The sequence below is a fragment of the Monodon monoceros genome, unplaced genomic scaffold (assembly GCF_005190385.1).
Source record: "Monodon monoceros isolate NGI ecotype Baffin Bay Population unplaced genomic scaffold, NGI_Narwhal_1 Super_Scaffold_13, whole genome shotgun sequence".
NCBI classification, from domain to species: Eukaryota; Metazoa; Chordata; class Mammalia; order Artiodactyla; family Monodontidae; genus Monodon; species Monodon monoceros.
The window spans coordinates 39,419,220-39,563,398 of NW_021703769.1; the positions used below are offsets into that span (position 1 = coordinate 39,419,220).

General features: G+C 38.5%; 3 protein-coding genes across 9 annotated transcripts in view; 1 reads left to right on the top strand and 2 right to left on the bottom strand.

Moving 5' to 3' along the window:
• Positions 1-18,259: 18,259 nt before the first annotated feature.
• On the bottom strand, positions 18,260-75,900 carry ESF1 (ESF1 nucleolar pre-rRNA processing protein homolog). Of its 3 annotated transcripts, XM_029220981.1 has the most exons (14): positions 75,850-75,900; positions 74,104-74,785; positions 68,446-68,846; positions 67,719-67,832; positions 65,614-65,714; positions 64,462-64,614; positions 61,841-61,955; positions 60,016-60,163; positions 54,729-54,890; positions 32,270-32,391; positions 29,664-29,751; positions 22,614-22,696; positions 20,650-20,796; positions 18,260-18,595 (listed from the first exon to the last, which is right to left on the bottom strand). In XM_029220981.1, exons 2-14 carry the CDS (start codon positions 74,741-74,743, stop codon positions 18,302-18,304), a joined length of 2,568 nt encoding a protein of 855 aa, XP_029076814.1. In that variant the 5' UTR covers positions 74,744-74,785; positions 75,850-75,900; the 3' UTR covers positions 18,260-18,301. The 3 variants fall into 3 exon arrangements, 2 of the variants coding, with proteins under 2 accessions (XP_029076814.1, XP_029076815.1); XR_003793198.1 differs by lacking the exons at positions 18,260-18,595; positions 20,650-20,796 and adding an exon at positions 24,294-24,414; XM_029220982.1 differs by lacking the exons at positions 18,260-18,595; positions 20,650-20,796; positions 22,614-22,696 and adding an exon at positions 24,291-24,414.
• Positions 75,901-75,997: 97 nt separating this feature from the next.
• On the top strand, positions 75,998-109,675 carry NDUFAF5 (NADH:ubiquinone oxidoreductase complex assembly factor 5). Of its 4 annotated transcripts, XR_003793379.1 has the most exons (13): positions 75,998-76,264; positions 78,481-78,521; positions 81,483-81,546; positions 82,804-82,851; positions 84,120-84,223; positions 87,125-87,164; positions 89,905-90,102; positions 94,037-94,097; positions 94,518-94,590; positions 105,807-105,903; positions 107,885-107,968; positions 108,315-108,397; positions 108,579-108,623. XR_003793379.1 is itself a non-coding variant. In XM_029222375.1 (11 exons), the coding sequence occupies exons 1-11, from the start codon at positions 76,013-76,015 to the stop codon at positions 108,669-108,671; spliced, it is 1,068 nt and encodes a 355-aa protein (XP_029078208.1). In that variant the 5' UTR covers positions 75,998-76,012; the 3' UTR covers positions 108,672-108,686. The 4 variants fall into 4 exon arrangements, 1 of the variants encoding a protein (XP_029078208.1); XR_003793380.1 differs by lacking the exon at positions 94,518-94,590 and having other exon boundaries at positions 108,579-109,675; XM_029222375.1 differs by lacking the exons at positions 94,518-94,590; positions 105,807-105,903 and having other exon boundaries at positions 108,579-108,686.
• A 9,440-nt stretch (positions 109,676-119,115) lies between these two features.
• The window catches only part of SEL1L2 (SEL1L2 adaptor subunit of ERAD E3 ligase), a 116,427-nt gene continuing 91,363 nt past the window's right edge, over positions 119,116-144,179 (bottom strand). The window contains exons 11-20 of one of the 2 annotated variants that reach the window (XM_029219289.1): positions 142,891-142,959; positions 141,953-142,030; positions 138,122-138,184; positions 137,467-137,554; positions 132,708-132,856; positions 131,392-131,557; positions 131,204-131,278; positions 126,920-127,092; positions 119,457-119,585; positions 119,121-119,316 (exon numbers count right to left, since the gene is read on the bottom strand). In XM_029219289.1, the coding sequence (XP_029075122.1) occupies positions 119,197-119,316; positions 119,457-119,585; positions 126,920-127,092; positions 131,204-131,278; positions 131,392-131,557; positions 132,708-132,856; positions 137,467-137,554; positions 138,122-138,184; positions 141,953-142,030; positions 142,891-142,959 (1,110 nt within the window). In that variant the 3' untranslated portion in view covers positions 119,121-119,196. Of the gene's footprint in view, positions 119,317-119,456; positions 119,586-126,919; positions 127,093-131,203; positions 131,279-131,391; positions 131,558-132,707; positions 132,857-137,466; positions 137,555-138,121; positions 138,185-141,952; positions 142,031-142,890; positions 142,960-144,179 lie in introns of both variants that reach the window. The other variant, XM_029219290.1, reaches the window with a different exon arrangement.

Genomic DNA, 144,179 nt, shown 5'->3' on the forward strand with positions numbered 1-144,179 from the left:
TGGGTAAGGCACTCTTCTGGAAAGACCTCAGAAATTCTCAGACCGATTTGGCAAATCCACAAGATTGAACCAGGTCACTACTGTTTCTTAAATCAACATACTCTGTGGCCGTAAAAATGTGTTTATCTTCATATCCCCAAAGTTGCGATTTATGATTTTATTATATAGTAAAAGAAAGAATAATAAAAACCATACAACCCTGCACCTGGGTGAGGGCTTTGGATTCCTTTTGTGTTAACTCTGCTATGAATAGAAGTCTAAGTCTTGTTTGGGAATGGGTTGAAGTGACACATAATCTAAATGCTCAACTCTTGTGATGAGAGGTGGGTTACTATGGAAGCATGAAATAGGATCAGGTCAATGACCTTTAGCACACGTTCCAGAGGTGACATATATGACAATTTCCACTGGCCCACAGACTAGCTCTACAGGGTAAATAGCTGTAGGATATTCTGTGTTCGTCCACCCCACCCCACCCCAACTCCATCAATTCTTCACCCTTCCCTGCCCTATTCTGTGCCTGGCAATCTGGCCTTTGCTGACTTGAGCTCTTTGTAGCTGCTTCTGGTTGGGTTTTGCCAATGGAAGCCACTGGTAGTACTGCCCTTAGACCCAGGGAATAGTGGCGAGTCCCAGACCCAGGGGCCTGATACTTTATAGAGCAACACAGGTCATTAGAAACAAGCCAAAAAAAAAAAAAATTAGAAGACACATGGGCACCTCTGTTTCTTTGGAGAGAGCACTACCATCAGTGCAGACAATGCTTAAAGTGTAGGAGAATTTGATGGCAGAGCCCTTAGATTAAAAAAAAAACACATTAATTAACTTGCTAAATTCCTAGAAGTGCAATAGGTTTCTGAATAATGAAGTATTGTTTTCTGGTAGTGCTCAGTATGTATTTTCTTGCTTCTCTTTGGGTGTTCCAATTCATTCTCTGTATATGTAGGATGGTATTTACAACACCTTCACCTGGTGGCCAAGGAATATTTCATGTTGTGTATATACAGCCTAGATGTCACCTGAGTGAGGCATGATACTGATTCTCTACATTTGGCAACTGGATGAAAGTCAAATGTTAAAACTGCTACTAGGCTTGTGTTATAAAAATATTTTTAAAGGTTCTATTAAACTTAAAAATGTTAAATACGAATTTGACTTTTATATGGTTTTTCTTTAATTTTGAAAGTAATTAATAATTCATTTAGTTTTTGAAATGTAACACATTTTGAAGGTTCTAGAACAAAACGTTTTTGAAGCAAAATATGAAAAAATAATTTAAAATTTTTACTTTTTTCATTTACTTTGCAAGTTATATGAAAATTTTTTGAAATGTTAAGTACAATTGTATTTTAGCTTTAATCTTTACTATCAACAAAATATAAATTATGTGAAATCTAGATAATGAAACATAGTGAGTTTGCTGAAATTAAGATAGAAATTAATTTTATGGAATATATATAGGGAATACTTTATAAATTGATTATATCTTTATTTTATTACTCATCCAAACCTTTCTGGCCATAACACAAGACCAATCATATGGAATCATAATTAAATTTAATTGTCTTTAATACTTTGTTGACTTTCAGTTATATGAAAACAATAGGTTTACACGTGTTTTTCATTTTGTGGTTATAAAGGTATATTTGCTGTTTGGGGGCAAGTTGTAAACTTTTTTGTTAAAAGCCAGATAGTGAATATTTTAGGCATTGTCGGCCAGACAGTTCCTGTTGCAGCTCTTACTGAGTGCAGTGTAAAGCAGCCATAGATAACACATGAATGAGTGGACAGAGCTGTATTCCAATAACACTTACAAAAGAAGGCAGTGGGCTGGATTTGGCCTGCAGGCTGTAACGTGCTGACCCCTGAGTTAGAGGAAGCAGGCTGTGTTAGACTCTGAAATGGAGATTTGCGTGCAGGAAGTTTACTGGCGGGGACTCGGGGGATAGCTGCAGGGGAGATAGGATTGGGCAGAAAGAGAAATTGAACTGGACGCGGTCACAGATGACACCTCACCTGGCCCGACGGGGAGCTCAGTATCAGGGCTGGCCCTTTAGTCTTGTCCCAACCCGAGGCAAAGAGGCCTGGCGTTTATACCTCCACACGCCCTGGGTGCGGAGGGTGTGGTGTGATTTTGGACAGGGCAGCCCCTTTCAGCAGAGGGCAGTGCCCGGAGAGGGGCTCAGCTGTGAGCTGTCAGCACCTCATCCTCCCAGAACGAGTGCCTCCATCTTAAGGAGCCATGTGATGGTTAATTTTCTGTGTCCACTTGGCTGGGTCACGGTTTCCAGATACTTGGTCAACCACTGTTCCGGATGTTTCTGTGAAGGTGTTTTGGATGAGGCTAACGTTTAAATGGCTGGACTTTGAGTAAAGCACATGACCCCCCCATAATGTAGGTGGGCCTCATCCAAGCAGTGGAAGGTCTGAATAGAACAAAAGGCTGACTCCGCCGAGCAAGGGGGTAATTCTGCCAGCAGACAGCCTTCAGACTTGAGTCACAACCTCGCCTCTTCCCTGGGCTCCAGCCTGATGACCTGCCCTGCAGACTGTGGGCTTGCCAACCTCCATAGTCATATGAACTAATTCCCTAAAATATATTTCTCTATTATATATGCACATCTTATTGATTCTGGAGAACCCTAGCTAATACACGAAATCTCAATGGTGCACTAGGATCAATTTAATATGGAGCTTTACTATGGATATTTACTATGACTATCAAAGTTGGAGGGCAGAACACACATAGTGTGTAATCTTGCTTTGTAACTTTTAAATATTCAGGTGTATGGCATGTGGGCCCCATGGCACTCTCCCCAGCCCAGTGGTGCGCTGGAGCAGCTCACACGGATCTGTAACCAATTGTAGGCATCTCTTCCCAATTCCATGTTCTCTGACATCAGCTTGGTAGCTTGAAATCGTCATAGTGGGTGTATTTACGGCAGGTAAATCAGCGAACACTACAAATCAGGGCTATTTTTTTTTTCCTGGATAGCTGGTTGTTGAACATTAACCTGTCTGTAACGGCCTGGGTTCCACGAATGTTAGGAGCAGGCTTGTCTCCACAACAGCAGTTCACCAGGGACAAGTCCCTGCTGCATGGCTTCCTCTGTCCTGAGCTCCTGTAACTCCGTTTCCTCCCCGCAACCCTACAGAAAATGGCAGGTCACGGCTCCCCACTGTTGCTTTGCTCTGAGTGCTTTCCTGCCCCTTGGTTGTTCCCTGGTGAGGCCTCCTCATCTGAACCATCTGAGATGAATAGTTTCCTGCTGGGCCTTGGTGACACAAAAGGTGCCTGGCAAATCTGCCTCTGACTCTATGCTCACCTATGGAGAACAGTATAGAGGTTCCTTAAAAAACTAAAAATAGAACTACCATACAACCCAGCAATTCCACTACTGGGCATATACCCTGAGAAAACCATAATTCAAAAAGAGTCGTGTACCAAAATGTTCATTGCAGCTCTATTCACAATAGCCAGGACATGGAAGCAAGCTAAGTGTCCATCAACAGATGAATGGATAAAGAAGATGTGGCACATATATACAATGGAACATTACTCAGCCATAAAAAGAAATGAAATTGAGTTATTTGTAGTGAGGTGGATGGACCTAGAGTCTGTCATACAGAGTGAAGTAAGTCAGAAAGAGAAAAACAAATACCGTATGCTAACATATATATGGAATCTAAGAAAAAAAAAAAAAAGGTCAGGAAGAACCTAGGGGCAAGATGGGAATAAAGACACAGACCTACTAGAAAATGGACTTGAGGATATGGGGGGAAGGGTAAGCTGTGACAAAGTGAGAGAGTGGCATGGACATATATACACTACCAAACGTAACATAGATAGCTAGTGGGAAGCAGTTGCATAGCACAGGGAGATCAGCTCCGTGCTTTGTGACCGCCTGGAGGGGTGGGTTAGGGAGGGTGGGAGGGAGGGAGACGCAAGAGGGAAGAGATGTGGGAACATATGTATATGTATAGCTGATTCACTTTGTTATAAAGCAGAAACTAACACACCATTGTAAAGCAATTATACTCCAATAAAGATGTTAAAAAAAAAAAAAAGGTCAATGCCATCAATGCCAACAGCTGATAAGCTGTTCCATTTCTCATCTTCCTTCCTTCCTTTCTACCCTGTCCATTCTTCCCTCCTTGCCAAAGACACAGGGAAAAAGGGTGAAATCCCGGGATGGACTTCCAAGTCACACACCAAAGGGACGTCACACACCAAAGGGACATCACACAGCCAGGCATTTTGTCCTTCAGCCACCTTGGTTATTAAAAATGTGTGTCAGTGTTGCTGAGTGAGGTTATTTTTGTAATCCCCAAATGTATAAAAGGAAGACAAAAGCCAGCTGTCACAATTAATTGGAAACAGTGTGTTTAATTTCAGAAGGCGAGAGTGATAGAAATCATGTGGAGCTGTTCATCTCTGTCTCATCTCTTTCAGTTATTTTAAAAATCAAAGCCTCTTGTGGTTTTGACCTGTAATCTTATAATCCTGCATGTCTGACTTACACATTCAGCAATGGGCCTGGGCTTAGGGCAAGAGCGGGGGCCTGCTGTAGACCCTGCACACCATGTGGATCCTGGAAGCTGGTGGAGATGCCTCTGCAACATGCCAGATCAAGGTGTTCTTGACCTTTTTTTCTGTTGTGGCCTCCTGGCAATGTTGTGAAGCTTATGAACCCTTCCCAGAACAATGTTTTTAAATATAATAAAATCACATTAAATTATATTTAAGTACAAAAACTATTTCTGTGGAGTTTGGGAATGTTTTCAGGTAGTCTCTGCTTTTCCAAGCCCCTCTGGTCACACTGCTTCCCTGAGCTGCATCAGTGACTCCAGACACAACATAGTGCTGGTGAGATTTAATCAAAAACAACAAAGAAGAACATCACAGTCTTGTTTTTCATCTTGTTTTTCTAATGACCCATGCTTTTTTGCTTGGAAGGAAGGAAGAAGAAAGAAAGAAAGAGAGAGAGAGAGAGAGAGGGAGGGAGGGAGGGAGAGAGAGAGGGAGAGAAAGAGAGAGAGAAAGAAAGAAAGAAAAGAAAAGAAAAGAAAGAAAGAGGGAGGGAGGAAAGAAAGGAAGAGACTCTCAGGTTGGTTTGCTCAGCCCCTCTGCCTTCTCCTGCTAGAAATAGATCCAAACTTCACCAACCTGCCCTTGGCCCCAGTGAATGAGGGGTAGGGTCCAAGAGAGTGGGATAGACGGACTCACCTGACCCAAGCTGGACCAATCACATTTTCTGTTCCAGAAAATTGCTCCTTGAGTAGAGTTGCCAAGATGTAAGACAGTTGTTTCTGAGACAACTAGCAGCGTCATTCTTGGGAGAAGTTTCTCAAGCTACTGCTGACTGAGATTCCTAGAGGCACCTGGGTCCTATCATTTGGAAAGTTTAGCTCTTCCTTTGAATCCACGAGCTACGCATTATTCTGCCAATAAATCTCTTCATTTGCTTGTAACCCAGGAACCCTAACTGAACCAGAAATGACCTCTGGCTTTGCCCAAAGATGAAATGGAGGGAATCAGCATCATCTGAAGATAGGAGAAGGCCAGGAGAGCTTCTCTCCAGGCGGTCAAAGAGGAAAGGCAAGATCTCAGAACAGCCAATCACAATAAGTGAAAAGACCTTCCAGCCCTGGCAATCTGTCTTTCTAGCTCCCAAATCTCACCAGCCAAATTACGGATACCAAGGAGCTAGGGAGAGCTACTTCTGATACACTTCCAAAATATTTATTTCTACAGTGGTAGAGCCCTTGGCCATTATTTAGTCCATATTACTAGCTTCTAGATCTAAAATGTAAAGCTGCTTCTTCTTCTTTTTTTTTTTAAGTTGGCCAAGCTCTGCATCTTCCAGGATCTTAGTTCCCCGACCCCGGCAGTGAGAGCGCCAAGTCCTAACCACCGGACCGCCAGGGGATTCCTGTGAAGCTTCTTTTTTTTCTTATCTTGTACCATCCAACAATACTAAGTTAAGATCTTAAATGAGTTCGACCAGCAGTTTCACATTTGGATTCATAAAATGACCTCCAGAGGCACTGGTTTTGACCAATGGCAAAATCATGCTCCCAATCAAGGGCAACTCCAAGAAAAGATTTACCCATTTTATGTCAAAATGGAATGGGCTGGGATGGGGGAGGGGGGAGGAGGGATTATTTTCTGGAATGTGACAGTAATAATAAGATGAATAACAGCTAAGACTTCCTGAACAATCATTGTGTGTCAGGCAATATTCAAGGGGCTTTTCGAACATTATTTCATTTAATCCTTAAAAGCAAGGTACTATGAGTAACATTATATTGAAGGTGAAAAATCAGGCCCGAAGAGGTTAAATCACTGGCCCTAAATCACTTGTTAGTAGTAAGTGGCAGAGCTGGGATTTGAAACCAGATTTCCTGACTCTAAATTCTACACCCTTAACCACCACACTGGTTCCTATACACTCATCTCGGTGGGCACCCCCATTATCTGTCATGGATCCTAAAGCTAACTGCTGGTCTGGTCAGAGTCCTGTTTTTCCAAACCTTTGGATATTGTACAGCAATGATGCAGCACTGAGAGCACATCCCAACATCCGCCCACCGCAGTGTAACGTAGCCCCTCACTCCAAGTCACATGCAAGGTTGTCCCAACAGGAAGGATATAATCTGATGTGACAGCAGTAGCTAACTTACAAGTAGGCCAGTATAAGAAAAATGAATTAATATAAACAATAATAATAAATAATGGATAACTTTTAACATTAATCAAGTTCTCGGGGCAGGGAAGGATAAACTGGGAGATTGGGATTGACACACACTACTATATATAAAATAGATAACTAATAATGACCTTGTATACACAGGGAACTCTACTCAATACTCTGTAATGGCCTATATGGGAAAAGAATCAAAAAAAGAGTTGCTATATGTATATGGATAACAGATTCACTTTGCTGTATACCTGAAACCAACACAACATTGTAAATCAACTATACTCCAATAAAAATTAAAAATAAATTAAATAGGTGATGCCCCCCCAAAAAACCAAAAACATTAATCAAGTTCTCAGGGGAGGGAGAGGCCTTCCTTGTAGATACATATAAAAGACCGGGATGAGGAAGGGTACTGAGCCCCAAAGGGTCGAGGTTGGGGCAAGGAGGCATCTCCATCCAACAGGATGGGCGAGGTCATGCTGCAAAACAAATAACCGCCAGCTGAGCGGCTTAAAATAAGGTTTCTTTTTTACATGAACCACATGGGTTGGCTGTTGATCTGGTTCTTAGAATGACCCTGGGAAGGGTGAAGATAAGGTAGTGGGTTCTATATTGGTTCTCTCTTCTGCTTACATTTCACTAACCAAAGCAAGTCCTATGGCCACATATAACTTCAAAAGGCACGGGAAATTTAATTGCCATGTGCCCCAGAGATGGAGGGCCAGAAATAGGGTGACGAGGACCTGTGGCCTGTGGACGATAAAGACTTGGTTCTGAGGATGGTACAAAAGTACCCACTACTTATACTTCATTTCCCATCGCTCTGAAAGTGAAGAGAATATATATAAATGCTAGAAACTGCCTGAAAATTTTCTGCAGTGAAGTCGCAGGAAGGAAGCACTTCAGAAGGTATTTAGATCTTTCCACCTTGTAAAGACATTTTTTTGTGCGTGTAGTTTTTAATGGCCATACCTGATTATATCAGATAATTTTAAACGTATTTTAGTAGTGATGAAGCATGGCAAGTGAAGATTTTGATTTCCTGAAAAGTTTCCTTTAAAAGCCAAGAGCAGGAAAATCCCTGCTGTGCAGGAGTGTCTGGTCCTCCTAGGGAGGTGAAAAGGAACTCCTTAAAGAAAACTTAAGTGGGGATGTGGTAGCAGAGGAAAACGCAACCCATGGTCACCTAAGTGCTATGAATTAATGAAGAAACATTGATGACTTTCTCATTTTTGTAATACTCAAAAACAATCCAAATAAATAAAAAATAAATTAAAGAATATATATATATATTGGACACAAAAAATAAAATTAAAAAAAACTGTCTACTCTCAAGGCTAGTTCTTATCCAGGGCAGAGAATCTGATAAAACATCATGGTGTCCAATGTTCATAGCAGTGCTATTTACAGTAGCCAAGACATGGAAGCAAACTAAATGTCCACTGATAGAGGAATAGATAAAGAAGCTGTGGTACATATACACAATGGAATATTACTCAGCCATAAAAAAAGAATGAAATAATGCCATTTTCAGCAACATGGATGGACCTAGAGATTACCATACTAATTAAGTAAGCCAGACCGAGAAAGACAAATATCATACGATATCGCTTATAAGTGGAATCTAAAAAAATGATACAAATGAACTTATTTACAAAATAGAAATAGGCTCACAGACATAGAAAACAAACTTATGGTTACCAAAGAGTTGGGGGGGGAGGGATAAATTAGGAATTTGGGATTAACAGATACACGTTACTATATACAAAATAGATAGCCAACACGGACCTACTGTATAGCACAGGAAACTATACGCAATATCCTGTAGTAACCTATAATGGAAGAGAAGGTAAAAAAAAGAATATATATATATATTCATATATATATGATTCAGTTATAGATATATATATACATATATATATATCACTTTGCTGTACACCTGAAACTAACACAACATTGTAAATCTACTATATTTCAGTAAAAATAAACAAACAAAAAAATTATGGTGAAACACTGCAGTCATTGGAATGGGATTTTCACCAGGAGAGCAGCAGTCATTACACTGTGTCTACAGCCTGGAGTTTCACATTGGATACTACTTTGAAGCTAGTCTTGGATTCTTGTTTTATTTCACATGTACAGTCCCCGCCCCTCCCCACTTCCCCAAAAAGAAAAGAGACAGAGAACTAACAGTGTTAATTAACAGTGTTAATTAAGAAATACTGATGGGTTACCAAAAATTCCAACAGTACAAAACTAGTGACCCAGGTATCGCTGGTGCAGCAGACGTCCACTGGAGCAATTGCCCAATTTCTGTTTTAGAAACTGGATCTTGTTGACCATAGCTGATGGGTGAGCAGGGAACACAAGCTGGGAACACAATCATGTTGTCTCTCTGGAAATTTAGAACTTAGACTTTTAAAAAAATAATTTAAAAAATTCTTTATTTGAAACAATCTCAAACTTACAGAAAATTTGCAAGACAGTACAAAGATATTTGTTGGTCCCTCAATCATGTGAGAGCAAGCTCCCAACATGATGTCTCATCACCTAAACAAAGACATTCTCTTAAATAACCAAAATTCAGCCATCAAAAGTAGGAAATTAACATTGATACATCACTACCAATTAATCCTTAGGCCATTCAAGTTCTGCCATCGTCCCAATAATGTCCTTTATAGTAAAAGCGTCCAGTTCAGAATTATTATGACATTTCCCTTTATTAGAGATGGGACTATTTAAAGAAATTTTAAAGTGATGTATAGTAAAACAAAGCCATATACAAAGGTATCCAGGTGAAAGTAAGTCTCCCCTTTCCCCCAGAGGCAGGGGAGGCAATCCCTGTTACCAGCATTTTGTGCAACTTCTTAAAGTCTAAGTTCCTTTTTTAACTCCTGGAAAAATAAGATCAGACGTAGAAGTTCCTCCTTTAAAAATGCTGAATATCTGTTTAGAACTTTATTGCTTTCCATCAGGACAAAGGTTAAAGATTCCACGCGACTACATTTCCCCAGATTTTTAACGCAAAATTACTGTTCACTTACAGAGGATAAAACTTCTTCTATTGCCCATAGATTTAATCTTTTCCTCTCTATTTATAGACATTAAGGATCCTTTGTAGTTTAGCTATTTCAAATGCTTGGAACATCTTTTAGATTATCATGTAACTCATAATAGTATAAAACATTTTTTTTAAATTGTTTTGGTTGGTATATAATATTCACAAGTAAATTTACTAAGCTATTCTTAATACTGTGTTCTATATAATCATGTAGACACTTAATTTATCTTTATTTTAATAGTATCACAATGAAAAATTCCAAATTCATTCCTGAATCTTGAACACAAGGCAAAACCTTCTTCCTTTAATAACATAAAAAATGGACCTGTAACTTAAAATGTGGAAACTTTGATGGGGTTGACCTCGGAGAGACAGCAGTGGGCAATGGCGTGAAGCGAGATCTTAGTTCCCTGCCCAGGAATTGAACCTGGGTAGCCTGGATGAAAACCAGGAATCCTAGCAGAGCAGTCCACCAGGAGCTAGAGGCTAGAAGCAAAATTCCCCTGGCCCTTGCCCCCATTGAAAAATGTATTTCTCAAGGAGGTAAAAACTGTAAAAACAGGCACAAAGTTTATTATTAGAGACACAGCACAACAAGTGGGCGAGCACACAGAGAAACTGTTTAGTTAAGACAGAAACAAGGCAGAGATGCACACCAGAGAGAAAGATGTGGGCGTCCTCCCTAATGGGGAGGAGCACAGCAAAGAGACGGTTAAGTCATCTATACAGGGCAGTTCTTCCGGGTTTACATTTGACCAATTATCTGGTTTCTTTTTCCACACCTGACCTGCCCTAGGACCCTCCCCACCATGCGTGCACAACTCTTTTCCAAGATGGATTCCAGCCCAGAGGCCTATGGGGGGCCATGGCATCAACTATTCTGGGGTGGTGCCCCTCCTTTTTGAGCACAAGGGGCCTTTCTGCGCATGTGCAGTGTCTCCCTTGCCCCAGGGATGGGAAATCTATGACCTCCTGATCTTTACTCCAACGGGGTTTAGCCCCTCTCTGTCCCTGTCAGGACTGTTATCTTAAACTGTCCTCAGGAGACAACAGGAGGCTGATTGTAAATGCCTAACCTGGAGCCTACCTAGCTCCTGTCTCAGGAAATGCAAACAGGAGGCTAGTTGTAAGTGTCCGGCCTGAAGCCCACCTTTTTCCTGCCCCCAAGGAATGTAAACAGGAGGCCAGTTGTAAATGCCTAACCTGGAGCCCATCTATCTCCTGCCTCAGGGTCATCTTATCCCACTTGCCCAGCGGGCTAAGGAGAGAGGCCTGTTGGTATCTGTGAGTAAAACAAGGTGAACAGAAGAAAACAGAGGCGCAAAGGAGAGTTGCTGAGGACATTCTCTAGTTCCTGCTCTCAGTCTCTTCCTGAGAACTGACTGCTTTCCACCTTTGGATTCAGTGCTATGAGATCCCACAGGGCCCTTGGAATAAAAAATCCACCTTCACATTTTTAAGGATTTTTGCTTACATTAGTTTGAATTGTTCTATGTTTCTTGCAACAATCCTAAGGCGATGGATGGGAGAATTGAGGTTCAGTTGAATCCAAAGAAATCTGAAGAAACACAACAATTCCTAGGTGGTTTCTGACACTGCTGGAGCTCTCCAGAAGAACCCTAAAATTGTCCTAGAACAAATATTTATAATAGATCCAAATGGAAGAACATACGAAAATCAAATCATTGTTTTCAGAGTTTCTCTTTCGTCAAATAATGAGCTGCTGTCAGATTAAACTTTTTCTATCTTTTAGAGTTGTTCCATTTCTAACTTAAAGGTCTTTCCTAACTAATTCTTGGTTTAGTTTAATGATTTTTCCAAAAAGATTTTTAAAATTTAGTGCAATTTTTTGGCCATTTCTTACCTTATTCATCAGATGAACTTTTTGAAATATGATGGATTATATTATTTCTTACTAGTCTAAAAGAAAAGACACTTCTCATTAATTTCAGATATTAGTAAAAAGGGTTAAAAACTCAAGACTGGCTACTCAATACAAGGACATGTGTAGTATGAAAGATAATGACTCAATTTTTTTAAATTCATGGAAACAGCTCATAACCCCAAAGCTGGCATTTCTCACAATTTTCCTCAACATAATATAACGTTAGTCTATTTGCTTTGGCACTGTCTACAGCATGGAGTTCTCATCTCCACATTTTGGCAATTTTGGGGTAATGCAGAATCCATACTTCAGGCTGAGCACAGACTTTCATTCACACTTTTTCATTTTCCCATGTGCCTGATTCTGGTTACTCTTGGCAACTCCTTTTTCATAAACTTTTCAAGGAAGTGATAATGTGAACCCAGAGATGCTGAATATAGAGTTTGTAACTCTAATGTCAATGGGGCTTGTGGAACAAAGTGTCCCAGTTGCCTTCTAAGGGGCTTGTCTCACTTCTCTTGACTCATGTCCATATCCAGAAATCTGGGAAACTTACATGATGGAGCACCCTATTCTGGCACTCTCAAGCTGCAAGCACCCTGACTAGAATGTAATATCGAGAGTTTCCTTAAGAATATGGAGAAATGATCTGCAAAATAGGGCAAAATAGTCCATAAAGACTATAACCCAACACCATTGTATTCGTCTTTGTGTTAGGATATAGGTAAAACAGCAAGTAACAGAGACCTGAGAAAATAATGGCTTAAACAAGGTAGTATTTTATTTTTCTTTCACATAGATGTCTCAAAAAAGACAGTCTATGGATTATATGGTGGCTGTGCTCTACAAAGTCCTCAGGGATTCTGGCTCCTTCCAGCTTACCATCCTTTATGTACCAGTATACATAATGGATTTATTATTATTACTACATAATCTTTATTTATTATTGTGACTACATTGTTTCTACATAATGAACTTAACATTCTGTCCTCAGAGTCCAAGATGGCTGCTGGAACTTAAGCCATTACATCTGCATTTCAGGCAGTCAGGTGAAAGAAGGGAAGAAGGTAAGAGGCAAAATTTGCTAGTCCGATGACTTCAAATGAAGGTCCCTAGAAGCTGTAATTTGCTTCCACACCAGGCTGCAAGGGAGGATGGGTAAAATTGTCTTATTCTGGAAAGCCCTATGTTCAACTAAAGGATTCTATCACTATGGAAGATGGAAAGAACAGATATTGGGAAACAACCACTGGTTTCGTCCATAGTCACTTAAAGGAGCATGTATAACCTTTCTCCTGATCTGAACTTCTTAATGATCCTGTCTACTATGGTCCAACTGCTGGTGGAGAGTTTTCTCTGCTGATTTGGGCTGTTACTTATACTCTTATGATTGCAAAGTCTACAGACTCATTTAGGTGATCTCAAAGAATGGAGCAAATACTGTAATTGTAATATACATATTTTCTAATGTGTGGGGGAGATTTTCATTAAGTGGCCTGTGCAGCAGGTCTCATCTTCCAAAGATGGCTGCAACAATATTTCTGGACATGCAGCCTTTTCCAGGACTTTGCCATTCTCCTCCATTAAGAGGTGGAGTTTATATCCCCTCCCCTGGGAAAACCTTTTCGACTGCCTTAACTAATTAAGTATGGATGGGAGGAGTGACACTATGTGACATCTGAGTCTAGATCATAGAACGTGATAGAATCTCCATCTCACTCACCTTGGAACCCAGCTACCCGGTCAACAGCTGGCACTGACTTGCAGGTCACATGAAGGAGGCATTTTAGAAGCATATCCTCTAGTTCTCAGCTAATGCCACGTGGAGGATATATGAGCCTTCCCCACTGAGCCCTATGCAAAGTGAATAGTTTTGAAAAACTAAATGATTGTGTTTTTTTCAAGCTGCAAAGTTTGGGGGTAGTTTGTTATAAAGTAATAGGTAACCAGAATGGTCAGGACTCAAGGGAACCTGCATGCTCTGGAAGAGTGAGACAGCTGGGCCTCATGAGCATGGGAATATAGATTTAGGAATAGGAGGATTGGGAATTCCCTGGGGGTCCAGTGGTTAGGAGGACTCCGTGCTTTCGTTTTCACTACTGGGCACGGGTTCAATCCCTGGTCGGGGAACTAAGGTCCCACAAGCCGTGTGGTGCGGCCAAAAAAAAAAAAAAAGGAGTAGAAAGATCATTCAGGACCCAATATGGTTCAGGTGAGTAGATTCCCTTTGCACTATATCTTTGGGTGTCAGCATCCAATCAGGAGACAGAAATAATTTGAACAGAGACTTCCCTGGTGGCCCAGTGGTTAATCCGCCTTCCAATGCAGGGGACTAGGGCTCAATTCCTAGTCGGGGAACTAAGATCCCACACGCCGCGGGGCAACTAAGCCCTCATGCCACAACTAGAGAGCCCACATGCTGCTCTGCAGCCCGAGTGACACAAGTAGAGAGAAGCCTTCAAACTGCAACAAAGAGCCTGCATGCCACAACGAAAGACCCCGCAGGCCGCAACTAAGACCCGATGTAGCCAAATAAATAAATAAATATTTTTAAAGAAGAGAGGAAGAATTTGAACAAAGAAAGTTTAAATAATTAATCATTGAAACAGGACATTAGAGTAAAAGGATTGACAAGTAAGTGGGTAACTAAGGGAAAAAGAGAACTCTAAAGAACACAGGAATCACAAATGTAGGTTACAGCCACTATTCTTATGGCTGAGGCACAGCACTCAAATAAGGAGCAAATGTGGAAGAGCCCCTTCCTCCCTTGGGATTGAGGTCTACACCTCGTGTGAGGGAGAGCAGCTGTGGCCAACTGGATGGCGAGATGCCACACTAACGGGACATGCTAGGAATCTGGCTGCTGGAGAGCTGGGGGAAGACTTCCACAGGAATTGGAAATGGAAAAGTGATAGAGAACAATGAACGAAATCAAAAGCTTGTTGTTCAATAAATCAAAAGCTCAATGATACTGATAAACCTCTGTCCAGATTAGCCAAAAATAAATAGCAAAGGCACACATCACCAATATTAGGAATGAAAAAGGGGATATCACCACAGACTCTTCAGACAATAAAAAAAAGAGCATCTTTCATCAGCATCTTGTAATTTTCAGCATACAAGCTCTGTACATGTTTTGGTAAGTTTTTACCTGAGTATATTATTTTCTTTGGAACATTTGTGTTTTTAATTTCAGTTTCCACGTGTTCATAGTTAGTATATAGAGATGTGATTGATTTTTATATGCTGACATTGTATCCTGTGATCTTGCTGAACTCCCTTATTTAGTTTGAGGATTTTTTGGTTTCGTTTTTGTGGATTCCTCGGGATTTTCTATGTAGACAATCATGTCATCAGCAAATAGGGTCAGTTTTTTTTCTTTTTTTATAAATTTATTTACTTATTTTTTATTTTTGGCTGCGTTGGTTCTTCGTTGCTGTGCGCGGGCTTTCTCTAGTTGCAGTGAGCAAGGGCTACTTTTCATTGTGGTTCGTGGGCTTCTTACTGAGGTGGCTTCTTTTGTTGCGGAGCAGGGGCTCTAGGTGTGTGGGCTTCAGTAGTTGTGGCACGCGGCCTCAGTAGTTCTGGCGCACGGGCTTAGTGGCTCTGAGGCATGTGGGATCTTCCTGGGCCAGGGATGGAACCCGTGTCCCATGCGTTGGCAGGCAGATTCTTAAACACTGCACCACCAGGAAAGCCCCGTCAGTTTTATTTCTTCCTTTTCAATCTGTACGCTTTTTATTTTTATTGCTTTATTGCAGTGGTTAGAACTTCCAGAGTAGTGAGCGTGGACATTGTTTTAAGGGTAACTGGGATTTGTATTAATCAGATATGGTAAGATACAAAGATACAGAAATAACTGTTGTGATTGAAGAAGTTTTTTATACTCACATTCCCTAGCATGCCACGGAAGGGGGTCACACAGGGAAACACTGGGGTTGGTGAGGAGGCAGAGAACAGGGGAAAATGTGGGCAAGGGGCTTTATTGTGGCTTCTTTGGGAAGGGATGGGCAAGGCAGGGTAAGAAAGTTTAGGATTGGCTAGCTTGAATTTCAGTGGTCTCTAGGGTAGGGCACGAGGATAGTGGCCCACTGTGTGAAAAGAATAAAGGTGGCTGAAGGTACAGGCTCTGGATTTGTTGCTTTGCATTCGAAAGTCATGCTTGTGTGCAAGTTATTTACTAACTCTGGGAACTGGCCAGCCCTGGGAGGGGCAGTCTCTGTAGGAACAGCAAGGACCCACCCAGTGGTCAGAGGATCAGAATACAGAAAATAAGACACGATTAAAAGACAGCCTTGCCTTGTTCTCAATCTTAGGCAAACATTCGGTCTAAGTATGCTAATTGTAGGGTTTCTGTCATGCTCTTTATCAAGTTAAGTAGTTTCCCTCTATTCCAAAGTTGTTTTTATCATGAATGGATGTTAGATTTTGTCAAATACTTTTTCTCATCAATTGATATGATCATATACTTTTTCTTCTTTAGCATGTTAATACAGTGGATTACATTGGTTGTGGATGAACCAGTTTTGCAAACCTGGAATTAAATCCCCTTTGCCATGGTGTATAATTCTTTTTATACGTTGTCAGATTCAATTTGTTAATATTTTGTTGAGGTTTTTTATGCCTAAGTTTGTGAGACATTAATTCTCCAGAAGCAATCTCATTCCTATATATTAACAATAAATACCAGTCTGTAGGTTTTCTTTACTTGTACTGTCTTCATCCGGTTTCGGTATCAAGAATACCAACAACAACAAACAATCCAAATAAATGTGACCTTAAGAGTCACCCAAACTACCCTCACATTGTTTGTTGAATTATGGCAGTGGCCATATTTTTATCCTGAGTTTTACTACCAGCAATTATTGTATTTATTGAGAACCTAACATTCTTGGTGTATTATGTTTATTTAATGCAGTACCTGATAATGCAATTCTCATTTTTTTTCCTACTTAAAAAATATCAATTCCTTGAGAAAAGGAGCCAGGGCTGTGCAAAGCTTATATGCTCAATTTATTTGTTATAATCAATCATGTGCCTGACTAGTAAAATGAGATTTACAATTAAATACAGTGACTTATCAACAAAGGGCTCAAAAATGAAAATCCAAACCAAACCAAACCAATTAAAAAACCAAAAGAGTAAGTTTCACAGGAATCTTAAAATCAAACTGAGTAATCCCCACACTGTGATGTTTAAAGTCTTTTTCCTTGCATGAAAATGAAATATGAATAATTATACAATTATAGACTATATTCAAAAATATATTAAGATTCATGATCTTCTCGTGATGAGTACACAAATACTGCTTTGTTTGGCTGAATTATCTAACAATGTTATTAGCACTTTATAAGAACACGCAAGAGGGAAGAGAGATGGGAACATACGTATAACTGATTCACTTTGTTATAAAGCAGAAACTAACACACCATTGTAAAGCAATTATACTCCAATAAAGATGTTAAAAAAAAAAAAGAACACCATTCCCCGCACGATACTCTGCATTTTTCTGTTATTATGAGCAATTTTAGATATCCTCTTTTTTCCTTCCCCTTCCATAGACTGTTCATATGCCCTTATTATCTTGATATCATTCTGAGTCTTACATCCTTTTATTCTTGAAAATATACTACGTTGGCAGGCTTGAATTTTTGTAACAATAATGTAAAGTTTACTATTAACCACAAACCTGGCCAAACTCCTACTGCCTTTCAGAAGCTACCATATTTATCATTCATTCCAAGTGACTATTTTGGTTTTTATTTTCATTTATTTATACAGCACACCTAATTCTTCTAAGTGGTCAGTTAATAGTTTACAAAACCTAGACCAGATGAAATCCAGGACTATTAAGGCTTTGAAGGTGTGTTTTAATTTAATTTTAAAAAGAATTAAGATTCCTTAAACTCTATAGCAGCATACCCATCCTTCCAAGCATTCCAAAACTCTGAAGGGCAGACAGAAGAATTTTCTGTTACTACAAACATAAAAATCATTGCAGAGCTTGCGAACATTTCAAATATAATTATGAACAATGCAGAACTGGAACTGCCTTTCCATAGAGTTGTCCTCTTAAAAGAGTTAGTTTTTCAGATATTTTTCCAGAGAGTAGTTTACTGGAGGTGAATAAAATGAATTCAGTGCTATACAAAATAGTAAAAATTTTTATTTACAAATTAATAAACTATAATAAACATGACCAAACAACAAAGAAAGTTATTGGCTTCTATTCATTATGGCTAGAAATATAAATTATTTAAACAAGTATCTAAATCTGCCTCCTGCTTCCAGACAAATTAATGTATTGCATATACATATTTTCAAGTTGTTCCTAACTCTTATTCAGACTTAAGACTTGGGCACTCCTCTATTTTTTACATAGAATTATAAACAGTCTTTAAAAAAAGCTAGCAGAGTAATAAATATAAAAATTTTATACATCCTATAATCTGGATTAACCTGTGGAAATACACAGTACAAATCTATCAATCATACACAATTAGGTCTAACTGTTATATACAGAAAATAAATTTTACAACAGTCAGTTTTTATTCATATTCTTGAAAGGTATAGCACTGTTCCCAATAAGTATTCCTTCCATCACTTCTGTATACTTTATACATTCTCAAACCAAAAAGAAACAACATACACCTATTTGACTTTTTGCTTTTTTCTTGCTTGAAACTGCTCTGTTTTGTTTTTTACAGATTTAATCAACATTGACAAGGCAGGATCAATGGATCTCTTGTGTGATTCCTTCTGAATTTCACTCTCTTTTTTCTTTATTGCCTGAGTAAGTTCTTGTTCTTTTTGTTCTCTCTGACGGGCTTTCTCCTCAAGGATTTTTTCCATAGCTTTTGTTTTCTTGAAATTAGGATCTGAAGGATCCAAATTGAACAAGTGGGAAGTATACATTGCCTGAAACCGTGCATCCTTAACATTGACCTGCAAATCCAAAAGGAAAACATAAATAAATAAAATTAGTAAACCAAAAGGCCCAGAAATGAGACCAAATTTCGAAAGTAAGTGAGTTGATTATATACAATACAAACGTGGGCATTTTGCATTGATTCATTAGAAAACTGTTCTCCCACATATCTTCAATGGAGTTTTTGTTTGTTTGTTTGTTTTGTTTTTTTGCAGTACGCGGGCCTCTCACTGTTGTGGCCTCTCCCGTTGCGGAGCACAGGCTCCGGACGCGCAGGCTCAGCGGCCATGGTTCACAGGCCCAGCTGCTCCTCGGCACGTGGGATCTTCCCGGACCGGGGCACGAACCCATGTCCCCTGCATCGGCAGGCAGACTCTCAACCACAGCGCCATCAGGGAAGCCCTTCAAGGGAGTTTTAAGGTTTATTCCCGAACCACAATGTGCAGGGCACACTGTTTTTCATCACACAATGACAATATCCTTGAAAGGGAACTATCCTACTCTATGTATACAATGGCCTGGAACGACACCAGCCACTTAGACCGAGCGTCTGGAGGAGGGGAGGAATGACCCCTGGAGTAGGCAGGCTCCTCCACGCTTATAGTGTGAAACCTCTTTCTGGCTGAGATAATTAAGCCGATAATTAAGCCAATGGTATCTCCTGCTGGAGTTTTGTGCAGTCATTGCATTCTGAGTACATTAAACTTTTTTTCAACCTTCGCGCTAAAATGAGCAGCTACTGAGGGCAATTCATACAGCAAAAGATTTAAAGATTAAAATGGGAAAGATGGCACCCCTGAGACCAAGATCCGATCAGATACAAGCCCCGAATTTATCCTTTATCTTTCTACAAAAACACTGTGGTCCTACATGTTAAGAGTGTACCCTTAACTCCAACCAGGTCTTCAAGTATTGCCAGGCACAGGGGTGACCAGCCAGAAAGGGAGCATGACTCACTGCCACCCATCATTCCCATGCGAAAAATGAGTCCACCCGGAGATGGACTGTAGAGTTACTTAGTTATAGTAAGGACAACAGACGTGATACCACCACCACCACGACACTCATGAAAAATGTTTTTATGCGTGATGATTAGTGTGTGGAGACAGTTCTCAAAATAGAAGATCTGACTACAAATCATTCTTTGTTTTTAACTTTTCATAAGAAAATCAATTCACCAAAAAGTTCAGTGGAACAGCACACACATGGAGCTGACTTAACAGAAACCGGAGCTACACAGTGGTTTCAAAGTCCCTCTCCACGCTACTTAGAAGTTATCTGTACGCCCCTCTCAATTCTCTAAACAACTTCAAAATCTCTCCCATCTTCTTCTGGGTCTATTCTTCCATGCTAATGGATGGAAGTCATCAAATAGTTCCTGACAGCTGTTGTAGGTTTTCTGTACAGGGTTCAAACTCATGCATGGGGACTGTGTGGTCACTAGAAATATGTACTTAGCAAAAAGAGGGAAAAGAGGGAGCAATGGAAACAAGAAACAAAGCAATTAAAAAAGCATGGCCTACTGCACTGGCCTTTGCACACAGAGTGTGACGCGATGTGATGTGAACCTGCTTATTTCTCAGTCAGGCTTAATGATGCAGAACTTTCCCAGTGTGAGCATCACAGTGCATGTGATTCTAACACTAAAAGCTACATATTTTGGTGCAACATGGCTACCAAAATAGAAGCCAACTACATCACCTGGTGCTCAACCAAAGAAACACCCCGTGGATGAACTGGCTGTGTTGGGCTGAAAGATGGTAGCTTTGGCTCCATGCTCATTTTTTTTTTTTTTTGCGGTACGCAGGCCTCTCACTGCTGTGGCCTCTCCTGTTGGGGAGCACAGGCTCCGGACGCACAGGCTCAGTGGCCATGGCTCACGGGCCCAGCCGCTCCACGGCATGTGGGATCTTCCTGGACCGGGGCACGAACCCGTGTCCCCTACGTCGGCAGGCGGACTCTCAACCACTGCACCACCAGGGAAGCCCCAAGACGCTCAATTTTTATCTCCAGAGCTGACTTTAGATTTAACACCAGCTTTAAGAAGATAATGACTATTGTCCCTGGTTACCTCAAAGTCATCCTCCAATAATTCCTTCTTCTTCATAAGCTGTTTTTTCTTCTTTTTGCTCAGATTCTGGTGCTCCACAATCTTGTTATAATTGAAGTGTTTCTTGCTCTCTTCCTCCTCATCCATCACGAGCAAAGCCATTTCAGCCTGTGGAGAGAAAAAAGAGTTCAAATATACAACAGTGCTTTTCTTTCCCTAAACAGGAGTATAGGGCACAGATATCCCCCCAGGAAAGGAGAACCGAGCCACCAATGCTCCGGGATAACACTTGTCATCCGTAAACTGATTGTGGATTACCAGAACTCAAAATGAAACCCAGAGATCTCTGTACAGTAATGGGTATAATTTTTAGAAGCAACATCACTGACAGGAGGAAGCTTTATCTAAAATCCAGACCATACTTCACCTAGTGTAACTGGTTAGTAGGCTGTAGAAATAAGAGTCCTCAAGTCCCCCAAATAAAAATTTCTCATTTTCAGTTTGTTCTTTTTAAGCAGACACTAAATCTAGCAAACATGTAGTATTTTGTGATACAAACTAGACTTTCCAAACATGCTTTAGGAACAAGGAATTCCTTTTTGCTTTTGCTTTTTTTTGGCCTTTACTTCTTCAATGTTGACACATTTCTATGAAGGCAGGATCTTAATATTTGCTTCTGTAATCTAATATAATGCTTGTTTCTACTAAATAGGTATTTTCTACTGACCATGGGATTAAATGTAAACCTTCAAGAATCAAGTAAACAACCATGTACACTAGAGAAAATACAGAGTGTGCTATGAGATTCCTGTGAATCTTCCTCCATTACCACTTTAGGCTGCTTTAATTATGTCTGCCTTCCACCACCAGTACCCGCAGTTGGCTTTCTTTTTAGAGCCGTTTTCTACAAAAGAAAGGTTTTCTTTTGCTCCTTAACTCTGTGAACATTACTGCACATGCAGTAAAACATGCATTAAGATGCAGAGTTTAGGTGACCAGTCAGGCTCCCTCCTAGACAGTGCTATGAACATCAGTCTTGTGAACATTGTTGACTCCAATTCCTGTCTCAGAAAAAATACATATTACTCTGTGCCATGGATCTTTGGAGGCACTGAAGCATAAAGTTCACTACACTTCCAAGAAAGACTAATTTTGTACACTAAATTTGTTATTTTCAATAATAAAAAGAGAGAAATGAGCATTGAACAAGCCATAAAGCAAACCCTGTATTACAGGGTTTAAAACTTATGGCATTATTATTTTAAGGTTTTAATAGTACTATTTTTTTTTGTCTCAGTTATAGTGAGACCAAATTAAAACTTGAATTAAATTATTGAATTAAAACTTATGGCATTATTATTTTAAGGTTTTTATAGTACTATTTTTTTTTGGTTTCAGTTATAGTAAGGGTTTTAAATTAAATTGAATTAAAACTTATGGCATTATTATTTTAAGGTTTTAATAGTACTATTTTTTTTTGGTCTCAGTTATAGTAAGGGTTTTTAATAATAAGATATTTTCCTCTTAATCACAAAGGGACATGCCTTGGGTTTGAGGTAAATTTTAACTTTGTACTAGCTGGATACTAGTTGGAGAAATTTGGTAAAAAGATGACATTTAAAAACTATGCTTGGGACTTCCCTGGTGGTGCAGTGGTTGGGAGTCCACCTGCCGACGCAGGGGACGCGGGTTCGTGCCCCCGTCCAGGAGGATCCCACGTGCCGCGGAGCGGCTGGGCCCGTGAGCCATGGCCACTGAGCCTGCGCGTCCGGAGCCTGTGCTCCGCAACGGGAGAGGCCACAACAGGGAGAGGCCTGTGTACCTCAAAAAACAAAAAAAACTATGCTGCTGAAATTCTTATTTATAAATTCATAACTAAAATAAGTTTTTTTTTTAAATTAGGGATACTGGAAACACATGGATAACTCCACTTGAACTGTACATATCAATTATCCACTAAGCATGTAACCATGACCATGTCTTACCTTTTGTCTTTCTAGTTCAGCTTGTTCCTCTGGAGATGTGCCATCTTTTGCAGATTTTGTTGATTTCTTCTTTTCTTTTATACCTGGCACAACAAACCAACATAGGAGGGTTAAAAATTATAAGACTATCACAGCAACAATCTGTTTATACTATTTTATTTTAAAATTTTTGTTTATAACAAAAATGCAAGGTATCTCAATAAATATATAGAAACTAAAGAAAGTAAAAAAATATTACTTAGATGACTATGGGTATGAATGGAATAATAATAGTCTGGAGGGGATAAGTGAATATTACAAAGAAGGAATTTCTTCTGAAAGTAATGTATAATTATATATACATCAGCTAAAAAAGAAAAATCATAAGATCATTTCAACAGATACAGAATAAGTACTTGATAAAATTCAACATCCACTCATGACAAAATATGTACACTTAATAAAATTCTATTCAAGGAAATCTTTACAAAGATTAACAAGATAGATTTGATATACATGTAATACAGTGTGCTGAACTGTACTACAAAGTGAAGACAAAAACACTGTACTACATAGTGAGAAAAAGAGAACAGTTGGCTTAGTATGTAATAAAATGTAGCATCATACATCACTGGAAAAAGAAAGGATTATTCAATAACTGGTGCTAGGCAATTTGTTTTATTCTGCAAAAATAAATTTGAGCTATAGATGCATCACATAATTAACAGGAAAATAAAATGCAGATGTATTAAAGAGTTAAACATTAGAAAAAAAACCCTATGAGAAAATACAAGGGAACAGCTACCTGATCTTAAATAGAAGGAATGTTTTCTTAGCGGAAGAATAATAGGAGAAATCACAAAGGGAAAAAAAACAGAACACAGGTAATTTTAATATATAAACTCTTAAAACTCATCAGCAAAATGAAAAATTCATCTCTATAATGACAATTTGACGATAACTACCTGTAAGTAAAAGTTTAACAAAACCCTTTCTCTTTCTCTAAAGACAAATTTGATCTTTAATTTTCTGGTTCTATTATTATTAAACAAAATTACTCATGGGAAAACTGGCTCCTGAGTAGAAAACTGACTATATTTTCAGGGACTCAGGGACTTCTGGAGAACACAAGGTGTTAGATGAGGCAGTAACACACGGCAGTTAAGGGCACTTGACTCGGGAGCAGTTGGCCTGGGTTTAAATTCTGGCTCAACTACATTCTAGCTGTAGCAGTTTGTGCTTATGTCCTTATCTGTAAAGTGGGGATTATAATACTTGCACCTACCTCCTAGGGTTATTGTGATGACTAAATACACTAAAAAATGTTAAGAGCTTAATGTCTGGCACATGGTGCTATAAACTGCTTGCTATCACTGTTATAATAGTCTGACTATACATATACAAGGTATCTTGGGTTCCTTGGTGATCACGCAGATGCTTTGATTTTTCTTCCTTTTTTTGTCTGTTGGGAGGGGTTCAGGGAGAATTGGTGTCAAAGTATGAAGAACTACTCTGAAGAGTAAGAAGGTTCAGAATCCACAGACATGTTCTGTTACTCTAGAATGTTATTACACAATCTCAACCTTCTCTGAGCTGCTGGACACTGTCTTATTTGGATAAGTTGAGTTCTGTCCTTCCAAATGCAGAGAAACCAATGGTCTCTAAAGTATTAACAACAATTAATGCTTCTACAGCACTTACTAGGCACCAGAAAGTACTGCTGTTTTATTCCATCTTATACAGGAACTGCTTTAGTCCTCACAACAATGCTATGAGGTAGATTCTGTTATTTATTACAATCTTCACACTGTGGGTGAGGAAACTGAAACACAGAGAGGTTAAGCAATTTGTCTCAAGGTGAGTAAGTAAAGGAACCATGATTCAAACCCGAGCACTCCAGCTCAGGCTCTCTGTTAATTACCCATACTTCACCCCTTCGCTATCAAATGTCATTCCCCCTGGAAGAGCCATTTCCATTTAAAATGCATTTTGTTGTAAAATAATAAAGTAAAATTCACAGAACATATAATGATGGCTGAACAACCGCAGCTAATGGGGGATAACAGGAAGTAGAGAGAAGCTTTAGAAGCTGCTCCACGTGCACTAGCCCTGCTGCACTAAGGCAGCCCTGCCCAGCTGAGAGAACACACCTGCACATAAGTGTGGCCTCGTTCACCCCTCACTGCTACCAAGGCGTCTGTCTGCACTTTTAAGAAGAAATATCATTATATGTAGCCCTTCCCCTAAGTGAGATAGTGCTCCTATCTCAAATGTTTTTCAGGGAATGATGTATCTGCTTTAAGATTATAACCTTTTCTCTGTTGTAAGTATGTGCACGTATTTATACATATAAATATCATCAAGGGTCCACTTTCTTAGGGTCTGACTCCCACACCCTAAGTTTACCTCTGCTCTCTTAAGGCAATAGCTCCTTTTGAAGTGAATGGACAAGTGACATATGCAGAAGATCATTCTGTGGCAGGGGAAAAAAATCAGGCTGTATATGATTAATACATAAAGGAGATAAAGATCTTCACATACAGCTGTGGGAAATAATTTCAAAGAGCCCACAATGAACTGTTCCGGATTTTATAACAACCTGGTGAAAAGCCATAAAAATAAACTTGAAAGGAAGACTGCAGCAAGAGAGGAAAAAAATCTCCAAGATGGTCAGGGCTAAAAATGATATCCAATTTTAGTGTGATGAAAATTTCTTTGCTCATGAAGAATTTACTGTGTGCTACATTGAACTGTTTAGTCAGAAGATAAACAATGTGTAGAGACCCTTTCTGCACTGTTAACAAGATCATATTAGGTGGGCATATCTTTATTTTTTAAAAAAAAGCATTTAAAAAAAAAAAGGCATTTTCCCTTTGGAAAGCTTTCAGACCTAATTTGGTGAAGAGTACTAGAGAAATGAAAGTCCCTGTTCTGAAACGTTATCTTTATTTTTCAGTGAATCTTTTGGCAAGTAAGAGTCCATGTCTCCTGGGACTGTGGCAAAAAGGACATATAGATGATTCTAATAAGCTGAATATTAAGAGACTTGAAATCAGGTGTTAGGGTTTTATAGTTAAGAAAAAAAAATCCGGGCTTTCCTGGTGGCGCAGTGGTTGAGAGTCCGCCTGCTGATGCAGGGGACACGGGTTCGTGCCCCGGTCCGGGAAGATCCCACATGTCGCGGAGCAGCTGGGCCCGTGAGCCATGGCCACTAAGCCTGTGTGTCCGGAGCCTGTGCTCCGCAACGGGAGAGGCCACAACAGTGAGAGGCCCACGTACCGCAAAAAAACCCCCAAAAACTAAACAAGCCTTACTGAGGCCACTATCCCTTTAAGCAAAAAAATGTAACAGAATACATCCATGGAAAAAGATGTGCTGCAAACAATTGATCTATAAAAGGAATACCTGTAAAAGAAATTCCATTTTCCATTACTTGTAATGTCAGAGAATTGTTTCCATAAAAAAGTTCTTCCAGAGTGTTCAGTTGAGAGCTTCTTGTGAGAGAGCAGTTAAGAGAATTCACTGGAGGGCAGACTGCTCTCCGTACTGACCAGACAGGAGTGGTAAGCCCCCTAGCAATTTACTCTTTAGCAACAAGTCCTTGTGTCCAGCTCTTATACATATGGATCCTGGCTCTGGCTTTGGTCTTAACACAACGCACTTGTAGAGTTACAAAAAGTAAAAGGGAGCCATTAGGATTCAGGTTCTATCATCTACAACTGGCCCCTGTGCAATTCAACCATGTTTTCAGTTCACTCCTCTATAAAGTGGGCTAAAGTTTGGATTAGAGGACAGAATGCATATAAGAGCATTTGTAAACTGTAAAACTACATATGAGCAGTATACTGTAAGCACCCAGCATACTGGCTGAATGAATCAAATATGTGTGCCTTATTATTAGATTTTCATGGTGGTTTATCAAATACCTAAAGTTGTCAAGACAAAGGATACATTCTAATAGGGTATATTTAACATGTGATGTACTTTATTTCACTCCTACTTCTTCAAAAACAAAATCTTATCAAACAGTTTATGCAATTAGCACTAAGCAAATTTTTCCAATACTTCATTTCTACAAGAAAAAATAACTTTCAACTCATTCTAGAAATACATTTTCAAAACTCTCATCTAATATTGAGTTTGCAGTTTTAAAAAAATAGAAAAATTATAGCAAATTTACAGTGTAGGGGGTAAAAACTTAAAAGGAAAAATTAGAAAAGATTTCTAGTACTCATATTGGCTCCTAACCCGAGCCAAACACCAGGTCTGGCATCAGTAACTGAACTCAATTTCTCCATATTTTGAAGAGCGTGTAAGTTTAGCTCTGGGATTGCCTAGGGCAAAGGTATCCTGGCTTAAAATGTCTCTGTCCTGCTCAACCATGGAACTGAACTATACACCCTTCCAAACACTAATGCTTTTCCTCCTATTTCATGGCGGTTCCTTCTGTTTCATAAACTTTCCCCCTACCTTCCAGGTAGTACCTTCTCCAGGAGGACAGAGTACCTTACGCAGCCTCCTGACTTCAGAGCCCAAACCTGCACCTCCCTCTCTTACCAATGCTTTCTACCCCTTGTTCCATGGTTTGAAATACTATTTAGAGGCTACCGATTCCTAAGTCGGAATCTAGGAGTTATGCTAAATGCCTTCCTTATCCAAATAAAAAGATCGGCAAGTCTACCTCCAAAATATATCTAGAATCCCATTTACTTTTCTCCTTCCAATTCCATTACCGTCGTGCTGTCTAGACCAACCATCACCTCTAGACCTCTACAAAAGCCTGGTCTCTCAGCTCTCACCAATGCCTTTCTTCAATCTGTTCTCTTTGCAGGACCCACAGTAGTATGTTAAAATGCATACCACATCACGTCACATCCTTGCTTTAAGACCCTTCACCGGCTTCCCACTGTCAGTAGAGCAAAATCCAAATTTGTCGCCGTGACACAAGGCCCTGCAGGGTCAATCCTGTGTCCCAGCCTGGCCTTATACCAAACTGCCCCTCTAACCATGCTCCATCCACACTGGCATCTTTCCATTTCTCTGACACCAGTTCTTTCTCACCTCATGGCTGTTCTACCCATTTTCCCCTCATTTGCAATGCTCTTCCCCCAACTCTCTCTGCCTGACTCCTTCTCATTCTGCAGGTCTCAGCTCAAACGTCACCATCTCAGAGAAGCTTGCTTTGCCGACCCTATATAAAGAAAGCTACTCTCCTTCTTCCTCCCAATTATATGCTCTGTATTACCCTATTTATTAGTTCCTTTAAAACAGTGATCATATTTGCATAATATTCTTATTTGTTTACCTGTTTAGCCTGTCTTCCCTAAAACTATAATCTACTTAAAGGATGTAACTTAGCTTGTATTATTAGTGCTGTATCTCTAGTCTAGCAGAGTGCTCGGCACCTGGTAGGCACTCAAAAATATTTATTGATAGAATGAATAAACATGTCAAGATACCATTTTTTAGTCCTAACTTTATCTAAAAAAAAAAAATTCACTCTTTTGTTTTTCTTTTTCCTTAAAAGAAAACTTAAGCCCAGATATAAATAATTATTCCTAGAAAGTATGCTGAAATCAAAAGTATATCGAAAGCAAGCAAACGTAATCTGCATTTTCCCTTGGAACTTTGGATACTAACTTTAGGGAAAACTATTCACAATTTAAATGTGCCGATTCCAAGAAACAAGCTACCCAAGCCACCAAGCTATTTAACTTACTCTTTGAATCCTACCCCGAGTTCTGCAGTTTGACCAGATTTCACATGCCAAATGAAGCACTTTGGAATGAGAACAAGGAAACTATAATGCTTCGCATTTCTCTGTTATAAACTTGGTTTCCTGAAATCGGAGGATAAGGCTAAAATCCATCATCTTCTAGAAATGACTGCTCAGGTATGATAAAAAGCAGAATATGCTAAGTTTCCATTTCCCTTTCCAATTCCTAAGAATCTCACATCCTATAATAGACTTTATTCATCTTGATCTCCTTTTCATCAATAGAATGTCAGTGATAAAAGGCTATAACAACCAAGAAATAATTCTGAGCAATTTTGACTTTCCTGTTGAGAACTATTCTGGCCCACTAGTCACAAGGAACAAGAAGCAGGGAAACTTCATAAAATCCTTCTCTTTACAATGCCAGCTTGGAGTTGCTCCAGCAACAAGCCTTTGGGGTTCATGTGTGTGGTATGCAGAGCAGGGGGAAGCAAGATGCATGAGAACAAATGGAAAATGCTTACAGTGGTCCTGCACTGACTTGTCCAAGTATGGCCTGAACCTTACCACACACTTTTATACACACACACAATTTATACATACCAAAAAGGTAAGAATGAAAGCATTCAGGAAAGAATGACTGGTGCATGCGCAATGGAAACAAAGCTCCCTGGATATAGGAAATCAGATACCTGATAGTTTAGGGATTCAAGGAAAAAGGGGAGGAAGCTGGCTTTCAGCTACAATGAAGCTAATAATGAAGCAGAATAAATGAAAAGGGGATAAAATGAAACATAGATGCTTTTGTCTATTTGAGCCGAAAAGCTTTCATACTATGAATGAAACCCTGTTTCACACATGTAAATCATGTAAAAATTAAAAAAAATTATACACATATCCACAAATGTATAAACAAATTTATTCCATGCTTTCAATTCTTCATAGTCTGTGCAAAGAGAGACGTAGAATGGATGTGTTATAATAAAGCAGTGAAAGCACTCAAAAATATGACTTCCTTTTTTTCCTCATCCTTTTATAGTCAATCTGTCTATAAGGATATTTCCCAGAAAGGCATCTCCAGTAAACTGTAAAATTAATCATATTACCCAAAGTTTCCTATAATGAAATTATTTCTTGTATGTACAGGGGGCATGCTGACCCCTCCTAATCCGATCAATGGTTACATCCCATAGGACAAACTTGCTTATAAGCCACTAGGGAGCTATACAAATTCTAGGAATTTTACTTTTTAGTGAAACAAAGTGTTTATCAGAAGGAAAAAGAGTATGTGTGAATAGGCACACACAGGTGGACTTTAGATTCCAAGTGAAAACTACAAATATGGTCTGGCTTACCTATTTTTTTAGCTTCTTCGGCAAAGTATGGGTCATTCATATCAACATCAGAGGGAACTTCATCATCACTGGCCTCTTCAGCAAGAGTCTTAAAGTTGAATATAAAAATACATACAGTTTATTATAAGGACCAAAATATACAAGCGTCAAGAAAAACCATACTTCTTTTAAATCAAGCAGTTCAATCTAAAATTAAAATAGTTTTTTAAATGGATCAGTTTATAAAATAACTCCTGAGTAACTCTTTTGTTTGTTCAACAAATACTTATGGAATACTTAATAAATGCAGGAACTATGTAGGGTTTTTGAGAGAAATGAAAGTTATCAGATACATGGTTTTTGTCTTCAAAAATTTTACAATCTATTAAAAGAAGTTATAGACACATAAACAGACATATATATAGTAATAGTAATAGTAATTCAAGATAGGAAGTGCCAAAGAGACAAAAATAAAATACAGACATTCAAGGAGAAGAATACTTTGAGATGGGTGATCAGTGAAGAGAGGTGGCCTGCCTCATCTCTCACGAAACTAAGAAATGGCAGTGATTATCAATAGCTTGAAGTACTGCATTGTGGGTTATCTTTTAAATCATTAAAGCAATTCATCTGCTGGTTATTTAAAGAAAATGATAATGAACTTACTGTTCTCATCACCCAACTTCAACAATTACCTTGTTTTATCTATAATCCACTCATGAAAACTTCTGTGCTATTTTTAAGCACATCTGTTGGTTACATTTTCCCTAATCAAATCTGAACAGTTTACTAAATTAGTATATTTAAATTTTAAAAATCAAGTCTATAAAATACACAGAACATATGCAAACTGAGATCAGACTAACCAGATTGAGTTTATCCCCAGGAATCTAAAACATGAGTCATTTCAACAAAAACATTTAGAATGCACATTGCTAAACATCATCCTACATGCTGAAGAAGACCCACCGAGCTCTAAAGAATATGCATTTTGATATTACTATCCTTTTAAGAACAAGGGCTTCTAAGAACTTTTTCACCAAACTATTATAACCGATTCATCAGTAATATGATGTTTCTAACAAAGATTATGAAATACTTATATAGCTAACCACATATTTATTCACATTTTTTAAACTGTTTTTTAGATCTAAATTATACTATATCAACTATGGCGTATAAACATATTCATTTCTTTAGTAATAATTTCTCAATATCAAATTGAAGTCACGAAGAGGAAAAGGGGAAAAAGTATTTTTAACTTGAAGTCTTGAAACTCTTCTATATGTGAAGAACCTGGGCAGGTGGAAGAGATCTGCTGGAATCACCAAGTCCAGTATAGAGCTGAGTCTAGAACAAACTGGGCACTCAACTGATGTATTTTTAATATTATTGATAAAATGAGTCCAGTCTAAGCCCAATGAAGGGAAAGCGTTAAAGCAGAAGATAATCTCAAAGCACCAAGTGAAAATCAAAGACAATAGCTGCTAAAGATCTCAGAAAAGAATGACTACTTTATTGACCCCATAAAGACTCATTTGTAAGTCTTCCAATAAACTGATGGCTTAATAACTTGTGGAATTATTCCACTTAAAAGATATTTTACTGCCTGAGAGAGGCAGCATATCAATGGGGGCAGGGCTCTTACCTCATTTCCTCATTTTACTATCCATTTCCAAAAACACTGAGTATAACAGGAGTTCAAAACTCACTCCATTGCATCATTCAATTTTGTAGCCCTCTTTCAATATTGCAGCTCTTGTACCAAAAGCACAAGCTTACATCATACGGAGAGAAACAACACAATACAGTAGCAAGAGCACTGAAGCAAGAGATCTGGTTTCTGGTCTCAGCTTGGCCATTAACAAGCTGTGTATCCTCAGACGAATCACTTAATTTTCTACAACTATAAAACGTCAGGGTTGGACTAAAACTAATCATTTAAGATTCCTAAAAGTTGTAAAATTCTGTGATTAGTGGTACCATCTTAAGACAATAAATGCATTGCTAGAATGCTGCATTTCGTTGACAAGATAGAGTACTCTTATTGGCAAAAACCCTAAGTGGTCTCTGCTATTACTAAGGACTCTAACTCTGGAAAGATGTTATCCCTGAATGATAGGAGTCAAATCAGATTTTTCACAGACAACATATTAGCACAGAGAAAATATCCCTGATAAAGGGATCTAATGACAATATGATGTTAAAAGATCTATACAATAAAATAATACTGAAAAGTGAAAAACGCAGCTTGAGAAATGGAAATACAAAGAAAAAATTTCATTCATGTTGAAAATTTCTCTATGTATACATCCTCAAGTAAAAATGTCTGTATGTACCTCTCTTCCTCAAAAACACAGAATAGAATCAAACTGTCTTACATCTAGAAATCGACTAAACTATGCATTTATTTAGGTAGCACATAAATGTAAAATATTAGAGCAAGGCAGTTAGGTTAAATGATACAGGCTTCGTGTATCATTATGCAGCCTTGCAGAAAACACTTCACCCACCGCAGTGAGTGGTCACATTATGAGATACTAGATGCCAAGCACCTGGTACCTTCTGATACTTAGTGGTTGCTCAATAATTATTCGGAATTATTCAGTCATGATTATCACTGATACCTTTTGTTTCTTTTTCAGTCTTTTTTTCTCTTTCTTCTTCTCTAAAAATTGTTCCCATGGGGTCAGTTTATCCTTTCCTTCCAATTTGTTTTTGACCATCTCTTCTGCACTTTCTTTAAGGCCTAAGAGAAAACACAGATAGGTTAGTTTAAAAGCTTCATTCACTGAAAAATGTAATTTACCAAAAAAGGTAATTTACCAAAAAAGGTAATTTACATGTATTTACTAGAGTAACAAGATAAAATGCAACACTACAATGTCACAGAGTAAAGTAGTATCAATCTATATCAAAGCTATTTCCCAACAACAAATGACAATAAACCTAACCAAACTGAAATGAACAAACCAACTCAGCAAATAAATATATGGTCAAGCTACTAAAGAAAACTCCTTTATTTAAGCTCAAAATTCATTTCTCTGTACTTAATTGAATTGCTTGAGACACTAAGAAAAATTCTGGAACAAAATCTTCTCAGGATATGACTACTAATTAATCTTGGGTAACAAAAGGTAAGTGGTCTTTAACATAATTATTTCTACTTGCTTCTTTGCCCAAGTAAAAGACTGTATTCCCTGGAAACTACAAGTGACTAACAAAAATTGATTAGTAAGGCAATCCCTGTTGAAATGCCCCAGGAAGAAAGAATTCCTGTAATTTCTCCTCAAGAACTCACTCTGTGAATCCACATCTTTAAGATCAAAAGGAGTATCAAGTTCAGATTCCACCCTGTATGTTTAAGTTCTTTCAATGATGTTATTCGATCTTGTAGCTATCTCTCAAGGTCCTTGTTCATTATATTCTGCAGTTCCTGATTCATGTGTCTAGGTGGCTTTTGAAATAACTAGAGTGGGGTGAGAAGAAAGAAAAGGCCCCAAGGCTGATCTATCAGTTCATGAAGACCTCATTACTGTCAAAGTAAAGGAAACGTGACCACTGTGTTATCCCCTTTGATAATACAGATGTTTGTTTTACTTTGTAGTGTTTTGGGGAGGTCATGGTTGGGTTTGGGGAGAGGGAGTTTTAACATTTAGAGGACGCAAAATCCATTAAAAAATTAATGGAATGAATCTAGAGACAAGGTCAACCCAGATTATCTTTCCAGATACATTCTAAATTCTAAGAAAGTGAAAACCATCCTAAGGATATAATAATTCCCCTTTCCCCTGATGAGTATACTGAGACTGAGAACGTTCAGCAACTTGCCTAAGAACACACAACTAGGAAGCCATACAGCTACAATTTTAACTCCTAACTGTCCTCTATACTATTACCAGATACATGTGAAATGCTGGTTTGATATAAAATAAAGAAACGTATAGCCCACGAATAAAATCTAAAGTTTTGGGCCTCAGGTTCCTTATCTGCAAAATGAGGTTAGTCTGGATCAGAAGCATGCAACTCCCTCCTCCCGCATACACCTTTTTTCTCCTAAAAGAAAATATTTGGTAGAAGTCCAAATACACAAAACAGCTAAAAGTGGTGCTTTGGGTCCTGAGCCCCAAAGAACAGCAGAAACAGCTGGAACAGATGATCTATAAGGTCCCCTCTTTGGCTCTTAAGCCAAGACTTAATCTCTAAATTTCTGTAAGTTAGAAAAGTATTAAGGTATATGCATACTCAAGGTTATGTAGATTTGTTTTCCTGACATACTGCTGGTATGCCTGATTTATGGGATACTCTCTGATTTACGGGATGCCAAATCAGAAACACAACTCTCAATTCAAAAACGTTTCTTATAAGAAAAACACAATCACTTTACTAAACAGTTTTCAGGAGAAATGTGAACTGTATAAAACATATCCAGATCTCTGACTGAATCAACAGATACATAGCACCTTAGGAAATGTAAACTTGGATCCTCATTTGGGACAAAGAAGCAAATCCTGACAAAACAAGTTGAGTTCGAACAGCAAAATAAAACAATTTATATATTATGCCTGTGGGTCAGCACACAGTCCAGTCTCAAATTCTAAATGCACAGTATTGTGTTATTAAATATGATGTTTAAATAATAATCCTTAAGGTATTCTAATTTCCTCATACATTAAGAAAGATTTTATTACTCCAAAATACTAAATTAAGTAATATATTTAGAGTGTTTTTTCCCCCTGCCAAAATGTATTCTCTGGTTAATTTTAATCCTTGAAACTTAAACTCTACTTCTATCTCGGCATGATGCTAAGAAAGGTGTTACTGTTTCTTTTAGGTGACTAGAACATTGGTTTAATGTGTCTCAATCTCTATGAACTACTCCACATGTGACTGGGTCTTGACATTTTTGGGGAATATGGATACCTTTAGAATTTGATAAAAACTATGGAATCTCTGGGACTTCCCTGGTGGTCCAGTGGTTAAGACCCCACGCTCCCAATGCAAGGGGCCAGGGTTTGATCCCTGGTCAGGGAACTAGATCCCGCATGCTGCAACTAAGACCCAGTGCAGCCAAATAAATAAATAAATAATTTAAAAAGTAATAATAATAAAATGTAAAAAAAAAAAAAAAAAACCTATGGAATCTCTCTCTCAAACACTGTACTGGAAAAACTTGCATACAATGTTCAAAAGTTTATAAATCCTCAATGCTCATTTCTATGTAAGGATCCAAATGGCCTCAGGTAAACAGCATTACCAGGGCAACAGAGGTCTAGGAGAAGACGGGAGTCCATTTCCCACTATTTCAAAACTTATCACTTACATTCGTAGGTTCTACACCAGGGTTTCTCATTTCAGTACAACTGTCATTTTGGACCAGATAATTCTTTGTTGTGAAGGACTGTGCATTACAGAATGTTAAGCAATATATCTGGCCTATCCACACTAGCTGCCAGTAGCCCCCAGTTATGAAAATAAAAAAATCTCTCCAGAATTGCCAAATGTCCTCTATGGAGCAAAATCACCCCTAGTTGAGAACCACTGTCCTAGATAATGATTAGAAGTCATTTCTTTCCTTCCCTTTTTCCTCCCCTCCCCTTCCCTTCCCTTCCCTCATTTTTTTGTGAAGGAAGGTGCAGCATTTATTGCAGGCGCCAAACAAGGAGTCCAGGGTAGCTAATGCTCAAAAAGCTTGAACTCCCCAATGGGTTTCAGCAAAGCATTTTTAAAGGCAAGGTGAGCGAGAGGAATCCCAGGGTATGTGATCAGCTCGTGTACAATTCTCCGATTGGTTGATGGTGAGGTAACGGGGTACTGTCATAGGCATTAACATTATCAATCCTTAGGCACCAGTAGGTCTGGGGGCTATGTGCTCATGGTCATCAAATAGTTAATTTCTTCCATTTGGTGGGGGTTTTAACATCTATAAAACAACTCAGGAAATGTGCATTATATACTGTTATCTGCGTACTTCAGAGAGGAGCTAAAGCAGAGGACATGGGGGAGGGGTCTGTCTTAGGAAGGCCCCATAGGGTCATGCTCAGTTACAGTAGGAAAAAGATACTGAGTCAAACTTCAGTCACCATTAGTTCAAGATACCATAGGTTGTTTTGAGGGAACCAAAAGGTGATATAGATCTGTTTCAGGACAGGTGATTGGAAACAATTCTCCCTTTCTTGTTCTTTAAGCATTAGAAGTCATTTCTGAAGAGAAGGGCTATTTCATTATTTGTATCACATAAATTATGTATTATTTTTGTTTGGTACTTGATTATAATAATGTCTTTTTTTAGTTTAGAAGTTTCAACTGAGTATGCCTTTTTTTCCAACTAGAACAAAGGCAGCTGAAGTCACCTTCTTTTGTATTGCATAATATTTAGCATAGTGCCAGACACACAGTAAGTACTTAATAAGCACTTAATTGATCTGTCTTGAAGGAGGAATTCTTATTTCAAGCCAACTGTTTGATCTTTCATGTTTGGAACATAGTCTCTCCAACAGAAAATGAATCAAAACTTTAGGATCTAAATAAATGGCCTTTATCCCAAAGTGGTTCATGCATTTTTGTTTGTTTGTTTTTTTAGGACCTATAGCTCTAAATAATTCATGAAATATCCTTCTTGGGAAATATTTTTCTGGTATTTAGTTTGTTTACAACAATAAAGAAATAGTATCTTCAGTTAAATACAGTCTGTAATTTTTTGCCTGGCTCTCACTTAATACACCAAAATAATAGAATGACAAACACATTGCAATGAATTAACACACCACCATGATAACTTAAAAATGCTTTGTTCTTGCTGTCATCATGAGGTCATTTAAATCTCCTGCTACGGATCACAGCTGTTTATGTTCTAAATTCTTAAAAATATGCCCATTCCAGAAGCTTCCTGGCATATGCACAAGAACATTCTTCAGACACTTTTAGCTTCATTTGAGAGCAGCCACTACGTGACTGAAAAACAGCTTCATTATAAATGTCTAGTTTTGCGCGTTTGTTTTTTAAAAATTTAAGCATATAGGCAAGGACTGCCGAATTAGTTAAAAATAACATCAATAACCCTACAAATAAGGGGTGAAAAATTCTTTTAAAACCAACCATGAGCACAGATGACTGAATTATAACAATAACAACTTAAGCGCAATTCATTCAGACTTATTTTGGCAGTTTGCATACACACAAAAATTCTTTTAAATATCCTTTCAAAATCCACTAAAGTAAGAATATACATTTCTTCTGAACTTGCTCATTTGAAATTTTGAAAAGTCTTCAAGGGACAGGACATGAATAACTTAAAATAACTCAACTAGGTACTATGGCTGGTTTTGTTTATAAAAACAAAATACATGTTTTAAGATTTCTGATATAGGCTGAAACTGGCACTTTTTTATGTATGTGAGAACTTAGGATCCATTGAGAATACTTACGAACACTTACGGCTCAGTCTTTATTTATGTATGTTGTATGTTTAAATGAGACCATGTTAACACTCAATCCCAAAAGTACCCTTTAAAATGTAACTAACTACCATCACCAACTGAACTCCCAACTTGGAATTCACTCTGTGTGTAACCATGCCCTGAGGAGCACTGACATAAAAGGCACCCTTTCAAACTAGTCAGTTTTCCCCAATGGTGTGGGGAGAGGGAAGGAGACATTTACTTATCCTTAAAGCATATCAGATAGCAAAACTATCAATCTTTGTAATGAGAAAGATGAAGATTTTAAGTGTTTCGAACTTGGTTCAAGATTTGTTTAGAACATTGTTCAGACTTTGGTTCATAATTCGAACTTCTGTAAATCCCTCTCTCCTAAACTCTTACAGTACCATATTCTTTTATTCTGCACTATTTATCACAGCTGCAATTTTATGTTTGTGTGATTATTTTTTTTAACTGTTATTAATGGTTATCACCCTTACTAGGTTGCAGACTCCATGACAGTAGAGGCCAAGGCTTGCTTTTTTCCCCCCACAAAGGTAACCCTATGGCTAGTGGAGGGCCAAGTACACAGCACATGCTGAATAAATGTCTGCTGAATGAATGGAAGTGCAACTGAAAGGATACATGAATCAAGTTTGTTCCCAACCTTACAGATAGGGAGCAACAGTTCATGAAATTAAAAAGTAAAATAACAACTAGCCTTGGGAATAATAGTAAATAGCAAAATTCAGAGCCAACAAATGCTCCTTGTATGCACTTAATATTGTTAGAATACTGTTATATCTACTATATGGAAACAATACAGACAGCTATAATAAATATAATAAGGATAAAAGGGTAGTATAGGTAAGCTACTTAGACTGGGAATGGCTTCTCATATAGCATTTAATTCTCTTTCTCCTAAAACAGTCAATGAGGTATCCATAGGAGACACTCAAAGTATGTACTAAATGAAGAAATGTTAATGCTTTTTGTTGTTGTTCTTTGTCTAAAAGCTGTTTCAGTGGGTAGCAACTGTTTTGTATTCGCCTTGAATTTGAGCTTATCATTCTCTAACCTCTTCTGAATGTCCTTTTACTCTCCTGTAGAATGATGTCTTCCATTTGCAAGTATATTCATCTTACTGTGAATCAACCTGTCCCTGCTTCTTAGAATCAAATGTTCTTAAAAAGCTGACTTCAAATACAAGACATTTGGGCTTCATTAGGGAGTTATTGTTTCCTGTATTTGTCTGTACTTTATTTGTATGTTTTCTTTGCCTTTCAAGTAGTTTGTGATCACAATGTACGTAATAGCAAGCTGTCCTTAATACTAAAGTAAAATTCTGGCCAAGTCTGATGAAACTATTCTGCTCTTTAATTTGTGGCAAAGAAGACTGAAGAACAACTTGTTCTATTGTTATTTTTTATACATAATGTTTATAGACAAGGCAGAAAAATGAAAACTTTAATGAACGGGTAAGACGTAAGGAAATGAAGGCAATTTTTTGGAATTTAGTCAAAATAAGAAAGCTCAAACAGAAATGTTATACTAGCTCCGAAGTAGGGAATTTTTGTTGGGGACATGCACAAATCTGCTCTGGTCTAGCATGGATCTTGGGTTTTAATGGGCTGTTAGCCAAGGAGGCAGGAGGCAGGAGGCAAAGTTTGGAGCCCGATCATGATGGCAGGTCCCAGAGACCACTACCATGAAGCCAGGATCCTTTAGTAGATGCTGCTCCTCCTCCAACAATTTAGAAGGGATACATGCCTGTTTGGGCTTTGGCCATGGGCAGAACAAGGGAAGTAAAAACACATTTTCCCCCCAGAGAATTTATAACCACAAGTCCACAAATCCATGGGTTTGTGGCTAGAATTCACACTATTTGTGTGGCCCCAAACACCCTAATCCAAAAATTTGGTTTCAATAGGTCCAGGATTGGAAGTGCCCTTAGGTACCTGGCAAGTACTCTCTAAAAGAAGTATTTTTTTGACTCAGGCCTCTGAGAATTCCCATAGGTAAAGAAAGATCCAAGAACAATTAGATCACAATCAAAATTCAATATGAACCAGAGTAAGCTGAAACCAAATAAGTCAGACCTATAAGGACTATAGATTTTGGAATTAACAGAAACAGAATATAAAATCAGCACATTTAAAAAAACAAAAGAAATTAAAAGATTATCAAAGGTATGAGACAGATTTGGGGAAGAAAAAAAAGTTCCAGAAATGAAAAACATAACTGAAATTATAAAGTCAACCAAGCTACACAGCAGAGGTAAAGAAAAGATTAATGAACTGAAAGACAGAACTGAAGAAATTACCCAGCATGCTGCACAGATTCAAAGGTATGGAAACTATGAGTTAGATACAGAATGAGAAGGTACCACACATATCAAATGGGATTCCCAGAAGGAGAAAATAGAGAAGATGAGGAAAAGGTAATATTTTGAGAGAAAATGGATGAGAAGTTCTCAGAATTTTAAAATGAATGGAAAGTTACTAATCTTCAGGATTCTGGGTATCCAATTAATTCTAAGCAAGAATAAAGGTACCAAGCAAAAAATTACCTACATATATCATAGTGAACTCTAGAACACTGAAGTATTTTAAAAGCCAGGGATAAAAGACAGCACTGTGGAATAAGGCCAACCCTTTCCTGACAGGGTTCAGAAGTGGGCCCCTGGGCCCTGGAATTAAGGAAGTGTATTCTTTAGTTACACAGGCTTCCTTACCTGTAAACTCACATCAATACGGCTCAAGGGGAAGCCCTGAGTTCACAATAAATTTGCCCCTCCCCAGAAAAGGATCAAGAGGTGACCAGCTCGGTGCATCCATGGCAACAGCAGATACCCTTCCCTCCCTAATCCTCAACATTCAGCCTACCACCAAAATCTTGAACCCAGCAGGAATAATCTCTCTGTGACTTTTATCCCTTATTCATCTTAGTCACCACCAAAAGCTCCTAATCATCAGGTTCCCCCTAATCTTCCATGTTCTAATCCTCAGAAGTTAACTATACATCCACTCTCTCTGTCACTATCTCCCACCCCCTTCAATTCTCTACCACTAAATTCCCTGGAATTCACAGTACATCATCAGTAAAAACTCAATTATTTTATCTCAACATTTTCTTCATCTTCTTGCTCTAACTGAAGCCTGGCTCTCCCCTGAAGATACTGCACAAGGCGGCAGTTTCAAGTGTTTGTTGGTGCTGCTGGTGGTGGTGGCAGCAGCGTTTGGTTTCTTCACAGAGCGCTCACGCCAACTGGCCTAAGGGAGGGGGTGGGTGTGTGGGTCATTAGTGCTCTTTATCCAGTTCTAGGAAGTGTGTTACAGGTCCAGGGTTAGGCAGAGTAACTTACTGACCAATAAAACAGAGAACCAACCAACAGATCCACACAGTTTTGAAATATTGGTACCTGACAGAGGTGACATGTCTGATTACTGGGAGAAAGGAGAGATTATTCAATAAATGGAAGAGGATAAAAAACATCTGCCATGTAGAAGAAGTTGAAATTGGATTCCTACCTTATATCATACCAAAAAAAAATAAAAATCAACTCCTGATGAATCAAGGACTTAAAAGTCAAAAATCAGTCCCAAATGATACAAACCCATCTCCCATCAATGTTAACAAAGTTAAGAGCTTTAATGAGATATAGTTCATATACCATACAATTCACCCATTTAAAGAATAAAATTCAATGTTTTTTAGTACATTCACAGATATATGCAACCATCACCAGAGTCAATTTTAGGACATTTTCTTCTTCTCAAAAAGAAACCCTATCTCTCTCCCCTGCAGGACACTCTGACACCCCCCCACCCTCCAACCACTAATCCATTTCCTGTCTCTATTGTCTGTTCTGCATATTTCATATAAAATATGTGGCATTTTGTGACTGGCTTATTTCACTTAGCATAATATTTTCAAGGTTCATCCACTTTATAGCATATATCAGTACTTCATTCCTTTTTGTGCATCCAGACTTCTCAGAAATACTTATAAATTAGATGAAAATATATACAACGGAAAGCAAAGGAGTGAATACTGAAATCTGGATGATGGTCATTCTTAGCTATGGGGAAGCAGGAGAGATCAGACGGATAAATTTAAGTTGTTGCACAATTCTAGCTTTTATAGTGGGTTTACTTTTTACTAAAAATAAATAAATAAAAGAAGGTCATGCTGGACCAATGATGAGAGTGTCTTAATCCAGAGATTATAATGAATACACTTATGTGAACTAGAGGTACATAAGAATAAAAGGACAAGTTTAATAAACTTGACTATACCATTTTTGTTCTTCAAAAGACACTCTGAAGAGAGTAAAAAGGAAAGTCACAAACTAGGAAAAGCTATGTGCAAAATATATGGCTGATAAAAGACAAGCCCAAAATATAGGAAGAACTCCAAACAGAGGAAGAACTCCTATGAATCACTAAAACACAGACAAAGAACACTACATAAAAAATGGTCAAAAGACATGAACAGGTATTTCACAGATAAGAAAGCAGGAAAAAAAATATTCTTTTCATTAGTAATTAGGCAAATGCCTGAGCAATCCTTTAAAAATGTAAGTTAGGTCATATCACTTCCATTTCCCACTGCATTTCAAGTAAAAGTTAAAGTCCATCCAGAGGTCTACAAAACCCTTTTTGTGACTTGGGCACCTCTCTGCCCTCACCTTCTATTACTGTCCGCTCCCTGGCTCATTCCGCCTCATTATTCCTGAACAAATCAGAAATGCTTTCCCCTCAGGGCTTTTTGCATTTATTGCTTCCTCTGCCTGAAATGTTCTTTCCCAGGATAACACACAGGGTGCAATGTCTTTCCCATTAGCTCTTTGTACAAATGTCATTTTCTCAATGAAGCCTTCCCTTACTGTCCTTTTTAAATGGCTACCCACTCCCACCCATGAACTTCCTGTTCCCCATCCAGGTTTTATCCTTTTGTTTCTACAGCCCTTAATCATCATCTGATTATTTTACCTATTTATTTGTTTACCAATTCCCTTCATCCCCTCTCCCCCAATGTATACACACTAAAATGTAAGACCCCACAAAGGCCTGGATCTTTGTCTGTTTTGTTCAGTGCTATCAGAGAAGAGTCTGGCACACAGAGCAGGAACTCAACAAATATTTGAGAGTAATACACAAATTGAAACCATAATGAGATACCATTACTTACATACTCAATTGGCAAAAAATCACCTGACAATATAAATTAATGGTGAGGATAAAGAGCTATGGGAACTCACACTACTGGTTAGAGTAAAATGGTACAAGCACCTGGGAAAACAATTTGGCACGACCTAGTTAAGGTAATTGTGAGCATGTTGTACAACCAAGAAATTCTACACATATCCAAGAAATTCAATATATACCTAGGTGACAAGTCCAAGAATATTCACAAAGACATTGTTTATAATAGCAAAACACCACAATAACCGGCAATAGAACAAATATACTATAATATATCTATAATGGAATTCTATGTAACAGTGAAAATTAACGGACCATGTCTTCACATATGGATTACGAATAACTCTGAAAAACAGAACGTTAACAGCAAAAAGAAACTGACAGAAGAATACACAGAGGACGCTTTTATAAACTTCAAAATTAACAAAACTAAATATAGGCTGTTTAGGGATACATGCATAGGTGGTAAAACTATTGTATAGAAAAGGGGGATGATTAATATGGAATGCAGTTTCATGGTTTCTTCTGATAGAGAAAGGAAGAGGGTGTAAGAGAGGAGTCTCCAAGGTGACCGCATATGTTGGTAATGTTCTTTCTTAAGCTGGGTGCACAGGTGTTCATTTTATTCTTTTCCTTTAAACTGTATACATACATAGAGTTTACTTTTGTATCTAGGCTCTACTTTCCCACAATAAAGTTGTTTTAAAAAAAAAAAGGGTAGTAAATGTTCAGTCTTTGACAACTGTGTGCTAAACTAGGTTTCACTGCCTTTAATCATTTAATCCCCATCAGAACAGTAGGTACCTAAACTCAGATTTTCTGACACAAGCCCTCTATGCTCTTTCCATGATCACAGTAAACTACTAATGCTATCCCAAACTTCATTGTAAGACAGTCCCGATCTATACACTGTTTTTGGAAAATCCACCTGTAAATTGATGGCTTGAAACTTAGGGGTGTCTAATTGTTTTCCTCCCTGGAAGAGGTTCTGACTACAGAAGCTATTAACATAAGGGCATTTTGAGGCTGCAGTACAAACGAAATGTCATTTCTAAATTAATTAAACAAAAAAAATATTTCTTTAATAAAAATGAAAAGAAATGAAAAGCACTTCAACCTCCCTAGCATTTCAATATTTAACGACCTCTTAAGCTAGATTTTTCTTGCTGCAATCTAAGTATTTTCTTCCACATATACTGGGCTGAGTTTATATAAGTAAACTGTAATTCTGACTACTGCTAAAAAGACTTCCCAAATAACTATTAGGAAAGCAGTGTCTTCCCAACCTTTTTCCTATTATGACAGATACAAAAAATAATGCTTGCACAGCACACTGGAGTAAATGGAGGAGGCTACCAGAGAAGGAAACAAAGCTGGGGGCTCTGGTTGGTCTAAAGGCTAAAGGGATCAATACCTGGGGAAATCTGTAATCCACAGGTGGTATGCTAGTTGGGGGTCTCTGAAGTAGAGTACCATTTAAGGTTTACTCCTTTTCTAGTATTTGTAATTAACTCAGAGTTTATTTCATTGGCAGTGTCCTCCACTGCAACACTGAAAAGTTACAGAATGAGAATTAATAGAGAATGAAAGTAACACTGAAAATTAGGACTTCAATATATCCATGGCTTGTTTTATAAGCTAGCACTGTTTCTATTCTTAGGGATTCTCTGTTGACAGAAATCTACTAAAGTAATCTATGATGGGTCAAGCATTCTTTGGGTCCAAAAAGATATCAGAATCTGGAATACCAACTAACAACACGTATGCCTAAAGCCTGCAGTGTTCAACAGCAAATACGCAAAGCCTTCTGTTGGCTTTTTTTTTTTTTTAAGACCTTCAGAGCAGCTTATTAATCAGAAGACAGGCTTCTCAGACATTGTCACACGTGTGATCCTGGCCGTAGACCAAACTGTTCCCATACCCTGAGAAGTCTGCTTCTGGTTCGAAATTATGAATCCAAATAAATTACTTAAAAAATATTTTAAAATCTATGTTTCCACAGAAAGAAGCAGCAACGGAAACCTAATATGAAATATAATTTATGACAATCTAAGGTGACAATGCTTAGGAAAAGCTTGGTGAAGTCCAAGGCAGACAGATATCCCTAATTTATGCAAGCCAATTCTTATGCCTTCAAAATGCATGCTTCAATTTACCACTGACGCGTATCATTCCAAACAACAAGGGAACCCGCCCAAGTCAAATTATTGGCACTCATCTTTTGACATACATAGGATCAGATTTTCAAGTTTATGCCAAATAATTTTACAGATAAAAGTTTTCCATGTCACTGAATGAGTAGACTGAGCTAAGGCTATCTCTTGATAGCTCATTTGATGAGAACTATCCCCCACCCTCAATGAAGATTATCATGAGTGGGGAAAGTACTTGTACACTCTCTTCCCCTAGTAGATTACATCAGGCAAACAGTGTCACTGTGTATTGAAAATAATACAGAGCCCCTCCCACACGATACCTGCAGATTCAACCTGCTTAGCTACCAGTTCAATCCACAATATTTTTACCAGCTTTACCTTGGACCTCAAAGTTTTAAATTATCATTGCATTATAGTCAGTGAGCAGTTGTCTACAATGGTCTAACCAAAAGGGCACTGAGAAAGGCTGGCAAATCTTTCAGAGCACAGGAACATGGCATATGGTCCCAAAGTGGGATTAAGTTTTATATCAAACCAAAGATCTATAGAAAGTACTTATGCCTTTTCCTTTATGTGGCTTCAAACCTTGAGCCAACTCTAGAAACTAGATTTGATTTTGTGTATTTTATCAGCATTTCTGAGGAGTCTTCATAAATTAAAAAGTAAGAAGCTCCTTAGTTAGCACCATGAATTAAGAGAACTGTTTCAAGATAAATGATAAGAGGCATGAAGACGTTCTACCCATAGGAATTTATCCCTAAGAAAATTCAATATAAGGTTATTATGTCCTCCATAATAGCAAAACATTAGAAAGAGCCTAAAACATAAATTAGATACACAATGGAATGTGATGCAGGCATTACGATTAAAAGTTTATTTAGAAACATGTAAAAATAAGTATGAGAAATGAAACAAAAAAGGTGAATGCAAAATGGGAGTATAATCAACTACATGTGCCTGTAGAAGATAATGGATAAAAATGAATGTGTAATAGCTAAAACATGGAAGCAACTCAAGTGTCCATCAATGGATGAATTGGATAAGCAAAATGCGGCATATATACATATATATACACACATACATACCATGGAATATTACTCAGCCTTAAGAAGGATGCTACAACACAGATGAACCTTGACGACATTCTGCTAACTGAAATAAGTCAGTGACAAAAAGACAAATACTGTATGTATGATTCCATTTATATGAGATACTTAGAGGAGCCAAAATCAGAGAGACAGAAAGTAGAATGGTGGTTGCCGGGGCTGGGGGAGGGGCAATGAAGACTTGTTTAATGGATATAGAGATTCAGTTTTATAAAGATGAAAATGCATATGGAGATGGATGGTTGTGATGGCTGCACAATAGTATGAATGTTCTTAATACCACTGCACTACACACTTGAACATAGTTAAGATGGTAAAGTTTATGTTATGTATATTTTATCACAAAAAAATTGGGAAAAAAACCAAATGTGTTAAAGTAGTATAAGGTTATATGACTTTTCAATCTTAGAAAAAAAAGAACAGCAATAATGAAACTGCTGAAAGTAGTCTGAGTGAATTCTGTCAAAATAACACATGGAACATGTGTGTGAAAAATGACAGTGTGCTAGCCAGGCAGTCAGTATATAGAATGATGATGTGGGACAAGCTCAAATAGAATAGGCAAAAGCTCTGCTTTAAAGACCAAAGAATTCACAACTTCAAACAAATCACCATAGCTGTGGGCTGCGGGAAAACAATACATGAAACACACTCTCTGGTCTTGAACCGATTTTGGGCAGATTGTAAATCTAACGCAAAGTCAAAAAAAGTACTACTGTCTGGAAATAGTAGCTACAGATGCAAACAGTACAACTGACATGACACACAGGCAGAGAGGGAAAGGACCACATTAAGAGAATCAGCCTAGATGCTGGCAACCAGAAGCACTTACTGATTTATGTATTTAATTGGGATCCTAAAACAGCAGACCAATTAACCTAAAACTTCAAAAGGTATGGGAATTTTTAGCACTTTCTGAAACTACTACTATTATAAAAATATCTTCAGTTTTGCTTTAGATCTTTTTTTTTAAAGCTTCTTGGAAAACTTAAAAAAATTAAATCTTAATACTAACAGAGAAAATTATTGTTAAAATAATCCAGTAACTTCTGAGAAATTTACTGGCAACTCTATGGAGAAAATGTGCTACTACCACTGTTTTTAGATAACCCTAGCTGCTTCTCATTTTTATCACACATTCCACAAATGATTTAATTTTTCTTTTTTGGGGGGCGGCACAGTAAAAGTTTCAGCTTATTACCGTACAAGGCCCTTATAGTCAACCTGTTAACTGGAAGATTTAAGGAAGGAATGGACACCTAAGTTTTAAAATTCAAGCTGTGTATTAGCTGTGTACAAGTTATGATAGTGCACTGCAAACTGGTTTCCTCCCCATCACCAAAACGTGAAGCAAACTGCAAATTCTTTTTAGCTTATTTTAGTTTTTCATTTAATGCTCTCCTCTACACTGAACTCAAAATTTTAAACATCTGGTTATTTTAAAAGTTCTGACCAAAAAACAGTTTTGCGACTATATTTCAAATAATGGATACACTGGCAATAAATGGAAATAAGAGATATAGCCAAAAGTAAATAGTGAACAGGTTTTGAGATGTCTGAAAATTAACATGTTTGAAACCAGGCTGCCTAGCAAAATGAATGCCCAACTGATTCAAAACATTTTATTTCTAAATAAAGAATGAATAACACAATAGCCACAGATACAGGTCATTAATGTCTCTGTGTTTAAGCTTCCCATTGGGTCACTGAATAGAGAAACGGAGATGGAATAAAGATGGGGAAAAAGGAAGTACAAAGGATAAAGATCAGATACCAGAATAAAACAGAACTACAGCTGTGAAGCGTGGAGGAAAGAGTAAGTAGAGGGAGGAGGAGCTGCGACCCCCACCTCTCGCCTCCGTGTGTGGGAGTCAAGAAAGACTCCTCTTGCAAGGTGAGACAGCAAGGAGTCCTTCCTTCTTCTCTGCCTTCCATGTCTCCTTCAAAAGACTAAGAATCCCACAGCTCTGGGTGTTTCCGACAAGATCTGCCCAGACACTGACAGTCTCACCACTAGTACAGCTTTAAGAGGTCAGTATTCATCTCATTATATCCTTTATCTCTATTTATTTCTGTCACCACAAGAAGTCCACAACTTCCAAATCATCCCTTCTCCTAAAAATATGCTGAATATTCCCATTCCCACCCTTCCCCAAAAAGAACATTTCTACACCTTAGTCCATCATAATCAGTCATTAATAGTTATTAACAAAATCCTCTTTATTCATTCCCTTGCTAATTTGAGTCTCACTGAAATCTGGTTCTTCTCTGAGGACACTGTTTCTCCTGCAGCTCTTCTAGGTGGTGAATTTTTTTCTCCCACAGTCTGTCCATCTTGCTACTCACTGCCAACTCCAGTCCACTGGCTGGTCTTCCTCCTAAAGTCCCCAACTTTTAGTAACATGTTATCAGACTACACCACCTACTCCCCCGTTACTGCAGAGATCTAATGACTATAGTCACACCCCTCACTTCTTGAACAGCTAAGCTTTGGCTCACTGCCACTCTCTCCAATTCTAGCCCTGTCATAATTCTTGGTGATTCCAATGTCCACAGAGATGACTGTTCCAACACCCTGTGCCTCACAGTTCACTGACTATTATTCCATACTCCCTGTAATCTCAGAAACTCCCCCCATAACTAGAACTGTCATTACCCAAACTGCAAACACACCATAATCTTAATTTCAAGTATCCTACTCCTCAACCACTAGCTCCAATCCTTCCATTTTATTCTCTCTAGTACCCCAAGGCTAACAATTCTTTTGTCTCACAGGGACCTACAGTCCATCAATCCTCTGACCTTTCCCCCATCCGTCACCCCAATATACCCTCATTTCCCTCCTAACCCAACATAGATACTACGGTCCATCATTACAATCGCCCCCTCCCCACCTCATCCCTACTCTCAGCTGGTGACTTTACTTCCCATTTCACTAGAAAAATATAAGCAAATAGAAGTGTACCACAAGCTCCCACCACCATTTCTACTCATTACCCTCTGTGACCATATTCCTTCCCTTCTCTCTTGTTACAATGGATGAAATGTCCATGCAGAGCTACCAAAGGCCAGTTCCTCCACTCGAGCAAAAACATTCCAACTCCTTTTGCCTACTTTAGAATGTAGTTCTCTGCATCATTTTTTCCTGTCTGTGGATCACTCCCAAAAGTAATATAGCATGCTGTTATTTCCTCTCATATTAAAGAAAAATGCTCTCTTGATCTCACTTTCCCTTCCAGCTTCTAGAGGGAGTTCTACTAGCATAAGTTAGAATGCTAACTAACAAATGTAGAAGAAATGACAGAAACAGAAAATCAATATTTTGCAACTAACAATATAATAACTGATTCAAGCAAGGATCTATAAATCTATAAAAATCTATAACATCACCAAGTAAAATGTTGGGGAACAGGATATTCACACACTGCACAAATTACCTATCAGTTACAAAAGAAAAAGTGGAGGTTTATGATGGAAAAATCAGTAGGACACCACCTTAACTGAGTGAGCAAAGTTAACAGCACAAAAAATGGGACAAACTGACATTATGTGCCTCCTGATGTGAAGCAATGGGAAGTATATAACATCATTCATGGAAAATTCTTGCCAAAAACTTTTCAGCTGAATTGTGAGGAAACAATCAGACAAATCCATATTGTGGGTATTCTATAAGTCAACTACTGTAGACACTTTAAAACTGACTGATCCTGGATTAGGAAAAAACACTGTAAAGAATATTACTGGAATGAGTGAGAAATTTGACTACTATTTTAACGATATTAAATTCCCTTAGTGTGATAAAAGTGTCATGCTTATGTAGAAGAATGTCTTTGTGTTTGGAAGTTACATGTCGAAGTATTTTTTTAAGGATGAAGTGTGATGATGCCTGCAACTTCCTAATCGTCAAATATTTTAGAAAAAGGAGTTGTCTCTCCTAACTGTCTCCAATTCCACACTCCTCATTCTCTCCTAACCCCATTAAGCTCATCCTCCCCATTCTACCAAAACTCTTCAATGGTCTCTACATTGTTAAATCCCATGGTTTTTCTTAGTCTGTATTTTACTGACCCATCTTCTCACTGAAATGCATTCTTCACTTGGGCACCTGGATACCCCACAACCCTGAATTTCCTCCTTTGCTTCAGGTAGCTTCTTCCCAGCTGCCTCTGGATGGTCCCTGCTCAACTCTCCTCAACCTCTAAATGCTGGAGTACTCCAAGTGATCAATTTTTGAACCTCTTTTCTTTTCTACCTACAATCACTCCATTGGTGCTCTTTACTTACAGAGGTCTGTACAATGAAGATTCTCTAATTTATATCTCCAGTCTTGACGTCTTCCCTGAACTTTAAACTGGATATCCAACTATCTCCTTGGCATGTCTATTTCAATATATAATAGGCATCTTACATGTGACGAAGAGAATTTCTGAAGTTCCCTTGAAAACCTGTCCAACCCACAATCTTTATTATCTCAGGATTATTACAATAGCCTCTTGACTGATCTCCCCAATTTTGTCCCTCCCTGCCACTTTAATCTACTCTCAAGTAGAGCAGCCAGATTGGTCCTGTTAAAAATAAGTCAGCTCCTCTTTTTATTGTATCTATGGGATGATGGATGCTAACTAAACGTATTGCAGTAATCATTTTACAATATATGTAAGTCAAACTATTATGTTGTACACCTTAATCATATATAGTAACATATGTCAATTATATGTCAATAAAACTGGAAAAATACCAAGTCAGATCTTATTGCTCCTCAGCTTAAATACTCCAATGGTTTCTCATCTCACTCAGAGATGTTCAAGCCCTTAAAATGGTCTGCAAGACCCTCATGATCTGGCCCCATTACCTCTCTGACATCATCCATTATTCTCTCCTTCACTCACTCACTGTGGTCACACTGTTCTCTGTGCTGCTCCTCAAACACACTAGATAAGCCACAGCTTCAAGGCCACTCACTTGCTATCCCCTCTGCTCACACAATCTCCTCTGCATGGCTCACCCCCGACCTCCACTTCCTTTAGTCTCTGCTCAAATATCTTTCTTACTAAAGACTTATCTGTCTCCCCTTAACCAGAAATATAAGCTTTATGAGGTCAAGGATTTGTATGTTTTGCTCACATGGTGTCTAGAGTTCTTGGCATATGCTCAATATTTGAAGGAAAGTTCAGGCACTGCAGGACGATGAGTAGAAAAAAGACCAGACATCCTTTTCACCTGTGTCTATTAATCAGGAGATAACTAAGAAAAAGAGGACTTTTATCATATCTAATTTCCTTTAAGATTATAGACAAAGAAACATGTCATTATCTGTTCATATTCTGGATGAAATTTCAAAGATTAAAATACACGGCTTGCAGTATCTACAACAAAAAATTATTATCACATAAATTATTAGGGGAGGTTATTTAATATATGAGATAAAACTCATTATGCTTTATTTATATGTATATTACAAATTCCCTAATGAAGCACATTCATCGATAAAGTCTCAATATGCTAATTACATGTGTTACTTTCTCTACTCATCAAAATGAGTCAGGCAAGATACCTTATTAGCAACACATTGAGATGGGCAATGTTACTCCACATCAAAACAATGAATTACAAAGTTCCTTAAAAATCTTAAAATTCAACATTTTTAATCATTTATAATCTCAATTAATAACGCTGTATTATCACACCTACATGAGAAACTAAAACATCAAGAGAAAGAGTAGTTCACTCCAGTTGTTACACCCATGTACCTGTTATCTGCCTCCCTTAACACTTACCCTCGAAGAATTAAACTCCTAATGTTACTACACTGTATAATCCAACGTGAAAAGATAGGAAGTTTAAACAGTCTAAACTAAAATTTCTTTCAAGCCACGCCAAGTGCAGCAACTGTTAGTGATTATTAAGAGTACTTATTTTTCTGCAGTTTAATATTTTGGAAATTCAAGCCACAGAAAAACTGATGCATGATATACTATAATCTCATACTGACCCTCTGTGGTTTACTGAAGTATAACATCAAAAAAGTCCTGCGGTTCAGGGTAATTGTTACTGGGAACATACATTTCTTAAGACACAAATTCAACAAAATACACGTGTGACAGGAATAGTACTGTGTAGCTTACAAAGTACTCTATAATATCTCAAATTAAGCAAGAAAGGTATTATTAGTCCCACTTTCCAAATAAGTAAACTGAGATCCTGAAAGAGTAGTTCATTTTTCTCACTTAACATGTCTAGTATGTAAAAGACCCTTTACATTTACATACACAAAGAAAATGCACGCACGCACTTGTGTGCACATCCATACCAAAGATTCACAGGGTAATAATACCCCATACGGGGCCTTCAAAAATACTATGGTTAAAGACTTTAAAAAATGCATTATATAGCAAAATATCAACTTTCCTTCATTCATCTAAGAGGAAAAATTACATAGCGAATGTTGATGATAATTCCATGAAACTGGCACTTTCATCATTGTTGAAGGCATTAAAAACCGGTACAACCCTTTTGGAAAGCAATTTGGCAGTAATCTCAAGACACAAAAAGTGTCCGTGTCCTTTCCTAGTAATTCCATTTCTGGGAAGCTAGCCTACGAAAATAATTTAAAATATGGAAAAAGCTATAGATTATTTATAACATTCTAGATGTTTGGCATCTGAGATTTTAAATTTGAGGCTTGGACACTGGTAGTTTTAACAGCTTGTGAGAGAACCACAGGTTGATCCATAGCATATGTAAAGCGGCTATGTGAGTGAGGAAGTCATGTTACTAACTGATGAGCGAGGCTGACTGCCAGCATTAGCTTCTCTTTGTGGTCTCTACAAGTTCTCACATGCACAGACGTTTCTAAAATGGGGTGGGTGGGTGGGAATAAGCATCTTTGTTAAAAAATTGTTTTTATAAGTAAAAGGCCCTAAAATAGCAAGCCTATTACTTGGCTGGTGATAAAAGTGAAGAGATCTAAGGAAGTACTGATATTTGTGGGTTTGGGAATGGTAACAGCCTTAGATCAAATTTCTTTTCAATGCCATGGGCCTATTGTAATGAAAGATCAGAAACATGACTAAATATTCAACAATAGAAAAATGATAAATTAAACCACAATCTACCTGATCACTCAGTGGCTGAATAAGGTAATGGAATTACAGATGCTAATTTTTCATTTTACATTTTCAAAATATTTTATATGACATTAATATCACATCCACAAATAGCAAAGTCAAGATAAAAATGTACTGCTAAATATAAAAGGGAACAGTTGCTAATTCATCACATGAGATCAGCATTACCCTGATACCAAAAGCTAATTAAGGACATTTCAAGAAACGAAAACTATAGACAAATATTCCTCATTAACACAGGTTCAAAAATCTTTTATGAAACATTACTAAACTGAGTCCAGGAATATAAAAAAAGTACAATGAACCATGACTAAGTGAGGTTTATCCTAGGAAAACTGTACTGCTTAAATCTTCCTATGTATCACTTTTTGGTATTTGCACTACATAACTGTACTAATAAAGACAAAGGTTAGATCTGGCCCACTCAATATAGCTCTAAAATATTTAATATAGAACTCTGCAATCAACTTTATTTTAAATCTTCTTTCTCAAATAGTCACCTGAATACCTCAATTTAAAATATGTTCATTTAAAATATCTTCATTCAATAAGCTCATTCTAAGATTAGAATTAAGCTACAATTACAACATACTTGACTAAAAGACAAAATTCAACATTTCTTGGAATCATAAATCCAAGGACCTCATATAAAAAAATTTCTTCACACATCTCTGAGTGGTATGGTTGTATTGCCTTATTGTGAGACTTACTGACAAAGGACACTCAACTCCTTAAAGCAGCCTCTGTGCTCTTCTGATGAACAATCCTAATGATATAGAGAATTCCTCTTTACCTTACACTGAAATCTACTTTCCTTCAACTTTTATCCACTGGTAAAAGCACTGACTTCTGAGGTAGTATGTGAGATTAAGTCTCTGTTTACATACTCAGCCTCCAAGTACTTGAAAATAACTATTAAGTCACTTTTTAGACTTTTCCTCTCCAGGCTAAATTAATTGAGTTCTCTCAACCACTGTTCATAGGATAACACTACTAAACTTCATTTTTTCTTACCACCACTTCCTGCAAAAGCCAAACATTTAAAACAAATGGGTTATAACATAGCACTATGTTCCTATAGAAATAGGCAGAAGATATGTGTATATCCTAATAAATTTACTGCAAGAGTCAATCAATCCTCAAATATCAAAATATCCTAGTTTCCGCCCCCTCAAATAAAAACAACCTAACAGATATTTTACTCTCAGTGCAAAAACATACTAGTGTAAGAAACAGAAGTAACTGAATATAGAACAGTTAATGCAATGGTGCTATAAGTAGTATTTTTTCATCTAGAGACGAATTGAGGCTAAAAGAATTGAATCCTTATCAAAAATTATACCTACCTTTAAAAGATATACATATATGTAAAAAGCAGTAATTTGCAAAAAACAACCCACATTATTTGCAAAGGTACATGCTGATTTGCCCAGGATGGTTAAGAAAAAATGCATATGCTAGAAAACAACCCTCCTTTATCCTAGCTTTCTCTTTGTTTAGCTTTGACATGGTTTTAATGTTATTGTACTAGTACTGGGTTATTGAACTCTTCAAGGCAGTTATAAAAACCACTTACGATGCTATACTTCTTTGTTCAAAAATACTCAAACATTGCACAATTGAGATGGAAAACTATGTATTACATATTTTGTGTTAGTGAAACCTCACTAATTAAAGTCTAGTAGCAGTTACTGGAGAAAAGTCCACTTATTAATAACATATTTTGAAAAAAAGTTCAATGACTTTAGAATACATGGTGCCTGGATTCAAATTTCTATAACCTGAGAATACTGGAATCAAACCTAGGAAAGGTCTACTTTTATAAATGGATAATTTGTAGTTAGTAAATTAAAGAGACAAAGAATAAGCCACAGGAGTAGAAAACGCTGGTGCTAAAGTGAATTAAATCATGCATGGAGATATCATGTTATCTTCCTCACCAAAACACTCCTTGAAAATGTGATTTTTTAAAGTTTATGTTTCCAAAGAGTTGATCTTCTTTTCTTTTATATCCAACATCCCCAAACGAAGGAAAACAAGTGAACATTTAGTTAGTATCTAATTCTTACCTGGAACCCACTTAATTTCCATTTCCATATCATTTTCTTTGCCTTTCTTTTCTTTTTCTTGAATAACTTGCAAGAGCTGCCTATATTTAGCAATTTGTTCTTCATCATCCTTCTGGCTTCTTTTTGTTTTCCCACCTTCTTCTACACTGACTCCATCATCACCTAACAAAAAGATCAATTTCATTTAATACACAGAAATAATTTACTTCTAACTTCAGTGTTTAATCTCAGTCACTGCAGCACCCTTCTAAACAATGTCAGATACACTATAACAATAGAATATCAAAATCAGACTTAAATTTCTTAATACAAAATGAGTTAAATGACTTAGGTCTTGTTTATGATAAAAATCAGTTGCAATATAAGTTAGCATGGTCACAATATTACACTTGGGAATCTCTTTTTATTAAAATTCATATTTCAAAATAATCCTGTAGTCATGTAACATCCTTAGACTTTTCCACCCTACAAGCAAGATAGCAGGGATGGCACTTTTTTCCTCTTTATGTCTCCCACCATCCAACAGTGTGGCTTTAAAATGTATGGTCAATAAAAGGAGCCTGAATAGTGTTGAGATGCATCTGATAAATGGATTTAGCCATTCATGCTGATGATACAGATAAAGGAAGTTGCCTGTAATCCAAAACAAAGAATAATGTGTCCTTTCCATTTGATAGTGAGCAAGCATGCTTACTCTCAGGATCTCATTAATACATTAAGAATAAAAATGAATAAATTAGAAGTTTGTGCAATTAATTTCCTCATGTGGAAAATATTCACGTTTACATTTCCTAATTTCATAAAAATAATTATAATACAACAGAACAGTATAAAATTCATGGGCAAAAAATACGAAAGAAAACTAACACATGAAAAGTTTGTTTGCTCTATATTTCCACTGTAATTCTCCAAGTCAAAAACAGAAATTAAGAACCTGAGTTTTAATGCAAAACATACTTACTGAATTGACTAAATGTCCCCAGTATAGGAAAATTTAGAAGTAGCATACAGAAGACCCTCCCTTCTATGAGCTACGGCTAACTGGTCACTAAATATGTCTGACATTATTAAGCATTCAGCTGTGAAACATCAATGTTAACAGACTGTCCTTACATTTTCAAAAAGGTGATGTGAAAAAAATTGGTTAAGTAAATGTTTTTATAGTTTTTTTCTCTAAATGAATAAAAAATAGTCCACGACATTCTTTCCATCCTATCACACTTTTACATTTTCACTCAAACAGCTGAAATTCATTTTTTTCCTGTTTGTGCTTTGTGCCACAATAATAATGTTGGATGGAATTCTGTCATGTATCCCCTAATTCAATGGATAAAACATCAGGAACACATTAACAAAATGGCAATGTATTTCTTTCTATTAAAAGCTTACTTCTGAAAATATAATTAGAAGCAAGCTCCTTCCAGGTTGAAATTTTAGTGGTAAGTCTCTGATGGCCTACTTTAAATTGATTTTTTTCCAGTACTAAAATTTTACTTTCTGAAACTCTAAAATGTGGGTTAACTCATGGAAGTCTGTTTTTTCCCAATTCAAGGACAAAGCTTTGTGAAAGCCTTAATAATATAAAAGGCGAAAAAAATTAACTGTAAATGTAAGAAACCCTGGTATAATCTCTTATAAACTACAACAGGAACATATAGTAACTCTAAGGCATTCAAATATACTAAATGTATCTATCAGAGGTACTAAACTATAGATTAAAGTGACTTTGCAATTAATTAAAATACTGAAGAAAAATTAAAATGCATGCTTTAAAAAAGTTAATTAGTATATTTCAAACAAAAAGCCATTAATCCTTAAAGTTTTAAAGGTAAAGACATATGACATGAGGTAGTATGCTAAGACTTTACATATATTATCTCAATTTTTCCAACCATGAGCAGGTACTATTATGATCCTCATTTCATACCTTTGGAAAGAAAAGGCTTGAGGGCTAAGAAAACCTAACCTAAGTAACTTCACTATGTGGTGAAGTCAGGATTTGAATCAGCAAAGCCCAAGACCTTAACAAAAATATATTGACAAATTAATGGTTATCTTCCCATAATATTTACTGCCCTAATGTATTCAATAATGTCATTTCAAAATCTAGTTAAGTTCTCCCAAAGCAAACAAAGAAAACCTATTTGAAAAACTTGTATTCAATCCTCTTAAGAATACACGGAATGATCTTTTTTCCTTTATCTTAGAGCTGCTACTAAAGAAAAACTATCCAGAATTTTCAGAAAAGTGTTAAATGACCATACAGGTATATAAATAAAAGAAAATGTAGATAAATTAGTGTATCTATGGGGGTAAAAAATGTAAAGGCTATTTGAGAAAGACTCAGCTGTTCTGTATACACTAAAAATAACATGGTCACTCAACTGTTTGGAATGCCAAAGAAATTAACAAGCAACAGCCATCAAGGCCTTAAATGTGAAGGCTTTTGTGTCCATATAACTACCACTGCAAATCATATACTTTTTCAAAGACTATTAGATACCTAAGAAATTATGTGGTTTTATTAATATGAGATTTCTGAACAAAGAAACTGGAATGATTAAACATGATTCTCCATTCAATGCGTAAACAGAGCTCAAGAGTAATACTTTATGAAAAACTTAGATCAGTGAAGCAGTATCTTCAATAGCCTAAAATCATAGGATCTTAAGAAAGTTAAGGTTTAATGGTCCTATGATAATACTAAGGAAGCATTTTAGGATTTATTTAATTTCACATTTATAAAATTGTAAATTATAAAAACAATATATATGCAAAAGAAAAACCAAAAGGACAGGTATGAAAAATGTCAGGCTATAAATAAAAGTAAGAATATTCACTCCTGCTAATTTAAAATACTTTATGTTTAACTTTTATGGTTCTTCATTTGCTGTCAGCACATAATTCTATCTTACTCATAATTGTGCATGGTTGAGAATTCATCTAATAAACAAAAATGAAAGTGTGAAGGTATCTGGGAGAGAGTATCAACCAAAAACTAATAAGAAATTACAATCAAGCAACCAAATTTCCAAACAGAGCCAGATCCAATATAAGGGAAAAGGGGTTTTTTGGCCCTATTTTTAAAAAATGAGCTATTTTAAGCAAACAACATACATAATTTTAAAATACACCATCGATCATTTTAATCGTCAAAAAAATTTTTAGATAAAGATATAGACAATCTGAGAACTTCTGCTTCCATTAATGGGAAGCTAGGTACACTTCAGACCAACCATTTTACTGAGGACATCAAGCTGGATGAAGTGTTTAAAAAAATCTTTTTAAAAGATTCAGAGGGATTTAAAAAAGAAAAAAAGAAAACTTCAAAGAACTGACAAATGAGTGAAGAATTACCAAGTCAAAATCAAGGAGAAGATGGTGATCAGAGAGATGACCCCAGTGTTCAAGACCTATTTGCCCTGAGTGCATGTACTGATCTACCAAAGAAACAGCTGTGAGACTAACCTACAGTTCTGGCAGCCTGGCAGGCTAAGAAGACAAAAGTTAAAGAACCAGCTGGTACCCCCACATTTGGGTCCCACAGTAGGGACCCAAAAGGATATACTCGAGGGCAAGGGTCAACCAGAAGTAAACTAGCTCTCACACAGACTTGCATTGCCCACTAGGTCCAGGGAACCTCAAGTCTTAAAATTTGGAGTGATGTGGTTCCAGAATGACCAGAGTAAATGAAAGTCCTCTCTGATGAGACACACTCACCTCAAATATCAAACCGGCACAAAAAGTTAACCAGGCATACAAGTGAACAGGAGAAGTATCTTGTAAAGTAACAGAAATCAACTCCAAAAGATTTGAAATAAATACTGAAATTATCAGACATACACTACAAAAACATGTTTCCTCTGTTTACAGAAATAAAAGAAGGCACTGAAAATAACTGCAATGAGTAAAAAACATTAAAAAGTTGATATTGCTGACCTGAAAAATAGTCAAACTGGACTTTTACAAGTAAAAAAATATAATAATCAAAATTAACTCAATGAACAGTCCATCAGCAGATTCAACACTGCTGAAAAGAGAATTAGTGGACTGGAAGATAGGTAAGAAAAAATATTCAGAAAGCAACACAGAAATACAATAGATAAAAAATACAGGAGAGAAACAACATGGAAGTTACAGTGAAACGATCTAACATATATTTAATTGGAGTCCCAGAGGAGAGGGGAGAAGAAATACCTGAACAGATAATGGCTGAGAACATTCCAAAACTGATTGAAAGATACCATGCCACAAATGCAAGAAACCCAACCAACCCCAAGCACAATAAAGTAAAAAAATCTATTCTTAGTTCATATTAAAACTGCAGAAAAACAAAAAGGAAGAGAAAACTTTAAAAGCAGTCAACGAATAAAATCCAGGCAACCTTCAAAAGACTGAAAAAAGTAGACTGACGGCTGACTTCTCAAAAACAACAATGAAGCCAGAAGCCAGCAGGATATTATCCTCAATGTGGAGACAGGAGGACTGTCCACCTAGAATTTTTTTACCAGTGAAGATATCTTCACAAATAAGGCAAAAAGGAAATTTTTAGAGTAAACTAAAATTCAAGAACTTGACACCAGTAGATACTACTGGAAATTATCAAAGATATACTTAGGGCAGAAGGAAAATGATCCCAGACAGAAGTATGAGATTTAGGAAAGAATAAGGAGCAAAAGTAGTATGGAAAATGTGGGTAAATTTAAACAAAAGAGTAATATTAATGTCCTATGGGACTTAAGAATTACAATATACAGAATAGCATAAAAGTTGTTTTAAGATTCCTTATATTCTCTAGGAGGGTAAAAATATTAATTAGCATTAAACTTTAATAAGGACACAAGTCATGATTTCTAGGATAATCACTAAATGGACAGAAAGAGTCTACTTTGTAAACTAATTGAGCAGAAAAATGGAATGTAAAAAATAATCCAAAAGAAGTTCTTAGTTTAAAAAGGGGGGGGTAATAAAGCATTTTACTAGTTTAAGTGATTGCATTACTACAACAATCATGACTAGTCTAAAAGGCCAGACGTTTTTTGTGAGGTCAGGGTTTCAAAGAGTTTTTGGTTAAAGAAATTCAGGCTAAGAAAATACCTTTAAACAAAAAATTTCAATTACTATCTAAAGGTGTATATAATACTGTGTATGTGAGCTTGCTTCACAGACAGTTTGAAGATTAGTTTGATATTCCCTTTTAAGCTACTGTCAAACTTATTTCCATTAGTAAGTCTAGATTAGGTATCCAAATGCTTACAAATGTAGAACACCAAAAGATGAACAGTACCTTGTAGCTCCTCTTCTATCTCTTCTTCATCTTCACTAGAGGAAGCTAAGTAGGCTTGAAAATCCATGTCCAAAAGCTCTTCCTTTTTAAACTTCCTGTTGAGTGTTGTAATTCTTTCATGATCTGTCTCATCCCAAGTGATCTCCACCTTTCACCAATGAATAAGAAAAAAACAACAAATAAAATAAAAATGGAAATGTCAGCAACCCAAACTTGTTAAAGAATATTTATCGTTAATTTGTATGTTTAACAGTAAACTAAAAAAGTTAAGACGTGCTAAAACAAATAATAAATAACATGCTTAATGAAAAGTTTTCTACCTGTGGAAAGGGAACCATTTCAATTAACCTGTGCCTTCATCCTCCTAACTCTTTACTATATGCAAGGTACTCTATTATTTGGAGTAAAAATTCATCAGTGTATGGACTGATTGTGGTGAAAAGAAACAAGAAAATGCACTAGTGAAAAAGTAACATTATTATGAATGAGTCAAGACATGTTTTTCACCTGGAGTTCTAGGCATTTCAGGAGGTCTACAAACTGTCTGAAATTTGCTGATAAAGCTTTCAACACAACCTCAGTGTGGTCCATTTTCCAAAAGAGATTAAGAGCCACTGATGAAAAAGGCATCTATTTGTTGGAAGTACAGTAAACCCCCACAACACAGGAATTCATCTATAACATCATCGATCTTGTGATTGGCTCCTGTCTTCTATGTAGCCCCCATTCTCAGAGTCCAGTTAGAGGTTTAATCTTCATCATAGGGCAGGTCCCACATCCTTGCTGTTTTTCCCCCTCAGGCTAATCTTTCCAGTTCAGGACAACAAAATGGGCACCAAGAGATCCAATCCTTAAAACAGTTGCCATTGTCAGAGAAATTCCAGCTAGTCACCATTCAGAATTATTCTTATTCTGATAATTAAGACTGAGCTGATAACCACAAAACCACTGATGGAACTGGAACAGATGTGGATGATACAGCCAGACCATAGGAACTCCAGACTGGCTGGCTGGATAGGCTTGCCCATTTTTCAGTCTTGAAAATAACATGATCCTACATTTTATGTGACTGAATCTTTTAGACTTCACTTATTGCATACTGGTGGGGTTTCCCTGTACTCAGTAACTAATTAAGGCCACACAGTACCCACAGGCTGCAGGTGAGATACAGCAGCTCTCTTTCTGCCACCAGCCTATCCTCAGAAGAGCACAGTGGCTTGTCACAAAAAAGGCAATGAGAAGCCTGTATGGCTGCTGCAGAGTCCAGCTGTGGATAGAAGGTATATGGAGTAGAAGAGCAGAGAAACTAGGCAGCTAAGTAACAAACTAATTCAATAAAAATCTTTTGGCTGTTCATTATTAAGCATTAATGTGACATCTAGTAGTCCTGAATTATTCTACTTCAATTGTTTTTAGAATTTTGGATCATATCTGCAGAAAAAATGTGTTTCTATTTTAAATTTCCACTGGTTTTAACTGTGATTTGAAGTAATCTGTTACCTCCTTACCCCTACTCCCTAGGATATTAATAACTAACATATTACTTATTAAAGAATCTAGTTAAGTAACACTCTATGGGAAAGACAGAAGAGAAAAAAGAAACATTTGCAGGTAATTGACTCAGGCTTAAAGGCATAACAAAAATTTGAAAATAGGTTCCAACACATGTGGGAGATAAAAATGCAAATACACCTGTGTTTGATTTCTATTTGTACTTATGCTTTAAAATTTTGAATCCTTTCCATTTCTAAAGATGCTGTAAGTAAATAACTCTTTTCTTAAAAAAATTGAGTCCAGCTATATATTTTCTAAAGTTGAGAAATACCGTTGATGTTCCCATTGCAGCAGATGTGAAATATCTTGGCTTATATGCTGTTAAATCCACTTCTGAGGCTACATCCTTGGGCTCATCATCAAAAGTAATATCATCTGGTATAAACCTAAGAAACAAAGAAAAAAATAAATTTATTTAAACATATGCTGCAGTGATAAACAACCAGAGTTTAGATTCTCTTCTAATTAGGTATAGTGTATACATACACACCATACAAGAGATTCTACAGAACACACATGTAGATGAAGCAAACAATGTTAGAAATAACCTTGGCACAAAATTTCTGAAATTCCTAAGCTATAAATCTGTAATTCCCCCAAATTTGAGTGAAGTCTGTGTAGGCAGAAACCCTGCATTAGGAGTCAGTTAATATGAGTCAGGTGTAAACACACATGGGTCCCTCATGTTTCAAAAAGACCTAGATTCCTGATAGCTCAGTCATTGGCTTCCTATATGATATTCTGAAGATCAAATAGAATTATTAATGGGTAAGTGCTCTGAATATAAAGTATCATACATATGAGGTGTCACTGAAAATAAGGAAAAGCTTAAGGTTGATTCTTGAAGACTAAAAAAATCTTAACAATTTTATAATTTTTTTCACAAATAAATAGCTGTTAAATGTAAATCAGTCACTGTAATTGTTTGACAATTCTTAGGCATCAGGCTAAGGAGTGGGAGGAAAAAAGCAAAGAGAAATGATTCATGGTTATTATATTTAGGTTTTGTCATTTATATAGGAGATTTTATTTCCACACATGAAAAAGCACCTGCTGTATGTTGCATCAAAAATGATTTTTGAGGGGAGGAATGAATAATTAAGGTCCATTAGGTCTACATCAGTGGTCCCTAACCTTTTTGGCACCAGGGACCGGTTTCGTGGAAGACAATTTTTCCACGGACGGGGGGTGAGGGTGGGGTGTTAGGCTTAGGGCAGTAACGCAAGCGATAGGGAGCAATGGGGAGCAGCAGATGAAGCTTTGCTTGCTCACCTGCCGCTCACCTCCTACTGTGCAGCCTGGCTCCTAACAGGCTGTGGACCAGTACCAGCCTGCGGCCCAGGGATTGGGAACCCCTGCCTTGGATAATAGGATGGCAGCAGAAAATTCAATTTTCTTTTATAAAATTATATATGACAAAATAAAACAGGGAATATAAGTTTTTCCATGGTCATTGATCTTATTTTCTAGGTACTGCCAGAGCTTATTCTAATACTGCATAAAAATGTCCCAAAAAGGAAACAGAAAGAATAAAATGATCCTGAAAAGAACATGAGAACATGAACTCATGATACGCAGAGTTTGACATTCTAACAAATGTTTGGTAACTACTATTTATATATCCAAAACAAGTACCTCCTTTTGAAACTGTTAACAGAAAAGAGAAGGAAATGTCTTGTTTGATGAGATATGCCCTTCATGCTATATACTTAAGCAGGCTAAACTCTTACCCTAAATTATCAATACAAAAAATTTTACTTGTGGGCTTCCCTGGTGGCGCAGTGGTTGAGAGTCCGCCTGCCGATGCAGGGGACACGGGTTTGTGCCCCGGTCCGGGAGGATCCCACATGCCGCAGAGCGGCTGGGCCCGTGAGCCACGGCCACTGAGCCTGCGCGTCCGGAGCCCGTGCTCCACAACGGGAGAGGCCACAACAGTGAGAGGCCCGCATACCGCAAAAAAAAAAAAAAAAAAAAAAAAAAAATTTTACTTGTATTCTTCTACAAGTTGGAATGCTTTTGAAGTGTGAAAGCCACAGTGATTATCAATTGATGCATTTTTTTTCCATAAAATATTTCATTTTGAGAACAAAGCCGCTAACAAACCTGGATACAAACAAGTGATTTCTATTGAAAATGTCACAGTAAAATGGTTCACTGGGTTCAAAGAACTAGGCTAATGATAAAATGGTACAGTAGTTCGGCTTCCCGGTTTCCTTAGAACAGACATTCCCAAACACCTAAGGTTTTTCAGCTTGGGTCAGTATAGCCTGAGTACGTGGTGGAAATAATGCCCAAGTCTGAAGATAAAGCCAGCAACACCATTCACTGAGCAGCATTGCCCAACAGAACTTTCTGTGATGATGGTAAAGTTCTGTATTTGTTCTGTCCAACATGTGGTCATTAAGTACTTGAAATGTGCCTAGTGTGACTAAGCAAATGAGTTTAAGCTTTTTAAAATTTTTAATTAAATAAATGTAAATAAGCCAGATATGACTACTGACTACTGTATTGGATGGCACAGATCAAGAGATACTAGTTTATTACAAGTAAATTCCTTTGCCTCCACCTCAATGCTTTTTAAAAAGTTACTTCACCCTGGTTCCTAGTTCTAAAAGAGAGCTGCAAAGAAATAGCTACAAAAAACCCATCATCCTAAAAACATATTTGACATATCTGAAAGGACATAAATGTGTGGTGACTCATACCTAATACTTTAGCATTTTCTCATTCCAGTTTTCTTTCTTAAGAGTGATGTTCTACAAGAGAGTTCACCAAAAGCAAAAAATCCTCTTAGAATGTGAAAGGACAGAGAGCACTACCAGTTCTAATATTTCAATTCTTATAATCATGTTGTGCTACAAGATTAAATTGGTACAACACACACTAGATTACCTGAGATCTATGAACGAGCAACTACTTTCGAATTCCAGGCCATCACAATCCTCATAAATTTTAGCGGCTGTTTCAAGAGAATCACAGTCTACTACCGCATAATAGTACTTCAGTCGTTTGAATTGATAATCTCTCAGTTTTTCTCTACAGGTCCTAAAAGGGGAAAAACTCATTAGGCTTACTTAAACAGGAACACAAATACTCTCTCCCTTTAAAAAATAAATGTAATTGTTCCAAGAAAAAATATTACAAACTGGTTTTTATTCCAATCCAACCTTCCTTTATGATTTTGCCTTCATGAACATTAAATACTTAAGCCCAATTTATTATTTTGACAGGTACAGACCAGGGATTTTGACTGGAATTTGCTATCTAGAAAAGGAAAGCAAGAACTACATGTGCTTACCTGTGATTGTAATTCTTAGAATAGCTATTTTTTTGTTTGTTTTGCTATCACATACAGCCTTCTCAAGTAATACCACTCGAGAGGATCACTGTATTATAAAATATTCTAGGAAAGCATTAGCTTTTATTATAAAGAAATTACTGATCTTGTAAAACTTTATTCAGGTGTTGTCAAGTCTATGTGGTGTAAATTCAACTTACTTAACTACAGCATATTCTTTGAGGGTCTTCATCTGCTCTCTTTTGCCACCAATTTTTATTAAGTGCACATATAGCTCCACCTAGTGGATTAAAAACTACCTTAAACTTTTTTCTATACTACATTACGATGATTAAGAACTTTTTCTACTATTCTTGTATTTTTCTATTTAATCCTTAAATAAGAGAAATTACATAATTTGAAGGCAAATAGTTTCAATGCCATTTACATAAAAAGCAACATCTCAGAAAAAAAGCAAAACTTACTGATTCAGGGCAATGAGGCTGAGACCTCTAAATCAGTTTAATCATGACATGTTTTTAAAACTGCAATAATAATTTTCATGAATATAGAAATACAAATACACACAAAAAAATGTTACTGGAATAGTGTGCCACTTCTGACAGACTTTAACCTGCTTTGAAACCTGTTTTAACCATGAATGGCACAAGTGTAAACTTTAGTCCCAACTATTAAAGTGACCAGAATTCTGAACTAGTGACACAAACTCATGAGGTTTAGTTTTATTTTCTAGAGTGTTTTAATACCAGTCCTTTTCAGGGGCATCTTCAGGAATGCTTAATAACTCTACTGGTCCTTGAACTTGCTCTTCCTTCATCCTCTCCTTTCCAAATTCTGAAGCATATATCTAAACACAAAAAAATAAGATTAATGTAATTTATATTTCCCTTTTCTTATAATATACAGACCTGTCAAGGTCAGGAACTCTAAACAACTGGACTCAATGAAAACAGCAAGAATGCTTCACTTCCAAACCCACTATAGGAAGCTAAAGCATCCTCAGGAATAATCTTAAAAATAGTCATTTTGGCTAGGGATTAACAGATGTGGGCTTGGGAACAAAAATAGAATATCTCCTCCATACATTCTGGGCTCTAAGGGAAAAATTAAGAAAAGTGAAACAAGATTCTAAGTTCAAGGAATGATACATAAACACACAGACACACAGACACACACACACACACGTGTGAAAAATGATTGGATTAAATAATTTAAATGAGATATATTAAAATGATTAAAGAAATATATAAAACAATGAAGAAACATAATTTTGTAACACCTAACTTATCCCTAAAATCATATCGTTTATCCAATGCTTTCTTTTAAAGAAATTCTTTAAATAAAAAAGAACTGATGACAATCTTATCACACAGGTTATATATAGTCTTGGTATAAGAAGGAGTCACACTCGCCTAGATTTGGTATTTTTCTATCTTGGCCACTTTTGAGATTCAAGAAGTATAATGGTATTAATCTGCATTGTTTTGATACAACGGGGCTTAATATTTATCTATTAACTAATGTACACTTTTTTGAGTTGTTTGAAATATCTAATTTATCCACTAGGGGATCCAAGTTTTTCTTACTAATCTAAGTTGCATAAAATAGGTTTCAATGCAGAAGTGTTTAGTATATATGCTTACATCTGTTGATTCTTTGTATTTTTTTTCCTCTTTGTAAGTCCAGAGATTCCTACTACCCATCTCCTAAAACACAAGATTTAACAAAAATACCATTCTATTTTATTCTGCCAGTAATTTTAAAATTTTTTTCTTCATTTCATCTGGCTATCATTTGGGGCTATTACAAGGACCTGCACTAAATTCTCCAACACAAGGACTTGTCCGTTTGTTCCAATACCATGTACTCAAGAAGTTTATTTTGTTCTAAATTATCATACAAACTCTTCTATCTACCTATTGCATCAAGTTGTCCCTGTACTTTTACCCAAAGCTATTAAATTCTGTAGCATTATAAAATGTTGAGATATTGTTAACTGGTAGGGTGAATCCTTTTATACTGGTATGATTTCTCAAAAACTTGTGAGTCATTCTCACTTGTTTATTCTCTTAGATGATTAATGGTAACCTTTTTCTTAACTTTCATTTGAACTGAGACTTTGATTGAAACTATACTAAAACTGCAGAACTGACATCTTAAATATTTAAACTGAACAGTAGTAATTTAGAGCTGTTTCAGGCACTGTACTAAATACTTAGCATGATCTTCTTTTCATTTAATCCTTACCACTACCTTAAGAAATACTACTGTTATATCTACTTAGAGGAGAAAAGACATTTGAGAAATTAATCAATAAAATGCACAAGATCATACAGCATGTATCAGAATCAAGATTTGAATATAGGTCTGTCATACTACAAAGCCTAGAGTCTTAATACCTACACGGGCTCTCTACAAATATGGTATCTCAAAATTTAAGTTTTTCAAGTATTATTTATCAAGTGTAACAGCTTACTTCATATAGGTCATATTGTTTAAGGTAATTTCTAAGGCTTTTATATGTTTCTGCTGCTAATTTTTCTTCTTGCTAATTCTAGTAATGAAGCATTTTTTAAAATATTTATCTTATACCTTGTCCCTTTACTGAGCTTTATTATAACAGCTTTTCAGTTGATTTCTTTGTTTTTTTTAATTAAACACAATAATATAACCGAGCAATAATTTCACCTCTTCCTTTCTTACTTTCATACCTATTACATCAGTTTTGTGCCTTAACTGTATTGGACAACTTCCAGATTATTTTCCTTAGAAGGAAAACTATGACTTTAAAAAACAAGATTTAACTTAGAATGCTTAGAAATATTTACTTCAAAATAAAATCAATTCTCACCTTTACAGAAAATATAACACCTCCTTTAGGTTTAAATGAATTGAACAAAGCCAGCAAATCTTTTGCCTTCAATCTATCCCAGTCCATGTTGCAAACTGCTAATCGATGCGTAATCTAAGAAATGAGAAAAATTAAATATGATATAATCTATATCATTCCCAATGCTTGCAAAATTAAGATAGTAAAAATATAATGCCTTCTTTTCCCCAAATCCTGAAATCATTAATACAGTATTTAAGTGGTTTCAATATGTAAAAGAAAACTTCAGATGAGTCACACAAAAGTAAAACTGTCAACAGAAAAGCACTTTCTCTTACTTGGTTCTTAGTTCTTGAATCAGAATATGATGACAAGCTGATTCTTTAACCACCAAGTTTGTTAAGCTATTCTGCCACCCATAAGTAGGAAAGTTGAGTATATTAATCTACAGCATTTCTAATAGGTGCAGTAGGAATTGAAATATAAACTCCTAGTTAAAACAAGAATTTTCTAAAAATGTCATTTGACTTTTAATTATTTATATAGAAGTTCATCCCTATCTGCTTGGACAGACATGTACTTTATATAGGTATATTCTGTATCAAGAAGTTTTAATCAGAATCATCATCAAGAGTATTATTTACCAATAAAGCTTTTCCTTGTTAATTTAATGACATCAATCCTACCATCTATAACAGCTACTTCTACTGTACTCTTGACAAATAATCTTATTTATGCAAAAGGTCACCTCATCAGCCCGAGGAGCATCTTTATCTAATTCTCTCCAAGCATGCTCAAAACCAGATTCCTCTGGAAGTAAATATGCCATATCTTCTTCATCTTCAGAACTACTTTCTATATTTCCTTTGCCCCTCGCAAGATCGGGGCCACTGTCACTTTCATCATCATCCTCACTATCCTCATCTTCATCTTCCTCCTCATCATTTTCATTCCCTCCATCATCATCATCATCATGAAGATCAGCAGCAACAGCTCTACAAATGCCTGTAAATTCATCTTCAGATTCTTCATCACCTCCTATTTCACTAGCACTTTCTGAATCTTCCTCCAGAGCTTCTTTGTCAAACATTTTACCACTTGCTGAGTTTTCATGACCATCACTGTCTCTTGCCATTATGAATGGAATCACTGCAAAAAGGTCAAAGGTGGGAGAAATTAAGAAAACATAAACACTGAATTAAATTAAATCCAAGTTATTTTGACCTCAAATCCAGTGAAAATATAATTTCTATGAAACAGACTGAAGGAAAATATAAATTTGGCAAAATTCATGCCTAACCAAGTTATTTAATAGAAATCTTAATATATACCCAGATCACACAAGTAGATTCATATACTCATTCAATATTTATGGAGTGTCTGCTCTGTGCTAGGTACTCAACATACTACCATTGGCAAAAGGGAAGCAATCAATGCCCTCAATAAGCTTCCAGTCAGGTGAAGAGGATAGATGGACAGTTATTGATCAAATAAAATCCATCAAATCAATGCACATAAAAAAATGAAATTACAACTAGGATAAGTGCCAAGAAGAAATGTTACAAGGTGCTATGAGAGCACAAAATAGGGGTCCCTAAGTAAGTGATAAACGAGTTGCTACTAGAAGGATGAAGAGGAATTAAGTAGTCAGGGTTAGACTAATAGATGAAGGAAATGTTCCAAATAGCAAGAAAAGCATATGTAAAGATCCACTAATAGAAAAAAGCTGGCAAGCATGTCTGGATTACAGATAGCCAGAAGTCTTCTTGTACAGAAGTCAAGTAGAAAATGAAACTGAAGAGTTAGGCAGGTGCCATGTAGCTTTGGACTTTATCGTAAAAACATATGAGAAGCCACTGCTATTTTCAGAAGGAGGGACATCATCAGATTTGCATATTGAGATCACCTCAGCAACGATGTAGAAAACTTGAGGGAGTTAAGAGTAGATGTGAAAAAGAATTAAAAGGTTAGTACAGTATTCCTGGTGAGAAATGAAGGTAGCACTAAGTTGGTGGCAGTAGAGATGTAGAGTAGTGAGTCGCTCTTGACTTTCAGAGTCAGGAGGTAAGACCAACAGTAATCACTGACAGGGGCTTGATATGGGGAATCTGGGCAGTATCAAAGATGAGTCCTAGCTTCTTGACTTGCAGAAGGAGCTAGCTAGTTAGATGGACAGACAGAAAAAGAGGTAATGATAGAAGAGAACAAGTTTGTTTGGTGGAGGTATATCATGAATTTGGTTTTGGATATGTTGAACTGGAAGTGCCTCTGAGCCATCTAAGAGGAGATATAGAGAAGGCCATCGGCTGTATGAGTCTACAGCTCAGAGAAGTCTGAGCTGGAAATAAAGTTTTTGACTGATTCTTGTATATAATAACAAACGTTGTGATGTGGATAAGATCACTTATGAAGAGAGCAAAATAGTAACTTTTCTGCTATATCTTAAAGTTTGCAACTGACTTATGGTTAGCAATATATGAGTGAAAGACTGGTTTCACCTTAAACTGGGTTTTTTTTGGCCCTCATTATACACAGAAAGGACTGATTTCCTATTTCTAAAACAATCATATGCTTCTATCTATTCTGTGCATATCTGTGTGAGTATATATATATCTTATATATCTTATTCATCTTTAAGTTGGAGTTTATGTTTCTGATTCACAGGTTCTAAGTGGATAGAGCCTGTAAGTGGTCCTATAATCTTGTAATAGTCATTCACTGACCAAATATTGAGTACTATGTACAAAGAATTGAGCTGGGGGGACCAGAAAGGGAGATGATTTATAACATGATCCCATGCTCTTCATGAGCTCATAAACAAAAGAAATTATTTACTGATTTATGAAATTATGTTCTGAAGCACCACAGAGAGAAACACCTAAATTTGCCGGCAGAGAGGTATTTATAATAAGGAAGGCTTCAAAAAGATGCCCGACCTGAGACCAAATGAAAAGGAGTTTTGTTAGGAGGAAAATAGGAACTGAGCTTTATTTTAGTACCACAAGAGGGGGGAGTAATAAAAGATAACTAGTAGATGTGAAAAAGCCAAAAAAAGGCATTATCGTAAGTTCTATAAATGGGATCAGAAAAACACCACCATGATAGTGAAAGAAAGTTACTATTAGATAAGCATTAGAATTCACTTTTAAGCAAGCTGCTTAAAATAACACCTTGGGGACACAGCTCTATCTAGTATTGCAATATTTCTCAAACATCAGTTTATTACTATACAATTTTCATGACTTTTGCCTGTCACTGATATTTTTCATGAAGCTGAATTGTTTTTAATTAAAAATATTAGCTTGTTCTAAACAATATCCCTGAAGCCACAAACGTGATATGGTGGTTACATTTTTTTACCTAAGATGTTGAACTACGTAACTATTAATATAAAAAATGTTTGAGTATCACCTGACATATGACATCTTCTCACATGACAATGGTACACATATCACATTTGGGGTTGTATAATAAATTGATACATGGGAGACTTAAAGAGATCTAGTATTTTAATATTTTTGACAATATCAATTACATTCAGAATATTTATTCATTCACTAAACATTTGCTCAGACCCTACCTTGTACGAAGCCTTATTCTAAATAATGAGGGAATAGAAAAATAAGTAACTGCCTCTATTCCTAGATGGTACTGCTCCAGGAGTGACTATAAACACTACTATTATTCAGCTACTTTAAAAAAATGCTTTATCATTTTCCCTCTGATTATAAAAGTAATGAATGCTCACTGTAAAAAATTAAGAAAATATGGTTTAGCAAAGAAAATAAAGATGACTAGTAATTTTTCATTCAGAGATAACTGAGTGGTTATTTTGGTACATAACTCCCTAAATTTGTTTTCTATGATATGCCCACTAATTTAAGTAGCTAGTCATACCATTTATTCTGTTTTGTAACCTATGTTTTTGGGTTTTTTTTGGTCACACCGCGTGGCTTTCAGGATCTTAGTTCCCTGACCAGGGATGGAACCCAGGCCCTCAGCAGTGAAAGTGTAAAGTCTTAACCATGGGACCACCAGGGAATTCCCATGTAACCTATTTTTAAAACTTCGTATGTCATGAACATATTTGTATATGCCATAACTTATTTAATCAATCCCCTAATGATTTATGTTACCATTTAAAAAATTTTAAAAACAATGCTATAATGCACAATTCTTTAAACACATGCCCAATTGTTTACTTAAAATAAATTCTAGGAGTGCAAGTGCTGGTCATCAACATTTTAAAATGATACATAATATTAAACTGCAACTCCCTACATCATCTTTACCTCATAGCACTTAAAAAGCCCCTTGTACACAGTACTTGCTGGAATGATAAGTCATGAATGAATAAAGAAAAAAAGATGGTGCTGGTGGAATCACTTGATCTCTACTTACAGATAATGCTTTTTCTAGACTGTGGAGCCAATGTAAATTACAGCAAACAACATGGTGGGGTAGAAAGAGTCAAAGACCTGAGTTACTGGCCCAGCTCTGTGTATCCTCACATAGATCACTTATTTCCTAAAGAATATATCCTAATTTCTCATGGTTACTGAGAAAATTAAATTTAAAAAGATATGCCAAAAGATTCTGTAAAATCAACCCCGAGGATTATATGGATATGTTATATTAATCTAATGCCCTAAATCTAGTGAAATTTGAAGGATACTAGACTAACTTCGCTCACAAACTCAGCATCAAGCCAACCTTGCTGCTGTTCCCAGCCTGATCTTATCCTCCACTTTCAGTAACCAGACTTGCATCCCTTGTCCCTATACCTCAGTTTGCTGTGTGGTTCCACTATAAATCTCATCTCTGACCCCTAGTCCCTGCTATTTAGAATTCTGTCCACTGCCTGATACTTCCTACCTTCCCAGTGTGATTATGGCCTGTCAAGACCTCTCTCTGCCTCTTCTTGATGCCTACCTTCCTTGGGTCCTGTAATCACAGCCAGCCTTTGTCTGGCTTATCTGAACATCACCAATTTTCAGTTACAACATCAACCATCAGCAATACCAATACTCAAAATTTCCTGCTGCCAGGGGTGACGCAACTTTTTAATAAGCTTAGAAAACTTGTAAACATGAACTAGAGTCAGATGTTTCTTACTTAGCTTCAAACAACCATTTCTAGCTTTATTATTCGCTCACCCCTTCAGACACCTTATTATCTAATCAAATGGGAATACTGATCTCTTCTGAGCAAGCTCAACTGTATCTCTGCTCAAAAAGTTCTTTCCGTGTAGAATACTCTGGATCCCAAATTTAATTCTTCCAAACCCCAACCAAAATAGCACTTCACCTATGAATTTTACTGATTACTGTATCTTGAGTGACCTCCTCCTCCAAATTCTCAGAGCCCTGCTCTTCTATGGCACTTTAAATTACTCTATTTTGTATTATGGTTCTGATTAATTTCTTCTGCTTTAGATCTGCACTGTCCAATATGGTAGCCAGCAGCCACATGCGGCAATTGAGCACCTGAAAGATGGCTCATCCAACTTGATATTAGTATGAAAATAGAATATAAAATATCCCATTACATTTTTAATGTTGATTATATATTGAAATAATTTTTGATATATTAGGTTAAATAAAATATATTAATAAAATTAATTTCACTTGTTTCTTCTTACTTTTTAAAGTGTCCACTAGAAAATTCAAAATTATATATTTCTATTGGACAGTACTGCTTTAGACCAGTGACACTGCACAGAGTTTAGCAGGTTGTTATTTGCAAAAGGTGATCTGCAAAGGGTCAAGAAGGGCTGAAATCAGGGCCAAACTCCAATCACCAATCCACACACCCTGCAGGAGTACTGTGTCTGTTCAGGGGAAAAGAACCTGTGCCTCCCTCAAAGGTGCTGTCCTCACCAAACTGTGAGTTCTGGAAGTGCTGTGTGTCCAGAAGGGCACATCTTTTTCTAATTTGCACAGGCGTCATATACACTAACAGTAGCCCTGAGATAGGGGAACCATGTCTTACTCAATGTTCTATCTGCCACATATTAGTTACTAAAAGTAGTTGAATGAATGAAGGAAGGAATGAGCACCCAACTCTACTTACCTTCTTCAGACACACCTCTTTTTATCCTGTGATGAGACCATATAACATTTTATCTGGTTGGAGAACCTAGCTGTCACTAGTGCCCACCACAAATCAAAATCACTGCTTAGCCTCAAGACCTAAATTTTTGTCTCTCTTCTAGCCATTATAGCATCAAATCAAAAATTCATTATCATATGGTATTTTTTCTTTCATAGCTTCATACTTCCAAATAAGCATTTGACCACTTTTATGATACTATGAAAATACTCATTAGATATATTTCCTTTTTTAAAAGACCAGTGTAAAAATAAGTAATGTAATACCAAAGAATCTTTAGTTCTTTCCAACCAACCTGATTGCATTTCTCTTCCTGTCTCAGAATACTTGACTTTGGGAGACTGTGCAATTTCAGAGGTGCCTGAGTCTACTGCTCTTAATTTTCCTTTGGGAAACAAGTCCGTATTATGTTGAACAATGGTTTTTTTCCCTTTTGTACTTTTTTGTACAAATTCTTTGCTATCGCTCTTGGGACTTGTTGACTCTATCTTCTTAGATTTGCACGAGGTTTTCATTTTCTGAATTCTCTCGGAGTTATCTAAATCATTCTTATTTCCAGAATCCTTTTGATTAATTTTCTTGGTTTCTTTCTTTTTCTCCTCAACAAGATTTTTTGATTCTTTTTCGTTTTTAGTCTGGGGTTTTTTCTTCTTCATTTTCTTTTGGTTCAAAGCTTTATTATCTTCATCAGAGAGATCCGAATCAGAATCTGAAAGGTCGTAAAAACGCTTCAAGTCCTCTGTAGTGCTATGGTTGATGGGGCGTCCTCTTTTATCCACAGCATAATTCAATTTGAACTTTTTGTCATGAAACATTGCTCGAAATCTCTTGTCAATTTTGATTTTTCGATCCTTTTCTGGCATTTCCCAAAATCTCGGGTCCTTTGCAACCCGCCTAAACCGCTGGTCACTCATTATTTCTTGTTTGGATGCCATTTTTAAATGTCTGACTGGGCAAATGCTTGAAGAAACCAAACACTAAAAAATAAAACAATAATGAAAGGTTACTAATATAATTAAATAAGATGCTTTGGGAATATTAATTCACAATACTGTATTCTAAGGTAAATGTAAGTAAAATAAAAGTAACATGTCTAATTTCCTTTCCCAAACTCATTTTGAGTCACATGCAGAAAATAAAAAACTATCAGAATACCTCCTTTTGAGTACAGATCATATGGAGAAATAAATTTAAGGCAAAACCAAGCAGAATTCCAGGTCTTTATGGAGGGGGGCAAATGATTACTAGCCAACTGCCCTCACTTAGATATCCTATATTTCTACTTGTATACTTGTGTTACAAGTAAAAAACTAATGTAATTTAAAAATTCCGAAGTCTCAGTTGGTCTTATTTGTTTCTTCACGTTCTGGTCCCATTCTCTCCGTTAATCCTTACTTCACTCTACCCGGAACAGTATTTACTTCTATGTGGCTAGTCTCCTAACTAAACAGACCAAAATCAATTCAGGTTTAGCTCAAAGTTCCCCCTTTATATACTTCCACCCTTCATGAATCTGGTGAAGTCTCACTCTAGTTAATAAATACATGGTAACAGTGCTTTGTTTCAAAAGCAAGGCTTGACTATGATGCACTTATACAATTAAACATTTAACGCTCTGAACAGCCTTATGAGGTAGGGTAGGTACCATTTCATTCAACTATTACAGCTAATGTGTATAAGTGTTTAGAACGAAAGCACTTGATACACTCCTGATATTCGGAGAGGGGAGGGCGACCTAACTTCATCTCCGACGCCCGCCCTCATCTCTGTAGCCCACCCTCCCCTTCTACCCACCCTCTAACGCGGGGAACACCAGGGTGACCCCGGAACTAGGGTCTCCTTCCCAACTCCCAAACCTCAGAGAGCCGGAAGAGGGAAGAGGTCCCTCAACAGGACGGGGAGGAAGAGCAAGGAAGCCTGAAGAAAGAAGTCGGAAAGGCAAGGAGGAAGAGCGCGGCCCTCACGAATCCGATACAGACCCTTTCAGAGACTGATTCTGCCCCCTCGACAAGCCCTTTTTCTGGAACCTAACCCCACTCACCAATTCCGAGACTTCTCCGAGCCACACGTAGGCCCCCGACTCCCACAATCCTCAGCGTGACGCGCAGCCGTAATGGCACGCGAACTGGGCCAAACTTCTTCCGCTTTCCCTCGGCGAAGCTCTCCAGAGTCCCCGCTGAAGCTGCGGCGCATGCGCACGATAAATGCACCTGCAAACGGCGTCGCCGCTGGATATGCTGCGGTTGACCAGGTTCCCGCCCCGGTGGCGGCGACCTCCGGCGGCAGGGGTCCCCGCGAAGAACGTCGGCTTCAGGAAGGTGGCCTCCGGCGTCTCTTCCCTGGGCAGCGCCTCGCCCAGATCCCTAAACATATTCGATCGGGATTTGAAGAGGAAACAGAAGAACTGGGCGGCCCGGCAGCCTGAGCGGATAAAGTTTGACTACCTGAAGGAGGAGGTGAGTCAGCGGGACGGCGGGGAGGGCGGCGCCGAGCCTTGGCTTCGGGTCCGGGAGCTCCGACCAGGCCCCGGCCGCCCCCACCTCGCTGTGTGAGCTTGAGCAGCCGACCTGCCTGTCTGGGCCTCTACTGTAGTCTCCCAGCGGCCGGGCGCCGGTGTTTGTAAATTGCTCTTCATTCATTCATAACCTCGGCAGATGGTGCCTGTATTACAGGTGTGACCAGGGCAAAGTAAGACCGCTGCTCTCAGGAGATTTCATTCTTGTGGGAGGCGAGACAGTGAACAAAAACATGTAATTTCAGCTAAAGAAGTAAGGCCAGGTAACAAAGTGAAGTAGTAAGGTGACTGCGCTGGTCAGGGAAGGCCGCTCAGGCAGACGACGTGATGAGGAATTAGCCAGGCTGGGATCTGGGGGGAAAAGCCTTGTAGGCAAAGGGAAAGACAAACCCAGAGCCCCTGAGGCCGAAAGGACCTTGTTGAGGCTTCCAGGGACCTCCATTGGGAGGTCAGGGAGGGCCCAGCTTACGAGGGCCTTAACGGTTAAGGACTTGGGATTTTCTTCTCCATCTCGGCTGTCCATTTGATATGGTAATTTCTGGCCGCATGTAGCTATTGAGCACTTGAATGTCCCTTTGAGATGGGCAGTAAATGTAAAATACACGGGATTTCAGTGACAATGTGAACAAAGGATGTAAAATATTTTCTTAATATCTTTTTACATTGATTACATGTTGAAGTTTTATTTTTGATACATTGGGTTAAATAAAATGTTAAAATTAATTTCTTTACCCTTTTTAAAATGGCTACTAGAAAATTTTAAGTTGCTCATGTGGCTCTGATTGTTTTTCTATTGGCCAACATGGCTCTAGAGGAATGTGAGACTGTCGAATGCTTTTAAGCAATGGAGTGATGGGCTCTGGTTTGTGTTTTAGAAAGACTCATTAAGATAAATTAAGATCTCTGATTTGTCTGTGCTGGTTTGAGAGACCTCTTCCTCTCTGCCTAGGTGGACTAGGGACTTGAGCAGGTTTCTGCTTTCTGGACAGGCAGCACAGAGCTCAGGCCTCGTGTTTCTTCAGGGATGGACTAAAATTGAAATCAAGTGTAATGAGTTCTTTCAAGCCAATGCAGCCAACATTTACTGCCCCTACTTTGGGTAGAGCTCTGTGCAAGTCCTGGCCTGATCAGATGAGTGACTCTGTCCTCAGGGTTCATGGTGACATGTACTTAGAAGATGTGAGTTTCCAGCCACTCTTCTCCAAGAAAAGCACCTGGATTACAACTTGACTGAGGCCTCACCAGTGTTTAGGACTAGAATAAATGAGATAAAGTATATGAGAGTTTTTTTAAAAATAATAAACAAAAGGTATTCATATTAAGAATGATGTACAAAGTGGAGTCCTCTGGGAAATGACTTCTGCTCTCCCTCCTCCCTTACCCCTCCTTCCCCCCCAAAACAAATACACATATGTTCTGAGCTTTCAAGGCCTAATAGAAACTCTGGAATGTTTATGAGGGAATGAGTGGAATATTAGGCTCCACATCTTTATTCCTGCCAGACGAAGCTAGCCCAGCAAAAAGGAGGTGCCTACCTTATGACCTCTTTTAAATTAGGGTGGGATTGAAGAGGTTTCTTCAGATTTGGCTGACTTCTAATTTGCAGATGTTGCTCAGAAAAGTTGTTTACTCATTTAGGAGTTCCACAAAATTTGTTAGTATTTATCAAATAATAGAGTTTTTATTAAGTGATCACTTATACATTGATCTGTAATAATCCCCAGCTAACTAATTTTTCACTTTCACATACCTCATGCTAATATCTATAGACAATAATATGCTTGTTATGTTCCTGTTGATTTTTTCTTTTAATTGGGGTATCCTGTTGCTTTTTGGCCTTGCATTCTTGTATCATATGGAATATAAAGTCATATATATACATACATATATATATATATATATATATATATATATAGTATTTAGTCTTCTTTCCTTAAATTGACTTCTGAAGTAATTAACTCAGTGTGTTTCCTTTAATTTATGATGTTCCTATTCAGAATTTGAAAAGAAAGTTGCTGAGGTCAAATTGAAAAAGGGATAAAGGGAATTTAACATGTTGAAACATAAGTAACCTATGGATTGTTGAATACTGGAGAGAGTGTCACTTCTCTGTTAAACCTACTCATCTTAACTTCATTGCCTCTTATAATCTGTCAGGTTGGAAGTCGGATTGCAGACCGTGTATATGACATAGCCAGGTAAGTGATGATTGTCATAATAAAATACAATCAACTTTTCTTTTTAATTATTTTTTTAATATACTAATTAATTTATTTTTGGCTGTGTTGGGTCTTTGTTGCTGTGCGCGGTCTTTCTCTAGTTGCCGAGAGTGGGGGCTACTCTTTGTTGTGGTGCACGGGCTTCTCATTGCAGTGGCTTCTTTTGTGGTAGAGCACGGGCTCTTGGCGTGCAGGCTTCAGTAGTTGTGGCGCACGGGCTTAGTTGCTCCGTGACATGTGGGATCTTCCCGGACCAGGGCTCGAACCCATGTCCCCTGCATTGGCAGGCGGATTCTTAACCACTGCGCCACCAAGGAAGCCCCAATCAACTTTTGAATGAAGGCTTGAGAAATTAAATGCTGAGAACTTGATATCTGGAATGGCAGCATCTAGATGAATTTATTACCAGGATTAGTGGTTTTAATCACTCTTAGATCTCACCTTTTTTTATGTCTGAGAGAGCAAGTATTTTCTCATTGTTGTCTTAAAAAAGAATGAATGGGGGGCTTCCCTGGTGGCGCAGTGGTTGAGAGTCCGCCTGCCAATACAGGGGACATGGGTTTGTGCCCTGGTCCAGGAGGATCATGCATGCCGTGGAGCGGCTGGGCCCGTGAGCCATGGCCGCTGAGCCTGCGCGACCGGAGCCTGTGCTCCGCAACGGGAGAGGCCACAGCAGTGAGATGCCCGCGTACCACAAACAAACAAACAAAAAAAATGAATGGAAGCACAGCTCAGCTTCTCTCCAAGACTAAATGGCTATTCCACTTGATTTGGTCAAAAGCGAGTAATGGAAAGATTGCTCCAAAAATGGATATAATTGACATGTGAATTTTAAAATTTACTAAACCTAACTTTAAAAGTTTAAAATTATAACAGAACCTTTTACCATCTAAGTGAAGGAGAGAGTCTACCTAGATTTGTTCCCCCATCAAGTTATATGAGACTTTGGCCATTATATCTTAGGTATTATTAATAGCAATAAGGGTTTTATGACAATTATATAGAGGCAGATTTGAGAAAAGAATACCTTCATCAAATATTATTAAAACCTTGATGGAGTCATTGCTCTATATTAGGCATAACAAAAGCTTTACAGGTTTGAATTTACAGCCAGGTAGCAGGAACCACAGTTAAATAATGGCTTTGCTATAGAATTGCTCTGTGATGTTAGCAAATCGCTTTTTGTGCTCTTTTGTGTAAAAGACACACATTAAATTAGACCATATGGGATGAATTTATTACATTTTGTCTATTCAAGAAAGGGGAATTTTGTAAAATCACAAACTCTTGAAATCATATTTTGGATATATCCTGGCTACTTAAAATAGTCTTGGGGTGAATCAATTTCATAAAGTTTAAAAAAAAAATTCTTCATTGTTACAAAAATCACCCTCATTTCATCTGTTTCATTGGTTTCATTATTTTAAAAATCTGAAAAATAGCTAATTCTCTATACTGTAGTCATTCATTTGCCTGGCTTTTAGGTCATTTGCAATTTAATAAATGAAACATTAAATTTTCCAAGTCAGATTGGATTTTACAATCTCTTTATGTCATAGTACTGAGCAAAACACAGGTCTGTGGAGAAAACTGATTTTGGCTAAAAGCATGTCTTAAAATAACAGTAACTCTTTGGAATTAAATCATTAAAAATAACAGTCTAAAATGTCTTACACTAATGTTCTATTATTAGAATAGCTTGTATTGTCAACACTGATGTTATGTTTATTATTTAAACTAATCCAACAGATTATTAAATGTCTTATTTGTGCTATCTGAAGCTTACTTAGTACTGTTAAAGTCGGTGATAATAATAAGTCCTAACTGTTGAACATTTGTACTGTGCTGAATACTTTACATGCACTGTTTCATAAAATTCCCATACCAACCCTGAGGAAGATAGTAACTTTTCCATTTTATAGATGGGGAAACTGAGATCCAGCAAGATTAAATCACTTGCCTGTGGTCACAGAGCCAGTAAATTGCAGGCCCAGAATTCTAACTCGTGTCTTTGTGATTGCAAAGGCTATATGCTTCCCCAGGCCACACTGCCTATGTTCACAATCAAGATAGAGGGCATTAGGTAAATAAATGGTTCTCTCACCAGTGGTTCTCCAGCTGTGTCCTGGTGTTCTATATTTTTGACATAGGTTTTTAACAAAAATTGAAAAGGAACTCTTGCTTCCAATAGGAAAAATGTTATTAGTGAATAAAATTTTTAAAAATTTTGTCACAAATTTTTCTTAAACCTATGACCCACAATTGGATGTGTAAACTGATTTAGTATGACATATATTTGGAGGAGACAGCATTGCATAGGGGATAATAGTTCTGGTTCAGGATTCAAACAGACTGAATTCAAGTTCTGACTGCTGCTTATTAGTTGAGTGACCTTGGATTGACTTACTTAACTCTGCATACTTAGCACACTGCTTTGAACCTGGTAAGATTTAAGTAAAAGCTATTATTTAGTTGATATTTTGTTTGATTTTTAGTTTATCATGTTATACTTCGTGGTATTTCACATGATGATTTCTAAGTCATCAAAAATTTGAGAAGTAGGGATAAGTAGTAAGTTCCTGGTAGGTGTACCAAATATTTTCATGTTCATTTACATTAACTTCTTTTCATTCTTTATCTGGGTATATTATTAAATTAAAATACCCCCTACTAAATCAGTTCTTCACATCCACATCATGGAGCAACCTTATGGAAAGCTATTGGTTGTGAGGTCCTGTGAGTGGCTAGGCCAGACAGACCTGCCGTGTCTGGTGTGTTCTCTGATGGATGCACCTTGTGAGGCAAGGCAGCAAAGGCAGATGATATAACTTTTTTGAAAGCTGTGTTCACTAAAACGTTTTTAGTTAAGAAAATTAGTTTTTAATAATTATTTATGGACTATTTTTATAGACAAATATGACTTCTGTGTCTGTTTTTCAGAGATTTCCCCCTTGCTTTGGATGTCGGTTGTGGAAGAGGTTACATAGCACAACATTTGAATAAGGTATATTTATTTGATGACTTAATTTACTTTGAGAAATAAAATTGGCTAATTTTAAGGGAAGACTTTCCTAATCAATTTGTATCATATTTAGATTTTGATTATATCAGAATTTCTCATTTCTTTGTTTTTTTTGAAGTGATGGAACCAGTGGGTGTTTTGTGTCTACTCCTAAGTAGTTTATTCTTAAATTGTTTTTTCTTTTCTTTGAATCCATTTTATACGGTGTTCCTACTGATAGTTTCTTTAAGTCTATGTAAGATACATTGTACTTTATTACCACTTTGTTCAAATATTTTTAATAATTCACAATAAAAATCACATTGACATTCATTTGGAAGTTGTGAGTAAGCTAATACTTTATCTATGAAAAATATTCATTTCATCAGTTGGTTAGAAATCTTGTGTGTAATGAAATATAAGTAGCCTTTATTAATGCTTATACCACTTTATTTTTCAATTTGTAATTCAGACCAAAAACATTTATTAATTGTTTTAGCCTCTCTGTGTAGCACACTGTGCTGGACACAGATTAAAGTGGGATTTCTATATCAAATCCACTTAGAAAAAAAGTACACTTGAGCCAAGGCAGGAGGAGGGGTGTGTATGAGCCTCTCCAAATACTGTTATTGATAATAGTAAATGCCATGGAAATGGTACAGTCATTAAACTGCAACAGGAGTCAAGGGAAAGGAAAATCAGTAGGGTTTCATTTGATCAAAGGCTTCTGAAAGGGCACAGAATCTGACCTGGGATTTGAAAGAATCTGGATTGGTGTTTCATAGGCATTGGAAGTAAGGGCATAGCAGGAGGGAAGGTGGAGGTAGAAAGCTGTAGGGTGTGATACAGTGATGTTTAAGATTAATTTGGGGATGGTATGCAGGAGGGATCTTCTGTGGTACGAGAGTGGAGACTAGCTCTCAGCATATTATGCCATGGAAAAGTTAACACATAGCCTTAACCCAGTGGAGTAAATTAAGGATGCTGATTATTCATACCTGTGTTCTCCATTTTACTAAATATTGTTAAATATATTACATGTAGTGTTGACTGCATATATTTAATTCTGTGTAACTTAATATGTGTTATTAAAAGTATTTGTGTACCATACTAATTACATGCAGAAAAATACCCTTACAAAGCTGAAAATTAATCTACAATTATCACTTTTTCCTTTACTAATTTCAACAGTTGTTTTGTTTGATTTGTTACTAGTTTTTTCTGTTTTTGTATTATCTGATTAACTTTATTCCGTTTCAGGAAACTGTTGGGAAGTTTTTCCAAACAGACATTGCAGAAAATGCTTTGGTAGGTAGCTTTTTAATACTATAGGTTTCTGATCTCCTGGTTTGTTTTTTAGTTCTTTACTTTTTTATTTCCTTCAAAATGAAATTAGCTTTTTTTTCCTGATTATAAATGTAACACACATAAAGGAAAGTAAAACAGTACAGGAAGTATAATGGAGGAAGGAAAAATCACTCTTAGTCCCACCACTCAGAGGCAACCACTGGTGACATTTTGGTCTCCACCTTGTAGGCATATAATATCTCCCCAACACTGTTTTATACAAACATTATTATGCTAACATGCCATATTTTTCATAGAATACTACTCTTTTATATCAATGAATGGTATACACACACACACACACACACACACACACACCCCTATTTATACAGCTATATAGTATTCCAGCATATGAATATTCCACGATTTATTTAGCTAAATTTCTATTGAAGGACAGTTGTATTTCTAGTATCTCAGTAACCAACACTGTGATGAACATCCTTATATAAAGCAATTTTGATTTATTTTATCCCAGGGAATAAATTCCTAATAGTGGAATGTATGGATTCATTGATGTTCAGCTTTAAATTTTTAATATACATCTCCAGACTGCCGTTAGAAAGACTGAAGAACAGAATTAAAAGAAAGCACTCTTTTCTCCTTCTCTTTGGCAACACTGGGCCATTTATTTTGTCTTTGTCAATGTAATAGGCAGAAAGTAGAATTTCATTGTTTTTATTTACATTTCTTTGATTACTAGAGTAGCCAAATAGCTCTTGATGTCTTTTGGCTATTGTTTTTTTCAATTTGTGCATTTTGTAAGTAATTTTTATGATGTGCCTGTACCTTAATCCTTTATCTACTTTAACCTTGGCATGTTCTTATTCTAGGTGGTTTGTAAGAACTTGCCTTTTAGGGATATTAGTTTTTCTTCATATATTTAAAAAATATTTTCCCAAATATATTGTTTACATTGTTTATTGCTTTTTAGAAGTTTTTGATTAGTTTATCATCAAGTATATCAGTCTTTACAATTTCTGTTTTTTGAGTCACGTTTACTTAGGCATTTTCATCTAAGAGTATAAAAGTGTTCACCCATATTTTCATCTAGCAGTTTTCTGGCTTCAATTATTCCACTGAAACTTTTAATTTTTTTAATTTTTATTTTTTAGAAGGACTAGAAACTACCAAGTAAATATAACATTGACTTAAGTTTAACAAACAATGACTGTGTTAATAATTAAGATGTTATATAAATGTGTTTTGAATGTCTGTTTTTTAACTTTTAGAAAAATGCCTTAGAAATGGAAATTCCTACTGTCAGTGTTTTAGCTGATGAAGAATTTCTTCCTTTCAGAGAAAATATATTTGATCTGGTGGTTAGCAGTTTAAGGTTGGTAATCCATTTGTGCTTTTAAAAAATATATGTTAAAAATAGATCATTTATGCTATAAAATTTTAATATTATAAGGTAAATAAAATAGATAACAGAGTAAATATCTTAATAACTTATTTTAAGTCACAAACCAGTTTTCTCTGGTAAAGAATTATGGATTATATGCTCCCTAGTGGGGATAAGTGATATAGCACCTCAACTTTTTTTCCTCCCCAACTTTCCTTAATTTGCTAAAGTTTATCTGTGTTAGAAGGGTGTTCCTCGCTGACGTAACCTAGTTACATGTTGATGGGGCAAGAGTTTGAAAGAGTATACTGGCTCCGATATTCAGATGTTAGAGCACCCTTATAAACTCATTCTGGCAAATAAGGAAAAGCTCGTATTTCCTTTAACTTTAATTCTTCTGAACAGAAACGTAGTTCTCAAGGTTACTTTTTCCCTTTGTGCTTCCTACCATGTCCCTCCACATTTATTACAAAAACATATATTATAAATGTTTGTTGAATAGATTATAATGTACAAGGCACTGAGCTCGATGCTTTGGGGAATTGAAAAATGAATTCAGACAGGAATCCTGTCCTCAAAGACCTCAACATCTAATAGAGAAAATAAAGTATTCTGTGTGGTGCCTTATTTCTCCTTATTAGTATAGTCAGATTTTTTTTTCAAAGATTCAACATGCTCAGTTCAGCCCTTTTAATGGCTGTTTGTAGGGTGACCTGTCATTATGGTTTGCCCAAGACTTTACCAGTGTTAGCACTGAAAGGCCTGTGTCTCAGGAAACCCCTCAGTTCCAGGCAAACTGGGAGAGTTGGTCACCCTTGCTGTTTTCTTTAGTGAGTTTGTAATTTTTTCTCTGCTTTTTGAGGTGTGCTGAACAAACTTAGAAAAGTATTCAGATTCTATTGTGAAATGGAAAACATTACAGAGCCTTGGTCTAAGGGAAAGAGCCCTGGGCAGAGAGTCAGAACCTGAGTTTTAACTTTAGCTCATGTGCTTGCTATTTGCAAGTAACTACTGTAATTCTGTCACTTTCAGTTTCCCCATAAGTATGATAGAGTTTATAATATGACCTCAATTTTTAAAGTATCAAATAATTGTTAGAAAGCATTATGAAAGATGAATGTGAGCTTAACATAGTATGGTTTGAAATGGGTCTTTGGTGCTCTCCTGGAATTCAGCTAAGAGGATGCCAGCTCTACCAGGAAAGTGTGACCATACTCTACAGAGACTGAATCTTGTGGTTATACACCACCACACTCTGGGAGAAGGTCAAATAGAGTCCAAAGACGATGCAAGACATTTCTAAAATTAAGTTTTAAGTATATAGAACTTTGAGTTTATTTATTCTTTTTTATAGTCTTAAAAAATATGAGATATTATTTATCAGAAAACTCATTGAGTTATTTTTGATGAGTAATACTGTTTGCCTTGGGAAAATTATAGGTCTGATGAAGTGGCTTCCCCACCTCACCCCGCGAAAGTAGGACTTAGAATTCTATATGTATCTAGCTTAATTGTTTGATTTAATTGGTGAACTTCCTTGAATATGTCATCAGGTCCTTATTTTTACTATTTCAAATAATTTCTCAGAATAGCACTGTTTAAATGAGATGCCAGATAGGGATGATTTTTACTTTATTTTTTTCCCCAGCTTTATTGAGATATTATTTATATATAACATATGTAAGTTTAAGGTGTACCATATGATGATCAAATACATATATATATTGCAAAATGATTGCCACAATAAGGTTAGTTAACAATTTTCATCCCTTCACATAATTGCAATTTTTTATGTATGTATGTGTTGATAACATTTAAGATCTACTCTCTTAAAAACCTTCAATTATATAATACAGTGTTATTAATTATAGTCACCATGCTGTGTATTAGATCCCCAAATCTTGTTTATCTTAAAGCTGGGAGTTTGTATCCTTTGAACATCTCCCTGTTTCCCTCTGCCCCTGGCAGCCACCATTCTACTCTGTTTCTATGTGTTTGGCTTTTTTAGATTCTGCATATAAGTGAGAACATACAGTATTTTTCTTCCTTCATCTTGCTTATTTCACTTAGCATAATGCCCTCAAGGTCCATCCATGTTGACCCAAAAGGCAGGATTTCCTTCTTTTTTATGGGTGAATAATATTCCTCTCTGTGTGTGTGTGTCTGTGTGTGTGTGTCTGTGTACACACCACATCTTTTTTATCCATTCATCTCTTAATGGACACTTGGATTGTTTCCATACCTTGGCTACTGTGAATAATACTGCTATGAACATGGGAATACAGGTATCTCTTCAAAATAATGACTTTACTTCCTTCAGATAAATATCTAGATGTGGGATTGCTGGATCATATGGTAGTCCAATTTTTAATTTTTTGAGGAACCTTCATACTGTTTTCCACAGCAGCTGTTCCAGTTTATGTTCCCACCAACAATGCACAAAGGCTCTCTTTTCTCCACATACTCACCAGCCTTTGTCATCTCTTTTTGTTAATGGACATCCTGATAGGTATAAGGTAACATCTCATTGTGGTTTTGATTTGCATTTCCCTAATTATTAGTGTTGTTGAGCATCTTTTCATATACCTGTTGGCCATTTGTATGTATGCTTTAGAAAAGCTGACTTTTACTTTATTCATTGAAGACTATTTGGAGAGATAATCATATCAGGAAAGTGATATACTGTCACATTTTCTCCTGCAACAGAAGGAAGGTAATTCCCTAGGAATATTTTTTATTTTAAAACTTGTATGAAAACAATCAGTGAATTTTGATATGCAATTTCAAACATCAAAATTTACACCTTTTTTGTGGCTTATCCTTATACTAGTGCTGCTCGTACTAATTAATTATACACATTAAGCTAAAACAAATGTGTGTTTTATATTTTAGTTTGCACTGGGTGAATGACCTTCCTAGAGCACTTGAACAGGTAAAAATCTTAGTGTTGATTCTAATAGCCTGTGTTATTTTGTTTATTATTAGCAACTTATAGATGTTTCTGTTTTTACACAGAAACTTATAGATGTTTTCCATTTTATATTTTTGACAATTGGAAATGGAAGCAAATAAAAAATTGATTATCTTCTGTCGGCCAGATACACTTGGTGCCCTTTGGCATATTAAGAAGTACATTAGTGACTCCCTGTTCCCTGAGAATTAAGAAATCTAATTATGGAGATGTTACTAAAGTTTTCATAAATATTTAAGACTTGTACAAAATAGTACTGATATCATAAGACATTTTCTGTGTGGCTTTCTTTCTTCCTGCACTGCCTATAAATTTTTTGTGGGTGAGAACCTATTTGTTCCTACAGTGTTTGTATCTCCCCCATACCTTATACTTAGGCAATGCTAGTAAATGCTTCTCGGTTGATATTGATCAACAAACAGATGAAGGGTGGGTAAAAAGCATCGTGTTCAGAGGAGGGAAGGAGATCACTGTGGCTTGGAGTGGCCTAGGAAACCTTTAAGAGGAAGGAATTTCTTGAACAGGGCCTCAAAGGGTAGGTCAGATTTGGAGTGGGAATACACTCCAGGAAGGCAGAATCCCGGGATAGATGGGAGGTGTAAGAGACTCAGGAGCCTGGAAGGACAAAGAGGAAGCCTGTTAGAGAATTAGTATAGTGCCAGGTGTAGATGAGGAATTTTGGGACCAGATTTAGGCAGACTCAGGTGACAGATTAAGGAATCAGGAGTTTTTTCTTAAGGCAATTCAGAGCCACTGGAGAATTTTGAAGAGGAAAGTAACATGGTTAAAAAGCTGGTAGGCAGGATAATAACTACCATATCTTAAGCATATACCGTTTGCCAATCACTGTGCTCTGTTTTATATATGTGTTAAATAACTCTGCAGGATAGCTTCATTTTGCTGATTAGAAAACTGATGCTGGAATTTGGTTACATGGAAGAGAGGCTGTTTCAGTGGCCCAGGCATGAGATACACTAAACCTATGTGGCAATGGTAGGAGTTAAAAAGAAGAGAAAGGTATTTAGGACTCTGCAAAGTAAGAATCAACAGTTTGGTGGCTGGTTAGAGCTGAAGATCAAAAAGAGTCAGGAGTCAAATCTTGCCTTAAAGTTTTGAGTCTGGATGACTGGAGAATAATTAGTAAAAGTAGAGGAAAGAATGGTAGTGATCAGATAAAGGGAATAGAAAATGGTAATTAACAGAAATATGGCATTTGGAAAAGGGAGTTGGTTTGAGAAAAAGTTTTGTGTGTGTGTTGGATGTACTGGGGAAGGGGAGGGAGTAAGTCTATCAAGACACAGATATTCATGGCGCACAGGCAGCTAAAGACAAATTTAGAGTTCTGGGAAGCTCAAGGTAGAGATTGGAAAGTGATCCTTGTGAAATCCATGGGAACTGATAAGCCCTCTGTGGTAGAGAGAAGCTGAAGAGAGCTGAGGACTAAATTCTAGATATGTTATATTAGAGTTTGGTGGCAAGAGAAAGAAGTAACACTAAAGGGGCAGAAGAAAAAAACCAAAAGATTTTACAGTCGGTTTGCTTATATACTGTTTTGTAATTGCTTCATAATGTATTAAATGTAAATCCAAGATGCATACTTGAATTAGAAGAGCCTACTGTGATTTGGGTTCTGATGTACTTTAGAATCCACCCTGTCCTGTAATGTTCCTCATTGTTGAGAATAGTCAGAGTCAAAACTAGTTAAAGATTGTAGTTCTAAGAGTCATTGAGGAAACATTTATGATCTGGAATTCATTCTGGCTGCTATTTTGCTCAAGTTATCAATTAAAACTGATTTTTGTTTTAAAGCTGAAAAATAAGTTGGTTACTTCTTAATTCTGTATGTTACTGGATTAATATGTTAATATTTTAACTAAAATGTTACTAGATTAATGTTGTGAATCATAATGGTTTCTCTGTAAATCAATTTTTTCTGCATAATAAGCCACCTCAGCTTTTTGTTTTAAAAATAATTAGCTCACAATTTTGTGAATTAGGGATTTGAGCTGGACTTAGGAAATTCTTCTGGGTCTGACTTGGCTCACCCATGTGTCTGATATGCCAATGGATTGTCTTGGAGCTGTCGGATGGCTTCAGCTGGGACGCCTGGCTGATCTCTCATTCTTCACCAGGCCAGCTCAGGCTTGTTCACAACGTGGTGGCCAGACGGGGCTCCTAGAGAGCAGGTGGAAGCAGCAAGGCCATTGAGACCTCGGCTTGACACTGACACACTGTCAACTTGCTCTGCATTCTTTTGGTCAGTGCAAGTCACAAGGCTAGCCCAGATTCCAGGAGGGGGAAGTAGGCTCCATCCCTTAATGGGAGTTGTTGTTGAGCAGCGTTTCAGAGGGCACAGATACAGGGAGGATGGTGATTTTTGTACTCTATCACACTTAAAAATTTTTTTCTTTCAATATTTTACTGATTATAAGAGTCAGTTTTGTCTATTATAAAAAATTGAAAACATATGAAATATTTTATAGATATTAACACTATCAGTAAATGTCTATCTTCACAACAATATTATACTGCAATGCCTTTCTGATAGTTGGTTGTCTAAGTGTTATTTAATAAATTATCTGGTTATTAATTTGACAAAATAAGAATGGTAATCATAAAATATTGATCTAGATACCATATATCCTTTTAACATTTTTATATGTAAAATTTTGAATAGTTTTGTTGTTTATATTTATTTCAGATTCATTGTGTTTTAAAACCAGATGGAGTGTTTATTGGTGCATTGTTTGGAGGTGACACTCTCTATGAACTCCGGTGTTCGTTACAGTTAGCAGAAACAGAAAGGGAAGGAGGATTTTCTCCACACGTCTCTCCTTTCACTGCTGTCAATGACCTAGGACATCTGCTCGGGAGAGCCGGCTTTAATACGCTGACTGTGGTAACTATCAAGAGAATTGAGTAACCCATTAATTACACAGTTCAGAAATAATCACTCTCTCTTTTTATCTTGATTGACACAAGGTAGGCATGTAAAACTTTTATTATCCATTACCTGAATAAGTAACTCAAACAAAGAATGTACCTCAGTTAACAAGGAGGCTATTTTCTAAGACATGCTACTCCATCACAGTCTTCAAATCCAGAGTTAGGTGTAACATGAGAGTTAGAGCATCCCAGAGGAGGATGGAAGCAGGTGTACGGGAGCATTCACAGCGTTGCCTCTACCACCAGCCCTCAAGTGAAGTGGTGCCGTGTGAGGCAGAAATGAGAGAGCGTGCATTCACGAGGCCCTGGGTTAGATTCAGGTAGAGAAGGGAGGACGGGGGCTGTACACCATCAGGACTGGAGAGATCTGGGAAGAGGACCCGAGACCATCAGCGATGAAGAAACAAGGAGTCACCATGGTGCAGTGATGGTGCAGGGTGCTGGTGTCTGACAGTATAATTTGGATCCTTACCTTGCCCCTTTACTAGCTAGGGGAATTTGGGGGGTTTACTTCACCTCTCTGAACATTCATTTTTTTAAAAAAATGCAAATGTTACTCACCACAGGTGGCCGTTAGGATTAAATAATTTAAAGGGTGTAAAGTACCTGGACCTTCACAATAAATGCTCAATAAATCCTAGTTCCTGCCTTCCTCTCTCCTCCTCCCTCTACTCCTAACACTTTCCAGGCCAAGGCTTCCCGCAGGGACGCATCCGGACAGGGATTCCCCCTTCAAACCTCCTTCAGCAACAAAGTCATTCTAAAAGATGTCATTACTGCCTTCCAGAGAATGGACTTGCCATGATTTTCCAAACCCCTCAGGCCTAAAAACATCTCTAAACCTGATTAGAAGAAATAGGAATATTTTTAATGAAGAAAACTTCTCATTGCATAATTAGAGACTATAAACTTAAAGTAACTTTTTAAGGAGATGTAGTGTGAGTGTGTTTCATAAAATCAACCTACTGAAAATGGCTTGTCATATCCTTCCGTGCTTTGATAGAAAGCAAGGAGCGTAGACCAGCAGGGCCTCTGATGTTGGGAAGGGGTTTCCCTTCCAGGGAAGGGAAGAGACAGAGATTGGGAACTGACGACAACCCTCACGGAGTGATGTTGGAGAACTCGTGCCCAGTCAAACAGGTTAGTCAGCAGTATTAAGGGACTCAAAAGTCATTGCCCATTAGGAAAAAGATGAGACTTCTACTGAGTCATCGAAAGAAAGTTAAATTATGTTAACCACTTGCAGTTTTCTATGGTTGTAAAGTGAGTTGTGTGTTCTAGAAAGATTTCTACTAAAAATGTTTAACCTGACATTATAACATTTCAAAGCCTACATTTCTGTTAATTGGGAATTCAAATAATTCAGAATACCTTCCATATACTTCTCCAAAATTGAGCAGAATGAATCAAACATTAATATAATGCAAAAATATCGCTGTATAATCTTCTCTATAGTTTATAAAATTAGTTGCTAATTTAATATATAAAATCTATAGAAATTTGTTCCTTGAGACATATACATTGTCTCTAATGTGCTGTATTAACATTGCATCCTAATTCATTTTCTAAAACTCCCATGCAAGAAAGCTTTTATATAATCAATTATACAGGTTTATGTTTCATACATTAGATATGTTACTTTTATACTGCAATGGATTTTTATTTTTAAAGTGAAATCAAGTTAAATTAATATCATGTAATTATATTTACATTTATATGACCCTCTTAGTGAATTATTTTTAGAGTTAGTTGGCATTCTTAATGAAGCTCATTTCCTTTTAGAATAGTTTCCAGGCTAGTATATTAGAAGAAAACTGCAAATATGGTCCCCCATCTTAATTTGAATAAGACCTTTGACAAGGCTATTGTGGTACTCTTGATTGAGAAGGAGATGGTGCTTTTAGTTGCTTTCGTTGAATTGTTTTCAAAGGATATTGTTTAATGGTTAGGCATTAGCTGGAAGGAATTTTATTTTTAATCTTAGAATCTCTTTTTAAAAATAATTTCCCCATGTAGAAAAATATATAGAAGGGACTATCCAGAGATGATCTTATTAAAAAGTGCACATACAACCTGATCCATGCATATGTTTTTTAAAAAAATTTAAAAAAACACAAACAAACCATGTATAGAGAGAGTAAGAGAGTGGGTCCAAAATGAACAGAAGTCTCCTCCTGCCTTCTGACACCCCATTCCTTTCCACAAGGATGACTTTGGTTAACTGTCTTATATATCCTTTCAGAACACTTTTTCCTCACAGACTGGAGTACAGTTATATCACTTAAATGTACATATGCAACAATATATACTCTTTTGCTTTTTCTATATGCACTCTTTTTTTTCCCCCAGACAATAACATATCTTGGAGATCCTCCCCTACAAACATACATCTACCACATTCTTTTTTGACAGCTATATAGTATTTCATTGAATAGATATACTTTATTTAACCTGCTGTCTGTAAATGGACATTTAAATTGTTTCCAGTTTGTTGTTTGTTTTCTTTATACTCTTTCAAAAAATGCTGCAGTGAATTTTCTTTTACATAATCGGTCAGATCAATTTCTAGCAATGGTATTGCCTAGTCAAAGAATATGCATTTCAAATTTTGACAGTAAAATTACTGTCCATAAGGTAGCATTAATTGACATGCCTCATCAACAGTGTGTGTTAATCCGCCGCTTATACTTTTGTTTTGTATCTCTAATGTTAAAATAGTACTTGGTCATTTTGTTTTGCATTTCTTTAGGAATTAGAATGGATGTTTTTGTTAAGTGTTCCTTAGGGTTTTGTATTTGATTCTGTGCAACATTAAAGTCCAAAATTGGGAGGTGTAGTTAACATATTAGATAAAGCTACAGAATACGAAAAGATCTAGATACTTCAAAAGTGGTTAGTGCCAATAGGATGAAGTTTGAGATACGTGCAGCATTTTGATAGCAAACTTGAAAAAAAAGTGTCCTATATTCAGCGCTAGTTTCCAGTGTAGGCAAACTCCTACATCTGAGTGGTTAACACAGGAGTTTTTCACATCACAGCCATGCTGGTTGGACAGCTCCTCTCCGTCCTGTAGTTGTGCCATCTCGGCCTTGTATCCTTTAAGGTCACTGCAGCAGAGATGGCCTGGAAAAGGCTCACTAGCTCTTTATTACCTTGCCTCCACCTCACTTTTCTTCTGCCAGGAGAAATGTCTGGGGTTGTGAAGTGTCAAGGAGTACCTGGATGTTTGGGGAGCATCAGTGGTCTCTGCCACTGTACCAACAGTGAACTCCTGTATCAAACTTCAAAAAGAGTGGGGTATCATCGCTCAGCAGTTCACTTGAGAAATAAACTATGTGCCAGCCATGTGCCCTTTCCTAAACTAGTCTGTGTAGTATTGCTGCATCACTGGGAGTAGAATGAAAGCATCTTGGGAGATGACCCTTTTTGGCTTTATTCTGCGTGTCACATTTTGAGAGAGAGTGAGATTGATATTGACTATGTAGAGAAAAATGAAGTCAGCACATGTAAGGATCTATAAATTTTGTCTAGAAGCCTAACCCCTCCCCCTAAAAAAATTATAGTGTCCTGGAAGAGTTTTCAAAGACTTGAAGAAAAGGGTGATTGTTTGCAGAGTACAGAATAGACTTTATTCTGTGTTAATCCCAAGGAGAGAATTAGAACCAGTTGATGGAGTTATAGAAAGATTACTGTTAGAATGGCAAGCATTTATTCTGCAATTTGAAATCTTTGTAAATCAAGTGTAAGCCAGATGACGTCTGTGAAGAATACTGTAAAGAAGATTCCTGCTTACCATGAGAGATTGGTCTGGGCAATTTCTACAACCTCTTTTCTAATCTGGATTTTTGGTAATGAATGCCAAAGGATTTGTCTTTCTTTTTGAATAGGACACTGATGAAATTCAAGTTAACTATCCTGGAATGTTTGAATTGATGGAAGATTTACAAGGTAAGACACTTTAAAGAATTTTTAGACTCCATATGAGAGTCGTATTTTGAGGGCTGGCTATGGCAAGCACTGGAGCCAAGCACTAGAGATACACTGGGTGAGGAGAAAGCGGACTGTCTTCATGGAGTTTATACTGTAAAATGGGTGAGGCCGACATGAGGCAGCTGCCACAAAGATAAATGTTAAACTAGAATCGTGGTAAGTGCTGTGAAGTAGAGGAACTTAGAGCTGTGACTGCCTGTGAAAGGCTGGCAGGACTTTCTTTTTTTTTTTTTAACATCTTTATTGGAGTATAATTGCTTTACAGTGTTGTGTTAGTTTCTGCTGTATAACAAAGTGAATCAGCTATACATATACATATATCCCCATATCTCCTCCCTCTTGCGTCTCCCTCCCACCCTCCCTTTCCCATCCCTCTAGGTGGTCACAAAGCACCGAGCTCATCTCCCTGTGCTATGCAGCTGCTTCCCACCAGCCATCCATTCTACAATTGGTAGTGTATATATATGTCCATGACACTCTCTCATCTCGTCCCAGCCCACCCCTCCCCCTTCCTGTGTCCTCAAGCCCACTCTCTACGTCTGCGTCTTTATTCCTGTCCTGGCAGGACTTTCCTGAAGGAGCATATGAGGGTGGTAGAACACCTCAGTGACTTTCTCCAGCAACACTTGGCAGCTCAGATCCAGGCACAGGTAGAAAGAAAGCAGGTAGTTGGGTTAGTGTAGGATTGGAGGTTGCCAGGGGGTTAGGTGGGATAGGTCCTGGTGTGGGAGAGTCAACAAAGTCCTGTCTGAGGAAGTGATAGTTGTGCCCTAAAAAATGAAACGGGGTCACTAGGCAAAGCAGGGAGGAATTGAGTCCCAGCCACGGAGAACAGCATGTGCAAAGGCCCTGTTGCAAGAAAGAATGTGGCAAGAACTGAAAGAAGGGCATTTTGGCCAGAATACAGGGAGTAAAAAGAAAAGTTGACTGATTAAATTGGTAGGTAAATGGGGGCCTTGTAACCTTTGTTAAGATTGTTTGTCTTTATCTTAAAAGGCCCCTTGAGGTATTTTAATGGGGGGAGGGGTCGTGATGTCAGATTTGTTTGTTTTTTTTTTAATGGATTGGCAGATAAACTAGTAGGAGACTTAACAGCTGGAAAGCTTACTGAGAAATGGTGGTGGTTTGGACTAAGGTGGTGGCAGTGGAGATGGAGAGAAGTGAATGGATTCTGGAGATGTTTACGAGATAATTGTGACAGTTCTTGCTGATGGATTACATATGGGCCGATGAAGGAGAGAGACATTTCAAACATAGCACTGAGTTTCTGGCTCTCCTAGCCAGATAGATGGTGCCCTTCATTGATAGAGAAACAGTAGAAGATAACCAAGTATGGTCAGGGACAGCTCTTGAGTTCACACTTGGGCATGTTGGATTGGAAACGCTTTTGAGATAGCTGAAACAAGATGTCAGGTAGGCAGTTGAGTGTGTGGCTGTGTAGCTCAGAGGAGGCTACTGGCCCAGGTAAACATTGTGAGTCATTTGTGAATAGGTGGTGTTGGAAGCAGTAGAGAGGTCATGGCCTGGGAGAAGCTTTGAGGAGCAGCAAGGACACAAACCCAACCTCCCAACCCCGAAAGAGGCGAGGCTGCCGACTGAGGGGGAGGCTGGAGAATTGGTTTGCTCAAAGGAGAGCCTCAACTTACGTCAGTGAGAATTTATGAGGTCTGATTTTTTATCACACAAATGGCATAGACAGTTTTGATGAATGGGGGAAGCTGAAGGCATCAGAAGTGTGTTCTCTGAAACCCAAACTCTGCTTACCTGGGGGAGTCTTAATCTGGATCCTGAAAAATCGTAAGATGATTTAAAGCAAAAGAATTATAAAAATACATACCTCATGTTTGTTTACAGATTTAATAGTTTTTCATAAGCACTGTTGCACTTGCTTCTGTAATAACCCTCTGGTAACTACTTTACCCCTGTCCTACAAGTCAGAAATATTATGCCCAAAGAGAACACTTGCCTATTAGTGGTAGAACTGGGTGCTAAACTCTTGCCTTCTTGGCCCCTGTTCTGGCACTCTCTTGACTGACTTTCCTGCTTCTTGTAGCTGCCCATTTGTAACAAAGTCCATTTTACCTATCATTCAGCCTCCTCTGAGTACGGTGCTTCTGTCAACTTTATAAGGGGAAAGATATGTAGTCAAAAACTTACTCTTGTAGTCACACTTTTTTTTTAAATTGGAGTATAGTTGGTTTACAATGTTGTGTTAGTTTCAGGTATACAGCAAAATGAATCAGTTATACATATACATATATCCACTCTTTTTTTAGATTCTTTTCACAAATAGGCCATTACAGAGTATTGAGTAGAGTTCCCTGTGGTATACAGTAGGTCCTTATTATTTTATATATTGTAGTGTGTATATGTCAACCACAATCTCCCAATTTATCCTTCCCCCACCCTTACCCCGTGGTAACCATAAGTTTGTTTTCTACATCTGTAACTCTATTTCTGTTTTGTAGATAAGTTCATTTGTACCCTTTTTTTAGATTCCACATATAAGCCATATTATATTATATTTGTCTTTCTCTGTCTTACTTCACTCAGTGTGACAATCTCTAGGGCCATCCATGTTGCTGCAAATGGCATTATTTCATTCTTTTTTATGACTGAGTAGTATTGCATTGTATATATGTACATCACATCATCTTTATCCGTTCCTCTGTCGATGGACATTTAGGCTGCTTCCATGTCCTGACTATTGGAAATCGTGCTGCAGTGAACACTGGGGTGCATGTATCTTTTCGAATTATGGTTTTCTCCAGATACATGCCCAGGAGTGGGATTGCTGGGTCATATGGTAGCTCTAGTTTTAGTTTTTTAAGGAACCTCCATAGTGGTTGTACCAACTTACATTTCCCACCAACAGTGTAGTAGTGTTCCCTTTTCTCCACACCCTCTCCAGCATTTATTGTTTGTAGATTTTTTGATGATGGCCATTCTGACCCATGTGAGATGATACCTCATTGTAGTTTTTGTTTGCGTTTCTCTAATAATTAGTGATGTTAAACATATTTTCATGTGCCTTTTTAAAAAATAAATATATTTATTTATTTTGGCTGCATTGGGTTTTTTTAACATTTTTAGTGGAGTATAATTGCTTTACAATTGTGTGTTAGTTTCTGCTTTATAACAAAATGAATCAGTTATACGTATACATATATCCCCATATCTCTTCCCTCTTGCGTCTTCCTCCCTCCCACCCTCCCTATCCCACCCTTCTAGCTGGTCACAAAGCACTGAGCTGATCTCCCTGTGCTATGTGACTGCTTCCCACTAGCTATCTATTTTACATTTGGTGGTGTATATATGTCCATATATACACTACCACTCTCTCACTTTGTCCCAGCTTACCCTTCCCCCTCCCCGTGTCCTCAAGTCCATTCTCTAGTAGGTCTGCGTCTTTATTCCTGTCTTGCCCCTAGGTTCTTCATGACCTTTTTTTTTTTTTTTAGATTCCATATATATGTGTTAGCATACAGTATTTAACCATCTATATGTCTTCTTTGGGGAAATATCTATTTAGATCTTCTGCCCATTTATTTTAAAATAAATTAATTTATTTATTTTTGGTTGCATTGGATCTTTGTTGCTGTGTGTGGGCTTTCTCTAGTTGTGGTGAGCGGGGGCTACTCTTCGTTGCATTGCACAGGCTTCTCATTGCAGTGGCTTCTCTTGTTGTGGAGCACGGCCTTTAGGCGCATGGGCTTCAGTAGTTGTGGCACACAGGCTCAGTAGTTGTGGCGCCCAGGCTTAGTTGCTCCGTGGCATGTGGGATCTTCCTGGACGAGGGCTCGAAGACATGTCCCCTGCACTGGCGGGCAGGTTCTCAACCACTGCGCCAGCAGGGAAGCCCTTCGGCCCATTTTTTGATTGTGTCGTTTGTTTTTTCTGATATTGAGCTGCATGAAGTGTTTATATATTTTTTAGATTAATCCCTTGTCAGCTGCTTCGTTTCCAAATATTTTCTCCCATTCTGAGGGCTGTCTTTTCGTTTTGTTTATGGTTTCCTTCACTGTGCAAAAGATTTTAAGTCACTCTTCACTCATTCTAGTTTAATCAGGGATTGGCAGCCTTAACATGCATGCCCAAGGTGACGGGGGACCAATAATAAATCACACAGCCCCTCCTGAGGTGCACTTGGCTCCTCCTACTGTAATCACAGAGACCCTTCATCCGAAGGCTTGAGAGGTGGTGATAGGCTGATGATTTATCATTCAGACTCTACTGACAAAAATATTTTTCAAATACAGCATTTAGTTTTGTTCTGCTATGTAATAAATGCTGTGTTCATGATTCATTTCAAGAAGGAAAAGAGAAAGAGACTAGAAATTAGACCTATCAGCTGGAAAAAGTTACCACCCATTGATTTAAAAATACAGAACTTATTCTGTTCTAAGTGCAATTCTGTGAGGTTTTCTAATATCCTGATTTTACAGATGAGCAAATTGAAACATTGAGAAGTTGAGTGTCTTGTCCATGGTCACACTTAATCTGGAATTAAGTGATTAAATCCTATACTGCATACTTGATCTCTGTGCATTTTTTTCCACTGAAATTAACATAGATGTTGAGTAAAATGTACTAATCTTAACTGTACAGCTGCACGTATTTTTAAGTACTATATAAACCACAGACTAGAACATTTCCAGCCCCTAGAAGGTTGCTTCATGCCCCTTTCCAGTTGATAACTCCCCTTCCCTTAAGGGTTTTAATCGTTCATGTATTTTAAGGAACTGTTGTCTAATATTTACCTTTAAGAGGCTTTGCCAGTGCTTCTCTTATTTTTACTGTAAAACCTTTTACACAAACCATGTGCTTTAGTCTTTAATGTCTCTTATTCTTTTTTAACAACTTTATTTGAGTATAGTTGCTTTACACTGGTGTGTTAGTTTCTGCTTTATAACAAAGTGAATCAGCTATACATATACGTATATCCCCATATCTCCTCCCTCTTGCGTCTCCCTCCCACCCTCCCTTTCCCATCCCTCTAGGTGGTCACAAAGCACTGAGCTGATCTCCCTGTGCTATGCGGCTGCTTCCCACTAGCTATCTATTTTACATTTGGGAGAGTATGTATGTCCATGCCACTCTCTCACTTTATCCCAGATTACCCTTCCCCCTCCCCATATCCTCAAGTCCATTCTCTAGTAGGTCTGCATCTTTATTCCCGTCTGGCCCCTAGGTTCTTCTGACGATTTTCTTTTTCTCTTTTTTTTTTTTAGATTCCATATATATGTGTTAGCATACGGTATTTGTATTTCTCTTTCTGAATAACTTCACTCTGTATGACAGTCTCTAGGTCCATCCACCTCACTACAAATAACTCAGTTTTGTTCCCTTTTTTGGCTGAGTAATATTCCATTGTATATATGTGCCACATCTTTATCCATTCATCTGTTGATGGACACTTAGGTTGCTTCCATGTCCTGGCTATTGTAAATAGAGCCGCAGTGAACATTTTGGTACATGACTCTTTTTGAATTACGGTTTTCTCAGGGTATATGCCCAGTAGTGGGATTGCTGGGTCGTATGGTAGTTCTATTTTTAGTTTTTTAAGGAACCTCCATACTGTTCTCCATAGTGGCTGTATCAATTTACATTCCCACAAACAGTACAAAAGGTTTCCCTTTTCTCCACACCCTCTCCAGCATTTATTGTTTCTAGATTTTTTGATGATGGCCATTCTGACTGGTGTGAGATGATATCTCATTGTAGTTTTGATTTGCATTTCTGTAATGATTAGTGATGTTGAGCATTCTTTCACGTGTTTGTTGGCAATCTGTATATCTTCTTTGGAGAAATGTCTATTTAGGTCTTCTGCCCATTTTTGGATTGGGTTGTTTGTTCTTTTGATATTGAGCTGCATGAGTTGCTTGTATGTTTTGGAGATTAATCCTTTGTCAGTTGCTTCATTTGCAAATATTTTCTCCCATTCTGAGGGCTGTCTTTTCGTCTTGTTTATGGTTTCCTTTGCTGTGCAAAACCTTTTAAGTTCCATTAGGTCCCATTTGTGTATTTTTGTTTTTATTGCCATTTCTCTAGGAGGTGGGTCAAAAAGGATCTTGCTGTGATTTATGTCATACAGTGTTCTGCCTATGTTTTCCTCTAACAGTCTGATAGTGTCTGGCCTTACATTTAGGTCCTTAATCCATTTTGAGTTAATTTTTGTGTATGGTATTAAGGGAGTGTTCTAATTTCATACTTTTACATGTAGCTGTCCAGTTTTCCCAGCACCACTTATTGAACAGGCTGTCTTTTCTCCATTGTATATTCTTGCATCCTTTATCAAAAATAAGGTGACCATACATGCATGGGTTTATCTTTGGGCTTTCTATCCTGTACCGTTGATCTATATTTCTGTTTTTGTGCCAATACCATACTGTCTTGATTACTGTAGCTTTGTAGTTTGGTCTGAAATCCAGGAGCCTGATTCCTCCAGCTCCATTTTTCTTTCTCAAGATTGCTTTGGCTCTTCGTGGTCTTTTGTGTTTCCTTACAGATTGTGAAATTTTTTGTTCTCGTTCTGTGAGAAATGCCATTGGTATTTTGATAGGGATTGCATTGCCTCTGTAGATTGCTTTGGGTAGTAGAGTCATTTTCACAATGTTGATTCTTCCAATACAGGAACAGGGTATATCTCTACATTTGTTTGTATCATCTTTAATTTCCTTCATCACTGTCTTATAATTTTCTGCATACAGGTCTTTTGTCTCCTTAGGTAGGTTTATTCCTATATATTTCATTCTTTTTGTTGAAATGGTAAATGGGAGTGTTTTCTTAATTTCACTTTCAGATTTTTCGTCATCAATGTATAGGAATGCAAGAGATTTCTGTGCATTAATTTTGTATCTTGCTACTTTACCAAATTCATTGATTAGCTCTAGTAGTTTTCTGGTAGCATCTTTGGGATTCTCTATGTAGAGTATCATGTCATCTGCAGAGAGTAACAGCTTTACTTCTTCTTTTCCAATTTGGGTTCCTTTTATTTCCTTTTCTTCTCTGATTGCTGTGGCTAAAACTTCCAAAATTATGTTGAATAAGAGTGGTGACAGTGGGCAACCTTGTTTTGTTACTGATCTTAGTGGAAATGCTTTCAGTTTTTCACCATTGAGGATGATGTTGGCTGTGGGTTTGTCATATATGGCCTTTATTATGTTGAGGAAAGTTCCCTCTATGCCTACTTTCTGGAGGGTTTTTATCATAAATGGGTATTGAATTTTGTCAAAAGCTTTCTCTGCGTCTATTGAGATGATCATATGGTTTTTATTCTTCAATTTGTTAATAAGGTGTATCACGTTGATTGATTTGCGTATATTGAAGAATCCTTGCATTCCTGGGATAAACCCCACTTGATCATAGTGTATGATCCTTTTAATGTGCTGTTGGATTCTGTTTGCTAGTATTTTGTTGAGGATTTTTGCATCTGTGTTCATCAGTGATATTGGCCTGTAGTTTTCTTTCTTTGTGACATCTGTGTCTGGTTTTGGTATCAGGGTGATGGTGGCCTCGTAGAATGAGTTTGGGAGTGTTCCTCCCTCTGCTATATTTTGGAAGAGTTTGAGAAGGATAGGTGTTAGCTCTTCTCTAAATGTTTGATAGTATTCGCCTGTGAAGCCATCTGGTCCTGGGCTCTTGTTTGTTGGAAGATTTTTAATCACAGTTTCAATTTCAGTGCTTGTGAGCAGTCTGTTCATATTTTTTATTTCTTCCTGGTTCAGTCTGGGAAGGTTGTGCATTTCTAAGAATTTGTCTATTTCTTCCAGGTTGTCCATGTTATTGGCATATAGTTGCTTGTAGTAATCTCTCATGATCCTTTGTATTTCTGCAGAGTCAGTTGTTACTTCTTTTTCATTTCTAATTCTATTGATTTGAGTCTTCTCCCTTTTTTTCTTGGTAAGTTTGGCTAATGGTTTATCAATTTTGTTTATCTTCTCAAAGAACCAGCTTTTACTTTTATTGATCTTTGCTATCGTTTCCTTCATTTCTTTTTCATCTATTTCTGATCTGATCTATATGATTTCTTTCCTTCTGCTAACTTTGGGGTTTTTTTGTTCTTCTTTCTCTAATTGCTTTAGGTGTAAGGTTAGGTTGTTTATTTGAGATGTTTCTTAAGATAGGCTTGTATAGCTATAAACTTAGCGCTTAGAACTGCTTTTGCTGCATCCGATAGGTTTTGGGTCATCGTGTTTTCATTGTCATTTGTTTCTAGCTATTTTTTGATTTCCTCTGATTTCTTCAGTGATCTCTTGGTTATTTAGTTGTGTATTGTTTAGCCTCCATGTGTCTGTATTTTTAACATATTTTTTCCTGTAATTGATATCTAGTCTCATAGCGTTGTGGTTGGAAAAGTTACTTGATATGATTTCAATTTTCTTAAATTTACCAAGGCTTGATTTGTAACCCAAGATATGATCTATCCTGGAGAATGTTCCATGAGCACTTGAGAAGAAAGTGTATTCTGTTGTTTTTGGATGGAATGTCCTATAAATACCATCTAAGTCCATCTTGTTTAATGTATCAGCTAAAGCTTGTGTTTCCTTATTTATTTTCATTTTGGATGATCTGTCCATTGGTGAAAGTGGGGTGTTAAAGTGCCCTACTATGATTGTGTTACTGTCTGTTTCCCCTTTTATTGCTGTTAGCATTGGCCTTAATTATTGAGGTGCTCCTGTGTTGGGTGCATAAATACTTACAACTGTTATATCTTCTTCTTGGATTGATCCCTTGATTATTATGTAGTGTCCTTCTTTGTCTGTTGTAGTAGTCTTTATTTTAAAATCTATTTTGTCTGATATGAGAACTGCTACTCCAGCTTTCTTTTGATTTCCATTTGCATGGAATATCTTTTTCCATCCCCTCACTTTCAATCTGTATATTTCCCTAGTTCTGAGGTGGGTCTCTTGCAGACAGCATATATACAGGTCTTGTTTTTGTATCAATTCAGCCAGTCTATGTCTTTTGGTTGGAGCATTTAATCCATTTACACTTAAGGTAATTATTGATATGTATGTTCCTATTACCATTTTCTTAATTGTTTGGGGTTTGTTATTGTAGGTCTTTTCCTTCTCTTGTGTTTCCTGCCTAGAGGAGTTTCTTTAGCATTTGTTGTAAAGCTGGTTTGGTGGTGCTGAATTCTCTTAGCTTTTGCTTGTCTGCAAAGGTTTCAATTTCTCTGTTGAATCTGAATGAGATCCTTGCTGGGTAGAGTAATCTTGGTTGTAGGTTTTTCCCTTTCATCACTTTAAATATGTCCTGCCACTCCCTTCTGGCTTGCAGAGTTTCTGCTGAAAGATCAGCTGTTAACCTTATGGGGATTCCCTTGTATGTTATTTGTTGCTTTTCCCTTGCTGCTTTTAATATTTTTGCTTTGTATTTAATTTTTGATAGTTTGATTCTTATGTGTCTTGGCATGCTTCTCCTGGATTTATCCTGTATGGGACTCTCTGTGCTTCCTGGACTTGATTGACTATTTCCTTTCCCATATTAGGGAAGTTTTCAACTATAATCTCTTCAAATATCTTCTCAGTCCCTTTCTTTTTCTCTTTTTCTTCTGGGACCCCTATAATTCAAATGTTGGTGTGTTTAATGTTTTCCCAGAGGTCTCTGAGACTGTCCTCAATTCTTTTCATTCTTTTTGCTTTATTCTGCTCTGCAGTAGTTATTTCCATTTTTTTATCTTCCAGGTCACTTATCTGTTCTTGTGCCTCAGTTATTCTGCTATTGATTCCTTCTAGAGAATTTTTAATTTCATTTATTGTGTTGTTCATCATTGTTTGCTTGCTCTTTAGTTCTTCTAGTTCCTTGTATTTTTTCCATTCTTTTTCCAAGATTTTGAATCATCTTTACTATCATTGCTTTGAATTCTTTTTCAGGTAGACTGCCTATTTCCTCTTCATTTGTTTGGTCTGATGGGTTTTTACCTTCCTCTTTCATCTGCTGTGTATTTCTCTGTCTTCTCATTTTGCTTAACTTACTGTGTTTGGGGTCTACTTTTCACAAGCTGCAGGTTCGTAGTTCCCATTGTTTTTGTGTCTGCCCCAAGTGTCTGAGGTTGGTTCAGTGGGTTGTGTAGGCTTCCTGGTGGAGGGGACTGGTGCCTGTGTTCTGGTGGATGAGGCTGGATCTTGTCTTTCTGGTGGGCAGGACTGTGTCCAGTGGTGTGTTTTGGGGTGCCTGTGACCTTTTTATGATTTTAGGCAGCCTCTCTGCTGATGGGTGAGGTTGTGTTCCTGTCTTCCTAGTTGTTTGGCATAGGGTGTCCACCCTGTAGCTTGCTGGTCATTGAGTGGAGCTGGGTCTTAGCATTGAGACTGAGATCTCTGGGAGAGCTTTTGCCATTTGATATTATGTGGAGCCAGGAGGTCTCTGGTGGACCAATGTCCTGAACTCGTCTCTCCCACCTCAGAGGCACAGGCCTGACACCCGGCCATAGCACCAAGACCCTGTCAGCCACATGGCTGCTAGTATTGGAGGGTCTCCTGCAGAGGTGGGGGGTGGCTGTGGCTCACCGCAGGGATAAGGACACTGACAGCAGAAGTTCTGGAAAGTACTCCTTGGCATGAGCCCTCCCAGAGTCTCAATGTCTCTTACTCTGAAGAGGATTAGGATGAATTTATCTAAAGATAACTTGTAAAAGTGATATTTAACAAAGTTGATATAAATGTTAACTGGTTGATTTTATATTCATCCACTTACCATTTATTGAGCATGTACCATGTGCCAACCACTGAGCCAGTGTTGGAAATAACAGTTCCTGATCTTAGGGAACTCATGCTCCAGTAGAGAAAGAGACACACAGAGATACGCAGACATATGCTTTTAACTGTAAAGTGAGATAATTCTTTTTATAAGTGCAGGGAGGAACACAGAGAAAAATCCCTAAATCTGCTTAGGGAATCAAGGATGCTTTTGCAGAAGAAGCAGCACCTAAGCTAAAATGAGTTTGCTAGAAGAATGAAGGGGTGGGTGCACCTTTGGGGGGTTGGGGCCTTGCATTCCAGGCCAAGGAAAAGGCCTATATAGAATCATGGAGACTCAAGAGGTTACGCTCAGCCTTCACTCTCCTAATTGAGAAACTGTACAGTAATTCAGTATTGCTTGAATATGTAGAATGGGAAAATGACGGGAAATGATGCAGGATAGTCCATTAGAGGCTTATCTAGACTTTATCAGGTCAGCCTTGCAGTCTGTTGGGAGAATATTGTGCAGAGGAGGGACAATCAGATTGATGCGTGAGGCAGCTCACCCTCCAGCATCGTTTATGAGGCATGTTCATGAGGAAGGTAAGACTAGCTAGCATGGTTAACCTCTCTTGTTTTGCATGAGGAGACTGGGCACAGACCGAAATAACTTGCCCAAGGCGATGTGTTTAGTAAGTGGTAGAGCCAGGATTTAAGCCCAGTGTAGCAGCCTGACTCAGATCCTGAAATGTTAGCCAGTCTCCACTGAAAAGGTGAGAGGCAGCTGACGTAGGAAGAAGAGTGGTCGAGGGGTGAATGCAGGAGGGGAGGAGCTTGGCAGACTTCCAGGGGTGCTTCTCTGCAGACTGGAAGTTGGTGTTACCTTCCAGTTGGTTTTTGGCATTTTACATTGTGTTACACTTTTTTCTTGATGGTTGTGGTGTTTCTCATTTAAGCTGCTATTATTATTAATTCACAGAAAAAAGTCCAGAATGTTGACCTAATTTTACAGAACAAGTTGTGTATCAGCCGATGAGTGCATGAAAAGTTTTGGAGGCTTTCACAGTAGTTTTAAGGTAAGTTCAGTTGTTATTTTTTTAGACAGTACTCAGTATTGTTCCTAGTAAACCATAATAAATTAGACTTTTTTAAATAAGCAGTTGAACTTAACCTTAAAAATACTGTGAGAGTCTTTAACAGCTACCTGCTTCCCAGATTTTTCTGTTTATCCCAAAGCCCAGAGCTGGTCCGAAGTCCCAGATGTGTTTCCCAGGTGATCTCCAGTAAAGGTCCTCCATGATGCATTATGAAGTTTTATCATTCCATTCTGAAGATGATAAAACTGAGTTTAATAGAGGTTAAGTGACTTTGCCCCAGGTTATGTAAAGGCCAGAACTTGGATTATGATCCCAAAGTCTAGACTTTGTGTGCTACATCACACTGCTTCCCCAAGGAGAAGGGAGGTTCTCATGTGAGGGAAGGGTGGGCTTCCCTAGCAGCAGAGTTACTGTGCTATACAGTAGTGCTCTGGAGTTTCTGTATCAGAAAGAGCACTGTGCCTAATAATCTTAATTAGTATATCCTAATACCAGCTATTTAGAAGGCATTTTAGAATTTCTAGTGCATTAACTATTTCCATTAAAAAAATTAGGCCTGTTTTCCACTGGTGTTGACTCTGTCTAATGTGTAAGTCATGCCAATGGGGAGTTAAGCAGGAATGAAAGCGCCACAGCCATTATCAGCAATAAACCCTTCCAGTACAAGTTCCAGTTGACCTTCAGTCTCTTGATTCAGTTGATACTCATGATGTGGGAGAATGTTTTTAAATTGGATTATGTAATGGGTCTAAAATGTTAGCACTGGAAGCCTGTAGAGATCATCTAGCCTGGCCAACTTGAGGACCCAGAGAGATGGAACTAAGGTCATGTAGCTACTTCATGACCACAAGAATAAGATCCATCCTCTTCTTCATGGTGATTCATCTACTAGTTTGTATGTCTTTTGTTCTTCATGAATTAGGGCTCTTATACTCACATGATATGGGACATTGCTTTTAGTTTCAGAGCTTCATTATTTTAGGGAATAATAGGAACCTTTTGGGATTGGAGAGAAGATTAACTTATTCCAGCTAATTTGCTGATTGTTTTAATAAGCCCATTGAAAAATTGGGAGGTTATTATTTTTAAACTACTAAAGGATACCAACATTGGGAAGTTTATTGGTATCTTTATTGAAAAACAACTAAGAAACCGATTTTTGATCATGTAGCATATAGAGAATAAATGTAAAGGATTTTTACTTTTGAAATTCTTTTACTTTTGCAAACTAGTTTAAAATGTGGTCTTTCAAAGTAATTTTGTTTGACTCTATGCATTAAAAAATATTAAATATATAACATTAATTTTTAGTGAACAATAGACTGACATTAATCCTAGCTTTTAGCTGTCAATTTGAAGGAAAGAAATCTAAAAATAAATGTTAAAACATTAAGAACAGTGCCCCTGAAGAGAATGTACAAAATTGTTTCCTAATCTGGGATCAGTAAAATGTTATAAAATCTGAAAACACATTGTAGTTTTGGTACTACCTAATGAGTCTTCAAGCCCTCTTCCAAGCTTCACATTCATGCTTACATTTACGGCTTACTTAGAAGGAGTGAGATGTTGTACCAATGTCCTTTCCTCCTCAAAGAGCAGCTAAGAGGGGCATAAAAATGTGGCATCATTAGAAAGGCCCTTGCCAACGCCTGATGACTCACCTGGAGGGCCAGTCACCTTGCTTTTGCCCAGCTGGCCTACCACAGCCCATTGCTGCCAAGGAAAGCCTACTTATAGGGTTTGCCTCCTGAAATTTGACTTAATACCCAGAAGCTTCAAGTAGTTTTGCTTTAGAGTAACTAGCTATGATCTGAGAGCAAAATGAGATTATTTAGGTTATCTTATGTGACTGTTAGAGAAGGGGGACAATGGGTATACCATTGGGTGAGATAAGATAAAATCTGTGATGTTGAGCTGCTCAGGGTATTTGCTGTATTATCTCAAACTGCCTGTATTTTAGGGATGGGTGAGAGTAACTGTGCTTGGAATAGAAAAGCCCTCCTGCACCGAGACACAATGCTGGCGGCTGCAGCAGTGTACAGAGGTAAGGGAGCTGACCGTTCTTCCCAGCCAGGCCCCACTGACCAACTTGTGCCCTGTCATCTTTATCCCCTAAAATTACGTTTTCCTTTCCTGTTAGGGCACCATCAGATTTCTTGTCCTTCCTTTCAAAATGCAGATCCTGTGGCTACGTATCCTTTTTCCCAGCAGCCCTTACTATTTCCTTACTGTCAGCTTCTCGGTGTGGAGGATTTTTCACAAGAGGCATTCTCAGAATCCCATGAGTATTCTAATATTCATTTCTCTTTGGAAGACATGACTTTCATTGAGCAGATTTATTTTTCCTACTTGCATTTTTTTCAGACTCTAACCATGATTTGTCTTTATAGAAATGTACGGAAATGAGGATGGTTCTGTACCTGCCACCTATCAGATCTATTACATGATAGGATGGAAATATCATGATTCACAGGTAATATTACTAAGACAGATCAATTTTTTTCTTAGTGGGTTCATGTTTCCATTTACTAATTATTGTTTGTTTATTTAGGGTGGTTTGTTGTTTTTTAAATATAAGACAGCATTAAGAGGGTTAATTAGGGCTATGATATTTATCAGTTTCTAATATCTTTAATCTTTATCATTATTTTCAGGCGAGACCAGCTAAAAGAGGTTCGGCAACTGTGTCATTTGGAGAGCTAGGAAAAATAAATGATCTTATGTCCCAGGGGAAAAAATCACAATAAATATTTTATTCAATGTTAACATAGTCCAGACTTTTCATCAGTGATGGGTCTTTCACGTCTAAAATTATTGCATTTTGAAACAAGAAGCAATATATAAGCTATTTACTGTCAGACTTTTCTAATAATTAGAATAGCCTAATACTCTTCTATATTTAGTAACAATTTCAGTTTCACATGTTTTCTGTTTTCATATGGATACTGTTATCGAGTAATTTGAGTGCCTTATTTACAAAGTCAGCCCAAAAGCAAAAGATATTCCTATGAAAAATCCACAAATATATTAACATACATAAATTCCTAACTTGTTGGAAAAACATTACCCATGCTGACATTTTGTACCTTTTTCTCCTTCTGATCTTGTGTTATTTCTGTGAGAGGACGTTAGCTGTGGAGATGAGGAGAGTGACAAGTTGGTAGATTCTTTCGTGTTATGGCTCATTTAGAATAAAAATGTAGTCTTTTATAACAACTATTCTAAGATACTTAAGCCAGAATTATTTGTGATACTGTCTTCTTTGCTATGTTCCTCTGTGAAGAGGAACAGAGGATTATGAACCTCTCTAGAGCTCTTAAGTAGTTTTGTACTTTGGAAGAGTGTTTACCTTTACTGAATCCTTCCTCACCTTTTTTTTTTTTTTAAACCATCAGAATTATAATCTTATTTCTTTCTCACCACCATGATCTAGGTGAGACCCCTATCATTTTATATACTACCTTAGTTAAGAGGAGAACATTTTAAGGAATTACAGAGGCAAAATTACATGTAAAGTATCTGCACAGCGATGAAGAGTGCTGTTTGCTTGATTTTCCTTTGTTGTTTGAGGTCTTTGGCAATATTATTCTAATCCAGGTCCACTGTCCCGTTGTCATGATCAAAATGAATTGGAAGCAGTCAAGCTCAGATAGTGTAGAATAGATGGAAGAAGGTGGTGATAAGGCAGCCAGGAGGAAGCTGGGAAGCACCCAAGAGTGAGGACGAGTGTGTTCACCAGTCAGTGCCGAGCCATTTGCTGTCCTTTTCATTTAATGCGCATGGCCCTGCCTCCTCCTCAGCCCTAGGGGAGTTACTGTAGGATTTGCTTCTCTCTGTGTCTCTCCCACCTGCCTTCCCTCCCTCTGCCACACGAGCACCAAGCTCTCCCTGAGTCCAGGGCTATGCCTTACGTGGTAGATATTCAGCTCCATTTTGAATCAAATTAAATTATGTGGAAAATGTACCCTTTCATAGGCTAAGTTACAGTTAAAAACCAGAATTTTGTAGGAGAAAAAGAAATTACTGTTCTTGCTCTCTTCAGTTAGGACATTCATTGATATCAGAAATTGGGATACTCTTTGTGGCTTTTTTGTTTTTTGTTTTTAATACAAAGGAAAAGAATACCTAGGCAGCAGAATTTGGGGAAGGTTTTTTTTAGCTTAATTTTCCGCCTTGAAAGGAAAGGAAAACAAAAAACTCCTACATATTAAAGTGTGAACTGATGCCTAAGGAAAGGACATATTCCACGGTGTCTGTGTTTCCTAAATGACCGGTGTTTATAGGTATTGATATTTGTTTTTGAAGAATGCATGCAGAATTGTTAAGTGGTTATTGCTGAGGACAGGGACTGAGGAACCAGATGTCTCTGCACCTGTCCCAGTGTCTGAATGTCTGTCGGGGGTGCAGGAGATGGGCAGAAGCTAGGAGGGAGGCTTGTACTTTGACTTTTTAATCTTTCTGTAAAATTTGAAGTTTCTTACCAAGGATATTAACTTTCATTTATTTCATGCCAACAGAGAATATGTGGGTGGTGGGGTGCAGCTGGGGAGGAATCTACCTTGAGCGATCTCAAAAACAAGGTCCATTGGTTTAAAAAAATAAAGAGGAATTAACCCAATGAATTGAGAGCACTTATTGTTTAACCTGAGTGACTGACAGTAGTAAAATTATTTCTTTTAGTTAATATCTGCTTGAAGTACCTATTAAGCTTTAATTGTTTGGAACCTTCAGGAAATTTATTTTTCTGAATAGCTGTGTTTTCCAAATGATTAGGGACTCATCCTTTTAAGCCACAAAATTTTAAAAAATATTTCCAAAATGTGTCACATTTTAAACAGTGTATAGAACATAACCATTTCTTTATAACTCAACAGTTATTATCACAACTTTTTTTCTTTATAGCTTTATAACTTTATAACTTGACAGTTACTATCACAACTTGTACTGCATTGCTTGTTCCTACACTGACTGGCCCCGAGAATGAGGTGGTTTGTCTCTTTTCCTGCATTTTTCTTACTTGCTGTCAATCTCAATGGCCTTACAGAAACGAACTTTCTTGAGTCAGTTCTTCTTGCCCTTTGTGATGTGTAAGATTAGAACTCAGATTGGAAGGTTTCTAGGACGGGGTTTAAGGTAGGAAAGAGGGAGGAGGTTCTGCGAGAAGGACTCTTGGAGTAAAATGCATGGGCTTTATTGGTTCCCTTAACAAATCCCCATCGAGACCCATGTGCCGGGCTCCCGACTTTTCTCTGCGCTCTTAGTTGTCAGTCTAACATGGCTTCAGGCGGTGGACCTGGGACATCTGCTGGCTGCTGGGATATATTTTGGATTATTTCCTGGTTATTAGCAGTATTCCAGGTTGCTGGCCTAGAGAATTACAGAGGTGGCAGTATTCATGAAAACTTACATTTTTAAAACAAAGAATTTCTTCAGGATTTGTTGAGATGGAAGCTACCCATAGACACCAAGTTTGTGATATGAATGTAAAAAGTTACAGCTACAGAAAGGTGTACTTCCTGAAGTAGCTATGAAGCAAGTTTTGTTTTCCAAACCCTTTTAGTACCATTTTTATCCACTAGGTGGAAACAATTACAGTATGGCCTATATTGAAGATATAGTTTTTATAACTCAGTGTGTATCCCTTAAGTAAGGATGAAAAAAAAGTATTTAACCATGGATTGGCATCTGTGTAGGAAAGAAACATTAAAAGACATTTGGGGAAAAGAAGAATACTTGGCATAGTGATTATTTTATTCCTTTGTAAATTATTATTTTAGCCTCTCTTGCCTAAGAAGAAAGTTTTGAGGGTTTTTTTTAGAGGGGGGCTCGAGGTGGGGCGGTTGTTATCGCTGCTGTTAATAATGTGAAGTTTATCTTCAGGAAACTAATAAGCGGACCTGCCCTTCCAGAAATTGGGGTACTTTAATTCTCTGCCTGGATACTTGACAGTTATTTATCTCGCTGGTTTAAAAAAACAAATTTGAAGAAAGCGGAAGGTACTGTTGTTAACAAATAGGGAAATAATGCTTTGGCGTCTGTGGTGGTTTTAAAATCTATCCACAGATTCTTTGATACTCTTTTCTCCAAGAGGTGGAGCTTCATTCCCCTCCCTGTGAGTCTGGGCTGAATTCAGTGATTCGCTTCCAACAAATAGAATATGGAAGTGATGGTGTGTCCCTTCTGAGGAGGTAGTAAGAGGCCCGCTTCCTCCTCACTGTGTCTGAGATCACAACCTCGGGGAGAGCCAGCGCCGTTCGTGGAGGGCATCAAGCAGTGCTCGGGAGAGGACGGCGCAGACCTGCCAGCGAGGGAGCCAACCTGGGGGAGATCCTCCAACCCCAGTGTGACTTTCAGGTGACGCCTTGAACGGCAGTCTCATGACAGACCATGAGCCAGAGCCACCTAGCTAAGCCACTCCACGTTCCTGACCCACAGAAACTGAGATAATAAATGTCTGTTGTTTAAGCCACTGTGTTTGGAGTAATTTGTTAACACAGCCTTAGATAACTAATATGCTCACTTTGGGAAAAGTTAGGTGCCCAGGGTATGCCAAGTTGTTCCTTGAAGTATAGAACATATTCTGCTTACTTGAAATTGTATAAAGTCAGCATAAACTACCATATTACCTTTGTTCTCGGGGAAAACTGGGCCCGAGATACGCTTACCTTAAGGTTTGAGTCCATGGTATCTCGAAGTAGAACTAACCTCCCAAGGTACATTTAGTAGGCTTCAAATTTCATTTCCTAGGAATACATACGAGGATCAATTTTCTAGAAACCTGATGGGGCGAGTCCATAATGAAACCCGGGAACGTGAGAAGGAAGGCACTGACCTTGAGAGTTCAGTGAGGTAACAGCGGCTGTGGTTTTCTCAGTCAGTCCCTCCTGCCTCAGCTGTTGAGTTGCTGACAGCTTGTTATCAGGATGGACTGTTGATGCTGCGAGCTTGTTCCAGGCTCTCAGGTGAGCACAGCGCTGTGGAAATGGTTAAGGGTTTTTAAAAGCCAGAGTCGATCTGTCTTGGTCCTGCAGGCCATTGCCAAAACCCGGCAAAGATAAACTGCCTACACTTTCAAGTCCGGGTGTAATCCGGCCGGTTCCCGGACTCCTTGTACAGGAGTCTCGTGCGTGTGCTCAGGACAGCCAGCACTCGTTGTGTCAGAGCCAGCCCTGCAGAAGAACCGTCCGGGGCAGCTCCAGGTCACAGTGGTAGGAGCCTGGGCTGAGACTGGGAGTAGGAGACGGCGGGGAGGAGAATCCCAAAGGAGGACTTGGCAGCCCTTGCCAAAAACCCAGAAGTAGAGGGAAGGGCTGGGACTGGGGGCTGGGGGGGGTCTGGGTTTAGTCCTGGCCCTACTGGTTCCTGACACGTGGGCCGTCACCATCTCTCTGACCTCAGGATTTTCATCTGTAAAATTGCAGGTTTGGTACTCAATCTCAAAAGAGGCCACAGGCCTGCCTTCCAAGAAAGTTCCTGAGGGCCTTTTTCAAACGAAATGTTTTTCCACCCTCCACCCATTGGTTGAGAGTCAAGGCCACCTGGAGCCCCTGTCACTGAGGGGAGCATGAGACATCCCTCCTCTACGTTACGGTGGGAAATGGCTGTGAGCCATCGAGCAGGATGATTTCAGAAGCATTCAGCTCAGCCCGAGGATGTGGGTCCCAAGACAGAAGTAGCCAGGATTGCCCTCCCATCCTTGCAGTTTCTCAGTCTCCATGTTGACATCTGGGGACTTCTTTTCCCTTCAGTGTTAACTTTAGATTTCATCTGAAGCCAGCTAAGCTTCTCAGCAAAAGCAGCTTCACTTACCCTGTACCAAGGTGCTGCGGGTTGGCCAAGCGCTCCTTTTGAAACAATGTGTATTATGCTCCTGCCAGGCAGTGTGCTGAGCCTCTGATAAGCATTCTCAGTTCTCATTTCATCAGCACAGCTCCCTATCGAGTAGATACTAGTTCTACACTGTCCCCATCTTGCAGATGAAGAAACAAGTTCACAGAGGTTGTGACTTCTCCGAGGTCACATACATGGCAGAGCCAATATGTGACTTCAGTCTTGTATGGGACAAAGCACTTAATTTTATCACGCTGCCTTCTTTTGGAGGCCAGAGCCTTCTGTGTGAGAGACCACTCTTTTCTCCATGTCTCCACTCCCCCCCATAAACATACATCCCAACCAACATATGGGAACCAGGCAGGTGACCCCATCCTCTAACACATGCTCAGCCCTGTGCTGGGATCTGTCCCTGTGGAGCCACCTGCCCTCCAAACTCTTCCAGGTCCCTTCCACTCTCAGCTCAGTCGGTTATCCAGCTCAACTTAATCTTGCCTTCTTGTCCCAGGCCATCCTGAACTTTTGTGAGTTCCATCTCCGTTAGCACTTTATACGATGTTTTCTGTCCATAAGTTCTGCCTTTCGGCTAAGTGTTCAACCCCTTGAGCAGTGCTACTGCTATAACCAGGGTTCTGTCAGCCGCAGAGATGGCCCAGACGGACTCGCTGCCAGGCAGACAACGGGGATCCCCGTGAGCCCATCAAGCAGCGGGATGCTGGAAAGACAGGCAGTGGGCACCGGACACATTCAGCTTCAAATTCCAGGGATCAGCCACTTGGTTGGGATTCCAGGCTAAGCTCTTATCCCGGTGGAATCTGGGTATCATGCACAGCACATGGACACGGATAGCAAGGGGCAGGTGGACTGGAAACAGGGAAGGAAACAGGGAAGGGCTTCGTCCTGGAGAATAAGATTAGAACCGTGATGTGAGGTCACATCAAGGCCTACATCAGAGATGACTGGGCCTTATATTGTGGGCTGATAGGTCTCCAGGCCAGGCAAGATGTCCAGCTGTCATTAGATACCAGGGTGGCCCGGTAGCGTGATCAGCATGACTTATGAAATCAGACCTGCCTGTTGAATCCCCTTTCTACCACTAACCAGCTTACCTTCTGTAAGTCACCCAACTGCTGACATGCGCCATTCCTAGACACATTAGTACATTGCCCAGCAGAGGGTAAATGCCCTTTCCGAAGGCTTGGAAAGCCAAGCTCATAAGATGACTTACATGTCCGGTGCAGTAGCCCTCAGATTACAGAGTGCCATTAATAGGTGCTACAAAAGAAGGTAGCAGTTAGAGCAGGGGGAGAGGAAGAGTTTCTGGAGCTAAATATGGCTGGAAAAGCTGGGTCAAACAAAATTAAATGGATATATCCTATAAGACTTCTCAGAATCTTTAATGTGCTCATGTTGTGACTCTCCCAGAGGAGTCTATATTTTATGGCATCTTCCAGACTTAATGACCCAATAACCCTTTTATCAAGGAGCACCCTGCAAGACTTTGAACATGTTTGGGGAAACATTAGCCTAGCACAATGCCTGGCATTGTGAAGGCTTGTTAAATAATTTGAACGGTTGCAGGAAAACTTAACATTCAGTTATCTTGCAAAAGTTGTTTATGAACTTTCTCAAGGCAATCCAGTGCAGTGGTTAAAAGCACGGACTCTGGACCTGGTCCTCCTGGCTGTGTGGCCTTGGACAAGTTACTTGACCCCAGCTTCCTCTTCTGGAAAAGAGGGAAGATGATACAGTATCCTCCTGGGAAGGTAGTTGTAAAGCTCTAATGAGTTAATAATACATTCGGTTAGAACAGTGCCTGGCACATTATAAGCACGATATGTTAGCTATTATTTTCCTAGATAGAATGAGTTTTAGAGAAGCTTTCAGGAGCAGATTATTGACTGCTGTTGTGATGCTAGCTTACCATTTGTCCTACATAAAATCCCTCTTGCTCACACAAGAAGATTGATCAATAAACAGATGCCACTTAGAGTCACTATTCCATTTTAAAAAAGAATAAGTCATAGGACCTCAGACAGCTGTTTTGCCTCTATGGCAAAATCCAAATCTCAAAATATAAGAGATTTGCTCTAATATTCTATTACGTGAAGATTGAATATTCTTTTTTTCCAGAGGCACTTTATCTTTACTTAGAAATTATTTTCTGATCAATAAAACACAAATTAGGATAACTCATTTCACACAAGCACATACCACAAAAGATGTTTCCATATCAAAACACAGGTACCAATGCTGGATGAAATTAATTAGGTGGCGGGAAAAAAAGGAACAAAAGCTAAGAATTGAAATAATCTCACAGCCTAAAAAGTAATTCTATTCTTGCCACACATGGAAAGATTTTAAGGCGTTTTTCTGTTATAGATCTTAATGTTATACCTGAGAGGCTGGATTGGAATTATAAAACTTTTGAGGTGTGAGACATCAGAGAAATCTTTCTTAGTTTGCAGTTGAGGAATCTGAGTCCCACAGAGAGACTGACATGCCTGAGGTCATTAGCTGGTTCTGGAGGACAGGCCTGGAACATAGATATTCCAGAGTCTTGTCCAGCGCCCTGCGGCAGGCCTGATGTCACTCATGCAACCCCAGCAGAGCTGAGGCCCAGCCACTGCACCCACCCTGCAGGAGGTACATTTGTGAACGTCCCTGGCACAGCTCTCCATCCAAGGGTCTTCGGTACTGAGTCTTTTGCAAAACCCAGGGTCACCCCCTTACACCGAATTTGTTTAGAGCACATTTCAGTGTTGCGGGTTACAGTAGACCTTGACCTGGGCTCTGTTGCCTGGCTCCCACCCCCAGAGATTCTGGTTTAATTTGGCTTCGGGAGTTTTAAAAGGTATAGAGCCTGCTCCAGAGCATCCGTTTTCCTGAGGAGAGAAAACTGTATGAATCACAGATAAACTCCATTTTAACCTCCCTTGCATTGTAGTTGGGAACTCTGAAGGACCAGCTGCTGTGCTAGTTATAAAAACATGAGTCATTGTGCACTTCGTGACGAGCCTTGTGTTGAGAAGAGGGTGGGTTGGACCAGGTTGGATGTGAGGAAGGTGGGCGCGGGCAAGTTGGTCATCCAGTGCTAATTGAGCACCTAATATATCTGAGGCCCTGGATACCTAGAGATGAGAAGGCCTAGCCACCACTCTCACAGGGCTCGCAGCTGGGCTGGCTGGACACCACGGGGAAGCTGACACGGTGTATTTTCTTGCAACCAAAAGTACTCTGATTGAGACACTTATGTGAAGGCTCTGCGCAAAATAGTGCACGGTGACCAGTGGTCAGTCACCGCAAAGCCGCCCAGGTGCGGGCAGGTGCGCAGTCCATGCGCCACGGTGGTGGGAGCTGCTACAGTGGAGGCTCTGGAGCAGAGGCCCAGAAACAGACGTTTGAATGATTCAAACACCCTAAACCAACCACTTGCTCTTTCAAAGCCTGTGGCTCACATTTACTTGGAACAACGCGCTGAAACAGGAAATTGATGCGCTCACGCTGCCCTTGCTCCTGTATTTCAGGCAGTGCTCTACTCTACATAGCAAGCCGCAGAGTCTCTCCTTCCACCCCGCCTGCAGCTATTTTCACAAGCTTTACCTCCTAGGAGCTCATCTTTCACCCAGTCTTGGAACCGGGGCTCACCTTCCACGCTCCCCTCTTTGCACTTATCCCGTCTCTGATGTGCTCACATTCCAGACACATGAGAGCGATAACTGCACGGGCCTCCCGTCCGTTAGGCTCTGACCTGAGGTTTGGATGCCTGCTCCTTCCTTTCACATTTGTGAATGGGGCTTTTATCATTCCTTTGGAATTGGAACTCTCTAGTAAGTTAGGGATTGTGTCAGGAAATTGTAAACACTCGGACCTCAGACAAGCCTGGGTAGTCAACAGCCAGGTAAATGACTGTGGCTAGTATGTGTGTGTACAATGTTTACAAAGCACTTGTGAAGTCAGGCTAATTGAAATTGCAAAAATCTCCAGTCAGGTAGGAATTAATCCTATGTTATGGAGGAAAAACAGGTTTGGATAAATTATGCCCAAAGTCATAGAGCTACTAAGGGACAGAGCTGGATCTCAAACCCAGGCTTGGTTCCAAATCCATTTCCCTCCCCTTTCTGATCATGGTTGACATTTTTTCTTTTTTTTTGGCTGTGCTGCGAGGCTTATGGGATTTTAGTTCCCCCGACCAGGGATGGAACCCGGACCCTCAGCAGTGAGAGCTCAGAGTCCCAACAACTGGACTGCCAGGTAATTTCCCATGATTGACATTATTAATTAACTCTTTTCCTGTCCCTAGTTTGGGTTTTCAAGTAGGCAAGCACAATCTTTTCCTACATAAACACCCAGCATTTTGGCTGGAGAACCAACTGCAGGGCACTGAAACCACATTGAGTGCTATCAACTCAGCTGTCCGCATATTCCAAGCAACTTGCCATGAGCTTCTAGAGAATATTACAAGTTACCATTTATGGAGTTTATTCCAGATGCCGGACCCTGTGATAATTCCTTTACATACGTTATCCCATTCGTTCTCATACCAGCTCTCTAAGATCTCGAAGATCTTCCCACTTTGCAGATCAGGAAACTGAGGCTCAGTGAGGGTGAGATCCAAGACTGGCCCTTCACATAAGTCATGGGCCTCCTGCACTCTTCTCTCCCTGTCCCCAGCACTGGGCCGCAGCTCTGCTTCACCTGTCAGAGGAGACAAAGAACCGGGCCCTTTAGCCTCTGTTCTAGGAGGCTGGTAATTTCTCCCTTTACGGATACTCCAAAGGGGATTCCACAGGGGTCCAGTGAGGAATGGAAGAGAGGGGTACAAGCTGGAGAGACCCCAAATGGTGCCGTTCACTGCACAGCTGCTAAGGGAGCTTTGATAGAAGGCCCCCCGCTGAGGAGGCTCTCAGTCCCCCTGGCACAGCAATGCCATGAGGAATTTCGGCTCATTGGAGATAGAATGTGGTTCACCAGATCACTCCCATAAGACAAAGCATCTGTTGTAATTTTTGCCTTTATCACATTCTGAGGGATCTGTGTTCTTGCCATCCCAAAACTCCCCTTCTCCCGACTTCAGTATGTCTGTAGGAGCCAAGAAACCCATTTGTCCTCTCGAAAGGGGACAGGCTGTCACAACCACGTGAAAATGGGTGGTCTTTATACCTAACTCAGGACTAGATCCCCAGGATGAGAAGTTTGTAAGGAAATCTTAGGTGATCAGTCTCCAGCAATCCCCTCTTCACCAAGTGGTCACCTCAACTAAGCAGGAGATCTGGAATGGTTTCCCAGAGGATGGGTCCCAACCTTTGTCCATTTTCCATCACAGGCCTATATGGGAAATCAGCAGCAGACTCCTGAGTCTGGCGGGGAAATTTTTTATTTAGTGAAGGTGACTTGAAGTGAACTGGTCCCCGTGAGCAGGTTTTTTCTGTGGTCCAGATCCTACAGGTAGCGATTTCTAAGCAAGAAGATCAGCACAGCAACAATTAGGCCAATCACAAATAAATCCCAGTATGGTCCAAGGGTATTGTCCAATTTCATCCATTTCCATCTCATGGTAAACTGCTGGTAAGAGACATTCTGTCAAAAATAAATCGAAGCCTCCCACTTCATTCAGAACCATCATCGGCCTCCATCCCATCCCCCAAGAGTTGCTCACTGGAGTTTTCAGAGATTTTGGGACCTATTTGAGACAAACTTACATTAAAAAACAGGATATCTCGAAACAAATGCACAGTTTCCAGTTTTGTGAGGGCAAAGAACACAGGTATGTGAGCGTCCGGACTTGTTTGAGCAGCCATATCATATAATCTCCTGGCCAAGAGAACGTCCTGGAAAGAGAAGAACAGCCCATACTCATTAGGTACAGATTCTTTGGGAGAAATTAAATGGAATCCGTAGTTTGAAATACAGTAACTTATCTTTGGTAGGCTGAACGCTCTTCCCCCATGGCCCCCACAAGATGCTCATGCCCTAATCCTTGGAACCTGTTAATATGTTATGTTACAATAGCAAAGCAAATTTTGCAAATGTGATTAAGGTTACAGACCTTAAGATAGGAAGATTGTCCTGGATGACCTGGTGGACCCAGTGTAATCACATGAGCCCTTCAACACTGAGTTTTCTCAGAGAGCAGACGAGAAAGGCATAGAGATGTGGCAGAGGAGAGGTCAGAGGTTCTAGCGATGGGAAGGACTCAACTTGCCCTTGTGGAGGGGCCACGCAGACAGGAGAAGGAATGTGGACAGCCAGCAAGGAAATGGGGCCCTCAGTCCTATAAGCGCAAGAAACTGAATTTGGCCAACAGCCTGAATAAGCTTGGAAGCAGGTTTTTCCCCAGAGCCCTCAGTAAGGAACACAGCCTTTATTTCAGCCTGTGAGACCCTACAGAGAGGACCCGGTCAAGCTCACCTAGCTTTCTCACCTACAGAAACTGTGAGATACATGTGTGTGGTTTTAAGGCACTGAATTTGTGGTCATTTGTTAGAGCAGCCATAGAAAACCAACACAGACTCCAAAGAGCTTTCTTGGATATCTCTGGACCAGACCTTAAGTATAATTCCAATTAAAGGGGCAGGAGAACAGACACTAAGAGTACATCTCCCCAAACAAATGGCAACACAGATAGTGACTTCCTAGTACTTATCATACCTGAAGTTATGGGATTTGTTTATTCATTGTCTGTCTCCAGGTCCCTGAAGACAAGGGCTTGCACTGCCTGTTCACCCCTGAATTCCCAGTGCTTAATGAAGTGCCAAGCACATAGCAAGTCTTTGATAATACTTATCAAATGAGTGAATAAACGAGGAATGAGCGAATAAGCTATTTTGGTTCTCAGGCTGGAATTTGGTTCCATAAATGACGTACTATATTTTTAGGAACTTGTTTTTCCCCATTAAATTACGCCATGGTAGATCAAAAAGCTTTCATTTTCACCTACTTACGGCTTGTTTTTGTTTGCTTTATATTTGCTTTGTTTTCCCAAACCGAGTAATGAAAAGGCTAAGTAGAATTGCTTTTAAAGGTTGAAGCACCCTAGGCCAGTGCCAGAATTATACTTTGCTTGGGTGCCTGTGGATTATTTTCAAAAGAAGGGGAAGAAGAGGGATTTTTCACAAATTGTGTTCATCCAGTATCTCTCTGTTTCTCCTCTCCATCTCCCAGACCCCCGTTACACAGGGTTCAAGAGTTGTGAATCCTTGAGGCCTCTGCTAAACCCATTTCTTGGGTGGTGTCCTCTCAGCTATGTTTTGCCTGTCATTTCTTAAATTTTTCCAAAGCTTCGTGGACTGGTAAATGTATTTGTTTGAGAAAGAGGAATAATGCTTGCTTAAAATAATTAAAATTCAGGAGACTGTTCCAAACAAATCTTCCTGGCAACAGAGAAAATGGATGTTATAAAAACTCTAAATTGTGTCTCTGATTCCAACAAATTCAGAGGGTGTTCACTTGAAAGCACCCTACAGATCACAACAGCAGTGTTACCTCCACACACGACAGGCATGTTAACTTGGATGGGACGTTCAAGGAGAGGCAACCTTTGTCAATATCTCATTCCTTCCTTCTTATTTGAGGCAGGCAAGAGTTATTAATTTATTTCTTGAGGCACAAACATCACAATTCAGTTGCTTAGCTTATAATAAAAAATAGCAAAGAAGTACCAGTTAAAGTGGGATGAGCTGGCTCCCAGCCGAGGTAGCCTCACGATTCGCAGTGGGGGTGGGGTGCGATAGGAAAGTCTTTCTTTAAAATTCGCAGAGAAAGAAAATCCTAAACCCTTCTGCCTAATTAGGGCAACCCATATAAAAGAAATTTTATTACTAGACTCTAGAAAAGACTGCTTGTTCTTTGATCCTATTTAGTAAAAAAAAATCCAAACCATTCACACAAAGAAAATTCCCCGTGATAAATTGTGCTTTGATGATGGCTAGGGTTCATTATTTAAGTCCATTGCACATCCAGTCCACTTACATTTAACTTCTCTGTGGTACGTTTGAGTTTATTTTGCTTTAAATTCAGTGATTTAGGAGATTATATAAACAGATCTACAGACTTCTTAAGTGTTTCTAACTCTGATGTCAGGTGTGCCGAAGTACCGCCCTATGCTCACATGTTCAAAAGCTGCTTATAACTCAAAGATATAGAATTCTCCAGCAATAAAGGATCTGGTTTATGAAAATTGTTCAGTTACATGACTCAGGAGTTTTCCAGCCCCGAATCTTTGGGTGTCATCAAAAATGTCTTATACTGGGACAGAGGTAGTTTTTTGAATAATTCATTCTTGTTTTCTTATTATAAATATGTTAATTAGAGGAAACTTTGAAAATACAGAGGTGAACAAATAAGGAAAAAACACCCACAATCTCACTGTACAGAGGTAACTACTGATATTTCATACACATCCTTCCAGCATTCCAGTGTTTTTGTATATATTCATACATACATACTTTTAATTTAGGAATTTTTCATTCTGTATGATACTTTGTCTTCTGTTTTCTTAACGATATATTTCAAAAAATATACCATGTCTTAAGATATTCCTTTAGTCTATAATATTTTTATTTTTAATGGTTGTACAGTATTTCATAATAACGACTAGTACTTATTAAATACTTACTGTGTGACATTCACCGCTGTCATTTATTTAAACCCTGTTACAATTCTGTAGGGCAGATGATATTATTAACTTCATTTTAAAGATGAAGAAACTGAGGCGCTGAGAGGTTAAGTCACCTATCTAAATTCATATGACTTGTAAATGGCAGAGCTGAGATTCAAATCCAGAGAGTCTGCTTCTAGCCTGCTCACTTAGTCACTAGGCCATAAAATATATAATGGAGTAGTATACCACCACACAATAGTTGATATAACATGTTCTCTATTTTGGAGTATTTTGGTTGTTTGTAGGGTTTTTTTCTAATAAATAAAGGTATTCACACACAAATTTTTTGGCACATTTCTGATTATTTCATTAGATAATAGACATGTATTTCAAGAAAGGTTATGACCATTTCTAAGAGATGTATATTTTGTCCTGTCATATTTCCGAGGGGGCCATTTTAATGTCAAACTTTAGTTTGGCCTTTCCAGAAAATAATTCTATTCTGGTGTTTAAAGCTTCAGCTCTAACACTCCATAGGAGGTCAGACCAGACAAATGAAAAAAATAAAAATGCTTCGTGCCATAATTACTTTTATTTTTGACAGATCTATTTATAATTTATTCAGTAGATGTGGTTTTGTTTTCCCTGCAGGATCCAAAAAATGTGTTATTTAGTAGGTCTAACTATATATATTGAAACTCATTTCCAAGGATAATTTCCTCTCACCTTTTTTCTTAATTTAGATAGATTTTCTAGTCAGTATCTTAAAACATACCTGCTTTCTTCCATTTTAAAAACAAAACAAAGGAAAAAAATGAAAAAATAAAAAGAGCGTCATGTGTGTCTTATACTCTATGTTACAAAAACATTTTAGAACAGAATCTGACAGTACTGATTCCTCTACCTGAATGGTTTCCTCTTTAACAAGTTTATAGTATTTCACTTGTGTGTGCATGCATGCACATCATTTTGGGCTTTCACTTTAGTTATGGACGTGTCTCTTCCACAGTAGACTATGAACGCTTTGAAGGGTGTCTTGTTCTCGGATCCTTCTTGACACAATGCTTCTTGACACAAAACAAGGACTTGATAAATATTTGAGTAAATAAATGAATGAAGAAAAGCAAGGCACGTTACCATGGTAGTTTAGAAGTAGATGTCTTTTAAATCTAGGGCTTCATTGAAGGGTTCATAGAGGTGATGATACTGGAGCTATTCTTTGAAAAATGGATTGGTCTTCAATGGGCAAAAATGTGGGAGAAGATCATTCCAGCAAATGGGGCGATGTGACCTAAGGTCAGGAGGGTGCAGTTCAAGGTCTTGCGGGGAAAGGAAAAGCAGTCTAGAAGATATATAGGGAAATAGTGGCATATCAAGCCATTATTGTCAAGGTGGATTAGGTCAGGGAGGGTTTGAATGCCAGGGTAAGAAGTCTGGACTTCATTAAGCAATCGAAAGTCAGTAAGATTCTTTTATTTTTGTGTTTGTTGGCTTGTATTTGTGTGCACGTGTGTGTGCATCTTTTGGGAGGAGTGTGGGGGAGGGGTAGCAGTACTAGAGTTATACTTTATCAAGAATAACCCAGTGGGGCTTTGTTAGCTGTATTATGTGTTAACTAAAGTAATGCTAACATCTGCAACCAATAAACCCCCAAATTTCAATGGTTTAGCACATTCAACAGTCGAGTGTGGATGTTTCTGGTTGGTGGTAAATCTTTGTAGGACAGAGCTTTCTCTGGCCACACAGTTCAAGGAAGAACACTAGAATGGGAGACCCCTGAGAATCCTTTACAACAAGTAGAAATTCTGGCCTGAACCGGGATAAGGCCAGAAGGAATGGGCAGGAGAGGATGGGCAACAGGTTTTTTTCATGGTTATTAAATTTTTGAAGGACTTCTGAATCAAGTATAAATTGAGAAGGAGTTTCATAACAAATTGTGAGCCGAGTGCTTATATTTCTAAATTAGTTCAGGTCATCTCTCAGTTTCTCCCTAGGTATTATTTTGTGTTCCCAAAACAATGGTACAGTCAGTCCTGGTCCACAGTTAAGTCAAGTGAGCTTAACTCAAGGGCGGAAATTGGGGAATGAGATGTTTCTCAGTGAAGCTATTAGGATAATTGACCTACATCACCCCAGTCCCAAATCCTTTCCTAAAGACGGATGAGAAAAATAATGACCCATATTTTTACCCTGATTTACCAAGAGTCGATTTATACCTTACTGCCTTTTTCCAGGGGGCTTACATTCAGAGTTTACCAAAACTTCTTTTGATTCTCAGAGAAATCCTGGTAACGATGTTAGACTCATCTGTCCCACTGGTTTGCATGAGGTTTAACTAATAAAGAGGATTGTGAAGAGCCTTGCTGAAGACATGCATAATTACTCGATGTCTTGGGTGCTATGAAAGCCTGTTCTCCTAACTGCTTTGCTTTCATTAACCATAAATGGAACAAGCTTTGGACTTTTAATTATCAGCATATTCATTTTAAAAATTAGAAGAGGTGATATCTCCTCATTAATCTGACTACGAGATAGCAAGATTAATAAACTTGGCCCCTGGGTACTTGGTAATTATTTTACTAATTGCTAAACAGAAGAAATTAATAAAGGCAAAGAGCAATGGGCCCTCATTAACTAAATCTAAAATTCCCGTGTCCAGGTCTGAGGTTAAGCGCAGCCTCTTTTTTTTCTATATGTAGAGACTTTCTGTAGGAAAAAATTTATCTGTGACAGAGAGACTGATCAAAATGAACTACCCACGATTTAACAAGAACCCTGACCGAAAAGAAAAGAAATGTGGCTAGAGAGAAACTTCAAAGTTTTTCTAGATGTATGAAATATGTGTCTCGACAACTGCTTTTGGACATTGTGAAGAAAGTGCCTAGGAGAGAGTCAGCAGTGACTTGAAGGAGGAAAACTGAACCCCTGACACAGTGGGCTGTGTAGTCGGCCTTGTGTCCTGAGAGGACGGCTCTCCCCACCCCAGGGAGTCACTGCTAAATGACCTCACTGTGAGGACAATGGGGCTGTTAAGTCCTTCTCCATTCATATGGGGGCAGGAGAGCTAATCTGAATTTAACCCATGGGGTGGGGTCACTTTTATCCTATACACACAATGCTCCTCTCACCAATGTTGTTATGTTTTACATGGGGAATGATGAACAAAAGCGTTAATCCTCTTGAAGCCTTACTTAGCAATCGCTCACATTCTCTTCTGATCTAACACTGTTTCACTACAAAGCCCTTTCACAAAGGCTTATTCATTTTATCCTCAAAGCCTGGGGCAGGGCTTGTATCACTGTTCTGTTTTACAGATGTGGATGACAGTTGGAGGGGAAGGGAGTGTGGCTTAATAACATCCAAAGGATCATCCAATCTAGCTATTCGATCCAGTCCTACCCGCCCCAATGTTATAAAACAGGAAGCTTGCACCTGCTAGGAATGGGGAAAACAGACTGCATTTGGATTTGACATTCTTTCTACTGCTTAGGGTTCTGGGGATGATGAAAAGTGATCAGTCAAGAGGCAGGCACAGGAGAGGCACAGGCAGGCACAGGTCTCTACCGTTGGATTGTTGGCACCTGAATGAGAAGCTCTTGCAGCCGTGTGCACATGAGCAGTTGTCAGCTAGGAAATTCCCCACCAATAATTCCCAGTTACTATAACAACTGGAAGGAAAAAGAAAGCATAGAAAATTCAGTAGTGCCGGGCCCAACTCTTTCCAACAGCAATGTGGGGTCAGCCAGATCTGGGTTCGAATGATGGCTCCACCACCGATGAGCCCTGCAAACTCGGCCCTGTGACTTAACCTGCACTGTGATTTCCTGATGCACACAACAAGGACAATGATAGGATGCGTCTCATTGAGTGGTTATGTGACTTAAATGACATGGTATACATAACACACCAACACCTGGCTATCGTAATCACCTTTCTCACCCTGTCAGATCCTAATGCCATCTTCTGCCTTAATTACACTGACTGTCTGAAGGATCTACCCGCTATCACCTTGTAGTGTTAGCCCTCTTAATGAATACACCTCATCTCCTCAAGTCGGGTGTAGTCTTTGAAGGATGGAGATCTGTTTTCTTGGGCTTCTCTAGAGCACTCGGCATTATGTCATGTACACAGTGGGTGTTTCAAAAGACGTTTCTGGATTAATGCCACCTCTGTATCCAGCTCTGATCTCATTCTCACTTTCTCCTTATTACTGAGAGCTTGTGAGTCGATGGAAATTTTAATGGAAAAAGGCCTGTGGGTGGAAGGCAGTGGGGGCAGGGCCTACTAGTGTTGCTGGAAAAAGCGTGAATTTACTATGACTCAAATTGGCCAAGACTAGATTTATTCTCCTCGTTAGTTCCATCCTTGGGCGTCATGGAGAAAATAAATTCTACCTCATAGGGTTATATCAGGATACATAATATGTGTTGGCATGTGGGAGGGACTCAGCAAATATTAAGTCTTTTTCTCTACATTGATGACATCAATGAAATGTGAAACATTATAAATTTTCCTTCCTGTACAGCTGCCGTTACTAGGTTGGATTATTACCAGCACAATTACCTTTGCGATACCTAAACCATGTTCATACATATAGGCCAGGTTGAACATGGCTTGTGCGCTGTGGTATTTGTTGGCTGCGATGCTGTAATGCATGGCTGCTGTTTGATAGTCTTTCTTAGTCCCGTAGCCATAGTAATGGTAATCTCCAATTTTCACTCTAGCGAATGCATTGCCTGATAGAAATATTAGAAAGAGAAGGAGAATAATAACTCAAATGATTCATGTGTAGTTCCTAGTAAATCATTAGTATCAGCCTAATGATAATCTATATAAAAAAAGAAAAAAACACTCAGAGTCCCAGAATCAGAATTAGATATGATTTATGGATATGACACACAATGCTAGCTGTCTTTATTGTAGGATAACTCCCACAGTATAGTACAAATGTTCTTAAAGAATAAAAAATTATCAATTTTACCTTTTAGATTCATTTTTTGAAGGTAGGTCAATTCTTGGGACACTGGATCCCACCCTTCCTTTTCTTAGCCTTCACTCCTGAAGCTCTGCTCTCCTGCATCACCAGTTTCTGCCCCTCTTCTAGTCCCAAGAGTCATCCAAACACACTCTGGTATCTTCTATGAACAAAACCAAACCTTTATCCCATGGCATCTCCTTGTAACTACTCCCCATTTCTCTGTTCACTTCACACTCAGCCTTTTCAAAAGTGTGTTCTACACTCACTGTCTCCAAAGCTTCTCCTCCCACATACTCTTCAACCCACCCCACTCTGGCTTCTGCTCCCTCCTCCAAGAAACTGCTATTTTTAAGGTGGTCGATAACCTCCACGCAGCCAGATCCCCTGGTCACTTCTTGTCCTCATCTCACTGGACCACTAAGCGGCACTGGAATCACTGGTGCTGTCTGCCCACGCCCTTTCTTCTCTCGACTTCCCTCCTGCCTCAGAGGCCTGTCCTTTTCAAACTCTTGCCTGACTCCTCCTCTACCCAGCTTCTAAATGTTGGAGTATCAAGGGCTCGTTACTGACTCCTTTTTCCCCAGCTCCTCTCCCTTCTTTTCTCTCCTCTCCTCCCTTCCCCTCCTCTCTCCTCCACTCTGCTCTATCTCAACTCTCTTTCCAGGTGATCTCATCTAGTTCCATGGCTCTATGTTTCCTATTTCTGAACTTGTATCTATATTCCATCTCTCTCTAAGCCCCAGATTCTTACAACTGCCTTCTTGACTTCTCTGCCTGGATCTCAGACTTAAAACATCCACTAGAGATTCTTAACTCCCTGCTACCCCTTCCCCCGAACAAAGTCATCAGTTCCTTTCCTCTATCAGTGCCAGCACCACCATTTTTCAGGCCATAAATCTAGGGGAATTATTCCCAGTTCTTTCCCCTCACTTTCGTTATCAAATCCATCAGCAAATCCTGTTGGTTCTACCTTTAAAACACACCTGTTTCTCTCCAGCTCCTCCACCATCTAGTCTAAGCCTGGAATACTACAGCAGCCTCCAAAATGTGCTTTTAGCTACACTTTTCGGTCTGTTCTCCACACAACAGCCAAGATGATCTTTTTCAAATGTAAAATCAAATCACGTTATTCCCCCAAGCGCTTCACTTTGCACTTGGAATAACATCCAGATTCCTTACCTGACCTACAAGTTGTGCCTTATCTGTCTTCTGCCTCCCTGGCTGGGCTTACCACATGTCACTTTCTCGGGATGCTCTAGCCTTCTTAATATTCCTTCAACACACCGAGCTCATTCTTGCCTCGGCATCCCTGCAGTAAGATTCTTCAAGCCCCTCTGCCTGGCATGTTTGCAGTTCCTCTTACTCATCATTCTGGTCTCACTGCAAACTTCGCTTCCCTTCTAGAGCCTTCTCTGACTACCTTGTCAGACTACATCCCAGTAGTTATCCATCCCATCTCCATGTTTTATTTCCTCACAGCATGTATCTCTCTTATTTGTTTACTAGTTTATTTTCTCTCTCTCTTTCATGAGAGAGAATTTTGAAGCTCTTGATCACTGATATAGTACCAGGATGAGAATGGTACTTGATGAATATTTATGGAATGAATGGATAGACAGTGTAGGAAACTTTTTAGAAAATGCTTCCCCCAGATGTTAAGTATTTTACAATCTTAGTTTCCAACAAACATGAAAATATTCAGGAGTAGAAAAAAATTCACGTGACTTTTTAAGATATGAGACTTCAGTCTTTTGAAGGCCACTTAGGGATGACCTCTAAGCATCTCTTTGGGGCCCATGTTTCCACTCACTAGGGCTATATTGATTGAAAAGATGAGGGAATGCTCATGTAGGACATCCACTTCAGCTGTGGCTAACGAGCTGGCACAGTCTAGGCTTACTTGGAAAAGGGGAAAGTACCCTGTGTGGTATGGTCTGATGTGTATCATTAAGAGCTATAGGACTCCTTCCAAGTTTTTCTTCCCATTTGGCCTAACGCAAAGCCTAACATTTTTTGGAATTGATTCCTTTGGGTTCTGAAGTTCTTTTAGTCTTCTGGAACCCTATACTAAAATGTAATACCATGAGCCGTCTTTAGTTTTCTTGGAGTAGAAGTAACGTCGTAAACTTCTTAAGCTGCAAAAGATATTAGTTGTCAGGGTTTGCTTCTCAGGTGCTTCAAAATGTGCAGGTAGCTCGGGGTAAGACCTCATAGAAATGACGTCCAGGAGAGGGGCTCAGAGGGGCCTGCAGAAGCAAGAGACCCCTCAAGCTCTAAAGAGAAACCCACTCCATTTCTAATTTTGCACAAAGCTATCTTCCTTTGACCCGAAGATTCCTTCTGCACCATAGCCACAAAAGAACAGGACTCTGCATTTTCAAGCTTTGCAAGCAGTAAGCAGGACCCCTGAGGTCTCTAAGAATGAAATGTTGTGAACAAGCAGATTCTCCAGAGGATTCAGCTCCACCCTAATTAGGGGACTGATGGGGGTGGGGGGCATGTGGCAATCCTGACAGGCTCCTAGGGGGGTCACTAGACAGTGGGAGGGATTTCCCCTCCAATTTCACAGTCACAGGCTGGTGGCTGAGTCCTTATGGTTCAGCACCCTCCTCACACTCCTGGAACAAACATCACCAATGACTGATTGGAAACCTAACTTCCATTACTAGATTTCCTAAGCTCAAGACAGCCATTCAGCAACCACATCTTTGGGGACAATCATGCCTGACCTCTCTGGTGACACACAATTATTTTTAGTGGTCTGACAGTTTTATACTGGTGAATTCTGTTTAATATTAATGTCCTCTCATTTTCAATGTCTCTTTTCCTTAGTGCAATTTCCACAGCATTTCCTGGCTTGGAATAAACCTGTATTTGTTACAATTCAGTTGATTTACCATAGCTGAAGGGTTGCTGGTGTTGTTTCCTTACTCCAAACATTTTAGAAAACAAAGAATTTTCTTTTTTTAGGGAATTTCTCACTAAAATCACACAGATGGCTTGCTGCTGCAGTACCAGCTCAGCTGGACCTGAGAAGGCACCACTGTGACTTTTGCTTCTGCCTCATATTATCATCAGCTGAGAATTGTTTTTATTCCATTCAATTCTTATAGAAAAGGGATGATTCGGCCTTAGCCTGAGACAATTTTAAGAAACTTAATTGGAAGTAAAATTGCTCTCTTACCGTAAGAGAGCACCTCACATATCCAAATGCCAATAGTGACAGCTTTGCAGAATCTCTCTGCTATTAGTAATATAATTTTAGGGAAAGAATGGAATGAGACATAGTGATGCAAATGCCACCTGCCACTGCTTTCCCACCAGTGCTCCCTACGGCGGGGGGGGGGGGGGGAGGATCTTGCTAATTAATTCTTTTTTTCCCTTGATGCTACCATGCTAATGGTTATAATAGAGATCTGAAGCTTGTGGTAATACTCAATGTGATATTCTAAAAGAAAAATCAAACAAGTCTTAGAGCCATAAGTAATTTAACCTATATAAACTCATTGAAACATAGGTCATATCTCTGATAAGTTTAGAGAAACTCAGCAAATGAGTGACTGAAGCCAGACCAAGAAAACTGATTTCTTGAGTAAAACTGCCATGTTTCAAACAACCGTTCTGATGTCATGGAGACAGAGCCATAGAAAAATTCCTATGGTTTGCTAAACTGGAGACCCTGAGAATAACAAAAGAAGTTCCTGGAAATGACCTCTAACCAAAGACTGACCCTAACATCAGTTTGAAATACCACCTGCTAGATATTCTGCACCTTTCTGCCTATATGCCCAAGAACTCAGCCGGAGCAAATCAGATGAATAATAGTGGACAGGGGCCAAGTAGTGCTCATTTTTATCTAAGTTCTGTACCTTGAGTGGCAGCTCGATTCCACAGGAGAAGTGCCATTGGATACATCTTCTCTTTTTCAAGGATTTTAGCTTTTTCTAAAAAAAAAAAAAGGAGACATTCCATTAGGAAGGCTTAAAATACCCCTACAGTAAAGTCATATATGCATATGTATGATTGGGGAATTGCAGAGAATTTTAACTTATCTTACTAGATTCCAAAATGAATGCTGAATTGCTTTGAGCTACTTCATAACCCATTTCTGCAAGTAGTGCATATTGAACAAGAGAAGAATCTATATCACCATTCTTATAGGCAAAGTATGCTGTCAGGAATTTCTCAGCCCAGTGGCCTAGTTCACAGACACCTTTATAAAGCTGTATATACAAAGAGAAATCAAGCAGACCAGTTAGCCAATACACTTCATTCCAGGTAAACGATAAATAACCTCAGTCTTCAGTTCCTGCTGGCTGGTCAGGCAAGGATTTTAGGTCTAAAGCATGGCTTTTGAAAATTATTTAGGGTGAGGTGTTAATACCTTTCACAGGCATGAAGATTACAGGTGTGTATCTTTTTTTTTTTGTCTTGAGCTTACACTTCCTGAGGCTTGTTTTAAATATGTGTAAATGAACTTTTCTGACTTGGGGGCTATTTGGCAGGACAACAGAATGTAACGACTTCTGTTTTTTAATAAAAGGGATTTTCTGGACGCTGCTGCCCTGCGAGGATGCGTTATAAGGCTGCAGCTGATATGGAGAAGAGAGAATGAAGGGAAGATAGTGCCTGAGGGTGTAGGTGACATAACCGTGAGGGAGGTGTGCAGAGCTCTGTGGGGACAACCGGCAACTTAGTTGAATAGCCCTTATGTAACCAAAAGAGGTTAACCATACATAATTCATTAGGAATTGGCAAAGGAGCAAATCTAAAGATAGATTATTAGCTGGCAGGTTTTGAAACGAATTTCAGAGGGGCCAGGTTGCAACATGAAGGTATTTATATTGGTGCAGGGGAAGTGTTTCATAAATCAATGAAGGACATTAAGGCCCTAAAAGCATTCTTTTGAAAATTGCATCACTATCCCAGGCTGAAGGAATTCACTTTCTCAATTGTCATCCAAATCATCAGAAAAACCTAAGGACCTGGCTTTCTGGGAAGAAGTGAGCTACATTTTCTAGGCTAAATCAAGCCTTTCATGTCCCAAGTCGCAACTCCCAATCCTACTAGAAGTGCCAAATTGCCCTGGAGATTTGATTGAAAGCTGAAACAGAGCTCCGTAACTGAATTTGGAGGCGAGCTCTGAACTTGATGAAAAGCCAGATGCAAGACAGGAGGGATCATTTCTTTTCCTCCCTTTCCCAGTCTGAGTTACATCACTGCTTTTCCTCCCTGGCAAATGTCAATGTTCACAATGTCAGCTGGAAGAAACAAAATAATATCTATAAAATCAAAGACACCAACAATCTAAGGACAGTATCACCTCCTCTCTGTGATAAATGAAAAGTGCTTTAGAAATAGCCCGTGATTTACCTCCACAGCAGTTCTGCATGATCTTAACACTCCTGTTCCTGTGGCGTACATCTTGGCCAGGTAATAAATGGCGAGGGGCTGCCCACTCTGAGATGCCAAGTAAAAATATTTGAAGGCAAGTTTATAATCCTTCCATACTCCAGAGCCAGCTGAAAATTAAAATTATTTTGAGCCACCCCTTATTTACATTATTTTTTACATTATAATCTATGGATGTAATGCTCATAGTGATTCCTGCTATTTTAAATAGGATGAGAAAAGCCAACCAAAAGTCAAGCTACTCTAGATCTACTATTTGGGGGAAAAAAAGTTGAGTTAGATTTTAAGTAAGAATATGGAAATGTATGTTCTCGACCCATTCAGAAAACTGAAGGAGATGGACTGTTTAGTCTCATGAAAACATCTCCTCAATATGGTATAAATGCAATTAATGAAAAGGAGACCAAGTGGTAGTCTCTGAGGACCAGAAGGCCCTCCATGCTGTGTGTCACCATCCCTGTCATCCTTCCACACCAGGAGACCAGTATAGCTCCTCCCAGCCATAACTATGGAGTTTGGAGCCGGTAAATCCCAGCTCCAGGAGGTCCAGCTCAGACTCAGCTCATTGCTTGGAGCAAGGAGAGGCATTTGGAGCTAGGATGGAGAATCAGCTACTCCCAGCAGCTGGGATTCTTGTCCTGGCTCTCCCATTACTCCTTTTGTGACCTGGGCACTCATAGGCACTTCATTTGCAAAAGGAAGGGCTTTCACTAGGTGGTTCTGAAACTGCCTTCCAGCTCTAACATTTCTTAGCCTTTAGAAGCAGTGCCATGTTGCTGCTAAGAGCAAAGGCTCTGGAGGCAGGTCACTTGGGTTTGAGTCCCAGCTCCACCAAGTGTGTGATCTTGTGTAAGATGTTTGACTTTGATATGGCTCAGTTTGCTCCTCTAGAAATGGTGGGCTACCCCCTAGATGTGTAGGTAAATACATGTAAGTAAATACATGTGTAAGTAAATACATGTGTAAGTAAATACATGTAAAGACTTAAACATTAGCCATAACTATTACTCTTATTCTAGATGCTTGAGGAATCTGATAGACCCTGGGCCTGGGATTTGGAATAAACTAGAAGAACAAGACTATCTTAGGCAACCTCCCAAGACCATAGAGAACAGGCCCTCCACCTGGGCTATTGTGGAAAATGCCAGCTGACCTCTTGGCCATGCCTGTCTTTTTTTTTTTTTTTTTTTTTGTGGTACGCGGGCCTCTCACTGTTGTGCCCTCTCCCGTTGCGGAGCACAGGCCCCGGACGCGCAGGCTCAGCGGCCATGGCTCACGGGCCCAGACGCTCCGCGGCAGGAACCCGTTTCCCCCGCATAGGCAAGCGGACTCTCAACCACTGTACCACCAGGGAAGCCACCAGACCTGTCTTCTTGATGATGCAGTCTGCTGCTGCCCTTGCTCCACCTGACAGGAAGGACTCAGCAGGGTTACTCAGGTGTGCTCAGATCTCCTGACACGTGTCTTGGCCACTCTCTCTCTCTCAGTTCCCACAAAGATTATTACAAACCTTCATGGCTTTCTGAGATCACCTACCCCAACCACTCTACCTTCGCTCTCAGAAGATGACTTTGTACCTCTGAGCTCATGGAGGGAACCCTCACATTATCTTTCCTCACTTGCCTCTCTCCCCAGATTTACAGCTGCACCATCTATTCCACCGTCTCTCCAGCCTTTGAGGGTGAGAAATCCCTCCTCTTCATCAAAGCTAATGAGACCCCCACCTACCTGGACCTGATCAGATACTTTCAGATTTGCCACTGGTCAGATTAGATCAGAAATGCCACCTAAATATTCCCAGAACCTCTTCATCAGTTATCTCATCTCTCCCATGACACATTAACCACCTCCACTGGCTGGCTCTCTTTTTTCTGCCAAAAATTATACTCAGGTCTCTCACCATCTTAAAAACAACTCCCTCTTGATTCTCGGTCCCCCTCATGCTACTATCGCCCTTCTCTCCTCCATTTAAAGGCACACTACTTCCAAGAATAGTTTTACTCATCTACTTCCTCACCTTCCATTTACACCTCAGCCCACTGTATCTGGCTTCCATCCCAACCAGTTCAATGACCTCACAAAATCCTCCTTATCGACAAGTCCCACAGATACTTGGCCCTTTCTTCCTTTTTTTTCTTTTTTTGAGACGTGAGAACTAGGCCTTTCACTGAATTTCAAAGGGGTACTCATTCATTTACTCTTTCTTGAAAGTTCTATCCCTTGTCCTACTTAAGGTCACCTCCTCCTCACCCCATTCCTCTGACCATGCCTTTTTATTTTTTTCTGATTTAAAATTTTATTATAATATTATTCAAACATATAAACCTAAATTTAGAAATAAGTTGTTCACACTTGCAGGCCTTATTCAACAATAAATATTTAAAAATCAAAATGGACACACAAATCAAATAAAAACATAGTATAAGTTAATAGCATTTGTTTAACATGACAGATAATGTTGTTTGTGACAATAAATCACTGATGTTGAATTTAATATTAATATGATGAGGCTTCATGTCAGCCTCCATAATTTTCAGCATTTTGGCTTCACTGTTTCTAATGCGAAAAAAGGTTTACTCGCATAAATATGCTGTACAAAATGAAATTTAAAACTCCAAGGAGTTGTTTGATAGCTCAAGTTAGTATCATAATTTATCAAAATTCTTCCAGCAAGAAATTCTTACATGCCAATTTTCATTAATTGCTAAAGATTAGCACAAAGGTTAGTGTTTTTAGGGAATTAAAATCTGCATTAAATGGGAATTTAATCCATTTATTTCTGGGAGTGGAAATGATTTCTTTATACTTATGATAACATTTCCTGCTAAACTGGTATTCTGGAAGAAAAGTTAAATATTATTTTCGAAACTAAGTATTCAATCAACAACAAGCATTTACTGAGCAGATTTCTCAAACCACTATGTGCCCTGTGAACACAGATCTCTCATTACATTTTTATATTTGAACTGCCAGAAACCTCTCTTGCTGTGGGATGCCATGGAATTATTTGGCTTTCACAATGGCAGGCATTAATGCAAGCTTGAACACTAAAATGGAGTAGCAATACTCAGTGTTAGGACAATCACCAGATGATGAAGAATATGTTCATGTTGTTCGTTAAAGATCATCATTCAGTGTAAATCCACATTTAAAATTCTGGTTTGAAATTCATGGTTTTATAGCAATTTTTAGCTCAATGCTTAGAACTGCTCAGCAAATAATAACTATTTTATTATTGTTGTTGCTATTTATTTATTTAAAATATTGGTTGGCAACATAGCCCAAAGAAAAGGGACTGGTACCAGAGCAAGCATTCTGAGTCTCTTTTTCAATCTCATGCTGACTAGCCAACTCATGGATATCTCTGTATTTGAGGTTCCTATCCATTAATGAGGTTGAAACCTTCTAGAATTGTTGAGAAGATCGCATGAGTCTAAAATGTAATTCAACTGATGTATATTATGCAAAAGCCCCAAGGTAAGTCATATGGCACCATATGCCAGTGCTCTGAAAATCAAACAATGCTGTATACATCTTAGATATTCTTCTAGTAGACATGAGCCAATTTGGAGAAAATAAATTTCTCAAAAATAAAAGAAAACCCACTAGGAATAGAGCATCGAATCATTGCCCCTGGACAACTTTTGGTTATTTTAAGACCAAACTATTGTGATTATTCTCAAATCTTTCTGAAGCTGAGAAAATATTCAGAGAAGGGATTCTTTACCTGGAATTCATGGATAGGCTTCAGGGAATGTAAGTTTCTGAAATGTATCCAACATTTTTTTTGGGGTGTGTGTGTGTACACGTGTCCTTACGCACATATCTGAAGGGGAAGGTTTATATTTCATCAGATTCACAAAGGTATGTATAAGAACCAAAATGTATATGAACCACTGTTTTGGAATAAGACTCTTAACCCTTAGTACCACTTGAGAATTAACACTTTACTTTGATCTGAAACTCGGATGTTTTTATGGAATCATTTTTCTGGGCATAGTGCTACAGTATTAGTCCTAGCCATAATTGTGATGCAAAGTATTCATCAATTTAATAAGGATAGTTACATCATTTTTTATCTTGATCAAAGATAAATGAGGACTATAGATTAAACAATGGCATATATTGCAACCATTGAGCTGATGCCATTGGACTGTGTTATTTGATTTGGAATTATAGTATTATCTGGCCCAAAATAAGGAGCACCACCTATCTTGGGCCAGATAATACTATAATTCCAAATCAAATGGCCATGCTTTTTCAGTCTTCTTGTGACCACTCTTTCTCTGCCCGTCTTTTCAATATGGCACCAAGGATCATCAGATTTCTCACCATGGCCCACTCTCCTTCCTCTCACACTCTGTCTCCTTTCCCTCTGCAACCTCAGTTACTCTTACTAATGCCTGTATGTTGATGTCTCCCCAAATCTTTCTCTCCAAGTTTTACCTTTCTTGTGAGTTTCATACTTGTTTCTGGGTTGTGCGCTGAGTGTCACACGGCACTTTAAACTTAAAATTTTCAAAGGTGAGCTTTCTGATTGCACCTCATTGCCTCCTCCCCCCAAATGTCCTTTTCCTCCTGTCTTCTTCAAATTCCTCCTCAAATTGCTGCCTGAATGTTCTATCTAAACCACTTACACCAATCCTTTGATTTGTCTTAAAAAAGGAGCAGACTTTGCATGTATCATTCTAAGTAAAGCAGCCATATGTGTAGCACTTACAGTAGTACATGAAGCCTAACTGAAACTGTGCGTTTGGCCATCCCTTTTCTGCAGCTTTCTGAAAGTATTTAAGTGCTTCTGCATAATTCTGCAAGATAATTACACTTTGTTACTCAAAGGTACATGCATAACTCCATGGTAACAATTGCCTTCCACTTTTCTTAAGAGCATAGTTAGTGCCCTATGTGATTTAGGCTAATTAAAGTAGTATCAGAAGTATTATACATTTTATTTCATTATTATATTAGATTCTATTAAGAAATAATTATCTTATTTTCATTGTAAATTATGTCTTTTCCTACATTGACAGTAGGTTTTGTTAGATATTGGGGGAAGGTCACTCAAAAGACAGAAAGTTAAAGTAAGAAGATAAATTTCTCTATGAAAAAAAAATCCTCACGGCTTAGATGATTTCTAAGGTTACTTAGAATCTGTGATTCTAAGATATAATTAGGGTTGTTATTCTTGTCACAAGTTTGTTCTATGTCTCTTTGGCAAATATTTCACTGAATTATTTTATTCTCTATTACCAGATATGATACCTTGGCAAACCAGGTAATAGAGACTAATTCCTTTAGATTAATCAGTGATCATGAATTTCACCCTAATAAATTGCTAGAAATGTTGAAAAAGATAAGAAAATTATTTAACTTACCACAGGAACTCCTTTCCCATAAAAGTAAAGAAGACCAAGCCCATGAAGACCAATGGCATTGCCCTGGAACAGGTTTAAAAATCCAAGTAAAGTCCCAGAAGAATTCACCATACGGAAAAGTATTGCAAAATCATTCACAATATTTGAAATGCAGCCGGTAGGAGATGAACTAAGGCAGGTGAATCAGGCAGTTGGTGTTATTCTGACCCTCTCTAGTTTCTCCTTTCACACTTTCATAACCCACCTCTGACTAGAAAGAGGGAGATGAAAGTCAAATCTTTCCTCCAGTCTTTCATTCAGCATTTATTTAGTGCTTGCTTTGTGTGTGACTCCGTAACAGGCATTGGGCAGAGGTAGGAGATGAAAGTCAAAAGATCAATAAACCATGATCCCTGCCTTATAGACTCCTGGGCTCTGAGCCACTAGGTAGGACCTCTTAATCATGTCAAATGTGGTAAGTCCTATAGTAGAAACAGATAAAGAGTGTTGTGGGCACCTAGAAGAGGGAGGCTAGGTGACGGTGGGTGAGACTAGGGACTGAGCAGATTGAGTTGTCGGAGTTGTTGACATTTGAGCTGGGTCTTAAAGGATGTGTAGGAGTTTTTCAGAAGGGAGAAGTCTATCTAGACACTTGTTACCTGCTTTGGTCAAAGGAGGTTGACATAAATGGCCAAATAACATTTGGAGACTCTATGAATTTCAATCTAGCTGTTATGGATGGTAAAGCACTGTTACTGCTTGTAAGGTTTATAGTATTTCCTCAGGGACTTAAGTTCTGATAGAAAACTCTCCAAATTTCTCTTTACCACTTAAATGTATTTATTTGTAATTAGTTTTAATAATTTAATAATTGAAATGTAATTATTGCTGATGCAACCAGAATATTCCTCGGTGATACATGAATAGCACATAACTAGAGAAGGCATAGTTCAACAACTATTTCAAGACTCCAGACTTTGAGCCTATGCATGTCAAAGGGCCAGCTATTGTAAGAATTCTTGAGGACGGTCCACCTGTATTTAAAACAGCTGGTATATGTCTACTATCCTCTTCCCTCTTCTCCCCTGACTACTACCTGTGGTTCCAGGAGTTTTAGGATAGTCTGCTCTGGGGATAGTAAGGTCTGGTGTGATCCATGTGGTAAAGTCTAGTGAGTCTGTCTCCTTTTAACTATCTTCATTTAGATGTTGAGAAAAAATGGGAGGGAAGGGAAATGAGAGGAAGGAAAGAGGAAGGGAGAAGGAGGAGAAAGGTTAGAATACTAGGGACACATTTCTTTCTTTCTCTAAGAGAATCCTTGGGAAACCAGGGTCTCATTGGATGACTCACCAACTGTTTAAGGCCCAGAGTACCTGTTTAGAATGTTCAACTCAGGAGTGGCTAACTCAGATACCTCCAGAGCCATGCAAGTAATGTAAGAAGTACATTAAGCCCAGTGATGGGGGAGTGGTGGAGACTGAGGCAAACCAGAGAGCACCTGCCCTGTCCAAAGGCAGCAGCACCTCCCCGGCTCTCTGCTGCAGCCAGCTGTCATCATGTGGAAAGGCCGCCTCACGTGGACAGCTCTTCTCATTTTCCAAGAAAAGCTGGACATCCAGATTTTGATATGAAATTTCCTAATTTTTAAAACTCTTTCTGAGCCAAACAAAACATATATGCAGGCACCACCCCCCCCACCCCATACATAACTTCTGCCTTAGGGCTCAATGCTCTTGCTCAGGTTAACTGACATGAACTTAGGGACCAGATGGTCACATTTGGCAAATATTTGATGAACCCCTACAAGGCACTAAGACCGTTGGCCTCCTCTAGGTGAAGAGACATGACCTTCAGACAGTAGGAGAGAAGGCACAGGGTAGAAGCAGTAAAGTGTCTAGCAGTACACAGAGTGAACACAGGGCAAGTTCAGAAGAGGGAAAAGTTGTGTTTAAGGGAGTAGGGGTGGCTTTGTGGCAGGAGAGAGGATCGAGCTCTGCTCTGGGGGATGGGTATTCAGAATGGGGGATTCTGGGAAGGGGGGAATGACAGAAGTGTGAAGATGGGGATGGGCCTGATGTGTTCAGAGGTGTGAGAGAGGAAACCAGAAGAATATGGTCCAACTTGGGCCCAACACAGGATAACTGTTCATGTTTCTGAGTAAGACACAAGAAGTGGTAGAGTCTATAGCTTTGCATCCTGGTACTGATATGACTTAAAAACAAATTTAAAAAGCAACAGTTTAAAAAATAGTTGTAAAAGAAGAGTATGGGTGTGCAAGAGTTGGAGGCAGAAACTCTTTACTTTGATAGTGACCCCAAGTGAGGAGTCTAATAAACTGTCCAGGAGATGGTAAAGGATTACATGGCTATGTCCACCTGATGCCATTCATAATAATGACCATAAAGGAAGGGAGCTCAGGTTTAGAGCACGAGTAGCTCAGATCACTACTGGTTACACAGCCCTTGAATAGCTTGGGGGAGCTGGGTTAATTTACACACTCAGCTCCCTGGCATCATTCCTTTGCGCTGACAAATCAGCATTATCTGCCCAGTCACATGAGATCTTCCTCTGTTACATTATACCACCTCTTTTTCAGTCTGCTCTCCTTGTCATCCTAATCTAATGGTACTCTGGATGACTGTCTTGCTGAGCAACAATTTCATATAAATTACAAGGGAGAGGAGAGGAGCCGAATACCAGCCTTCTCAGTAATTTAAACCACAATAGCAGCAGCTCCGAGGTGCTAGTCATTTATAAATAGGCTCCTGAAGCAGCGTGTGGGCTTTTAAAAACCGAGAACAGTTGAAAATATTCTCCATTTGAGCACATCTCTACTGCCTGTGTTGCTGTAAGACAGTGGAAGACAACAAAATGCTTCCTACCGTGCAGAATTAGAAAGTTTATCAAGGCTGTTCTCCAACGTTAGGTTGGTGAGTGTTGTCATGAGGACGTTCTTTATGCACTACAGGGGTTTAGGGGAGTCTGCTAAATTTCACCTGACAGATACCAGCCTCACTGATCTTAGGACCCAAGGCAAGAACTTCAGCGGCAGGAGCCACACTACACAATTTCTATATTTCCTCACAGATCCCATCCATTCTGCCTAGGATATGCTTTGAACTTCATTCTACCTTACTGGCCCCAGACTTGGAAAGATAATAGCTGACACACAACACTTACTATGTGCCAGGCACTGCTTTAGGTACTTTACAATATGAGGCATATAACTATTAACTCATTAAATCCTGACAACAATAATATGAGGCAAATTTTCCTATGTTCTCACTTTATAGATAGGAAAATTGAGGCACAGAGAGGTTAAGTAACTTGTCCATGGTCACACAGCTAGTAAGTTGGCATTCAAACCAGGGATTCTGTCTCCAGCGCCACGCTCTCAATCATATTGTCCTGGCTGCCCGACAACCTTCTGCCTGAGCCAGAGCCTTTGGGTAAGATCAAGGGAGAAAAAACTGGGCATTTCTTGGTTGTCTTTGTACTCAACTTACTGCAGTTACTGACTGAGTTTTCCCTTCCTCGGTCCTCATTTTTGTTTCCTGTTTCCTGAGCTAGATGGCCTCATCTACTGCATGGTGGAGGGGAGAGCTGAGCTTCTGTCTGGCCTCCAGCTAGGACAGCACAAGGCACTGCCATTTTCCATTTACCAAGAAGGTGAGACGTGTCTCTGCCTACTCCCACCCCAAATTTCATTGTCAACGATATTTTTCTTCCCCGGGACCCTAAACGCCTCCCAGGCCCATTAGTCTGGCATGGGGCTTTGGACTTAACTCTTCAGCACCAGTCTGCATGTAATAAAAGGCAAGTATTTTTTACAGAAATGGGCTGAATACATACCTTATTAGCTGCCATAGAAAAGTATTTGAAAGCGGTAGCATTATTTTGTGGTGCTGCAACATTCCCTTCTAAATACATCTACAATAAAATAAAATAAAATAAATGAAAAGATGTAAAAACTAAGGAATTTGAGGGTGATGAAAATCTTTGAGAACTACATAGAGGTGATGGTTGTACAACATTGTGAATGTAGTAAAGGCCACTGAAGTGTACACTTTAAAATGGTTAATTTTATGTTATTTGAATTTCACCTCAATTTTTATAAATGGAAAAACTAAGGATACAATCTATTACATACATTCTGGAGTGCCCTTGCCCAAGGGCAAAAAAAAAAGGATCCTATGTGTGTTTTTTCATGTTTCCTTGCATCTAAATTTACTGTATGTAGCCCTCTGGAAGCAGGGCACTTGTCCCCATGGTTACTGATGCAGACTGGCTGCGGGGAGCCAAGGACAGCACACAGGAGTGTGAGTGGTCTTTGAAGGAGAGAAGAAGATGCCTCTCCAGAGGGACACTCCACAACAGCTCCTCCCATCAGTCAGGGAGGAGCTGGGTTTCGGTCAGTCTGGAGCTGGTTCTCATTCCAGGGATGGAGGAAGGAGGTACCTCGATGGGTCGAGGCCTGTCCCAATCTAGCCCAGATCTCCTGTTACCCGCCAAGGGCTCAACAGAGGGGCTCTGAGCTACACTCAGCCAGGATCCCTGGGCCACATTCACTTTCAAGACAGCTTTTGGTGCCCTGGCTAAAGACCACTATTGTATGGGGCTTCTTCCCAAACTGTCACCTCAAGAATGCTACTCTCAGCTTGTAGCCGAATGCCCCGCTTAGCTGCTTCCATGAAGGAGGTGTGCAGCCCTGTCACCCTACACTGGGTTCAATTAGCTGGTAGTATTAGGTTTTAAGAAATGAAAAATATTGGTAAAGATGAAGCTTGTACCTTTCCTATAAATGCCATGGCATTTGCATTCCCAGCTTTTGCTGCCTTTAAGAAGTAGTATAATGCTTTCTGGAGAGAAAAGGAACAACATTATTGACAGTAATGAACATATCATACAAAATAGCTTTTGAACTAAATTTTATTTCATTCAACATGCATTAAAAACGATCTATGAAATGCCCACTTTGTTTAAAGCACTACTCCAAGTGCTATTTCAATCACAAACCTGAAGAGTGGGAGATAAATATATATATTTCATATATATAATTTTAGAATGTTAGGGCTTGTTTCTCACATTTGGAAAGGCATGATAGGCATGTGGCTTTGTGGAGGACAGATAAATCCCAGCTGCAGAACTAAATACTCCATTATTTTAAAAAAGTACACTTGTATGTTGTCAGTATGTACTTATTGCATAAGACAGTTTGTGTAATTGGCAGAATTGGATATACAGCATCCTAATGTTTATGAGGCAGAGGAAGTAAGACTAGACACAGCTGGCTGCCTGCTGAGCCCAGGCCTTTCTGCAGAGGTGAACTTCAGACCAATTCTTTCTAAATCAAACTGAAGGGGGCCAGCAAAGCCTTTGATTCTCTCTGGGTCATAATGTTAAATGAAATGCTCAGTCTAGAACCCATGGGAGCTGACCTGTCTCTTGCTGCCTCATTCCTTAGGCCTCATCGTGACCTTCCATCAGTTCTCCTCAGAGACCACATGGAGAAATAAAAGAAAGAAGCCCCAGGAATGAGAAATGAAGACACTCGCCAAAGTGTCTTATTAGGACACAACTCTTCTCTCTTTAAAAAGCCTTGACTAGATTGATGTGCAAGGATCCACTCCTTCCCAAAGAGAAGAGAATGTTCAAGGAAGAAATGCAGGTAGTTCTTTTATACATAAATTTGCTCTAGAAAGATTGCCAACTTATTTGAGAACCACACACTTGTTACTAAAGTCGGTCTGCCTTGTGGACATAAAGTAAATACAAACGCTACCATCCCGGACCTCATCACATCATGCATCCATTCATCCATCCACCTCTTCTATTCTTCACTTATCCTTTCAAGAACTTGGTTGAAACCTGCCATACATATGGTAGTATGGCAGGTATTATAGGTGATTCATAGATGAGCAAAAAACCCTATCCCTACATTTGCTCCCAAACAATACTGTTGAGAAAAAGGAGTAGATGTAAATAGCAGTAAGACAATAAGTGATAGGTGACCTAAAAGGGACACTGAAAAGAATTAGATGGGTTTAGAATAATAGAAATTGTATGCAGCTCTATGTTA

Coding starts and splice junctions, on each gene's coding strand:
- ESF1 (XM_029220981.1), bottom strand. CDS start 74,743: ATGGCATCCAAACAAGAAATAATGAGTGACCAGCGGTTTAGGCGGGTT. Junction 67,833..68,445: donor ATGCTCCTCGGGCTGATGAG/GTGACCTTTTGC, acceptor CTCATTTCTTAG/ATTACGCATCGATTAGCAGT. Junction 61,956..64,461: donor TGCTCGTTCATAGATCTCAG/GTAATCTAGTGT, acceptor TTTGTTTCTTAG/GTTTATACCAGATGATATTA.
- NDUFAF5 (XM_029222375.1), top strand. CDS start 76,013: ATGCACCTGCAAACGGCGTCGCCGCTGGATATGCTGCGGTTGACCAGG. Junction 76,265..78,480: donor TTGACTACCTGAAGGAGGAG/GTGAGTCAGCGG, acceptor ATAATCTGTCAG/GTTGGAAGTCGGATTGCAGA. Junction 94,098..107,884: donor ATTGATGGAAGATTTACAAG/GTAAGACACTTT, acceptor CCTGTATTTTAG/GGATGGGTGAGAGTAACTGT.